Raw genomic sequence first — 120,727 nt, forward strand, 5'->3', positions numbered from 1 at the left:
AAATTGGTTAGGATGTTCAAGAAAAGCCCAGGAACAGTTACAATTTAAGCTTACCATGAGCTGAAAGGTTCTGGAACACCGTTGTTACTGTTAGCGGCGAAAGTAGTTTAACATCAATTTGGACCGAGGGTGACAACCAAGAAAGAAGTTCCCGCTCCAAAACCAACACCCTCAAATGAAATTTACAGCTGCCTTTACCGAATATTCAGACATCATCTGGTAAAATAGTTTAGTAGTAAGACTGAGTGATAGCCACATTACCAATGTTGTCTGGAGAAGTCTAGGTGTCTTTTATTTTCAGACATAAAAGTGAAATGGAACTTGGATACAGTTGGGTGAATGACCTGAACCCACGTAAAAACTGGAACAGGCAAAAACAAGCTGGCGTTGAGGCTGTGGATTATATTTATTTCACAATAAAAAATGATTCAAATGAGTCTCTGAAAATAAAATATCTATGCCCATACTGAGTGCATGTATCGGGAACTATGAAATGCTCGATTAACTTGTTGCAGCTCCCTTGCATACAAATGTCACAGTGCAGCAGATCACTTGCAGCCGTCTGAAAACCCAAACTTTGCTACTTGACTCGCTCTTTTGTTGGGGCACTAGAAACCCCAACATATGGCACCCCGCGTGAACACATACTGTATATATTTTCCTTTTCGGTCTCCACGTAAGATCATGATGATGAAGAAGAAGAAGACAGAGATATTCCAGAAGAAATAACCTCACACACGTTATGTTTTTATTTCTGACAGAAGCAATCAGAGTTGGCAATCTCCAAAATGAACAGTTGTGGCGCAGGAATTGAGGTTCTTGAAAAAAGGTCCTGTTCCACCGGGACCCCCTGTTTCGTCAGTGTTGTACAGTGAGTTGCAGGAAAATGAAGGCAGATGCAATTAGCGGGCGATGTTTGGCCTCTGCCTTCAAGTGTTTGCTTTGAAATCTGATTAGGCCTCCTGACTGAGCAAGCTGCTTTCACCTCACCGCAGATAACTCTGCGCAGATGACTCTGAGCATGCTTCGCCTTTGATGGACTCCCTCTATTGCACCTTTGACCTCATCCGTATCCTGATGGAGAAGCCCTGACAGGGAACATTATAACACGTTGCAGTTCAGCTTCCTCATTCTCCTTCTCCTCGCTCTGGCAGTTCTGGTCCCAAGAAAAACGGTCGGCACCTCCTCCCCATGTTAGAGCAGGACCCTGCTGGTAATTGACGAACACGCATGGCACAAATACTAAAACGTATTGCTCCCCCGACATCCTGTGTGGTTGTCTTATTGTTAGCTGGAGTATTACCACATGTACGGTCCTTTGTGTTGCTGGGCTGAATTGAAGGACTAATTGTTCTCATTAAATCCGGACGCATATTTAGCATTGGAATTGCAAACGATTACTGACAGCAACGCTTCAGCACGAGCATCCTCTAATGGATTTCCCCATCAGCAGCACCATCTCCATGTATAGGAATGCATAAAAAAAAGAAGTAGGTACATTTACATTTGAGCCTTACAAAGCATCACGCTCTCTTTTTTTTTAAAGGGTGAGGCTGATTTCCAAGAGAAGATCTGCCAGAGATACTGCAGTTTTGATAACACTGAGTAAAATACTGAATATTTGGGTTCCTATTTGTGTCCAAGAATCACATCACTTTCAACCTAAGTCCAGGCAGCTGGTAGATTTATTTCGTTCCGCCAACACTTTTTTGTTTTGCTGGAACTTGAAACATGTTTTAACTCAATGAGCTTCTCATCTAAATAAGAAATTATGCTTTTGACAGAGGGATGTGCTGTTATTGTGATCTGGTCTTACTTTTTCTCATGGTATTGCAGGAGTTCGTTCCTAAGAACATCAGCAAGTGCCCGATACAAAAGGCAAACACAGGAAGGGGGAAGGGTTAAGGCTCAAATATTGATTGGCTTCCCTGCGTCCCTTGTATGAATTTGCAGATCTGGATGAAACAAATCCCTCGTTTGCGGTGTAGAACATGTGTTGCACACATGTTGCGCCACGGACGCTTACGAGGAATGTGTACAGTTTTCAGCCCCCATTGGCCCGGTCGATAACCTCCATCCCACTGCCACTGAGTGTGACAGTGCTGAAGTCAGCAGTGGGCTATGAATCCGGAGGGTTGGCCGCTGATTTATAACCTGACGTGCACTCGGGAGTGAGGTGATACATATCTTAAAAGTTTACAGAAGAATCATTGAAATTCATATGAGATGCTGGAATTCTGACTCTGCCGAGGGACGCTTGGCTTTCGCAGCATTAAATGCCCGGTCATTTGTCTTCAGATCCTATCGATTTGTATTTTGACAGATATTAGCACAAGGCCAGTGGTGGGTGTCTTTGGCAGTGTCGTCTCCTCTTCCTCTCTGGGATTCATTTGTTGACCAAGAAAGCATTCAGAGAACTGAAGTGTTGAGGTTTTTCGTGGAATATTTGGCCGGGGGCATCAGGGCCCTTTTGAATTTATCCCATGAAGGCTTGAGAAGTACATTCTGCAAGGCAAACAAGAACAATGATGGATAACCGTGGTGCATGCAGAAATGCATCGCTGATCCTGACAGCATCTGAGTATTGAACCTAGATGTCATGTGTGGTCTAAGCCATCACTGCCGGCAACTGCATCACCCTACAGAAAAACAACGAAGAAATAAAAAACATGCATGCTTCGATTCGCAAAGTCTCAATTTGTGGTTGGCTGTTTATATTTACTCCACTTTTACTGGCTTTGCATAAAGTTTTGATGATACTTTAGTCCAACTTTGTTCTGAGCATCCTGGATGGATACTGAGGGAGATGATGTGAGCAAATAATTCATTTGTGTTTGGGTTCTGTTGAAAATGATGAACTTCAATAAGGATGAAGCGTACCAAAGCTCAGTGAAGTTTGAGGAAGATAACTGCAAAGAGATAGATATTCATGAAGTAGCTTAATCACTTCCAAAAACTCAAAAGGAATGGTAAAGATACATTTTTGTACTGGGAAGTTGGATTTACTAAGTTCCCAGTTGGGAATACAGCACAAAAAAAAAAAAAAAAAAAAAAATGCAATCAGAGTGCTAACTGGGAAATGTGGATGTTGTATGTTCAACATATCCTTGTTGAACATACAACAGTTAGCATTAGCACAGTTAGCACAAGCACAGTCTACTCTACCACAACCAGTTAGTGGTTCAATGCTAAAATAGCCAAGAATGGAAATAGTTGGCAGTGACAAGCGATATCGACAATTCAGCGTGTAAACGCAATGTGCAAAGATAATAACAGCAATGGTGTTGACTCCAAAAGGATATGAAAAATTGACAGATGACAATTTTCATCATAAAAACTGAATATACAGCCTAATGGGGTGCTTCCCATCTAAATTTGAGTGTTGCCCATCTATATGATTTCTTTTGCATGCACTACACATCCAAATGAGTAACTACTTACAATCTATTTGACTGTTCCAGCTAAAATTTGATTATTAAAAATAGCCATATTTTCATTGTCTCTATCAAATGATTACAATTTATGCAATATTTGTTTAGAAATGTCATACCTAAGTCTACCATCACTCACAAACAAAATGAACATAAACTTCTCCAAGGAATCTCCATGGTACTAATAACAGAGCTCACTGAAGTAGTAGTTTTATGAAATACCAAGTTAAATCAATAAAAAGAGCAGTCAAAACAATATTATTGTTGTTAAGGGACATTTGTTGTCATTGCTTCCTCATTTTTGATTGACTTAGAAGCCATGTTTATTGAATTCGCCCATGCATAGTGGGCTGTAGCTGGTCTCTGCTGTTATTTTGTGGGTTGGAAACTGAAGGGTTCAAAAGCGTTTTCTCTCTCTAACCAGTTCTCTGCACTCATCTTCCACATGTCAGTAACGACATGAGGAGTTGTGTGAAAAGCGGGATGAACCTGTCCTCTCGTCGGTCGCTGTATACATTATTTGATTTTCTCTCGCCCACTTTCCAAAGCTTTCTGAAGGTCTTGGGCTCTGGTTGAGCATATTTTAGATTCTACTGGCATTTAGCGGCGAGCACTGTTTGATTTGCTTTTGCATTTTGTTGTGAAGTCTGCACGAGACGTCAAATTCAAGAAGTGAAGAAGGAGCAGATGTTTCTTTCACTTACATGTCCGGCAGGAGGTTTTTCAAAGAGGCTAAGGAAAACTGTTTTGACACTTAATTTATATGTAACTGACAAATTAAGGATGGCCTCGGGACAGAAAAAACAATCAAACTCAGAAGTAATCAAAGAATCCTGTGGAGTGTTTTTCCAAAGTACTCATCCCAGGCACTTCTTTATGAGAATTTCTTGGTTGAAAGAAGAGAAACCAATGCAATTTGGCCATCAAAGCATTGTTTAAAATACATCAGCGCTTGTCGTTTTAGATATAATTTGCGGTATTAAACCCATCTGACTGAATGTACTGGTTTTGGCTCAACCAGTGATGGTATTTTTTTTTTTACTTATTCCACTTTCAATAATGTGGAATAAGTATTATTATCCCAGTGCACGCCTCACATTAACCTGTAACTGTACACAATATGGTGCACATATTTCTGTTTGATGGTGGACCGCTTATTAGGTTCTGGTAATTTTGGAGGAAATTTAGTATGCAAGGAGACAGATGTTTATGAAAACCGATACGATCCTGAAGAGCTCATGTTTTACAGTGGACAAAAAAAAAAAAAAAAGATTAAGCTTATTCCCAGAACAAACCAGGTCTTCTTTGAACTCTTTGTAGACGTTAAAAATACGACCCCAACTTCCGGACAAGCCAGAGTGGCTATAATGCAAAATCTTAAAAATTAAAAACAGGACACAGGACTATGACATTGTTAAATGTGGTCTATCTTCCATAACCTTCCCTTTAAATAGAAAACTCTTTATTCACCTGCACACAGTGAATATCAAAACTACCCATTCTTCTGGCCTGTTTAGATCAAAAATCATTTTGATGCAATGATGTGTGTTTCTGAAGCGTAAAAGAAGTCTATCAGTTTTGCAAACATTATTCTTTTATATCTTCTTGTGAAATATGGCATATTAAAAATGGTATACCCTTCCAATAAAGAAAACAAACAAACAAATAATCCTCCCCATAATTACTGAAAAGCTTCTATAATGTTTGCATTGGTATTTTTGTTGGCTATTTGTATTTGGTGAGGGGTGCCACGTTTTTAAGGTTGGAACACCAATTGAGCTAATATGTAGATTCTCCATCAGACAGAAGTTGTGACTTTTGCTGAATGATAAAAGCACAGACGCAGGTTGCAACGGCTCAGTCAAAGTCCAGGCCTGAATTCAGTTTGGAAGGTATGTGGCAAGACGTAAAAATTGTAATTTACAGTTTCCATTTGTTGTCTTTGTTTTTGATCCATTTTGCAAAACAGCTGTCACTGTAGCTAACAATGGTTCCACTAAGTTACAACTCGGACTTTTAAAATTTCCTTTTGGAAAACAATATATACTTTGAGAAAGTTGAAGGAATATGAAAAAGAGTTCAAGGCGAGCGCTATTTTTGCAAAAAACTGCAGACTTAGCTGAACTCGCATGCAGATTGACTAAAGTCATTTCAGCCTCTTCAAAAAAAAAAAAAAAAAAAAGCACTGACAATATAAGAAAATGTTATTGCACAATCTTTCCTGAAATAAAACATTTCGGCAGGGTACAAGATGTATTTTTCTCCTCTCCCTTTTCATTTATAAGTGGGCAACTACTGCTGAGCAAAAGCTGGCCATGTCAGAAGCACCCAGTAAAAAAAAAATAAAATAAAATAACAACGAGCCACAGAGAGAGCTGTCTTTTCGTGACTCATTTCTACCTGCCATCAGCCAGAGGAGAGAAGTGAGGGCTGCAGTGTGAGAGGCCCACCAGAGCCCACAAGGGGGGAATTGTGCGGGGACACTGGACAGCGCAGCGGGGTTGTCAAGAAAACAAGGTAGCAGTGAAACCTATTAGAGACGAGCCATTTGGAGGGTGATATTGGCTGCTGTCAGCAGGACGTGGTTAACACATGGCCACCTTTATGTGTCAGCTGCTGAAAGCGGGGAAGACAAAGAAGGATGGTCCGGAGTCACAATAAAGACATTCTAACCTTTTGGAAAAGTCAGGCGGATGGAAATGACATGGTTGTTTTCATTATAATTTAGCAGCCTCACGAGTGGTGGTGGTGGTTTGTGTGTGCAGGTGTGTGTGTGTGTGTGTGTGGGAGGGTTGTTTGAGGGGGCGGTGAGAAGGGGTATAGTGGGACTGTATTTGCCCTCAAAGGGATTCAGCCTCATAAAGAAGTTTTAGGAGCAATATCGGCGGTGTCTGGAGGAAAAGCCTGTGTTTTTATATTCAACAAAGTGTTCAGTTGGATCCACCTTTACAAAGAAAATGTTTTACTGCATCAGCACCGCAAGGAAATTATAGGATGCCCAAAATTTGCATCCATGCATCCTTTGGAAAACCCAGTGAAGGTAAAAATCTAAATCAATAAAATAAATGAATGAAAACAAACAAAAAAGTAAATAAATATATATATATTATTTTAAATGTCACACACCTTTTGAGCAGCAGCATAAGTCAACAGGTAAAAATGTCGTTACTAAATGGAACACTACACCAGCAAACACCAACTTTACTGAAACCTTCAGGGGACGCTCCTGAATGCCAAAATAAATTATAATCCACAGAGAATATTATGGGAATGCTCCCTGTATGTGTCGAAACAAAATTCCCTTTAAAGACTTTTCTAGGCCTAATCTATAAACATTAATAATCTACAAACCCTGTGAACACCTTTAGGAAATGCTCCTTCAATGTTCTCAGAAGGTTAGTTTCGACACCGACATTTAAATTTAGAGAGACCAATTAATCTGACAGTCATGTTTTTGGACTGCGGGAGGAAGATGGAGTACCCAGAGAAAACTCATGCATGTACAGGGAGAACATGTAAACTCCGTGCGGGAATCGAACCCAGGACCTTCTTGCTTCGTGGTACCAACTACAAATTAAACAATATTGGATGGGATGTATTTGTTTAAATTAAATACAGTTCTTAAAAAAAAACCTTTATATTTATGTTTCAATTTTATCGATGACTTTTTTCGGGAACATCATCTGCCTTCTTTTGTTCCTTTTCTTTTAACTGTTGCCAAACATCTTTCAGGTTCATTACCACCAACTTCATAAGTGGAGTAGTTATGGGTCAGAATCTATTCTCTATTATTTTAAAGTTTCTTTCAAATATGTAAAAATATCCCAAAAAATCCACCTGAAATGATTTTGAAGTAATTCCCTTAATATTAACTAACTCTTATTTTCATAACTTTTTCTGATATTAATGTACATGTTTAATACATTCTAAGAATATGTTTTAATGTTTCTAGCTGTCTATAATACTTACTCGATAACATATTATATGTTTATTGAATATTTCAAATGTATTCCAGAATGTATTTCGAAGGTTTTCTTATTTCTCTCTTTCCTTGAGGATGCTAAGGATGTTTGTGATTGGTCATTCCTTCTGCATACAGCCGCATCACAACTCCACTTCCTCTTCCCCGGCGCAAAGATGGCGGAGTACGACCTCACCACGAAAATAGCTCACTTTTTAGACCGTCATCTCGTTTTTCCTCTGCTGGAGTTCTTGTCCGTCAAAGAGGTATGAAACACTTAAACATAAAAACATTTATTTCCCGTCTTTCGTGGTTTGAATTGTTCAAAACGTGTGATTTAGACAGTCGGAGAAGCCGAAACATGCGTAGGATTAGATGGCCACATTTTCTTCCCGCGTGTAAAACCGTTCCACTGTAGCCGGAAAAAGGGGGAACTGTTTTCAAAATAAAAGCACTGCTCAACATTTTTTTAAAAGTAGGATACAACTATTTGTGGTAATACGATGTGGGAAGTGATTGTTGAAATATAAAATTACTTCAAAGATAAATGTTCATGTCAGCGCGCATATATTAGCTCCAGTGTAACGAAGGAGACACACTTAAGATTTTAGCAGAGTCACGTGTGAAGAGAATGAACCGGAAGTGTCCACTGTATTAATACTAACTTTACACTAGCAATGCTGAGCTCTTTATTAAAGTATGCCTTTTCTTGCTTTGAACTGCTTTGTTTGTGTCCAAGTACTGTGCGGAGATTTTGTACAGAGTGTCCTAACACAAATAAGAGCTGTATCTGCCCCAGTGGGGTAATGTGGTGAAAGAAGTTCTCATTAAATGGCTCTACGTAGCGCGAGCTATCGGAAGCTTTATACGTCACGTGCTTTGTTTCTCTTGCAGCTGGGTAACTTTTCAGCTTTCAGAACCAGAACTGCCAGCAGAGCCTCCTGGTTTGCTTTGACAAACTCTTTTATGCTCATTTGCAAGTTAGATTTAACCACAGTTTTGCGGCAGACATTATGTTTGAGCAAGTAATCAATACTCAGGTGTGTTAATATGATTTTCTTAAAATAGTTTTCTTTATCTTATGGTCAATCCAAGTTATTGTTTATAAAGGCGCCATTGGGCATACTTTCCCAGGGACAAAACCCCATACTGACAGTAGTAGCTACACGCCAGTTTACCACATTTAACATTAGATTAGTTTATTTCTGCTTTAGGTGAAGTACTGAAATATGTCAATATGGTTCGCTGTTGCCAAATGGCTTATGTAATATAATGTTTAGTTTCATCAAATATTTTTTTTAAGCTTAAATATACGGTATTGTATTTGTCACATGGAAATTACGATAAATCAGCACCCTTGTTCCAATCATAATAACTGGTATTGAATAACAGTTATGAAATGTCCCATTTGTTATAGAAGCTCATGGAATTTATTTTTTTTCCACACTTATTGTTTATACCCAATGAAATCTTCCTTGGCAGTAAATAAATAAATAAACATCTATCATCCACCTCATTTGATAATTGTAAAGAAACGTAGGTTATTATGTAAAACAGACTTCAAATGATGAAAACGCCTTTTTGGAGGAAAAACATGATATCCAGAAATTAGCACATTATACTCCAGACATGCAAATAGGAGCATTTACTTTCTAACAATAGTTTGAATAGCTTGTTTTTCTTAATGAACGAAGTGAGGATTTTCTTTGCACAAGTTGTTCAAACATCTTTAAAAACTTGAGGTCATGTATCTATAATTAAGACCTTAAAATGTCATAAAATAATTTTTAAAGTCAGTTGATCTTAAATATGTTAATCACTTCTTAAATGTTATCTTGGCAGGACTAGTTAATTGTGTATATCCAATGTATTTTTCTGTCAAGCGACAAAGACATCCTCATTGGGTTCTATGTCTCATTTGTGAGCGAGCAAGCTTTATTGTGTCCATCACCTGTAAGTGGAAATTTATCGTAAGTTGGTTGGACGAGGTCAGTCCATTTCTTTTGAGATTAAATCTCATTTGTAATGATCTTAAAAAGTCTTACGCATATATCTCTGTTCGGAGGCGTGTTTTTTGCAAGTCTTATGGTTTCTAAGTGTTACACTCTTCAGTGGCTGGCCAAAAGTATTCACACTTCTTCAGCTTTTTGATGTTTTATCCTCAATTTATGTTACAGGCTAACAAAAATTAGCAATAATTTAAGACAAATGGACCATTCTGTTGTCTGTTTTTGAGACTACGCCTGTCACAGTAATCAGTAAATCAGTTAATCGCATGATGTATTAAATTTAGCTCCATTATTGTGGGACAAAAGACTTTACCGGCAGTTTTGCCTGCTTCGTCTAAGCCTAATGATTTATATTTTTTTTTAAATTTATTTTTAAAGCTGTAGTGGCTGTGGGTGATTTGCTTCTGGGGAAAGATTCTATTGTTTTTGTCTTGATGAACTTTTTTATTATCTTAGCATGTGGTTTTAGAATCGTATTAAATTTTTCGCAGAGACTTGAGAATACGCTACATGCATCGTTCTGATTGTGTTTTTTTTTTATTATTTTAACTTTATTTAAAGTCTGTTGGATATTTGAACTGTCTTCCAGTTCCAGCATTAATTGTTCTTTAGAAATTCATGTTTATTGACCTTTTACTGACATTATTATGTCATGTCAATATACTACTTGAAAATAGTCTCAGAACGACAATATTAACATTGATCTCAGTAATTTCTGGGACAAGCAAAATTTGAAATCGTGACATGCGCCACTTTAGTCGCCATTAGAGCTATCAGAAACTTATACATAATGCACTAATTACCTATTTGCAATATTAGACTCAAAGAAGTTCATAATTAATGATGACGGAATATAGGCAGAATTAAAGGCTTAATTCTTAAATGCTGCCCACTTTAAGCAGCACTTAAGTGCCTCTAGCAACACAGCAGATGGTAAAGAATGCTAAATTAGGAAGAACATTGGTTTATTTGTTCAAATAAGATTTAATTATGTTCATTTGAGTTCATTTGGGCCTTTTACTCTGTTTTTGCAAAGTCATTTAACTGCTAGCTCTCAAGATGATTAAATTGTAAAATTCAGAGATGCTTCTAAAACACAAAGGAATGAATTAATATAAAAATACTTTTTACTGTCAGAAATTAGATTTTTATTGATATACTATTATTTTAAATCTCATGTAAGTTGTGACAAATTTCCAGATCTACAATGAGGAGGAACTTCTCCGTGGGAAACTGGATCTCCTCAGTGACACCAACATGGTGGACTTCGCCATGGACGTCTACAGAAACCTCTACTCCGACACGGAAATTCCCCAAAGTAAGCGTCGACGTCGCACTGCCATCTTCATATCTAACACCCACAAAATCAATCAGTACAGCTAATATCGCTTGATAGATGTCATAAAAGGGCCATTGCCGCGCACCGCTCACTCCATTTGGCATTGATTTAGCAGTAAACTTTTATTTTACAGCCTTTTCCAGCGCTGGGTCCGGACTCCGTACATGCCACTTTATGATGCCGCCTTAACTAATATCTTTCTTTGTCATCCTCTCGTCAGCTCTCAGGGAGAAGAGGACGGAGGTGGTGGCCCAGCTGAAGCAGCTGCAAGGGGAGACGGAGCCCATCGTGAAGATGTTTGAGGACCCAGAGGCGACGAGGCAGATACAGTCCACCAGGTGAGGCTAAAAATGTAAAAAACAAAACAAAAAACTTAAACTTCTTGGCATCAAGATATTCATCAAATTGTCTTTGGTTTTAGAGACCTAAATTGGTTGAACAATATCCTTCGTATCCTTTGGTGTCTTGAAATGGTATCTTAACCTAATCTACAGGGAATGTTCATCATTTATCGAAATAAATTAATTAGAATAACAATTTTGATTTATTGTTGTCACGATACATTCCAGTTAATGACGTTTAAAATCCTTCAAAACTGTCCTTATTGTTGGGTTGACAGCTGTATTATTTTCTCCATTGTTTATTGAATGAAAACATCAATAAATACCAATAAATTTGAAAACATTGTGTGCAGTCTAGTGCTACAAATCACATTTTTTTGTGTGACTGGTGTCCTAAAGAAGCACGGTACCAATGGGAATGTTTGTCCAGAGCCATATTTGTGTTGGTGGGGTAGTAAATTCTGTGACATACAGTCACAGTCGTATAGATACCTAAAAAAAAGAAATAAATAGTAATTGTCATCATTTTCACAGCAAAATATCATAACATAACTTTCAAGACCATATCGCTCATCTCCTACCCAATCAAACAAATTTTCTGTTCTATAGACAGACTGGTTTAAAACACTTTTTTCTTTTTTTCATTTTGCAGATTTGAGGTTTGTAACCAGTAAAACATTGAGAAAGAAGCCTTTGTTTTTATTCATCAGATGTTCTCTCTGCCGGATTCCAACGCGATCAGTTTGCCTCTTTATTTTGCCATTGTGTCCTAAATTATGTGCAGCGTTGTTGCTTGATTTGTTGTGTTTGTCTGCTAATGAGTGGATTTTGAGAACTGGTGCGGTCTTTTCAGGTTATTGAGTACGTGCAGTTTAGTCACACAGATGTTTTCTTTTTGTTGTTTTTGTTTAATACCTGATGCAGTTTTTTAAAAATACACTCAATTCAGAAAATGAGAAATAATAAGGCTTTTAGTCTTGGATGGTATGAAAAACCAGAGAATAAATAGCAGGGTGTTACATTTTCGACACATTAATTAAAAACCAAAATGTCCAAATAGATTCTAACAGTTTTTAATCTTATTGAATAGATCTAAGTAAAGATATATATAGTAATGAAAAATGTTGTGTTAGTTTTTCTCAATAAAGTGTAGAGCTGGAAGAGTTGAGTTTGTTGCTCAACAGACATGTTGCTTTTAGTCTCCGTGATCAAAATTGCCCTTCAAAAAAACTGTCTAGTTCAGACCAACTAAAGATTCTTGGCATCTAATTTTTGGTATAAAGAGAGAAAGAAAGGAGAAAAACAATAAATCATACAGATGGAAATGATTTATCATTTAATTAATTGATTTATTGGTTACTATGACAGGCCTATAATCCATCTACTAAAACAATCGCTGCAGCCGTAGTCCAAACGTAACGCTCCTGTTGCCTCTTTTTTGACACACCGGTAAATCCAAAGTAGAGTTTCTGGATGTGTTGAAGCATTCAAGGCGTCGGCGCGCAGCAATCTCTGGCACTAATCAATCTGTGGAATCTTTGTTCTGAAACACCCAGCGGGTCGCCATTCCACACACACACACCCTCACACACACACACACACACCGCCCATCTCCTAACCTCGACGCATTCTTGTTGCTTCAACCTGGCCTGCAAACCGTGGGGGAAAGCCTCAGCCTCAGAGCAAAATTCATTTAACACACCACACAGCAAACTCACACGTTCCCGGCTTCTTCTTCTTATTTTTTTTTTTTTATAAAACTGAATTTACCCAAGAAAGACACATAGTTTGAATGTGGTGTCCACATAAATAGATTTTTTGGTCGACGGCAAAGTAGTAAAATGCATTCGGGATACAACGGTTTCCAAAGGAACCAGTGCATTCCTCGATTTTTGACAAACCCAGAGAGACACAGAGGCTGGGCTGAGGAATCAGTCTTCACTTTATTCACCATGCAAAAGATCCCCCTCCTCTTCCCCACTCCTCCCATAAAACCAAATCTAATAAACAGCTCATCACACATATTTGAACACTTTCCCCTTGTTTTCGACCACAAGTTGAAGAGTATACCTGGAGGTGGTTCTAAAATGTCAGCCAGACGACAACTCGGTTCAGACCGGCCCTAACTAACTACAGGAACTTGTCTCTTTCTGTTTTTTTTTGTGTGTTTTCCAGGGACGGACGAATGCTCTTTGACTATTTGGAAGAAAAGCACAACGTAAGTGGAGCCCCGGTTTGCTGACATGTCTCTTCTCCGGAGCGTTTCCCATGGCTTCTGGGTGAACTCGTGGTCGTTTCGGGGGCAAACGGGGAGGGAGGGAAGGCCGAGCAGGGAACAGCAGATTTACTTCCCAAAACCCTTAACTCATTTTCGGGGTTTGTATGGCTTGCACAAATCCTGCGGACATTTACATTCTGTGGTGAATTGTTAAGAATAAACGGAATAGCTCGGAACCCGTGGATGGAGCCGCAAGAATGCCGGAGGTTCTATATTTACCGTGATGTCGGGCCGCTTACCCTCCCCTCCATCGGTCCTGTCCCGCTCCGGCATCCTGCTGACCCTGTGTGCGATCCTCAGCGTACCTCCACCCAGTCCGGGCGCTGGGCCTCTCAACCTGCTGCTGCACAAGCTTTTTATTTTGGGGGTTTTCTGACATCAGCCGGTACTGCTGACATGCTGCACATCAGCAAACAGCTGATGAAGCGACCGCTCTCCATATATTTATGCATTTTCAATATTTGTATTTACTTGTTTTTTTCCTTCAAGTGGCCAGGGACGGTAGATTTAGAAGTCGGGAGAAAAGTCCCACCGATGGAATGTCCTGCAGTAAATGTTTGCGCATACAGCGTCTTGCAAAGTTTTCGCATCCCATGCACTCTGCTCAGTTTGTCGCATGACGTAAACGGACTTGAAAGTCATCTTGTACAAAAAAAAAACAACAAAAAATGCATAACTGTGAAGCTGAAGGAGAAGGACAGATGATTTTTAATTTATTTCCAATTAAATGTCATTTTAAAATTACAATTAAAATTGTGATTTTAATTACAATGAATGGCTCACATTCATGTTCAACTCCTATGAACTCCTGTACTGTACATTTAAGTAAACGCTCACAGCGTCACTCAAAGTCATAATCACTCAGGCGAGTTGGCACGGATTGTGGATAAATGTTTTCCTGTAGAGATAAGTTGTTTCTCAGTCATCATCACAGTAAGCAATGGTGAATTTAAACATTCTTGTATTTCCTTTGAAGTTCCGTCAGGAGTATTTGGACACCCTGTACCGATATGCCAAGTTCCAGTACGAGTGCGGGAACTACTCCGGCGCTGCCGAGTACCTCTACTTCTTCCGTGTCTTGGTAAGCTTCCAGCTTTTATCACACACATTTACATTCACACAGTCATTTCTAGTGTCACCTCTCTGTTGTTCTCAAATATGAACATCAGTTTCACCAACTTCACTCATCTTTGTAGGAGCAAAATTGATGTTATTTCATCTTCAATTGAAAAATAATGCAAAATATAGTGGGAGTGGGCAAAGTATAAAATCAGAACAATATAGAATGGATTTGCTGAATAAGAATTTAACTTCACAAATTTTAGTGCCCTCAAAAAGGCACTGATGGATTTTTTCAAATTCTGTCAGATGTAAGCGCTTCCACAGGAGAGGACATTAGAACTTGAAAAAGCTCAGGTTATTGCCTCTTTAATTCGCTCCACATCTTCTATATCAAGCACAGGCTGTTGTGGTACTTGAGTTGGATCTTTTATTGGGCCAAATGATCAGCGGCAGGCTGCATAATCTGTCTGTACTCTTCTCACAGGGCGGGGCCCTGCCAGACAGCTTATTGATTTCGGAACTGTGGCCAGAGAGTCCCCAGTCACGACTCCCAAGCTTCTCTGCTTAGTTATGCAAGACACTTTATACTTGGCTGCCAGTGTTAGAGGCAGTTTACAAGAGGCTGCAGAGGGTTATGTGATTGAGAAACAGCATTAAAGTCATTAATACAGTCAAAGATTAGTGAAGCTTGACTAATGAGTGAGTGGAACTGAAATCCAGCTTTATTTCCAATCTCAAGACACACCTGCAGTTGTTTTTGTTCAATGAAGTTTGAATGATTGCTATGTTTTAATATGACTCATTGATAGTTCAGCCTGACACATATTTCACTACAGTTCTAGCTAATTGTGTCCAAACAATCTTTTAAAAACATTCCGATGTCTTTAAGGGTTGCTTTCTCGACAAATAGGTTATTCATTTACTTGATGTGATGCTGCATCAAGTGTGAGGAAGTTGAACTCTGCAAAAGGTCCTTTAATGACCAGTGCAACCAGCCTGCATAACTGCTGGTTTCCAAATGTCATCCAGTTGTCCGCTGCTTTCGGTTTGACTTCGGTTCAGCATTTAGCTTTGTGGGAAAGAAGCGCTCTCAGGCCAAACCCAGGCCTGAAAGAATTGGCAGCCATAACGTCAACATTTATTTTTTTTTACACTCCAAAACGGTGATAAAACAAATTCATTCAAATTAAGATTCACTCCTGCGCTGTCCCTCCTCATCTTTTATTGTGTTTTGTTGTGTTTTTTTTTGGTGGGTTTTTCTTTTTGACATCATTGACGTCTGGCTTGTCGTGAAAGGTCTCTTCTCGGAAACTTGGCCACTCCCCTAAAAAACAGTGGATCTGTTTATTTATCTCTCCACCGTACCACATCCATGGCGACAAGTCATTTGTACAAGTGGAGAAAAACCCGTTAAAAAGTGCCCAAAACCCCCCTCGCAAAAGTTATGTCAAACTGTTCCTCCAGCAGTTGTTTGTGGCTCTCTGGCTCATTCTAAACAGACCAAAATTGCTCTAATTGAGCTCAGTCGCTCAAAGCCTAGCGAAGCCTTAAAGAAAATCTCTTACCCCACAGTCGGTCGGGCCCCTGGTGTAAAGTTCAGGCCAGAATCGGGCTCTGTGAATACACCATGTTCCAAATTATTATGCAAGTGATATTTTCTTAAATGGTCAATGCGAATGATGGTCAGTATAATTTTCAAGTCATGAACTATGACAGTATAAATCAGATTGTACTGAACAAAGCTCCCCATAAGAACAGTATTTTTTCAAAAATAAAAAACTCAAAATGCACTGTTCCAAATGATTCTGCACAGCAAATTTTCTAAACATTTTATGGATTATAAAGAACTGCAAACGGTCATTTTTTGAATGTGCAGCATTAAGTGGTTATATGTACTAAAATCAAAAGCTATTTCAATCAAAAACATCTTAACAGATGTTAACATCGGACCTTCTTTGATATCACCTGCACAATTCTTGCATCCATTGAACTTGTGAGTTTGTGGAAAGTTTCTGCTTGAATTTCTTTTTAGGGTGTCAGAAAACCTTCCCAGAGCTGCTTTTTGATATGAACTACATCCCACCCTCAGATCTTCTGCTTGAGGAAACTCCAAAGGTTCTCAATAGGTCAGAGGTCAGAGGAGGATGCTGACACACCATGAGTTTCTCCCCTTTTATGCCCATAGCAGCCAATGACACAGTGGTATTCCTTGCAGCATTCATTGTCATCCATAAAGATGATTTTGTTACCGAAGGTTCGGCTCTTCTTTTTGAACCATGAAAGAAAGTGATCAGTCAGAAAGTCAGTATATTTGCTGAGGTCATTTTCATGGACTCTGAAGGGGCCGACCAGCTCTCTCTCTCTCTCTTTCTCTCTCTCTCTCTCTCTCTCTCTCTGTCTCTATTGTGTTGGGACGTGGTGGCCGTCCACCACCATCCACTACTGTGTCCATCTGGACCATCCAGGGTTGCAGAGCAGTCATCAGTGAATAAGTGTGTTTGAAAATCAGTCTTCATGTACGACTATTATGTTTGCCTAATAATTTGGAACGTGGCGTAGATCTTTTGTTGGCTAAACATGACAATGCGGCAGGGTTTTCAGCCGAACGGAAAAGGTAGAAATGGATTTCATTAGTCAATGTATGGCTCTCTTTTTGTGGACCTCCCATCCTCACAAGCCCCTTGTCTGTGTTTCCCCCCTCCCCCCACTCCTTCCCTCAAACCAGACCTCCTCCATGGGGAGAGGTGAGGCTCCATAAAGTCATTTAACGTGGGAAACCCAGTCAATTAAACGAAGCAAGCCAGCCTTGCAAAATCCATGCCTCAGGTCTTGTTACAGTGCGGCCCAGGCCCCCGAAAAGAGCAACTTATTCATATCATCACTTAATGCAGGGATTGGATGTTAAGAATAAAGATTGGGTGTCCCGCCTGAACCCCAGCACAGTACATTTATTGTTGCTGGTCAGTCAGGGAAAATGTGCCCATTTCACAAACCCAGCGGAAACTTAAGGTAACTGCTGGAAAAACCCAGGTATTGAGACTTTTCTATCGTGGCCACTAGTAAAAAAGCCGGACTGTGTGTGTGTGGAGAAAGCTGCCATAATGACCTGGAGGTCAGCCAAATGTAGCAGGCAGGGACTTCCAGAAGAGAGGGGGAGAAAAAATAAAAGCAAACCAAAATAAAACACTTCTACAGATGAAACCCTAACCTTTACTCTAAAGCCAGACTTGCAATGCTGCCCTTTGTGTTTCCACGAATATTTCATTCAAACTGATGTATCAGAATTATGCAACCACTTCAAGTGGTTGCATCTGTGTGTTTCTTGTTTTTTTTTTTTCATAATTGATGCACGGGGGTGTGTGGTTAGTTTCGCTGGACACTCAGCAGACGTCTACCCTCACTTCCTGCTTGACTCATGTCATCAGCGTTGGCCGTCTGATGTGAATCTGAGTTTCCCATGAGTCTTGGGGTGCAGCCCAATGTCCACTACCAGCTGGGGATCAGAAGACGTTTTGCAACCTGCGTTTCATTACCCGCTTCTCCTTTTGTTTGTTTTGGGCCTTTCTGGAAATCACAAATGGTAACCTGCAACATGTTTCAGAGTAATTATCCTCTCAGAGATGTCCGAGTCGGGTCAGGTTTCAGTCTAATTAACCCATGACGAGACGAAGAGTGAGAACAATGCTGAAAATTGTGTTATGATCTGAGCTAAAAATAACAAGCAACAAAACTGCAATCTTTGTTTAAAACTTTTTCTTTTTTTAATAATATTATTGAGTTCTTGCTTATTCTACTTGCCACCAGCAAAACAAAAACACAAAAAAAATTAAACAGGTTAATAAACATAAACATACGCTGAGGTCATTTTCATGGACTCTGAAGTGATATTTTCTTAAATGGTCAATGCGAATGATGGTTCCGTTCGTCTACAGACAGGTTAATAAACATTAACCTGTTTATTTAGTTAATGTGTTTATTAACTAAATAAACACATTTTGTTCCTTCCTGGGTGTGACTTGGAAGAAAGTTTCTTCATCACTTTGAGTTACATACAGCTTCAAAATATCAATATTGACATAAAGTAGTATCAGCTGCTTGCTTTTACTTGTGACATAAAGCCTAATAACACAATCTGAAATAGGGCTGCAACTAACAATTATTTTAATAATCAGTTATTCTATCAATTATTTTGATGATTAATGGATTAATTGGATTTAAAAAAAATCTACACATTCAGCAGAGTTTTCATTTAATCACTTAAGCTTTTTTGTACAATATGAGGAATGCATTAAAAGTTTCAAAGAAACAAATAATCCAGTTCCTTTTTAAGTTAGAAAAGAAACATTTTGTTGCTTGAAATGCAACAAAAGTATTGATTTAGTGATGATTTGTAGCAAAGGATGCACTAAAATCAACATGCTCAGCCGTTTCTGCTAGACTTAACTTCATGACAGCGTGGAGCTAATTTGTTAAAAGGTGTTTAATAGATTTCTCTCTTTTTTTTTTTGTAAAAATCTAAAACTCACTGGCGACGTTTTAGGTAAAACTTATTTACAGAGGAAGAAGGTTTTCATTTTTTAATGCAAAATGTACATAATGTTTGCACAGTTCTGGTATAATCACTGCTCTGGCTGCGTTGCTCTCTCAGCAATTGGCCTTTCTTAGAGGCCATACAACAATTTACGATTACTTGACTACTAAACTACTATTTCAACAATCGATTAATCACGATTAATCGCTTCAGCCCTAATCTGAAATATTAATCACAATAAGTACATACCTACTGGCTACAACCCGCTCACTACCCAGAATATTCTAGATTTTTGCCATTCTGCCCTTTAAGAGTAACAACAGGAGCTCGTCTTAGCTGATGGCAGCGTAATGTGTCTGGTAACTGGTGCTTCTTTTAGTTTCAAAGTCAGTGTTTTACATGACCAGAAATATTTTTCCAACACCTAAATTTGTTGAATGGAAAAAGCGCAGTAAGCACACAAACAGCAGTTCGCAGTTATTTTCTAGCAGCCTGTCTTTACGCTCGAGTTCTGTTCTGCACCATCTAACGCATTTAGCACACAGACTACTCCGAAATCCTATAAACACTGTTTGTTTCTTTATTTGTTTGTTTGTTGCTGAACCGTATTTTCTCCACTGTTGCGTTTCATCACTTTTTTTCTTTTTTTAACAAGTGTACAATGTCAACTTGTCCCTCCCTAGGTGCCGTCTACAGACAGGAATGCCCTGAACTCGCTGTGGGGCAAGCTGGCCTCTGAGATTCTGATGCAGAACTGGGAGGCAGCCATGGAGGACCTGACCCGCCTGAGAGAGACTATTGATAACAGCGTAAATGCCCCACTTCTCAGAATTTGATACCGCATTTAGATTCCCTTACATAGACTCCCATATTGACATTTCACTTGCAGAACAGCTCTGCTGTGGCATTTTATTTCTTACCACCGGCTCTCATCTGAGTACTTAAGAACTTGGATCCCTGTATGAAGGCGTTGTTGGTTTTTAATTGCCATTTAGAGGGCAAGCACACAAGATTTTGTTTTCATTGTACCTCACTGGAGAAAGAGTTTTATATCTTGCATATTTGTAATTATAAGTTTTTTTTGTTGTTTTTTTTTCGTATGTTTTTGTGACATTTTTCTGGTCTGGTCTTCTTCAGTCGGTGAGCTCGCCTCTCCAGTCTCTCCAGCAGCGGACATGGCTCATTCACTGGTCGCTCTTTGTCTTCTTCAACCACCCCAAGGGCAGAGACAACATCATTGACTTGTTTCTTTACCAACCACAGTAAGTACAATTCCTTTTCCAGTCAACTTTATTTGTTCAGTCGCATTTAAGCCCCCCAACAATGGAAAACTGTTGAGTCTAAATGGATTTCCATTGTGCAATGGAAACTTGAATTTGATTGGCCCTTTTTTAAATTGCACCGAAAGTTGATGTGGTCGCTAAGAATCATCTCTGTTTACAAAAAAGCTGTCTTGCTGCTAAAAAAACAAAAAAAACAAAAAACACATTTTACGAACGCCTTTCATCGCCGGTTTTTGAACAAAGTCGGACGTGGTTTGGATGTTTCAAACTGCAAAGAATTAAAAATAACAGCTCTTCTTTTTTTTTATGTAGAGTAAACTATTTGCTTTAATAACACATTTTCTGGGTGCCGGGCTTCTTCATGAACCCTGCTGGTATTTTTAAAGTGGTTTCAGAAGTGTGTGTATTTTCCGTGTGGTCTGTTTACTCTCCAAGCGGAGAAGCGGGCCATGTGTATCGCAGATCGGAAACTTTACACAGCGCGTTAACATTTGCACACTGCCTATTTTGATGTCTTCAACCCCCCCTCCTACTCAGCCCCCACCACCACCCCCACCCCCGTCCGATCTGATTGCAGACTTGTATAATTGTACAGATGATTGGGGTGCACAGACTGTATGACCGAAGACCACAACACAGCACGCTCGAATGTCTGGTTCCCTGAATTTTTGCTCAGTTTTTAATTTTATTGCGGATGATTAAGGAGGCCTGCCCAATAATTACTCATGAAACGCTCACCCAGCCATCTGTTTTGGACAAACTGAGGTAGTTTTGTGTGCCTTGCGTTTTCACAGTGTAGAAACCCCATGTTTTCCCCGCTGAGGCTTGGCTCGGCTCTTGTTTCCCATCCCTTGACCAGCACTTCCTTTGGCTGTAGTCGGTGACCAGCGGCTGGGTGAAGCTTCACATCTGACCTCCCTTACCCCTGCAGTCAGCAGATGTTTGTCCAAAGCCTTGTTTATCCGCTACTGACAGACGCCGTGGGCTGCTGGAGAGAGAAAGATGTTCAGTGAAGCATTATTATTATCCAGGTGCTGAATAGGCAAATATATACAGTCACTTCTGCACTTGGGCTGCATTTCACCAAAACATTGTTGCTGTTTGACCTAATGAAACTCCAGACATAAAAAGTAGAGCTAAAATGACTAGTGTGATTAATCGTGATCACTGGAATAATCACCAACTAATTTAGTAAGCGATTAATCGTTAGCTGGAGGATGCAGACTTTCAGAACAACATATTTGGAGGAGTAATTAAGCCAAAACTGTACAAAAAAAATATACATTTTGCATAAGATGAATACAAAGTGACACTTTATTTGAAGGTGTGCATAAGACTGACATGATGGTGTCATAAAACATAACACCTGTCATGAATCCAAATGACCGTGGATATGTCTTTTAACCTAGGTTTCAAAAATGGCCTAAAAAGGACCAAGAGAGCTAGAAAAAAAACCTGTAATTTTGACATAAAAATTGTGTAGACTCTCTAATCTTAAGACTCTTGCAATAATTGTTGTTATTGCTGGAGGGGGCCCCCCTCTGGAGTGAGTAGGTGTAAGTTAATCAAGGCCACAGCATGAGGCGTTGTGGTTGGCTCCAGAGAGGAGGAGGGAGCCCTCCCAAAACCCGGCCAATGAAAGGCTTTGCAGAGGAACCCGCTGCTGGCATCACAGCTGCCACAGGTCCCCTGTCCCTTTCATTGATTCGCCTAATTAAACTGTTGTCAGTACCGCTTTTCTGAGCGCCATGTGTTTTCTCCAGCCTTCGCTATAGGGAGACCCAGTCAGCTTCCTCTCTTCTAAACTGATGTGGTCGCTGAGGTTTCGGTTCAAAGTCACCCTGTTAGAGGCTGGCTTTGACGATACAGGTGATGCGAGTTTATGACAGTTTGGACCGGGAGAGCCAAAAGATGTGTGTTTAGTTTTTGTTTTTTCACCAACAGCACCATGACTCCAGAGCGGGCGTGGGATTAGAATCAGCCTGTAACAACATTGTGTACCTTGTGTTCAGCCCTTAGCAAGTTGACCTGTGGTTGGAGCAACAGTCCCTGATGGATTGAGTTTCAGCTACTGGGCACGTCTGTGCTCACTGATCTATATCTTCTTGCCAGGGTTTCCTCTTCCTCCCCTTTCCTCCTCCTCTTCGCTCTCAGGACTCTAATGAAAGAGACAGCTTAAAGCCGGAGCCCATGTGCAGAAACGCAGGTCCTGTCAGGACATTTATCTGTTTAGCTGCAAGGGCTTTTTCATAAGTCAAAATGCCAAAGGCCCGAGAGGCGGCCAGAACGTTATATTATGTGTCTCTCTGTAAAGATCATGTCTTTGCTTACATTGCTCTAATAAGTGATTACTTGAACCCCCTTCCCTCCCCAGATACCTCAATGCGATCCAGACTATGTGCCCCCACATCCTGCGTTACCTGACCACCGCGGTCATTACCAACAAGGATGTCCGGAAGCGCCGGCAGGTTCTGAAGGATTTGGTGAAAGTCATACAGCAGGTAAGAGCTTGGTTACATGGAGACGCTATTTTGTTTAATTCAGCTTATTTTACTAAACAAAAGCGGTCAATAGAGGTGCACAGATTGCAGTTTTCTGTCCAATTGTCGATCTTTAAAATGTTTGAGCCGGCCAAAGCTGGCCAACACCGATTTTCTTTTTTGGCTGAAATGTGGCAAAGTTTGGAACAGATAAGATTGGTTTCTTTTTCATGACTGGCGATCTTCAAAAATTGAGGAAATCAGGGTGGATTTATCAGTCCACCTTTAGTCGTAACAGATATTAGGTTGAGAAAAATGGTTAAACCAACGCTTCCTTTTTTAGCACAGTGGGCATTTATTGGGCATTAAGCTCAGATGAAGACTAATGTTCTCTTTGTCAAAGTTGCTTCTTGAGAGATTTACGATAAATTTTCCAAACATGTAAAAGCAATAAACACACTGACCGTTCTCCATCAATTTTTTTTCCTTTTTAGGAGTCATACACCTACAAAGACCCAATTACCGAGTTTGTGGAGTGCCTCTACGTGAACTTTGACTTCGACAGTGCCCAGAAGAAACTCAGGGAGTGCGAGTCTGTAAGTAAACGGCCTCCATTCACTTCAGCTGCTCGCTCCTGAAACACCAGCAGCACTCGGCCTCTGTCTCTCTCTCTCTTTCTCTCCCTCCCTACTCTTTGGAAGTCTCGATTTGTTGGTCACCCCTTGATCCTTCTCACAGGCCGTCGCAGTAAACACGACTGACAGTCATGTGACCCCGACTGACCCCTTCACCCCCCAGCCCCATTCAATGCAGGGTCATTCCTGAACAGTAAGAGCCTGTATGCCGTATCTCACCGTCTCATATAGAAGCCTCTCTGGATGCTGGATGACTCAGGCTTCAGTCGGATTTTACTACGGCCTGTAATTGACCCATCAGGCCGGTTGTTAACAGTAAAAGCTTTATAAGCAAAAGTCTCCTCAGAGGCGTGCAGACACTTGTTTTAGGGGGGGGAGATCTGTCATTGTGCTGCTATTTAGGGAGTTTCAACTCTTGCTTCATAAAAGCTGGATGTAACTACAAACTCTGAAAATAGAGTTGGTAGTACGCAGTGAAAGGGTTTGGATGTTGACTGCAGAACTAAACACTCGCAGAACAGCATTACAGTGAACATGTAAGGAGCACAAACAAACATTTCATGCTTTAAATTTTGTCATTTATTTTATCTATGTAAGAAAAAACAAAAAACACTTGGATCTTTGTCTGAAACGATTACTAAAAAAGTTAGCTCTTTAAGCTAACGTGCTTTAAAAACTGCATTGAACATTCAAACCAGACCCAGAAGTATTTTAGTTCCCAAAGGGGCTGAGTTGCTCCTCCCACTACGTGTTGCAAATTTGTTGTTGGTCCTAAATCCATATGCGTCACTTAAAACAAAACAAAACAAAAAACAAGCATGATTTAACTGATGGCCGATCAGCACTTATCTGCAAAGCTAATGATAGTATGAAACATATGCAACATTTTAAGGAAGCAAATCTTTCCGACTTTGATACAACATCAGGTTTTTGAGCTTTAACAGGATTACAGCACCATTTTTTTTCACTTATACTGGAGAACATTGATATTTGACATCTGTAGTGTGTCCACCTAAAGAACAGCTCATATTACATTGTTTGGAATTCAAGCTGGCATTTAAAACAAAACATATTTTATGTTTTTTCTGCCGTAAAGTATTTTTTGAGAGTGCAGATTTGTACTTTATGTAGCTATAAACTAAGCCGACTGTCTAATTTCAGCTGATGTTTTTTTTTTTTTTTAAGTCAATACAATATCATTTCTGGTCGTAAAACAGACCTTAAGGTTCCCTCTTTCCAAACTTTGCCCTATTTTTAAAATGAAGCTCCATGTCTGTAACACTCTGTTGTTTTACGCTACAGCGATCCAAACATGAGTCCTCTCTTTATTTTTTTCTTCTTTCTCTCATACCCAACCCAGTGAAGGAGGCCATGTTGCACAGCAACGTTCTTTCACGCGTGCCGTTAGCATCGTGCTAACAGCAAATTGACAGTAATTGCTGTTTGTTTGGAAACATTGGTGCATGTATCGCCTCCTTCTTCTCACCATCTCATCTGATTTATCGTTCCTGCTGGTGGACCAACATCAGCTTCTTCTTTGTTTGTTTTTTTATTATTACATTTTGCACTAGAAGAGAGAAAATGGGGTTGAACTTGCTGATGAAAGCTTTTCTGGCTCGGCTTGAAAGAGAAAATGTCTCAGCCGACTGCGGGATCAAAACACGCAGTGCGAAACATAAACTTTAACCATGTTTAATCGTCACAATAAAAACTGGATTTTATAAAAGACGACGCATCCATTCTGCCTCCGCAGCTCCAAAGAATCGTGCAAATTGTCATTCAGCCGTTTGGTGTATTTATGCTTTATGTCCAGCGGAAGATGATTACATGTGCTTGCTACACGAATAGACCAAAATCGTAACTGGTGTTGTAATTTAATTTCTCGTTTATACAATTTTATGAATGTTTCTCTGCGTCACTATATTCTGCCTTTCTTAGACTGATGTGATTTACAGTTTAAGTAGGAACAGTTCGAACTGAGGCTTTTTATTTATCGACGTTTGTCGCTCTCGCAACTTTCGCCATCACATTCCTTGTGTTGGGTTCAACCCAAGTGGTGAAAAACATTCACCGTTCGTTGTGGTCGCCCTTTGCCGGAGAAAGACTTTTAGGTCAGGTTAGGTAATTAATTAATTGACATTAAGTAAATTTTGACACGTTAAACGTTTCAGATCACTTTTGTCAACGTATTAATGTTGACCGTCCTGGTTTGAAACATGCTTTTTAAAAAATATACTTTGGTGAAAATGTTAAATGACAAAGCACAAAGTTGAGTTTAATTAATCAAAAATGTCACCGTTTTGCTAGGAAATAGATTTTAGCTTAAAGCCTGTCAACGAGATGAAAACAGCACTGGATTTAAGCTAAAATACACATTATTTTTTAATCCTAGGCCCTGTGAAGTGCTTGGATGCATTTTTCTGGTTTCACTGTTAACAATTGATGGACATTTCAAAATGCCTCTGAGGTCAAAAACCAAGTCGTTCTATGTCCTTTTAACAGTGGCTTTCCCTAAATAACGGCAGTTCAGAAGCTGGTCTTGCAGCGTGAGTGTGGTGAGGAAAAATGGTTTGAGGTATTTTATCAAAATCGACTCGTTTGAAGTCAGCAGAGCAGCTGGTCTACCCTCAAAAATACACATGCAGGCTTCTCAAGAATAAACAAGTTGCTTCAAAGGGAGAAGGGATGTTTCACAGACAGTGGCAATTGGGGTAAATGGATACTCCACTTGCTCGAGTTTTTCTAAAAGTGCATCAATTTAGAGCCATCGAGAGCATCTCTGTTTGTAAGTTCCCCCTACAGCCAGATGCCGATATTGTTTTTCAGCTGTCCCGCTTTCAGTTTGCTGAACGCTATAAAAGTGCTTTTAAATGAGGAAATTAGCCTGTGTTAAACGATCCTGTTTAGGCCTCGCAGGTTTTCTTTCAGATCCGTACCCACTCTGCCCGCATCTTGAATCACTGTCAGATGTGAAATGCCTTCATATCCAAGAACGAAAAGCGTAGAGCGACGTACAGCGAGGCCCGCAGATTGCGTACAAAGGGGCTCTTCAACCCATTTCAGAATTTGTTTGAGCTTTGTGGTCTGAAACCCCAGATGACAATAATTAGGGTACTTAGCTGTTCAAAGTTTATCAACCGTAGATAAGCATTGATGTAGCTGAAGAATGCGTCGACCGATAGCACCGTGCAGTTTGGATTCAGTCGACCAGAACCCTGGGTTAGATAACAGCTTTTTAGGCTTAAGAAAACAAAGAGGCAGTAATTCTTAAATAACTTTTTAAAACTTGGGAAGTCTGTGCTGCAAAATGGCTCTGTGGAGAGTTGGAATGCAACAGGCACTGAGAAATTTCACAGAGTTGTACCTCTGGGGCCATAGTTTCGTCATGAACAGTTACAGTAGAATGAAGCACTTGAATTGGTCTCACACAAAAAAAAAAGTCAAGTTTAAGCAAGACTGTATTTCTTACCTCAACTAAGCACAAGTAATGGATTCAGTGAAGGAGTGGTCTGTGTGCGGTACATTTTGGAGCCCCTGCATGTTTTAGATGGTGTTTTAAATGGTGATCAAAGCTCTGGTTGGTGAGCTTTGAACAACAGACACTCTTGACATGTGTCCAGCAAGGTTCCCCCCAGAAAACCTGCTGTGGCAGGAGCGCTAGGTCAGCCCACTGGAACCCACCGTCTTTTTGCGGAGAAAGAAAAAAGTTAAGTTCTAAAAATTCAGAGATCTACAAATAGGCATCATAATTTGGAAATAATACCAAAAGGCAGGTGCAGGGATAGTGCAATTGGTGCGCACCCTCTCACGCCCATTCCAGTGCACCAGCTACAAACCTATCAATCAATCAATCAAATTTTATTTGTATAGCACATTTCAGCAGCAAGGCACTTCAAAGTGCTTTACATGATAAACACAAACACAGTCATGCAACATAGAATCAACAAAACATGACATTAAGTCAATTTCCATCGTTAAATTTGTAATTGATTACGTTTCAAATCCAACTCTCAACTGGTGAGTTTTTAGTTGCAATTTAAACTAAAAACTCACTCAAACAGCAGAAAGCAGTTTCTGCTGTTTCACAGTTTTCTGGAAGTTTGATCCAAATTTGTGGTGCATAGAAGCTGAAAGCTGCTTCTCCTCGTTTGGTTCTGGGGTTGCAGAGCAGAACCAGAAGACCTGAGGGGTCTGGAAGATTGATGAGGCAACAGCAGATCTTTAATGTATCGTGATGCTAAACCGTTTAGTGATTTATAAACTAAGTATTTTAAAGACTATTCAATGACAACCAGTGTAGGGACTTTAAAACTGGTGCTATGTTCTCCATCTTTCTGGTTTTAGTGAGAACGCGAGCAGCAGCTTCTGGATCAGCTGCAGCTGTTTGACTGATTTGTTGGACAGGCCTGTGAAGACGCTGCTGCAGTAATCAATGCCACTGAAGATAAACGCATGGATGAGTTTCTCTAGATCTAGCTGAGACATCGGTCATCTAATCCTGGAGCTTAATTTGTCTATTTTGTCAACATTTTTACACGCTGTGTAAAAACCATATTTGAATTCAAGAAATGATGATTAGCCTTGTGGAGTGGCCAGCTAAGCGTGGGCCTGGTGACCTGCCAGGCTTATAATACACTGGATTAAAATGTTGTCCAGAAAATGTTTGTCTCGACACAGATGGCAATGTTTTTTGTTTGTTTCAATCAACATTTCATCTCTGGTGTCATACCGTTATTAGTAGAGTTACCACAATAAATTGGCCCCAATTTCCTTAATTTTGGGAGACCAGTGATTGGTCAACACTTTTCGCTCTGCCAATAGAGAGGGCTGACTGACAGCTGGGTCTACATTCAACACAGGAACTGGAAGACATTGTAAATATCCCAAATTAATAAACAAAATAAAAGAAAAGCAAATTAAATTAATTATGAAGCCTCTGTAAACAAAATGAAAACTTTTGTTTCAAATGGAAATAATTCTCCTAATTTATCATGCAATTAGGTGATTTATTGCTTATTGCAACAGGCCTACCAGGAATTAGGATTTCTGTCCATTAGAGGAAACATTCGGGTTTCAAGTGTTGACATCCCTGCGGAAAATTTTGCATCTACATTTTGCTTTCTGCCTCGCAGGTTCTCGTGAACGACTTCTTCCTGGTGGCTTGCCTGGAGGACTTCATCGAAAACGCCCGACTCTTCATCTTTGAGACATTCTGCAGAATCCACCAGTGCATTAGCATCAGGTTGGTCCCACTACACGACCCCGATAAACAACATGCAGCCTTGCTTCAAGCAGCAGTTTCATGCAGACATTTCTAAGAGAGAGAGGGAAAAAAGCAACGTCGTTTTGTGGTAATTAGACGTTTGAGGTGGTCTGCATTGTGATTTGTCATATTTTTCCTGAAGACAAGTGTTTATTGCCTCCAACACACACTCAACCATTCTGACCCCACACGTCTCTGGGATTAAAGCTGATGTGGTTTAACTACTTCCAGGTCTCATCAGGTTTCTCAGCTGGCTTGACTTTGAAGACCACCTGTCCAATGCCAAACTCAGACCGTTTTTTTAAACCCTCCCCACCCCCCAGACAGAGGTCGAGGCTTAGACGGCCCCAGAAGTTCCCAGCTGCTTCAGTGCTCGGAAACATTTCTAGCTCTTGTTTGTTGGTGTAAATGGAGGTTAAACAGGGGTTCTCCTTGCCGACGGTGTCCGCAATTTTGAAACGGGGGTTTAGTTGCAACAAAATACAGTTGACCTTGGATGCTTCCCCAAAACCAAGAAATGTAGTAATTGCTAATTATAGCATTAGTGGAGAGAAAAGTAAAAAAGATTGTTTTTAATTGTCTGCAATTAGGAGAGATTATAGGATTTGGCTGCCGCCTTACATCAGATCTGGAAGCTGACTTGGGATAAAGTCGGCATTCACCCGTCTAAGAAACGATTCCTGGACTATATAAGGGAATTCAGTCACGTATCACACGGTTGTCCTTTAGTTATGTTGTGTTTAATCCTGCTCCTTAGATTGTTTAATTGACTGCGTTTCTTAGAAACGGCCTCCCAGACATGTATTTAACACTAAAGATTTCAAAGGAAGGGTCTGCGTTTTAGTACATGCCCAAAACAAAGAGGGGAGTTGATTACTTCCCCACACCCACCGCCCCACATAAAGATGATGCCATCGACTGCCGCGTCGAGCCTCGGAGGTCTGCTGTCAAGGTTGAACCGTGGAACTTGATCGGGGCCCGTCTAAATCTCCAGTTGCAGATCGTCTGGAATTGATTAGGAGCCCTGGTTCTTTTTTGGCAGACTTACTGCAATTGGATCCATTTTCTTGTTAAGGCCCTCAAAGGTTAGTGGTAACGCTGGAAGAGGAAGTTGAACGGCGATTCGCTTCGGCGTCCTCGGCTCTCCTCTTGTTGAGGTTTTCGACGCGGGAAACACAAATTAGGGGTCATTCGAGGGAGTTCCGTGTTTACTCGCCGGGTGTTATGACGATGAGACGGGGGGGAAAAACGTCTTATTTTCCGACAGACGGCCGGATTGGCCAAGTCATTAGTTCTCTCCCCAAGTAGCCCGCTGCACCCAAGCGTTGATTTTAATGAATTTGTTGCCCCACACACTCCCCACTTAATGAGGCGGTTTTTACAGCTGTTGGCCATGATGGTTTCACAGATACTTTGCCCACAGCTCGGACTGCCTCTCCCTTTCCCCCCAAAAAAACCCCAACTACACCAGACATTGGCATGATAAAGTCGTTTTATGCAGTAAAGGCTTATGTGAAGCATTCTGCAGTCAGATAAAATGTATTTTGTCTAGACTTTTCGCTATCCAAAGTGTATGTTTTCAATTTAGCCTTGTTTTCCTGCTTTATTTCCGTCGTCTTTCCGTGAACATTTGAGTGGCAAGACTCTCTCTCGACCTCAAAGTGCCCACTTGTCTTGTGAGATTTTGAAGAAAAGCTTGAGATGTGAATATTTGGGGGTCAGAGAAGGGTAGCGAAGGGGAGGCTTCACCACTTCATCTCTATTTGTACACAACAGCTCACTTGTAGTTTGAAGGATTTTTGTTGTTGTTGCTGTTGTTGGGTGTTTTGGTCGGAAACCCTGAGATCTTTTCCACCTCACAGTTGAGTCATTAAAAAGACCACACAATCATTTTGTTTTTTTTGTTGTTTTTTTTTCCCCCTCCACCCAAAGAAACAAAGAACAAAAAAAAAAAAAAAATTTTATCCCAAGCCCCCCTATCATGTGTTGCTGTTTAACAATGCATGCATTTTTAGAGCAGTTATGTTAAGGAGGGAGCCACTTTGGAGAAGGATCCCCCCCAACACCACCACCCATCCTCTCTAACTGAGTCAGACCCCAATCCTGACCCCGCTCCTCAAATGTGAGGCGGGTATTAAGAGCCACAGGAGTCCCACCCAGCCTGGAGTGGAAGGCTCAGGAGCCAGAGAGCCCGAGGGGTCGAAGCGAAATTGATCTCTGCACCCCAGGGAACAAGATCATGGTTACGTAAAATAAAACCAGCCACTTTCGACTTGACTCATTGGCCATAGGGTGTCAATAGTGTCGGTTCTGGAGATCTCACCCAATCCTTGTTTCTTCTCTTTCTTTTAAAACTTCCAGTTATTTCCCCCTGCTTAAGTGAGGTTGCAAACTGAGACAAAAAGTGAAGAACCTCTGATCTGATGTACAAATGTGCTTCCAGCACAGAAAAACATTGCCATTCTTCATTTTTATAAATTAGATTAGAGAAGCCGAGACTGATCCGGGGCTCAGCCTGTGGGCCTTTTTTGGGGGGGCGGGGCAGGGGTTGGTGGTCCTGCGTTATGCTGCACAGAGCTCGTTGACAAGGGTTAGAGCTTAGCTTGAAGTCCCCAGTGAGGAAACCAGACCATGTTTGTTTTGATCTGCACGTCTGACCTGGACTTGACTGACATGTGCCCCCAGTTACTTAAATTATCAAGCAAAACAGCCACACCACGGCTCTGCTGCAATCATTTAATCACTGCAGAACTGGAAGAAATGTCAGGGTTCATTCACATCCTCCTCAGGTTTCTTGATTGTGGAGAAATAAGATAGAAAGACGTAATTTTATCTGTCTGTCTGTCTGTCTGTCTGTCTGTCTGTCTGTCTGTCTGTCTGTCTATCTATCTATCTATCTATCTATCTATCTATCTATCTATATCTATCTATCTATCTTCTATCTATCTATCTATCTATCTATCTATCTATCTATCTATCTATATTATCTATATCTATATCTATCTATATATATATATATATATATATATATATATATATATATATATATACATCTCTCTGTATAGATAGATGGAGACAGATGTCCCTGTATCTATCTTATACAACAGATATAAGATAGCTATACATATAATTTTATTTTGATTAATTACATAGATTTTAACTCATTACAAATTTTAACACAATCAACTATTGATTGATCTATCGCTCTGCATCTTTAGCACTGCATCTATTTCTATCACTCTCCCTATCTCTGCATCTATTTTATCTTTATGTCCTTATCTATCTGTATCTATTGCTCTATCTCTATTGATCGCTCTATCTCTGTATCTATCTTTATTTGTCTCTCTCTCTGTCTCTAACTCTGTATCTATCGAGATTTTTTTATCTATGGAAAAAATGATTCCAGATTCAGATCAGACTCCCAACGATGACCCATAGGTGCAATTTAGCCATCATGACTCATTGTCCCCGTGTCTGACAAGCTGAATTATAATCAGCTGTTCTGTTCAGCAGACAGAGCGTTCGTGTTTCTTCGCTGCGAGTGACACATCCATCCGTTTCCGTGTCCTTTTCCATCCTGGTCATGACCCCGCGCTCTCACACACACACACACACACACACACACACACACACCACACCACAGCTCATTACCTGCCCTTCTCGGGGACGCTTTGCCGCGGCGGACGTGTTGAGGCCCGGTCACTCGGGGGGGAAACCAGATCGTATTTTCCTCATTATGCTGAGGTAATGCCTCTTATTTGTTGTTTACGCCCCATCCACAGACTGACATCATTTCCTTTCCCTGTTTTCATGTGGTTTTTGCCACCATTTTAGCAACATTCATGGGCCTGAAAGTGGCCTTGAGGTAAGACCGGTCATATTGTAAATTCCAATTCCCAAGTAAGATTACTTCCCACTACAAGAATGTCATGAATAAAATCTGTAACGGCGGTGGCGTGAGAAGCGCCCGGGCCTCGGGAGTTTTCAGCCAACGCCGACCGAGTCTCACTGAGTGTGATTTATGGACCAGGAAGTGAAAAATTAGTGGAGTAAATTGTTTTTATATTGGCCTTCGTAACCCTTATTACACAGAGAAAAATTCAACTCATTCTGCATTATGGCTTCACAGGTTTTTTTATTTTATTTTTTATAGCTCTTTAGATGAGGTCGTCATATTCTCAGCTGTGCTCAAAGTGGCAGAGGATATTTATTGGGCCCCTTATATGAAATGCGGTAGAAGCGGTGGGGAGGGTCAAACGATGAGGGCAGGAAATGTTGGAGGAGGGTGGAAGAGGGGGTCTAGATGAGGGTATCAAGGGGTCTAGTTATTAAGAAAGCCACAAGGGAGGCCAGCTGCAGTGCGGGAAAGCTTCAGATCAAAGCAGGCCAACTCCCCGCTCCTCCTGTCTCTGTGACACAACTACGTGGAGATGTTTGAAAGAGCAAACCGGCGTCCAACCCGGCTTTCATCCTCCGCCACGGCCGCAGGTCGGAACGGTGAGTCACAGCGCGACCCCAACAGAGCGCGTTTTGACGCGAACGCAGGTACTGAAGCAACCGAAGGCATCACGCGGGCCAGTCCCGGCACCATTAATGGAGTAATTCCTGCAAGTCTGTAAATCACGCTCCCATTAGTATTGGGCCATTAGAGGTTCTCTGGGTGTGCTTTGTGTTAGAAACGTCGCCTGGAGCAAAACAGATTGGAGCAGTCGCTATTTATTTAGCGCTAAACGCACAACATCGATCATGCATATTGCTACGTTAACTGGAACATTTTTGGTTCTGCCACTCATTTTCTGCAATTCAGCTGAAGTGATTGTTTGCAGTTCATGCCTTTGAATTTCTAAAATATCCCTCTTCATTACCATCAAGAAAAACAGTGTCATTATAGCTTCAATTTTATGTTCTTTACTACTCTAAAATTGTCTGCTTTAAGACACCTGTTGTTGTTTCTATGGTTTAGTTGGACTTTTTCTAAGGGCTCTAGGATTCTGCTTCACAGTAACAGTTTGAAGCTTTTTTTAGTTTATGAGTTTCACCATTTTTAGCTTGACATGATGTTTTCATGTTCATTATACTCCAGATGAAGATGATAGATTTGTTTCACTAATTGTTAAGAAGAGTTATTAACCCTTTAACAATAAAGCAGCCGGACCCAAACACGTTTTTATTATATTGGCCCCAAAACCGAAAAGTACTTGCACTATGCTCAGTTGAACTGTGTTAATGTAGGGGTTCCCTAGTAAATCGGCCTTGTTTTTCTTAATTTTGATAGATTTTTGATCGGCTGATGCTTACACGAGAAGTCGATCTTATTTACCTGCAAAGGTCTTGAAAATCAGCCACTGTCCCAGTTTGCTCTGCCGTAAAAGAGAGCTGACTGACAGCTGACCATGGGTCACATGTGCATCTGCTCAGTTTAACAATAGTCGCCAACTTTGTCGCAATTTTTTCAGACAAAAAAAAATTGTCTGAAAATTTGGAATCAGCAGTTCGGGCTTTTTTTCTCATCAACTTAGTTTATGAGAAAAATCTGCAAGAGCTCGTAATCAACCAAATCGGAAATGTTATGTATTCACACCAACAATTACTCCATTATAGTATGAGATCCAGGCAGCTTAAAAAACAGAACAATAATAAAAATGAGCTCTGAGAAATTTATAACATCTTAAATTTAACAAGTGTTTATTGTTCTCTCAGGAGCCCGAAGAAAGGAGTGCTGCAGCCTAATTTTGATGTTTCTGCTAATCTGAAACAGAAGAGGTGTCAAGTTTAGATTTTCAGAACCAACCAAACTCTTCAAGTTTCAGCACCAAAGCGGCCTTTAAACAAATAATGGAGCAACTTTCTGTGACGCTAATAAAAAGCATTACAATGGTCAGTCCTGCCCAGCTTCTCTGTGGGTTCAATACTGGGTCTTTCATGGTGCGGGGGTATTAAACTCAGCTCATAGTAGCAATGTCTTATGGGAGAGGGGGTTTGATCGGCCAGTCGGATGCATACTTAAAATAATGTTAAGCATTCATTAGACAGTTACTAATGGACTGCTGTTGGAAGTGACAGATTTTTAAATAATCCCAACAGTGTTACAAAAACCAAAACATTGACTCATGACTGGTTTTATGTTGAATAAAATGCACATTTATACTGTAGCATTGACACAATACCTCTTATGCCCTTTAACTACCCTTTAAATGAACCCTTTATGCATTTCAGCAAGAGCTAAATACGATTGTTCCTATAGCATGTAGTGACAGGCATTTAAAACCTTCACACATAACAACCTTCCAAAGTCTTAAAAGTTTATTATATATATATATATATATATATAATATATATATATATATATATATATTATATAATTTTTTTTTTTTTTTACAAGATCTAAAATACATCACACATTTGGAAGCAGTTAAAGTAGGTGAAAGGTCAGATCTGACACTATGCTGATCAAAATTGGTGAGAAACTGATTTTTCGGGGCTGACTGACAGATCTGACCATCTCTGCATGTGCGCAGTTATCAATCGTCTCCCCACTGTTGGCAACTTCACAACTTTTTCAGAAAAGTCTGTATTGGCCAAAACCGGAATTGGTAGGTCAGGCTTCGTAAATATCGATGAATGGCCAGAAAACCACAGTGTGCGCACTTTCACAACACCGTGTGCATTTGTGTTATGTGAGGTCAAACACTCATTGTTGCTGTAAAACTAATTACCCACTGGGTCAAGAATAAAGATCTGACAGAACAAGTGTTTTTGTTCAATGATCTTTGAACCATTGAACAACAGTATCACATGATTCATTGGTACATTGGAGTACCGGTGAATCCAATGTACCGCTAGCGTAGAGTTTAGATCGGCCCTAAGAAACCCAACTCGACCCGACCCCATAGGGCAGGGGTGTCCTCTGCCCTATGGGCCGAGGACACCTGTCCTCGAGGGCCGGTGTCCTGCAGCTTTTAGATGTGCCTCTGCTGCACCACACCTGAATAGAATAATAGGTCATTAGCAGGGCTCTGGAGAACTGATCTACACAAGGAGGAGGTAATTAAGCCATTTCATTCCTGTGTTTTGTACGGGTGGCACATCAAAAAACTGCAGGACAGTGGCCCTCGAGGACTGGAGTTTGATACCTTTGCCATAGGGATTGTGTCCGAGTCCGACCCAGCCAGACTAATTAACTTTAATTACCTACATACCATTTTAATTACGATTTCACTGCTTTTGCTTTTCGACCTCAATTTGAGTACGCAGTGCAACTTCTGCCGTTTATGTCCTTTGTTTCACGTCTTCGAGCTTCATTTAGTCGCTTGTAACCCAAGGATGAGTCGAGGCCAATCATCTGGGATGTGTGATTGATTGGAACTGAACAGGGCGGTCTACTGAACATCTGTGCCTTATATTTTGTCTTTCCTCACCAGGTTACGCTAACTACTCCTATATTTAGACTTTAATAATTCGGTTGACTCAACTTTATGTTGCGCATTCTCGCTTGACTGTCCCTGTGCTGGATGTCCTGTAAGCCCATTAAACGTTTCACAGAAGATCCAAGACCGACCCGACCTGACTTTCAGGCCGTAAATCTAAACTCTCCAGTGACGGCACAAGATTCCGATCCACTGGACTTTTATTTTGTTGTTGCTCAAATCAAGTTGGAGCTCCTCATCTCCTTGTCGGTTTCTTTAACAGCATGCTGGCCGACAAGCTGAACATGTCTCCCGAGGAGGCCGAGAGATGGATCGTCAACCTCATCCGCAACGCCAGGCTGGACGCCAAGATCGACTCCAAACTGGTGAGACTTCCTCTCCTTCTGTTTGGCTTCGATGCTTAATACATTTGCTTTTTTTTTTTTTTTTAACTTTGAATGATGTGCCCTTGTGAGGTTATATAGAAAACATCTGTGCTCAAAGCCATTTTTACGATATCGTGGTATACACGTCACAAAGGCTCTCTGTTATTATCAGAACAAACTCCAGCAGCCCTGGATTCGGGCATACAGTAGAAATGAACACTAAAAACTTGTTTTTCAGCGCGTTGTATAATTTGGTCCAATCTTTTTTCTTTTTTTCTTCTTCTATTTTGTGCGTCAGGGTCATGTTGTCATGGGGAACAACGCCATATCGCCTTACCAGCAGGTGATTGAGAAAACCAAGAGCCTCTCGTTCCGCAGCCAAATGCTGGTTATGAACATTGAGAAAAAGCAGGCCGCCAGCAACAGAAACGAGGTGAGTAATGCTCACACCAACACCGCACGAAGCGCTCCCTTCCAGCCCGTCGCTGCAGGGCTCCCATAACGCCCATCAACCGGTCAGAGCCAAGGTCAGCGTGAACCTTCAAAGTGCCTCGGAGGAACACGGCGAAAAAATGTCGATGAAACGAGCGTCAACAAAAAGCTCTCCTTTCACGGAGTAGGCTAATAAGAGCAGAGTCGGCGCTTTCATCCTTCCACGTCTCTTCAGAGGCTTAATGACAAGGTAGAGTCCAAGCGGCCATAAACGAGGCCCGAGCGCCGTGACTCAACTCGGCAGCGTAAATAAGGAGGACGCTCTTGCCGCGTTTGGTGGCCGTCACGCAAAGCGGCCCAATTTTAAGCCGTTAAATTACTAAGTCAGATCTCTTCTAAGTCATAATTTATATCGATCGATTTATATTTATATATACATTTTATAACAACTAAAGGTAGCATAGTTACTTGATTGTGATATAAAATTGCACCATGTGGCAACACTGCCCCTTAAAAAGCAAAGAAAAAAAAATCTGTTGCTCTTACAGTGCTTTCAACTTGACAACCACTTGAATAAAAGTTGACCAAAATCTCTCACGAGCCCTGAATCCCTGCAGCTCCTCCAGAGTTGATGTGACTTTCTCGGCTGCTTCTTGAAACAAAAAAACTTTGCCAGTCATTTTGACCTCCACTAAATGGAGCAGACGGTTTCCGTCTTTTACCCTTCGATTGGTTATGTTACCACTGAAAGCTCCTTGCTTACTCTCCTGTCTATTGTTTGAACATCTGCAGCTGGAGCGGAGCCACAAAACAGTCTAGTTAAAAGCCGTCCCGCCTCATTAGGAAGTTTTTCTAATTAGACAAAAGAGGCTGCAAACAACTTGCAGAGCACCACTCCATCCTGCTGTCCTCAACACTACAAATCACTTCCATTTAGGGAACATTTACTGCCCGCCATCTGGGCTGACTGCTTCAGGTCACTGTCAACCACCCAGCACTCACCAGCAGACACACACACACACACACACATTTCCCGACAAGCGTTTTTAAGTGCCTGCACATGTATTTAGCTTTTTCGCATTTTCCCACATTCAACACCAAAACGTTTGGTTTTGATCGACCGCAGTTACCTGCAAATAAAAAAGTCTAATTTCATGTTGTTGTGTTTTTTCCCCAGACACCAAACTGGGCCGGCCAGGAAGGCGGATTTTAACTACCCGATGACGACGGATCACATTTGTCTATCAAAAAAGGAAAATAAAATAAAAAAAAACAAAAAACGGTGTAGTTTTTTATGCTCTCGGTTCGAATCATCACCAGTTTAATAAAAGTGACCAGCCAAACCGTTTTCGCCCTGTGATTGCTTTGTTTCTGGGGCAGTCGGTCTGCCTTTTTTTTTTTTCATGCTTTTTGTATCAGTAATACTTGATGAAGTTTTAATGTGCGCGCTGAGCCGCCGAGCGGGACAGTCGGGCGCGTGCGATGCGCCCCACGAGTGCGCGGCGATGATGAACGGCTGTTTAGTCTGTGGGGTTTTATGGGGTTTTTAGCGGACCGCTTGTTCCCGGGTGGGGGTCCAAGCGGAGGCCGTGTCCGGCTAGCCACGGTCACGCACTCTGCCAGTCATCCTGTCCATCTGAGGACACCAGGGAGCCATAAAGCACCATTAGCCAGACGGACACCATCGTTTTAATGTCCTGTCCCACCCCCGCCGCTCTTTCCCTCTGCTTTTAACCTTCTCATAACTCAGTTCTCTTACTGCCCCCACCCCCCTACACCCCCTTTACTCCTTCCTACTTTATTGCACTTGCTCGCAAACAGCTTGTTACTCCTACTTATGGCTGTAATTTTCTCCTTATGTGTAATTTAACAACTAAACAAGGATTTTTTTTATGTCAAATACACCTGCTGTTTAGGGTTAAATCAAAAGTCAGCAGAGGGCAGCGTGTCTTGCATCACCTGTGTGTGTGTGTGTGTGTCTGCGTGCTTCACCCATGAACGGACTCCTCAACAAATGTATGACTTTGCGCCGTCCAGAGGAGACGGAGGACAGACCAATAATTGGTGCTTTCCTCCTTTTATTTTGGACCATAATGCGTCACAGACTCACCGGGTTGATAAACATAACTGCGCCATGGACTAAAGAAGAAAACCTGCTCCTTCCACAGCTTTGCTGCCCCCCAGTTTATTCAGTCTGAAACATAAGATATTAATTGTTAGCCGATATTTCTCCAAATTCCTTTTACTGTAACCCGATTAATCAAGACTGTTGCAATATTAAATGGTTTTTTTCTGCACGTTTTGTCCCTAAAGCTGCGTAATGGAAAAGTTTTTCGTCAAAATGTAAATCCTGTTCTCAACTTCAGCAAGGAGGAACTGTCGCCTGCGGAGCGTAAACCGCTGCTGCTGCAGTAATGATAATAAAAACCGAGACGAAACGAGGCATCGCCAGATCATAATTGGATCGGATCGGACCGATGACCATCTGGACGGAAACTCAAATATCTGACCTTTTTCTGATGAGTGGACGCATCGCACCTAAGTGTCCAGACCTCTGAATAAATTAAAAGAGTATTATTAAAAAGTATTTCAGGAGTTTTATCACTAAATGAAAGATGTTACATAGATAAATTACACACAGTTGGATGTTTGGAAGTCTTTTTTTCTGTTAATCAGTATGAATATTAAATCAGATCAATAAAAACATTTTTGAATACAGAAATGATCTTTACTCGAGAGTTTAACTCCTAAAGCTGGTTAATTTTCAAAATGTAAATGAAACAAAACAGACTGTCGTGAAAGAAACATTTTCCCAAAAATTCAAGGATTTCAGTTGGTCATTAAAAATCTCAGCCTAACTTTGTACTTTGCATCATTCTTTAATTGAAACATTTCCTCACCAATGTACAAGAAACCCTTCAAGATAAAGACGATCTTAAACTTAAACTCAGACCCGTTGGTGAGATTTTGTCCAGTGAGACACGAGGACAGCCCGCTGGTCCTCGGCTTACATCCCAAATCCCACAATGCTTTGCTGGTGTGTCGGCATATTCATCAGGAACCACGAAACATAATCATCTGACATTCATGGCCAATATTTCCTGCTACTAGCTGACTCGTCCAGATATAATGACCAAATTATTTTTGCTCAACAGGAAACCAAACAAGCGAACCAGTTGATGCCACACTGTGACTTAACTCTCTGCCTAAATCCCCCAGAATGCTGTGCTGTTGTCAGACACGTGATGTGTTGATATTGATCATGTCCACCTCGATATCGTTAGCAAATTACTGTTCAGCCCCACAGACTGAACTGTTAAGTATGAAATATATTCTTGAAATGCCTCACGGATAAGTTGGCAGCCTTTTTTATTATTATTTTGTAAAAATTCTCCTTCCTTTATTCCATCTGTTCTTTAGATTTCTATCAAATGACCTTCGTCGGCAGATAAAGACCAGCGCTGGCCTCCATTGCGATTGTCTTCGTACATCTTTGGACCGCGATGGTTTATCTCCATTTTAAAATGTCATGTTGGGTTATTTCTGAATCGTTGACATTTCAGAGATTCTGACAGGTTGTTTCTCCTCCTCTCTGTTGTCCTTTTCTTTTGCCCAAGAAAACTTTTGACCAAACCCACAATGAAAGCCGTCCAGGCCGGATCCCCGGGGAGCCGAGTGCACGCGCCGCTCTCCCTTCATTGCTGTTACGGCACCGAGGGCTCCGGGCCAGGCCGTCCGGCTGCTGACGTCACCCCCCCACCCCCCTTCCCCCTACTGGTGTGCACTGCAACAAGCGAGGGGGTGGAGGGCAGAGTGACTGGTTTACCGGCCCCCTTTCTCTTCTCCGTGACACATCATGGGGATAAAAGTGCCAGAGGGCCTAAATTATCGCGTCCACCTTCGCCGTGCGCCCTCGCATGTTGTTGTAGAGAACAATCCAAACCAGCAGCGCAGCCTGCGGCTGCAACAGCCGCGCTGACCGCGGTGTCCGTCACTGCTCTCTGGGCAGGCAAATAAACAAAGGCCAGCCCAAAGGTCACCAAAGGTTTCCGAAACTCCTTTTTTTAAACAAAGATATTCCCCTCAGAGTAGATTTTACAACCAGAGGATTTTTTTTCCACCCCCCCTCTTCTTCTTCTCTGGTTTTTGCTGTTTAAACTGGAAAAGAAAAAAAAAAACAATGCAAATGGATAGGAGGCATTTTGTCAAGTCTCCTGTGTTCGAGAACGTTCTTTTCTCTCTCTCTCTCACTTGGACGCCGTTGCTTTCATATAAAAGTAATTTCCTCTAAGAAATAAAAGATTAAGTGCCACACCTAGTGGCTGAAAGGAGTAGAGCAGTGGTTTGCTCGCGTTCCAGGATGGATGAAGCTGAGAAGATTCCCACACAGCTCCACTTGTTCAGAACCTCTGCAGCGTCAATTTTATTTGGAGTTTTGTTTGTCTGTCTGTCTGTTTCTTTTTTGCTCATGTGCCTCCAGGGTTGGAGTGACAATCTGATAAGGTAAAGGAGAGGATGACCACCCTTCTTTAAATTTATTGGAATATTTAGTGCCTTTGTAGATCAATGGTTTTCTTTGTGTTTCTGCTGCTCAGATCAACGGTGCAGTGAGGTCGATTGCCTTATGGTTTCAAAACACATTCGCAGGGGACAGTTTTTGTGTCTCTCCTTGCGACGTAACTCATCTTGATGAATTAATGATACTGAGCAAACTCAAAGCAATGCAGAGGCAATCCAAGAAAGTTATTTATTTACTTTTTATTTAAAAAAAAAAAAAGAGAATTAAATAAATCTATAACTGAAGGAGTGTGAGGAGATGCGTCAAAACTTTATGAAAAGCATCTTAATACGGATAAGAACTATTTAACTGTCCTGATTTATTTTCTTTGTTTCAATTTTAACCTCTGACCCCCGAAAAATTCACTGATATGGAAGAGTCATTTCTGTATGTAAAATCTGTCTCCAGATGTACAACAGTTAATGTTGAGTGACAATTTTTCTCATGTTTGTAAGTAAAAACAAAACAAAAACTGTGATAATTTCAGTTTGTTGTTGTTTTATAGTTAAGTATGAGATGAATGCTCATAAAAAGTTAGAAATCTGATTTATAATTTGACCAGATCATATCCATTTAGGCTAATTGATGTGTGAAATATGATTAATTGCGAATATGATTAATTGCGACCCCTGGTAATAGATATTGCATACACAAGTCAGACCACAGTTCTCACAGTAGGTTAGGAGTAAATTCATGTATTGACTTATATGCTCAGTCTGATGCAGAGAGTTGCATCTTGTTCCTGAAAATGTCCGGTACAAAACGACCAACAGCATTTTATGTTGGCGTAATGCATTATTGGTTGGTGGAACAACTGGCGGGTGAAGTCCTTAAAGTAACAGTTTTGCTGCTTTCAAGTGAAGTTGTTAATTTCATTTGCAGAAAAACAATGTCATATCAGAGAATTTGTGGAAAAGAGCGCTAACAAGCTAGCATCTAACCAGACCTGCTGCATTTATAGGCCAATTTCAGAATTTTCAAATTGGTCATGAAAACATCAGACCTGTGGAACTTTGGGACCACGGTAGCGGATATTGAACATGTACACATTTACGGTCTGCCTTCCAGCACCTGGAAAAGTACAACGCAAAAGTAGCATTGCACAAAATCCAATAGATTATTCCCCTGGCAGCTGACGGAGCGGATTAATGCAGGTACCAGCATCCACTAGCATAAGATTAACATAACGCAGAAGTTTCTCAGCTGAGAAAAATACTAATTTCTTTGGGGTGCAGTTAATGTCCACCAACATCGGACTGGATAGGAATGTGATTTCAAGTTTAAATGGTTCTATTCTATTAGGATTTAATGACGTCTTGTATTTTTTTATTTTATTATTATTATTTATTTTTTGCTAACTCATAGCAACAAATTCAAAAAGTAATATGAAAAATTAATAACATTTTTCATAAAAAGAAAAAAAGGCCCCCCCGAGAAATCCCATTCTGACTTGGGCCCTACATATTCTCGGATCGCCTCTGCATGGATTTGAAAAGTCGTCCAATGTGTGGAGATCGTTTAAAATGAGCAGCCAGTGAAAAACAAGAGACTCAAGAATGGCATAGGAACTTCCCCTCCCCTCCTTGAACGTCGTCCAACTTTTCACGCTCACTAGGACCCTGAGGCAACCTCGAACCGGCCAAGTGAGGATGGATGGATGGATGGATGGATGGATAGATGGATAGATGGATGGGTGGGTAGTTGGAGTGGGTGGTTTTTGGGGGGGTAGGTGGGGGTTAGCGGAGGAGCTGATGAACAAGATACCCTCCTCAACATTTTTAAATAAAGAGGCTGGAATCTGGAAATTTCCGCACGTGACAGCGACGCAACCGCCTGGCTATATGAGGAGACCGGCGGAGAGCATCAGGACCATTCAGCCACACGCCAGGGCGCACGACGCGCAGCTCACCACCGACTCCCAACTCCCAAGACATTCCTCCTCTTTTTTTCTCCAAAGGGAAGACGGGCACGCCGCGAGCAGGGCAGACCGAAAACCGGCCGAGAAACTCAGGTTAAAGCGAGTGCAAGACCCAAAGAGAGGAAAAAAAAAGGGAGAGAGAGAGAGAGAGAGAGAGAGAGAGACGGACCAGCCCTCCCTCCCAGTTCACCTCCTTTTTCTTCATCCCTCCTTCTCGGACCTCCACTCTCCAGGCGCGAGTTCCTCTCAGTCACTCAGAGAGAGAGAGGGATGCTGCGCGCTGCTCAGCCGCACTTTGCACTCAGACGGAACCTAGAAGCGGGATTACACTTCCATCTGTTTTCTTTTTTTTTTTTTTCCCCTTCTTCTTCTTCTCCTTCTTCTCCTCTCCTGCTTGAGAAGTGAGCCGTCTGTGACTCTGGCTGCCGTTACGCACCGTTTGGTGTCCGGTGTTTGTTTTTAGGGGGGGGGGGGGGATCACAATCTGGACACAAGAATCTCCGCTTTCATCTTCCACGGTCACAAGAAGGCGCTGATTTCGTTATTCTCTTATCACACCTCTGTTGTTTTTTCTCCCCCCACCAACTACCCCCCCCCCCCCTCAAACCCCCAACCCTTTCTTTCTCCTGCACGGACACTTTTTGTTCTTCTTTTTTTTTTTCTTCCATTATTAAACTTAAGAATTGCCGGCGTGCTTTAAAGAAAAAAATATTATCATAAAAAATGCTTCCAGCCGAAGACGTGATGCCATGTCGCGTCTCTGACGTTTGACACATTTGTTTTTCTTTTTTTTACGGAAAAAGAACAAGAAAAAAAGAAACTGGAGAAATTGGACCAAAAAAAGAAGAAGAAGCAAAAGTCACAGGAGTTCTCTTAAGCCTTTTTTTATTTCCTCTCTGCTGCTTTTTTTTTTGTTTGTTTGTTTGTTTGTTTTTTTTTTTGTGTCATTTTATTGGACTCCGAGCAAACCAGACCGACCGTCCAGATGCAGTTTCGACTCTTCTCATTTGCCCTGATCGTCTTGAACTGTATGGAGTACAGCAACTGTCAGGCGCCGTCGCACCGCTGGAGGAGGAACAAGAGAGGTAACCCAGAGTTCAAACCCTCGCGTCCGGCAGACTGTTGCTGTGCACCGGGCGACTCAACGCGTTAATGTCGTCCTTTACTCGCGGCCGGGTCCAAGTTAGAGGCAAGGTGTGCGTAAAGTGAGCGAGAAAGAGAGACGAGACACAGCCAAGGAAGGCTCCAGAAAATTTCTCTTCTGGGTGGAAAAAAAAAAAAACACACACCATACTTTCATTAAACGTGCAAAAACAAAAACAAAAAAAGGAGAGTTGGGGGAAAGACATTTGTGAAATATTTTTGTCTCTCAAACACTTTATGTCAGGACCAATTAAAGGTGCGTAAAATACGCGCAGGACGACGCGCTCTCTGGAACGGTTTAGCGCTTCGACGACACGCTTCCCCTCCGGTTCAGTTCTCATCGTCGCGCGTTTGCTTGTTTCTGCAGTTGAACGCGCTGCTGCTCGGGCACGTCCGAAATAAACCGGGGTGCCTGCAGAGTCCCGAACCCGAGACTTCTGAACCGCACGTCTCTCTCTCTCTCTCTCTCCATCCATCCATCCATCCATCCATTAATCCACCCATCCATCCGGCCTCCCTCTCCTTCCCTAAGCTGGTTTTAATTGATCTCATAACCACTTTGAACAGTTGGTCGGAAACCTGCATAACAATCGCTCAGCGGAGGCGCTGGAGTCGATCCGGGGTGGGAATGAGGGGGCGGGGGGGCAGCCCCTCTGTAAACACCAGCCTTTTGCTGTGAATGAATGAGGAGACAGTCGGATTAGGGAAAAGTAACCCTCTCCGCCTCCCTTTTTGCCCCCGCAGCCCTCCTCCCCCTCCTCACTCACACCCGTGACATAACCTATCACCGGGATCAGAAGAGAGTTGGGACATGGAGGGGAGGGGGTGTCACCGGAGGGTGGAGGATACGGTGGGTGGGTGCTTGTAAATACTGAGGCAATCACCAATTTAATCATATGCGCTGCGTGCCATGGGGTGGGGGGACCTCCACACTCTGCGAGCCCTCCGCTGCCCATCTGCAAATAATCAGGGCAATCACTGCGGGGTACTGGCACACATGCGGCTCTCAGCTCCCTCTGTGTGTTTCTTTCTCCGTGCGCTGTGTGATCTGGCGTGCAGGAGACGGTGTGTCACGGTCTGATCCGTTTTCTCAAAGAGCTGTTCAGAAGAAGAGAGAGAGAGAGAGAGAGAGGTGGTGGTGGGGGAAGTGGAGGGTATGGTAAAGCATATTTATGTTTTTTTATTTTTATTTTTTCAAGAGGGTGGTGGGGGGCGCAGCGTCTTTATCTGACTAAGAAGGAAGAAGGAAGAGGTGGTGCTGCTGGGTCCAGGAGGAGTAAGGGTGAGATCAACAGGTTAACTTGCACAGTTGACCTCAAGAACAGATTTTCTTTTCCTTGAGTGCAACCAGCTTAGAGGAAAGAAACAAAGAAAGAAAGAAAAAAATGATGTTACATTAAAAAAAAAAAGAGTCCAGATGCATGAGGTTCAGTAGCAGGGCCGGTCCAAAGTTGCACGAGGCCCAGAGATGAGTTTCGTTCAGGGGCCCCACCACCCACCGCTGTTGACCTCTGCTTTGCGTCGTTCCTGATTGATTGACGCCGTTGTACGTTTTTCATTGAGTTAGATGGACAGAGTTGCTGCGTGTGAACTTTAAAAAGAAACATCCTGTGATTGTTGCTGGTGATCGAAAGGCTGAACCGAGTCTGACTTTCAATCATTTTGAATGGGCTACATTTGAATTCAATCTACAGTTGTGGAAAGTAGTGGTTTTAATTTGGTAATCACTGCTAGCTAACTTCGAAACGCTCTTAGTGTACTACAGACGTTCAGATGGCATAATGTTAGTTGTGTAGTGGTCTTATTTCAGCCAGCAGACCAGCAGTGTGCAGCAAATGGAGGGAAAGCAGCATGTTGAGGTAAAGAGCACAGTGGCATGACCTTTACAACTTCTAAAAACAAAACTGTTTTATGGCATTAGCACAACAATGAATGACATTATTTAATCCGTTTATTTCAGACAGAACAGCAAATAAATTCTTATTTCAGCTAAAATATCAAGATTGTTATGGTAGTAAGTCATGCGTGACATGAATTGAGTGTTTTATTTGCCACAGGGATTTTCCAAAACAGCTAAATATGTTATCATTGTAAGTGTGGTAGCTTTTTTTTCTTTCAGCCAGCTGACCAACAGTGTGCAGAAGTGGTGGGATAGGACTATATATTGAGAATAAAGAGTGAAAAACAAAAACGTGACTCAATGTATTTTGGGGAAAAAAATAGCAAACAAAAAAGCAACAGTTTGTCCCCCTTGTTTTAATTGAGTTACTATAGTTATATTGTTGCTATATCTTTATTGAATGTCCCTGAATTTTGCCTCTTGACAGTTTTCTGAAAGAGACAATTTTGTCTTTGTCAGTAGGCTAAAAGAGTGGGAACCTGTTCAGCCTGCTGGCTGGCAGTGTGCAGCAACAAGTGGGGAGGGGGCGTGAGCATGGCAACACTTTAGCGTTCATTGAAATGAATCTAAACTGCATCGGTTTGAAAGCCAGCTTTTAAAAACTTTGACACCGTTCGCTCGCTTGGTGCCTAGCTTAGCGATACGTGAACTTGTCAAAAGCATGCAGTTGAGAGAGAAAGAAAGAGAGAGAGAGATAGTGTCTTGTCATTGATACGCGGCGCTCACGTCGCCACACGACTGAGGTGCAAAGGATAGAGAAAGAGATGCCAGCGTAATTAGGGGGAAGCAGGAGGGGAGGCGTAAAACAGACAAGTGTGTGTGACTTCAGCACAGACCAGATTGGGATCTTTGTGCGGTTTCTTGGCTGATGTTGTCTCGCTCGCACACAGCATGGCATGACCCAACAACCCATTCGGCTGCGGTATGCGTACACGCACTCATCTTTCTTTTTCTTTTTTTTTTTCTTTGCAAATGTGAACCAGATGACGAAACATATTAAATTTGCACCTCCTTTGCTCTCATCCTGCCCACTAGAAACAGGAAAGCGATGCCAATGAGCCCTGCTCTGATATCATAGCAAGACGCGGGGGGATTGCTTTTCATTTTTTATTCTCAGGCTAATGATGCCACCTGCTGACTACATAAAATCAGGCCGTGTAGCGGGCAGCCCTGCCTGCGTGAAGGGACAGAGAAGCACAGTGGGGCCCTACGATGGTTAAGCAGGTAATGAATAGGTAACAGCAGACGCAAGTGGTGAAAAGTTGCCATGCGATACGGTTAACCCCTTCCACTTCATGCGCAGAATCCCTGAATCTGAATTCCCGACAGGCCCCGGCACGTTGTCGGATCATATTCAGCTGTGTAATCTGTAGCTCTGCTGCATTTCCAGATGTTTTGTGAAGGACAAAAAGGGACTGAATGAAACCAGTAGTTGAGGTAGTGAGTCCAGTTATTTTGTTACTGGGTTGCCTGTGGTCTGCTTTTGCAGGAAAAAGAAAGGGAAGAAATTTATTTCAATTTGTTGCTTCCAAAAATCCTTTCTGGAGTCATGGGGGGACCATCGAATAAGCTGTCTCTGGGAACACAAAAAGTTTTTATTTTTTACAATATTTGACACTGTATGTAGTTGTGTGTTGGTATATGATTCAGGATTTTCGATGTAAGACCGTTGAAATAATTCATAACCATCTTAAGAAAATAAAGACAACCTCATAAATGTCTAATGAGACTTAAAAAAAAACAACATTTCTGATAACTTATTTATACAAACAATGAATTATGTATTAATTTCTGACCAGTTTATCAAAAATAAGTGCTGACTGCAGATATTAATAGCTGTTGCTAAGCGGGTACAAAGCTAATATAATTTTAAAGGAATTGTGGGGCTTTGAGTTAGTGTAAAACATTTCCAGTCCATGAGACTTTACAGGGTTTATGAAAATAAATTAAGGCTGTAACAAGATTTTTTTGGGGAAAAAAACACAAGTATTCAATGCTAGAAACATTGTTTTTAACATTTTTCACTTAATAAAGTTTTCATTAAAAAGAAAAGTCACACTTTACCTTAGCTTTAGCTTCCAGAGCCGTGAGGGAGATGCTAACATCAGCTAACGGTTAGCCAGTTGCTCTATTCGCACAGCGCTCAACAAATCCCCCCTACGTTGACCTCGTTTATTTTTTTTTATTTTTTTTGGTACGTTGTACAAAAATCCTCCCAACCTCAATGATTTAACGATGACAAGAGTTCTGCTAGTGTTGTCAGCCAGTTTTACGCGCAGCGTTTATTAGCCAACTTCTGTAACAGAGCCAAACGACAACATCCACCACCGTTTCCTGTCTTGCTTCAGAATAAGAGAAGGACACGTCCATACCTCCATGACTAGAAAAGTAACTTGCGTTCCGTGAGACAGACTTCGCTTTGAGGAGACATAATGTAAGGTTTTAATATCATAAGGTCTCGTGGCCCAAACCCTCATAACAGCCCTTACTTCCAGTTAGAGTAATAACTGAAGGCAGTGAAAACCATTATATTTTTCCTCTTTATACACTTTTAATATGTTGGTCACTCGGACTGGAAGGGCTTTGTTTCTTTCCCAGCCATAACAGGAAGAAGATTGGTGGCGCACTGCCTGTAACCTCTGTTTCGCATGTAAATTATAGCACCCTGTGTAAATAAGCATCTGGTCGGTTGGCTCTCAGGTTATTAAAAAATAGCATTCACATAACTTATTATGAATTTTTTTTTTTTTTTTTGAGGCAGGGGAGGAGGGATTTGAGTTTTTTTTAAGATGGAAGAAGTCTGGTTTTGGCCCTTCACAGACTAGCAATTAGCTTCGAAATCGCCAACAGCGCCAACCACCGTAGGTAAGATATTAACCGCTAATAATTTTTAAACAGAAACCTCACTACAAAAACCCTTAGCTTTTCCTTACAGTTACCCAGACACATTGCCCTCTATTTATTAGCCCTGGAAATCAAGTCTGTGTGTGCTGAAAGCTCTCATCAACTCCCAGGTCTGTGGGTGTAAGTGTTAATGTTGGAACCCGGCACTTCGGCGCAATATTATATGTTGATTAAGTGCCTGAGGGTGATGGGGAAGGGAGCACTCCAAGAAGCTGCTGTGAGACGAACCTGTCCCCGTTTTTATTTTTTGGAAAAAGTGAAAAAGCTCCTCTCGACGGCACCGTCTCCGCAACAAGGCCTCCTCACACGATGCCTTCCCCGATCCAGGTGTTTTCAGCCCCCCCGCGTTCTGACACTTTGCTCTTATTCCACCCATAAAACAGGGACTTTGTGCCGTTTCATTTATCCCAAGCACAAGATTGGTCACTTTCATGGAAAGTTCAGACATCGTCCGGTTTTTATGACGGAAGCCGAATGCCAAAGGTCCTCCTTGTCACTCCTCCCAGCCCCCCTCTCTCTTTCTCTCTTTTTCCTAGTGGGGCAAGAAAAGGCATATTTAAGCAGATCAGCTGGTAATAGCTGAAAGTGAACAGCATCACCTGAGAGGGATTACAGCAGGTTGAACCTTGACCTGAGCTCGGGCTCCGGCATCAAAACAGAGCCGTGTTTCTTTTTTTCTTCCTCTCTCAAACTTCCACAAGTGTGCGTTTGTGGGAGATGGAGAAAAGGTTTTGGGAACAGGTGGATTTTCTTTTGCAGAGATCTGTGAATCTTCTTTTCTTCCTTGAACTATCGCACAAAGCGTGTTTGTATTTGGAAAGCCACTCAGGATCATCAATCTCTATTTTTCAATCACATTTATTCACCTCAACCTACAAAAAAAAAAAAAAGACTCGAGAAAGACTAGCTTCTTGTTTGACCCGTGTGTCAATCCTGGCCTGGAGTGGAGCTCCTGGTCCAAGGCACTCTGGTATCAGATGAAACCTTGAGAAAGGATCCTCAGTGCTGAAAACACCAGTAAGGGAGAGGAAAAAAAATATGGCGTGGCATGAACTTTACCCTTGAGATACAGACACAGACTCCTTTATGGACACTATTTCATTGTGCTCTCCCTGGAAAATGTAGTTCTCACAAAAAGGTGATTGAATCTGAAGAAATGTACCTTTTTTTTTTTGGTAAGATTAGCAATTTATTCTCACATACTCAAATTGATACCCAAACACAAACTTAACTGCATTTTATTGGATGTTTTACGTGCTAGACCCAAACAAAGTTATATATATGTGTGTGTGTATATATATGTAAATATATATAACTTTCTTATTTGAACAGCACATTTCAGTAACATGGCAGCTCAAAGTGCTTCACATCATGAAAACATAAAAATGTCATAAACACATCCTTCTGTCACCAATTGTGAAACCAGTAACAAACATAAAACTTTTTCCAAGTGCCACCACTAAAATCACCAACCTTTTTTTTTTATCCTTAAGCAGCTTTGGGGCACGGTGGCAAAACATAAAACTGCTCCCATGTACTCAGGTGATTTGTGATCTGTCCACTGTCAGCAGACAGTTGAGATTTCATAGTCAAGCGCAGCACCGTCTTCCTGTGCGGGTCAGTGTTGGATGAAATGTGCCGAACATGTGCATATTTATCAGATACCAAAATTGAGTTTGTGCGAACCTTGGTGGAGTGAAGTGCACCAGCAATGAGAAATTGCTTCTGTGAATCGTACACAAGTTTTTGCTAGCTAGCCAAAGCGTGAGTGAGGTAGTTGATGCTAGCCCAGCTATCCTAAGAGCAGGATCAGCCTAGCTTTTAGGTTTGACCAGCTTTGACAATGAACCGAGCTAACCTAGCCAAACTTAGACCAGGTTAGCTGGTAGGACGTGTGGTTCTGAACCGGAATTCATTGATGTAATGTAAATTAAATCGTATGACAGCGTATTTTCTATTGACAATGATCATGTGTGAAACACGTATGATATTGTTCTTGCTTTATTTCCCAACCCTTGTCTCAAGTCTTTTGTAGCCCTTGAAAGGTCGTCTTCCTTGATCATTTCATGTCTAGCTCCATCCATCTTCCTGTCACTTCTGTCCATTAGAACAAAAGTGTTTCCATTGCACGCTGCCTTCACGGGTAAGATTTTGTTTCCAAGCCTTCAACTCTGCTTACTCCATTTACTGACTGAATGATTTTTGAAAACAGCTGGTTGCACTTGACTTTATTTGGGTGTACCAGAATAAAAGAGGCTGAAAACCTAATTACGCTAGATGGATGGGTGGGGGTTGTTTGGAAAAAATTGAACTCGAGTGTTCCATGTTGTGTTGGTCTATCGCACACACACACACGCACGCACACACACACACGCACACACACACACGCACACACAAATCTAATAAAAGTTGTTGAAGTTAATAGATTTAAAGTGGCAAAATGTGGAAAAGTTCAAAAGTAACAGAAATATTTTAGCAAGGCGCTGCGTGTTGCTTATATTGGACTGTTTTTTTTTTTTTTTCTCACCTATCGACTCCCCGGATTCTCCTGGAAGTAACCCTGCAAAGCCTTGGAGCGTTTCTGTTTTTCTGGAGGGTACTCTCTCTTCCACCCTCAGTCGTTGTCATCAGAGGATGCCTAATGCTAGTAAAGCCAAGCGCCAAACACATGGTTTTGATCCCAGACTACATTTTACCACGCAGTAAAAGCTCATTTTGTTCGGAAATGTGAAATAAAATAAAGTTATTGTATCAAATCCTATAACACTTCCCACATTTCCTCGCGGAGACTGGAAACTCCTCAGCAGCGGACAAAAAAAAAAAATGACTGCAGTATTCCTCTGTGAGCGTGTGATATTTTTTATTTTTTTGCTGCCCTCACCTATGCCCGCTTTCTCGGTTGCATACTCCCCCGCAGCAATAACACCTTAATACGTTTCCTTATAAAGCTTCTAAATGTGACCAGCCAATTTGGGGCTGATTCTCTCAAGTTTATTGCACCATAAAGATCGTAATGTTGGGAATCATTTCTGAGTGCCACACATAAACGGGCAACACAAAAAAGGCTCCGCAGGTAGGAGAGCTGCCCAGAGCCGGAGATGCCCTCAGGCTCGCAGCGAAACGCACTTCCTCTCCAATTACTAATACACCTCTCTTAAAGAATCCAGCGAAGAGCTGTTCAGACTTAATGGTGTGAACACAATAGGCACCCATTGTGCTGTTCTCCTCAATTAATCCAATCACGGGAGTTGTTAAAATAAACCATTTCCACTTTACTTATTATAATAGGGGCAACTGAATTAAGCGTAAATAGGTGGACAATTTAAGGAACACGGATATTTTTTGGCAAGCCGGATGCAAAGATTCAGGATCTTAGGGGATCAAGAATTTATTTTTTTTGCCATTCGCAGTAGGTTTTTTTTAATTTTTTTCTTTACCCAAAGTGAAAATGGCTGTAGTAGGATCTACTCGCCTTTTGGGTGGATTACAGTCCAATCACAATCCCCCCCAGTTTAGAGTCGGAGTCCAGTCCACATTTTTGTTTCTTTAATTCCCACAGGTGTCCCAACTCACCAAGCCCCATTTTTGTTCAAATATTTTGGATACGTTTTACAAAAGAAGTCCATAATTAGGCAAAATATTGACGAACATGTCGCTCGTTCTGCTGAAAAGTCCACAAATACTAAGTACTAAACCCTTTCAAATTGAAGAATTGAAAGAGTTAATTCAAAGTGGTGGGTTTTCTACTGCCGATGAGGCTTTTAAGGATAATCCACAAATTTTCAGCGGAGGTGAGAGCTCTCCAAATATTTTAATGGCAGTTTGCTTTATCCATTTCAAAACATATTTTAATGCGTGTTTGGAAACATTTTCCCGTTGGAAGACCAGACTGTCTCCAAGTCTCAGCAGTCTGGCCGATGATATGGGTCGAAGTGTAATTTCGGTTCGGTGCCTATAAAAAGTATTCAGTCCCTTGGATGTTCTACCCGTTTTTATTGCATTTACAAATCCATCATGATCAACAAAATTAACATTTTTATTTTTTTTACAAAAGGCATTGCAAGAAAAACATGTTGGTTGAAGTGGGAGCTGATTTCTACAAAATAAGCATGCAGCTTTAAAAAAACCCCATAAATATTCACCCCCCTTTAAGTGACTGACTTAATTCAATGGAGGTCCAGCCAATTAGTCCCACAATGAGTTTATACTTACACAGGGGAATGTAAATATCTAGTTTATGACTCATTAAACAAAGATTAAAAAAAAAAAAAATCAAATATTAACACCTTTAAAGGCCTTAAATAGGGGGTTGACCTGTTTAAAGGTTCCTCAAGTAATTTCATAAATACCCAACATATGTAGCTGTGAGATTTTAGATAAACAATATCTATCAGAACGATGCTCAGCATAAATCTCTCTAAATATAGGTATTTTCTGCAGTAGGGCTAGTTTCTATTTCAGGAACATTTTCCTCTGAGCATTTGTGGTTGAATAGTCTCCTTCGCATTGGAAGGTTCCAGACTGGGTGAAATAACGCCGAAAGCATCTCAGCGGCTGCATTTATTAGAAATATTTGAATTTTCGTAGTAGTAAGGACGAGAACTTCAAAGTTTCCTTTGAAACGGCAGGACGTCCTTAATGATGGGGAAAGGACAGGATTCCATCCAGCAATTTCTTGTGGTTGCAACACTTAGCCTCTGTGAAACAATGCGGTAGGAACCCATTAGGAAAAGTCCTTAATGAGATTTTTGTGGGATATTTTCTTGAACAGCTGAAGTTTTACTTCTCCAGACCAACATCCCAAATTAGTGGAGATGTGTCTGGATTCTTTACTGGCCGCAATTTTCTTTTCCTAGCTCCTTATGAATTTACCATCTCCCTTTAAACTTCCAAGATATTCCGAAATAGCTGAGGTAGACTTATGGGAAGGATAAAAAAATAAAATAACCAAAGGTCATGATTTTGACTTTAATACTAAACAGATGCTTTGAAATTGATAACTCTCTTCATTTTTTATTGATATTATAATGAGTCCAAATTCAATTGTGGTGCACCTAGCCACCTACTTTAGGAACTCCCTGGTAGAGGGAGTGGAAGAGAGTCCAGAAACTGTAAAAACTCTCAGCGTGCTTGCAAACCGGTCTCTAATCTCTTGTGTTTCCTAGAGACTTTGCTTTGTCGTACGCTTGATCACTGTCTGCATTGATTGGCAAAACCTAGAAACTAGTAAAGAAAATGTTAAAAGTCTGCCCCACTATTGGGAGAATACACAAACACAGGTCATCTCTAGCTTGGTGTGAAAAAAACAAAACAAACAGCTCTTCGAAACGGTGTCTGTTCCAACGGCTGTAACAACAGGGAGTCAAGGGGCTGTGGATCACTGCCCCTGTGCTCACCCCTTAACAAGCGACAGATGGGAAAGACTCCTTGTTCACCCTGTTCCTGCTTTTATAGGACCTCTAATTATGCTTACGAACCACATCAAAATAGAGCTCAGCGTGGTATGTCTTTGGAATAGAGAGGAAGTACGTTGGCCAGATGCAATAAAGCATTTCTCCGTGGAGCTCACCTATAATTTAGAGGCCTGGGTGAAGAAACCGAGAGGTAAAGGTAGATGTGCCGAAATCTCCACTTTCCCCCGCAGAGCATGTCGCGCACTCAATCCATCTTTCGAATGTGTTGCGTTGATAGATTGTCACCTTCCTGAAAACAACAGCTTGAGTCCATATTACTTTAGGCAAATAATTTGTCGAAAATCATCAAACTCCCAAGCATTTTGTGCGTGATCACACGCAAACTCAACAGACCTTTGCTAACATGCGGCAAAGTATCCAACCGATGTCCAGATGTGCAGAGTTGCAGAAAATATGTGTCCCATGGTTATTTTTGATTCGTTCAATCAATAAATATAATTTAAGAATCAATAAGCTGAACTTGCTTTGGCTTTTGGTCTGGTTAAGATTGGCAATTGGGCATCCTTTGGAGAATATAAGGGCTAATTCTCCAAACGAGGCATTGTGCGCACCTCAACGTGAACATTTGCTGCCGTGTTTTGTTTAGAGATGTTACCGAGGCTGGCTTCACAGTTGCTTGGCCCTGCGGTATGAGGAGGGAAAGGCCTCATGACTTCCTGCGGAGTGCAGAAGCACCCGGCGTGTTTTTAATCAGCGACAAGGCTGGGAGTCATTAGTGGGCCTTGATGCTCAGCTCATTGTCTCTCCGACTCCCTATGTGAAGGGAGGAGACGGCAGGGAGGAAGATGGGTGAGGGATTGGGGGTGGAAGGGGGAATCGAAGGACGAAGCAAAGGCAACACAACATGTAAATTTCTGTGGTGAGTGAAAAGAGCAGGCGAGCGATTTGAGAGAGAGGATGCCCAAGAAGCTGTGAGTTATCGCAGAGGAAATCAGCCTTACTATGTCTTCTTGTAATGAAAGGTGCTGAGTGGATCCTTATTTCAGGAAGCATGAGAGACAAAAAAAAAAAAAAGACTCTGTAACGCTCATCACTCAGATCCACATGGCTCAGGGATCTATCATCCTTACAGATCCTCGCTGTCTGTCTTTAATTTACACCTCTCCAACTGGCTTGGGCTTAAGCTATCAAACTGCGAGTCGGTACAGTTTGTTCTCTCTCGTCTTTTTCCTTTCCTTTAACATGTAGAGAATGTAGATATAATTATATATACTTTTTACAAGATTATTTATGTACTACCTGTCTTTCTTTTGATCCCACCGAATTATCCAACTCCGCTTTTGCTGATGAGATTTCCTGCAGCTTTGTCTTGTGTGTAACTGGTCAATGTCCATTATTGCCCAGAACTCCCAGCCTTTACCCCAAACGGCAACAGTCTATTGTCAATGTTTGTTGACTATTATTTGATATTGTTTTGCCACTGGGGGGCAGCACAACAAGCTGTTACACCTGCATGTTATTATCTGTGAAGGTAACATGCTGAATCTACTGTGCATTTTGTAATTAACACACTCAAATCATAAAGTGTACCATCAGTATTCATCCGGAACAGCAGTTCTGGGACGACTAGGTTGTATTTTGGAGTTGAGAAGGTTTTTGACAGACTTTAAAGATATGTTGTATTTGGTTTTTGTGTAAATTTTTCACTCTCTTTCTTGCAAAAACACATTAAATATTATTTTTGACCCTTCTCACTGCCACTAAGCCAGGTTTCATGTGAAGAGTCGAAGTATCCCAGATCTTTTCTGATGGAGTGAAAGGTTAAACTACTATCATCTGTTTTTGATAGTTGATATACGTCATATGGGGCGCACCATATGGACACGTTGCATGTTGTTGTCAACATCCAGAAATTTCACTCATGCGCTCAACACTGCAGGGCAAAAATACTATTCTTTTACTTGCCACCCATAACCGTGGAGCTGCAGTAGAACAATTCTGCAAACAAAATTAAACCAGGAGACGTCTGTATTGTTAGTTTAGTGCAGCGCGCCACAGAAGAGGGAAAAATAACGCGAAAGAAAAAAAAAAAATCACAACTAAAAATCACAAGTATTCCTTTTTTTCGCTGTCTGTGTCGACAGTGCTACAAACAGAGCCGTCGCCGTAGCAACCGACTGACAACAGCTCCGCTAGTGTATCAGGGTTTGACACCAAAAAAAGAGAAACACGCAAACATTTCCCACACAAAGAACAGAACATTCAGTCCGTTACAGTCTTATGTTTTCTGGCTCTACGTTTATATTTTGTGATTATTAATAAGGGGATCGTCTGAACACACAGCGGTTGATTAGCTCATTTAAAGCACCTGCTCTGCTAATGATCTGTCACAGAACTGGTGTGTGGGTCACTGTACAGTTTTTTTTTTTTTTATAATTTTTTTTTTTGTTTTTTTTTCTGAACCAAAAAACACCAAATTCTACAGCACACAACTTAGGTTAAAGCACTGAGTCAAAAGAATCGGGTTGGCCAGGATGCTCTGCGTGCAACAACAGCCAGTGGCTATTCGTGCTCCCAAACGAGAGTTTAAACAAGCATCTCATTCGCAAAGCATCTGCAAACGAGGATTTTCACCCCAAATTGCACTGCAGTAGCATCTCCCTGAAATTACGCTAACTGCCCACATTAAAAAGAGGTATTTTGATTGGAAAAGTAACTTTTTATTTATGTAAATTAGAATCGGGACGCAGGACTGGCAGTACTAGTGCGTGTGCAGATAGAACAGCCTTAAAACTGGTCAGTTTCACACCAGAGAAGTAAAAGCAACATAAATTTGAGGAAAATAAGACTCGAATCGTTACAAACGACTGTTCTAATTTAAAAGTAAATTGTATGGGCATAAGGTCCTGTTGTTTCCTTCTCAGGACACAAACTTTGCGATTATTAAGCGTTTCCGCGTAGCGTTTCACATCCAGAGGTTAAAGGAGCAGAAACTAAATAAATTAGGTCTGTAAATAAGACCTGTCCACATTGCAGATTGTGGCTAGGGTTCAGTGAAACACTCTCTCCCCGCCAAGAGTTTTGCTGGGATCAAGATGGAAAACATGATGAGGGAAAAAGAACCCGGGGTGCCTTTTGTTTTTTATTAACTAAGAAAATAATAATATCCTGACATTTTACAGATTTGCTCAATCTATAAATATCTTTATTGGGCTACATAAAATATGTGTATAACCTGAAACATTAACTTTAATCAGTGCTTTTATCCTCAAAGGAAGCCAGTGAAAAAGATGAATAATTCCACCGTAAATGACAACCTGCATCTTTCTGTTTTGATAAGAAAAACAAACACACTTTTCTTGCTAATACAACCAAAAGTTGTTTGTGCAGTAAGTACGGAAACGTCACTGTGTATCCTGTTAGGTTTATCCGTTCCGTGAGGAGATTATTATTTGAGGAGATTATATTTAGGTCGTTAATGAGTTATCATTGATCGTTTCCAGCTATTCATCAGCGCTATTCGCTTTGTGCATCAGATGCTAAGCGCTAATTTTGGACGAAGGTTGACCTCCTCAAACAATCTGACCACATTACTCAAATTGCAGGGCATGTTAGATTTCTGGAAAAGAAGAAACAACAACAATAAAAGATCCTTTAAGTCTCTTTCTGTCAAAATGCTTAGACAGGAACTGCAGCAGGACTCTCATTCTATATATAGAGTTATTGTTTACTGTGTATTGTGATTATTTTAATTTTTCTATTTAGGGGCATTTGGTCAATAACAATCTGAAGGCAGGTTTTAACCTTCACCTCTCAATTCATAAGACAATGACAAACTTTAAACAACAAATCCACAAGCCATCTAATTCAAGGAGATTTTGCAAGTCAAGACTGAGAACTGAGAACGTGATTAAAAACATTCAACATCACTTTCCTGTTGGAGATTCTCTTTTAAAATGTATGATTGATTTTTTTTTGTCTCATTTCTGTAAAAAAAAAAAAAATTCACTTGACATTACAAATTTTGTCCTACTCCAATTCCTCGTTTAGGAATTACAAGACATGGAAAATATTGTTTTTTGGGGGGCTTCCTGCCAAAAACAGTTTACAAAAACATAACTGTAAAGGTAAAGATGTCAGTTTTTGCCAAAATGGTGCCAACATTTTGAGGTCCCACATTTTCACAATGCAGTTTAAAAACTCTAAAAGATGATGAGCTCTTCTTATCTTATAAAAATGTCCGAGATATATAAATATTTACAAATATGTCCTCAATAAAATATACATTTAGTTCAGCTTTTTATCTCTATGCAAGACACAAACAGTAAAGATTTAAGTCTCTCTAACTCTCTTGCCAACATTGCGAACACACACACACTTGCGTGACAAAAGTAAAAAAAAAACTTGGCATAAAAGCGTAAAGACAAAGAACTCCATTAACATTTCTGAAATTCTCTGTTCTTTTTTTCCCATCTCCGGTTACACTCTTGTGTTACGAGTTGGCGAGCTTCTCCCTTAACTGCACATTATTTTATTTGGACCGGGTCCAGGTCTCAGGGGGAGCGACCTTGGTTGTGTAAACAGCTGTCACCGGCAGGATTCAGAAGTAATAGGTGTCGGTGGACAGGGTTCACGTGTAGTTTACGTGTTTACCAGCTAATGGTTTCAGAGATGGCACTGCCTCGGTGCCATCATGGAAACCGGTAAAGCGTAGCTCACGGAGGGCGGCCCGTTTGGATCGGGGCGTTAGTGAACAACAAGCACTTCTGAGGCTGTGATGTCTTAAAAAGAGAGGTTTTTGAAAACCTCAAGTTAAGCTTTTTTTTTTTTCTTTCTAAAAATACTTTCGACAAGAAAAAACCCCAAAACTAGTTCCTGTTGTTATTGGCCCGTTCAGACAGTTGGGAGCTTTGCTGTAACGGCATCCAACCTGATTTGCAACACATTAGTCGCAGTGAGCACTAAAAGATGCAGCGCAACGTGTTGGTGCAAGACTGGTATGATACCGCCCTTCTCTATCTGCTCTGTCCATTGTACTGATACTCCCGGGAGACTTCGTGACACCTTGATATTTCAAGAGCAAAAACTTGATGAAGATAAAGTTCCCCTGCACAATTTACCGCGCTCACTCGAAAGTTTGCTTTATTTATACGCCACATATCCACACAGCTAACATACTGAAGCACTTTACAAGATGAACGAGTCTGTCAAAGTTCTAAAATCTTTATGCGTTCATTCTGATCAAGGAGTTGCGAATTGGCCGATTCCTCTCCGAACTTTTATGAGATACATCAAGGGAGGCGGTACGGGGGCAAACAAGGGTCGATCTCAGCCTGGAAACAGACCCTGATCTAACATTCAGAGATTAGTTCTATACATGATGAATGATGAATGACATGAACGAGATACACGCTGTGCGCTAGTTCCATAGCTTCTGGCTTTCGGCCATAAATAGATACATCACTGGTACTTTGCGTAATCTATAGAAATGTCAGGGTGTTGTAAATAGATACTCCATTGACACACTTCATTATCAATGTAGATTTTCCGGGCGCTGTTCACAACAATACGCAGTGAGGGGGTCGTCTTCGCTGTGTGTCACGTACTCCATTGCTCTTAAACCGCGACTTAGAAAAGTATTCATACCCACCTACAGACGTCTGGGCCCCATTCACATATTACAATTTTTCTACTTCAGCATGTCCAAATTCACATCCGACTGTAGAATCAAATTCCTGCGAGATAAAGTTCAAAACAGTTCCGCTAATTTTACTCTGTTGCAACAGCAGAGCCAAATTTAGATGCATTTGCAAATTAAATCAATTTTGTTCATCACAAAAATGCCAACGTGCAAAAAATGTCATCCACCCACCTAAGAAAGAAAGCTCTGCTGATTACATCAAGTGAAAGACTTTACAGTAATCCCCAGACTACTTAATTTTGAAAACAAAAGCCGCCCTTGACCCCCTCCGCCCCCCAAAAAAATCAGGGAGTGGGTACGAAGTTTATGGAAGCAAAAGTTCCATCAACGGCGACGACAAGGAACGAGAAACCGAAGATCCCTGAATATCTTTTAATGGGAAAGAAATAACAGGAGAGTCCACAAAATGAAATGGCAGCGATAATTGCAAACAATACCTAAACAGAGAATAGTTTATCCTAAACCTCACTTTTACAGGGTATTGATGACTTTTCATCTAAGTTGCTATTCCAGTTTTTTCAGACGCATCACAGTGGGGTAGAAGGAGGAAAATTGACAAGAATCTCGTAACAGCTTTGGTCAGTCAGTCATTTAGCAGCTGGACCTGACTGGAACAAGCTCTGCTGCCTTTCCTTGGACTCTGTACTCCAAAAAGAAAAACCTTTACATCATTATTCCGCCAATAGTAACGTTTCAGACGCTGCGGCACCTGTTTCTTTCAGTTTTAAAATGCTAGGCTAACATTAGCTTGTTTATTCTCTCTTTGATATGACTCGCTTACGTACTTTTTGAACATAAATTCATATGGTTTCCAGTTAATTGTGTGCAGACTTACTGCAAATATATTGAAATTGTGTGCAGACTTACTGCAAATATATTGAAAAGAAAAAGATGCTTTTCTGCTTCATAAACTTGCCACTTTGTTATGAATGTCTTAAATTTCATTGACCGAGGTTTCAGCTGCTCCATGCACAGCTCCCCCATTGCATGATGCAGACGGTGAAAATCGTTTTTGATTTTAGTAAAGGACTCCATTACTGATCCTTTAAAAATGCCTTAATTTGGGCACAAATGCGACGTTTGAGAGTGGATAAACACATTTTCTCACGTATTAGCTTCACGGTTTACTGAAGCTATGTTCATATTTTACAGGTTTTCCTGTGGCTATGTGCAACATATATTTTTTCTCTAATTTCTTCCATTTAAGGGTTTTTGTAAGAAAACCGCCTCGCCTGTTGAGTCGTGTTACGGTTCAAGTTCAGCCTACGCAGGTCTGTAGTGTGAAAGTATAATCCCAGATGTTACGTAGACACCTGCTGCACGAGGAAGCCACAAGATAAATCCACAAGATAAATCCAGAAGATAAGTCAAGAAGGCCTGCCTGGGAAATTCCTCAGACCGTAGCGTATTTTGTTCAACCCGTGGCAGTAACGACCAAAAAGCGTAATCCCAGTCATGCTACAAAATGGCTGGCGCGTGCCTCGAAAATGTACACAAATTGTCACGTAACGGGGTGACAAATTTTTTTGTGTTGTGACAAATTCTAGTAGAGGAAAAAATTTAAAAAACTCGCTTTGCTTTTGCTGATATCGGATACATTCTCCTATTTTTGTTTCCCTTTTGGTGGTCCTTTGATGTTGGGGAGTTTTTCTTTTCTTTTTTTTTCAGTCACTTAAACTGAAAATGATGCCGTCCCCCGTTGTGCTTCCCACTTTTGACCTGGGGGCCTGGGAGACGGGCCCCAGCGGGTCAGAAGGGAGAGTGAGGTTGTTAATGAAGACACGGCAGACGAATGGCTTGTGATACAACAAGAATCTAAAGAGTTTTAAATGATTTATTTCCAAGCTCAAACTTGGATTAGTGCACACATTTCATCCAAACAATGCTAGTTAAATATATTTTGACAAACACCGGTTGCTTTAAATGAACAATAATACTGCTGTTTTGAGACCATTTTCAAGTAACATGCTGCTATGGCGTAATGACACGACAACTCATTTTCAACTATCAATAAACTGTAACTCTAAAGTACGTAAACCACACGACAGAAACAACAATTCGGAATGAATTATGAAGTCTGTAAATAAAATTGTCTTTCAAAAAAAGGGACTACTTGAGATCTATTTATTTTTTCAATCTAAATAGATCACAATTTAATTTTCTCTTGACAGCTATCTCTGTTTGATATTCATATTTGTTCAATGATCTGAAGATTGACAAAAACAAAAAGAGCGAAAAGCCTCCATGAAGTCGCAGCAGTTTATTTTTTATATTCCATCATGAGTAGATTTTCTAGCTGTTACAACTCAAAAAAAAAATAAAAATCCTGTTTATTAAATTTTTTAAAAGATTTACTGCGCACTCCGTCCGGCGTGGAAGCTTTGCAGCTAGCTCTCTGTCTTTTACGTGATCTGGCAGACGGGGTTAGTCAAGGTGATGACAGACAGAGGAGTGATCGTGAGCTGGGTGGGAGAGATGAAGGAATGCCACATGGGGTGCAAATATGCCAAGCATGCCCATCAGCTTGACTCGTTCAATCTCTGGGATGCCATACGTCCCCTCCCACACCGAGGAACAGAAAAAGGGAAAAAAAAAGAAAGAAAAATGCCGGCAGAGTCCCTTTTAAGTGCTTCAGTGAGTGTGTTACTAGACTGGCTGAGCATTAAGCTACAGGTGTGAGAATTAGGTGTTAGATTTATGTGTGATAAATTACCCACATGTGGGCTAATAGGAGCCACTCCACCTTTTTTTTTTTTTGCTACCCTCCTCCACCCGGATTTTCCCCTCCTCGCCATTTCTTACTTCTCTTGAGAGGGCAAAAACACATTTCTTCCACAGCTTGAGTGAATTTGAGGCAGTGTAAATACATTCTGCACGGTTCCTTTTTACTTCTGGGGCTTGTTTCGCACTTTGCTTTGCTTGGATGACTTAAGGCGTATTCATTCAGAGCAGAAAAGTTTCTCTTTTTATTATTGTAATTATTAAAAAAAAACTGTCAAGTAGGCTTTGTCTGCCTCTTACAAAAACACCTTTTTCATTTGTTCTTTTGTTTTAAATTCTCCAAGCAACCTTTATTTGCGACTCGCCTTTCCTTTCAACGCAGGAATGATTTTAAATTTCCAGAAAAAAAAAGTAACTTTCTAAATTTTGCAAAACACCTCCAGGACGGTCGAACTAATCCTTTCCAAATGTGGCGAGAGAATCACCTCTAGATTCTCAGGAATAGCAACTATGGGATGATTTATTACACTTTACACAGCTTCGCTTGCTCAGAGCCGGAGGGCTTTTTGGCAACAATTTATAAAGAGAGTCGTGATTTATCCGTCTTTTATCTTTGAAGCAAATTTTGTATTTTTCTTCTTTTTTTTTTAGTGCACGGTTGTTGACGACGCTGATCCCGCCAACAGACACCGCTGCAATTAGTTGTACTGTAAGTGGAGGTGCGTTAGCAAAAATGAAAAATAAGAGCCTTTCACTGAAACACCAGCATTTTTCTGTTTAAAAAAAAAAAAAATCAACAGAGATGAATGTCAGAAAAAATAAATAAATCTGAGCAGAAACAGGAACCACATGCTTTATGTAGACTCCTGAGTTGATTCCACACTTTTACATCAACGCCCGACCCAACCAATCTTTGTGCTGCAAGGAGGGACCGCAAACCCAAAGATAAATCAAAAACACGTTTTACTGACATGTTTTCCCATGTTGTTTCGCTGTCGTCTTATGCTGAGATGGTGACAACAGTAGTAGTGATAGATTAAAAAACGATATATATATATATATATATATATATATATATATATATATATATATATATATATTTGGATTTTCTCAGCAGTAACAATGTCAACAGATTCGAGAAAAAAGCTGACAAAAGAGAACGGATGATTGAATTGTGATCAAATTAAGTTAATCTAAGTTGCTTTGTTGAGGCCATTAAGCTTTCAAGGTAAATAAAGGTGAATGAAGTGAGAAACTATATTCCATTTTGGGCACCGATTCTCACTCTTTTTTTTTTTTTTTCTTTTTAAGTTGGGTCGCCATTCTCTTGTTTCACTACAGCATTAGATATAGTGAAAACTATGCAAAGGAGCTCATAGCTGTGAAGTGAGAGCTGCGTTTGCATTCAGCCCCTCTTCACATTGACACCCCGGAGAAAAGTGATTGTGCATGTATAGAAACAACCCCCTTTGGGTAATTTGATTTCAGCGTTAATACAGCTTTTCAGTCAGAATCTCAGAGATGCAATTGAAAAAGAACAAACGGGGGTATACACAGCAAAAACAATCTTACAAAGTACTTTTGGTCTAGAAATAGCTCAGTGCACCTTGAAATGAGACAAAACTAACAGGTAACCTTTCAACAAGATATAGGAGCTTGTTTTAAAGTCACTAATTCCTGAATATTGATGAAAAAAGTCCTATTGGCAGATTAGTTCACTTATAACATGGGGGAAAAAAATTCCCAATGAAAAAAGTAGTTTTCCATCAGAAATTACTTACTTAAAACAAACTCCCATTTCTTGCTGAAAAGCTACCTGCAAGTTAGTTTTGTCTTATTTCAAGTGTGCAAAGACATTTGCACAAGAAACTAGACCAGAAATACTTGGTGAGAGTTTTTGGGGGTTTTTTTTGCAGCGTACCAGACAGTCAAGGGTGGGTTACCAGAGAATATCTCAAGCTCTGAACAAACTCTGTAGTACTTTTCAAACCATTGTCTGAAAATGGAAAGTGTACGACACAAGTGTAGCAGCAGACATCGTCCTTCTGCCTAAACAGGCTGCTAGTGGAGAAAGCTTTAATCAGAGCAGCAGGATCTCACGTTGACAAGACAATAATCAGTCACGTTGTTTCACCAGGCCGTTGATGGTGATACGATTGAAACAAATTCAAGTGGAATTGTCATTGATCAAATAAATAAATGATGCAAGGAAATTAAAATAGTGTGAAGGCGGAACCATAAAAAAAGAACTACTCTTTTTTTTAAACAACCACATTTTTTTTGCATTTGTTTTAATTTCTTAATTCATAGCAGCACAAGCATCCAGCAACTTTTTCTTGAAAGTAGAACTAGGTGCACCATTTTATTAAATTAGGAAAAACAAGAAGGTTATAAAAAAAATGAAAAAGTGGATCCCATGTCATGTTTTTGTAAAATAAAACACATCTGAAATGATTTGCAGGTAGAAATCAGGCAAGTACGTTTAATTAATTTTGCAATATATGGTTTTTGCATTTTTCATAACAAAACAAATCAAACGTTTGTGGCCAACACCTGCTTTTAATTTGACATTAGAGGTCCTCTATGCAAAATGTTTAATACCCTGGTTTAAATGAAATTATTTCCACATACTAGGACGGTCCAATCACAGTCCAGTCCTGAATCCAATTGGAAATCTCCCCCCGGATTGTTTTTATTCCTTTTATGTTCATGATCACTCACTATCCAGCCTGACTTAGTCTGGGCTGATTTACAGGGAAAATGCTTAGATAAAGTAAAATAAAAAGTTGCTTGTATTCTCGTTTTTGAAACAAGATGTCAGTCAATTGTGGCGTATTCACTGGAAGGGTTGCTATAGGATTCAAATCCAGACCAAAAGCATTTAGTTTCCAAAGACGTCTGCTTGTTGAACGCCAAGGTCACATTTTCACGTTCAAGCAGTGGCACGTGGAAAAGTGACATAAAGTGCTCAGTCTCTCTGAAAGCAGAAATCCACTCCATTGCATCAAAAAATAATGAATAAATAGAAAATCCCATTCTTTGTGTAATGTTTCTTACATTAAACTGCGTTGAGTGGATTTAACTGACACATTTGTTTGTACTGAGACCACTTGAAAGCCAAGCTGTAAACATATCAAATGCACCACAAAAAAAAAACATAAAACAGACCTCTTAAATGACAGTAAAATATTTGTAGCGCGGATTTTTCCCTTTGCTGCAACAAAAAAATATTGAATTTTATTGTTGGAGTATTTTGTTCCAATTATGTCGACACTGAGCGGGACGATTTTCTGTCATTGTTAAAACTCAAATGGAGTATATATATATAAAAGTATATATATACTATATAAATATATATAAACACTTTACGGCTCAAAGTGAAAAGCTGTTTCTGTTGCTTGACCACCACATCAAGGCTTCTGGGTTTTTCCTTCCAACGTGCTCATGGAGTTTTCCTAAGTAGAAAATGGACTGTTGAGGAGAAAGTGCTTCGTAATCAGCGTGGCACACTGCACAATAAATAAATAACGGAAAAGTCAGCGAAGTCGGCTTATATGACATCAATAATCCACCAGGAGGAGGTGGATTGTATAAAAAGCAGCTGAGAAAGCAGATCAGTTCTGATCTGACCTGAACCATGTTGTTGGACAAATATGCGCCAACACTGACTCTCATTGTCAAAGGAGGCAGGAACAAGAACCTCTTGACAGGCAAATGTGTTTGCTAAATCTCATTAAGCCCAATTATTAGAAGCAGATGGAATCCTGAATTATGAACCTGTGTGTACAGAATGATCTGCTTTTGCAAACCGGAGGAACAAATGAGTAAATCCTACAACCTGACTCTTCTCATCTGGCAGAGTTATGGGATAAACCCAAAATAGAAATGGTCCGCTTTTGTCATTTTTAAATGAGGTAGCACTTCGACATCTTCAGGAAGTTAAGGCCCTGATAGGTGTTTGCGTCATTTCATCCCACACCAGCTTGAGCAGGGTCGAAAACGATGGCTGAAAATGCAGCGGCAGCTTTGATAGCTAAACTCCAGTCCTCAAGGGCCGCTGTCCTGCAGTTTTTAGATGTGCCACAGGTACAAAACATTGGAATGAAATGGCTTCATTACCTCCTTCCTTGTTCTCCAGAGTCTTGCTAACGACCTAATTATTCTATTGAGGTGTGGTGCAGCAGAGGCACATCTAAAAGTCGCAGCACACCGGTCCTTCGTGGACCCGAGTTTGACACCTGTGGCTTAGTGGTTTGAAGAGCTTCAGAAAGCGGCTGTTTAGCTGCAGCCTTGTGCTGTCCTGTATCTGCCCTTTCCCTTAAGAGGAGCAGCCAGTAAGCCTACACCATCATTTCGGGGGGGGAGACAAGTGAGCAAGACAATAAACAATCTTTGTCTCAGTGCCATGAGGAAAGCATATAATTCTGCTGCTGGACGCGATGCTTTCCACATGAGAACGCAGCTCATTTTGATCTGCCGATGCTGCCAAACCTCAGGTTCCTCTACTTCAGCTTTGTCACCATGTGACACAGATAATGCAGTCATATTGACGAATTTTTTTAAAAAAAAGTGTTATGTTGACGGGCCGATATGTTCCCCTCCATACTGTACCGTAAGAGCCAACAAAAGACGGTGTGTTTTCTGGATAGTTGCACTGACAGTCTGTGTTATTAGATTTACATACCAGACGTCCTTGGAGAAAGGAAGCAGTGCTGCGAGAACAGGGACAGTTGTGTTTCAATACGATCTTCTATGTTCCATCCAGTTGTCCATACATCCATTCATTTCACATATCTGGTTATTTCTTGCAAGAAGATCGGGTTTGCTGAGGTTTGGGGGTGTGTACGAGGTCTGTGGGCTTTGGTTCATCTCCAAGAGTCGGCTGGCGAGAGATGGCAGCCAGGGTTTTATTTCTAGCAATTATTTACTGATTATTTACCTTTTAAAGCTGTACAGGTTTAACTTGTTGCCTTACAGCTGTTTCATTTTTGAAGTATAACTATATCACTGACAACTTCATAAATAAAACATAAGTGGATAGCTTGCCAAAAATGTTCAACTCTGATGTGAATATGATCGTCTGCTTTATCATCCGTCTGTTTCTTTAGCTTTAGAGTTAAATTCATGAGCATGGAAATGGCTGTGAAGGTCTTTTACTAAAGGACCCCTATGAAAAGCTCACATCGGTAAATATCTTCCTCCTAATGTTAAGTTCAGAGGTCTAAATGAAACACAAATTACATGCAATTTACCTTGGTAGGGTTTCGGGTTACATGAAGTTGGAGTCGTTCGTTCAGAATCGGTTTATGGGTGCCGTTAGGCGAGCAGAGGGGAGGGAGTTAGCTTGCCATTGACGTGGGAGGATTTGCCGTGTGATTGTTCGGGGGTTTCGACAGCCGAAAGAGCAGTTTGTCATGCTCACTCACTTTAGAGGAGAAAAGAAACCTTCCAGAGATGCAGTTTGGTTTTCTGATTGATATAACTAACCCCGTCGTTTCTCTGGACTTGCGTTCGCAGCGAAACCTCCCAGCGCGATGTGTGGATGTCAAAGGAACACAGTCCAGATCGGAAACTTGCATTCTGAAAATGGGGTCTCTGACTTTTCAGAGAAAACAAAACTTTACTTCAAAGAATTTGTCTCACTGAATATCTTTCCGATTTTTGGCCTCTTTTATAACATTTCAAGGTGGGAACGGGACACCTGCTGGCCATCTGCGCGTTTTCTTAAAGGATGGAGGCAACAAGTGGCATGAGGGTTGAAATAAACCTGATGCTTTTATGTCTTTGAGCTACCAAGAGTCACAGCTCCATAAAGTCTGATCTACTGAGTGAAAGGGCACTCAAGCTTAAAAAAGAAAAAAGTATTAGTCAAGACAGAAAGGCTTGAGGACGTGATGTGCTGATGACAGGCAGTCCATACAATCAGTGCAGTTTTAGACGCTCTGGCATGAAAGGTAGGGTCGTTCTTACTCTTTTCAATGAACCAGAAGTGCTGCCAAAACGCTCACCTTCCCTAGCTCCCAGTCCTTGCAGTTGAGTCCCTCGCAGCTGCAAAATCAGAACAAAACAGAAGAAGAGTACAAAATGTTCACTAAGCCAACACAATTAGCTGATTCCCACTTACAATGTCTATCCCTAATGAACGTAGCAGGTTTAGCAAATTAGGTGGACATTCAGTCTGACTGCTGATATATGAAAGGCGAGAGATAGCTTATCGAGGAGCTAACTGCTAACATTAGCTAGAAGAATTAGCCGTTAACTACAGAAAAAGCCAATTTAAGAAAATTAGGACACCAACATCAAGGACGCGCCAGTCATTATCAATCATTACCTTGATAATGATTTTTGCTATTTTGTCTTTACTCAACACCTGCTAGCAAACTGCGTAGCATACGTTAGCACCAGTAGCCACGCTATGTCCAAATGTAGCATCATTTTCCATTAGAGCGTTTAAAAGATTTCTACCAAGTCTACCTTTACCTCGCTATAAGCAGTTCAAAAATGGATTTATTTCAGGTGAGGTAAGCTAGCTTGTAGCTTACTTGCGTAACACGCATTGGCACAGTTAGTCACGCTACGTCCTTTAAACATTAGCATGAGTAAAAAATGGTTTAGTCTAACGTTATGTAGCTGTAAGCGGTTAAAAAAATTGGATTTATTTCAAGTGAAGTAAGCTAACCTGTTGATCAAATTATCTGCCACTACTTTGACTTTTCAGATGCAAATTAGCAAATGGCGTAATTGACTCCATTTGGAGTCAACAATCTGTGATGCTTTATTTTTAGCTGAGGTGAGGATGCGGTTCCTTTACATCAGCAGCAGCTTTGTAGCAGCATTTTGCCCCGCAGCCATGACAAACCGAGGCACTTATTAAGTCATTGTGTTAAAAAAATAAACAAAAGTCGAACAGGCTTCCGCGCAGATGATCGTACGCCCTGCTTTTTTTTTTTTTTGTAAACGCAATACTTGAGGCCCTACAGCGATCCCTTCAGAAGTGGGAACTGTGGATTTGTTGCGTTTCATGTAATGTACACTCTGTGGTTGAAACCGTAAACGACGTGAGTTCATCATGCGCAAAGGGACCACCGCTTCTAATGGCGTGCGCTCCCCTCTCTGCTGCAGTACAGGAAAGTCTACGTGAACGCGTCAAAGCCGGCGCCCCGTGATCTCCCAGCGGCTGCTTTCTGTGCATCTCTTCTGCATATCGGGGTCACTTTGGTTTTTACAGGACGCGCCAAAAAGGCATTACATGATTTGGGAGAGGGGGAGTGAAAAAAAATGCTGCAGAGGGCTGTTGGACATGTGTCAAAATACAGTCTGAATTAATTTGTGCTGGGCTTCAACGTGCAGAAATGAGGAGAGAGGCCACATCAACAACTCCAAATGCATTCCGCAGCAAACTAAACATTCAGTTCTCGCCAAATTACGGTAAGATGCAGAGGGGGCAAAGAAAGCCCCTCGCTGAAGTCGCAAAAAAAAAAACAAAAAAACAACAACCCAAAAACAGATCCATACAAATGATAGTTTTGTAAGAAAGTCTGACGACAGATTGATGTAAAGCGCGCTAGACGTTATGCCTGTCGTGTGGGACGTGAGTTGGACAGCGCTGCTGCAGACGCTGTGAATTGTGGCCTCTTTCCTGGCATACCTGTGGCCTGAACCTCCAAACCTTTCCACAGACACACACAAAAAGCTAATCTCTCAAGATCAGCACTATAAGAGCTGCTCTCTCTTCACTGTGTGCAGCCATTCCTCTCCCCTCTCCCCACCTCTGGCCGTACAGTAATTCCAGGATGTGGGATATGCTCAGTTCAGACGGTGTGCGGTCACGTTATCCTCAATCAGCGTGAATTTTGAGATTAACAACCAGCAAAACAAAGCTTTGGCAACGGGGATGGAGCGGGCTTTCGGTGGGGGAGGGAGGGTCTCGATGAACCTTTGCGCTGCTCGACCGGCGAGTGATCCTGCGACCACACGCCCCGCAACGGTATTTTCTTGTTAGGGAGTAACACTGTCAGTAGTGACAGGAATAAACCCTGGAGAAAGAAGTTGGGGAGAGAAGCTTTTTCAGCCTCAAGAGTTCCCCGCGTCTGCCAAGTTGGCTTCCCCATCCTGTCCGCGTTGCACACAAAGCTTGGCGATGGCGGCCGCAGTGAATGCGACCACGTTAATGTGATTGTCAGTTCACCGTAAACATATTTAGACTTTGTATTACACACACACACAAATTACAACACTAAAGTCTTTAAGGTGTGGTCCGATGGTTACATAATTTTACAGAAATGAAAATAGGAAACATATGCGACTCATTCGGGCTGCAGTGTTACCTGCCAGGTAGTTTTTAACGCAACTGCGGGCGAGACGCTGGACTAAACCGATCCAGCTCTAATTGGAAATAATAACATCTCAAAACACTGAACTGACAGCTGGACACGAGACAAAGATTTCCATGTGAGGATTTCAGGAGCCAGAATGAGGTTTTCCTTCCTCCTTCGTGTCTTCCTGAACGGGTGCCGACTTCAGACGAACCATCACCAGCCCATGTGATATGCGGAGCTGGGATTGTGTGTCCCTCAGGACTTGTTGTAGTTGATGGAGTGTCGCTTTAAACCTCAGACCAGCAGAAACGCCTTCTGATTGGCACTTAATCAACCAAAGTCGTCCATTGCAGCATCGGGAGAACGAACACGATTCGGTTGAGCCAAAATGCCTCTCTGAAGCCTCGGCTCTTAAGGCTTCAGATGAATGCAAAAAGAAAAAGAAAGTAGAAGCCACAGACATTCACTAAGTGATTTTCACCTGATTGCAAACTGTTGCTTGCACTAGATCCACTTAACAATCCTGGGGCTTTTTTTTTTTTTTTTTTTTTGAAAGAGAAACCTAATATGCAGATCTATGGCCAGTAAGTGCAGACTTTGCTCTGCCTCTTAGGTTTTGTCCGGCGTGCTCCGCAATGTTTTATGGAGCGTTGTGGTAGGTCGCTCAGCGTGAGCGCCCGCCCGCGTCCTGCGCATGTGATATTTAAAACTCTGGCTGGAGGATCGGCTGGAGTGTCTTTTCGCTTTTTTGGATTCGCCCGAGGACATTTTCCTGTAAATGGGACGCCGAGGAGTTTACATTGAAAGTCGCTCATTGTGGAATGGACCGTCTTTCCTACTGGCTCCCTTTGTCTTCCGCGGGCGAGCGAGGCCGCGGCCAGAGCCACAGCGGTTTTGAGGGCTTTCATCAGCTGTCTCAGCACAATCATTCAGGAGGCCAGCTCTGACCAGAATTAATGCAATATTCACATCCATAACCAATCATCATCATTTGAATTCCGAGAGGGGAACCAGAGTTTGCATGAATTGACAAATTGTTGAGTTGGACATGTTTACTCTGAGTTAAAGAATATCCTACTGATGTATCTATTATGGGTATTATGGTCTACTTGTGCTGTATTCTGCCGGGCTAGCCTGCCCACAGCAGTGGCGGAGCCAGAGGGGTGGCAGGGGTGGCATTTGCCACCCCCAACAGAGCCCTTGCCACCCCACTGGAAATGGTAATTTAAAAATATAATACTTATGAGATCGGCAAAGATTTGCCAGGAAAAGTGTAATTTCCGACTGTCCCTGAAGGCAGCCCGTTGCAGTAGCAGCCTACATCCTGCTCACTGACGCTGTTCATTGGTTGAGCTGACATGTGGTTCCTGCTTGATCCAAAACACACCCGCGGCTTTAGAGTCCACCGTCGAGGAGTTTTGCAGGTATTTACAACATTTTACCGCTCAGCGGTAACCGCTGTTACCTTCCTAATGAGAGGCGGCACTTGTCATACATCACTCTTGAAGAAATGTCAACATGTTCAGTGACTGGAAAGACAGGAATTCTTGTCATTGGTAATACCTAAAAAGTAACTTAATTACTAACCACTACTTTTGATTAGTAATTTAATTTTGCCCCAATTTTAGAAAACCTCATATCAGCACAACCATTTGTGTTATCTCTTAAGACAAAAAGTTGCAGCTGCATTTTAAAAGTATGTAATTTTCCTACAAAATAGAGTGAAATAATGTGAAACACATGTAAAAGCACATGTGTGTGATTTTGTAGTAAGAACCCAGGTGACCCTCATGTATTACATGTGATGAACAAGTAATACACACAAATGGGAACGTTTGAGAATACTACAGTATAGAGTGAAATGATGAAGATTGCATGACTGCAGTCTGGATAAATGAATGTCTAAATGAGACACAGCCACAGTTTAACCTGAGTTCATCAAAACACTTTTCCTCATCAAAAGACGTTTTTGATGAGGAAAACACTGTTGAGCAGATTTAATGGGAAACTGGGTGATTGTGTTTTGCACATTGTTAAGCCTTTATCAATTACAGCCACATTGGCTGAAGCTAGTCTGAATTGTTGGAAAATTGTATATTTGTCTTAATATGAATGAATTGATTCGGAAATGTTTTGATGGTTTGAAACATCTCCTTCACTAGAAAGCATGAATCAATTCAGAGCGTTTCCTGGTTGCCATAGCAATAGCAACCAATGTTACACTTCTACCCAACTGATGATGTCACTAGGATCTCATGCTTTGTGTCGAAGGGTCTATGACATCACCTCTGAAGCCTCTTAAATAGTGACGCGTGTGTTCTGGAGTCATATGTGCAGAACCCCACAGATTCACAGTGAGATTCATTATGACGGCACAAAAACTTGATCAAGAAACACACGAGTTAACCAAAAGGCTTCTGCCTTTTATAACAACAAAAAATGGAAGACCTAATTTGAATCAACACTCCCAATTTGTAGGGAAAGATAATTATTTGGGTACGTTATTGGAAAGGTTGCCAACACTTCCAAAATATTTAGAGCAACGAAGGAAAGAGAAAGAACGACTAAAGAAAGAGGAAAAACGACGAAAGAAAGAGGAAGAACGACGGAAGAAAAAAGAAGCCAAAGAAAAGAAGCCAAAAGAGAAAAAACCTGAAACAGCTGACTCCTCCTCCACCTCTGACTCAGAATCGAGCAAAAGCTCCTGCTCCACTTTCAGCTCCATTTCAGAAGAGGGAATCGATATTAAGACAGCGATTGAACTGGACAACGAACTCAGGAGAAAAATTGATTATAAAAAGAAACTGGAAGCCTTAGTTAAAAAAGGAGAGGAACTGAAGAAGAGGACTGGAAAACAATTTATTTATGAAAAAGAATTGATCATTTGGAGAGAAGACCAGAGGAAGAAAATCATCGAAGAAACAAGAAGACAGAAGAAAAAACTACCAGAGACGCTTAAAAAGACCAAACGAGAAGTTTTTGATTTGCCCAGATCTGAAGTTGTGAAAAAACACAACTTCAGATCTGCCAAAGATGCTTTGGAGGGACAAAAGTTTTACAAGGACATGGCTCCACAGAGGATTCCCCAAAGGTTCCTTGATGAACAGGAGAGACAAAAGAAAGCGGAAATGCAAAAATATTTGACTGCTGCTTGGGATGATCAAGTTGAATACAAACGGCAGAAGAAGATCGAAATGGAGAAGATGAAAAAGCAAGAGTTACATTCCTTGATGGAATCGGACCGGCTGCATAGGATGGAAGAAATTGAGAAAAAGAAGAAGAAGCAGCAGAGATTCAGCACCCAGGAGAAGACTAAACCAGTCATTAGGGAGGAAATTATAAGACATAGAGAAATATTTCACAGTGTTGGTAGCCCAAAGGAAGGCTTCCAGTCCACATCGGTGTTTGTACAACACAAGAGTGAGAGCAGGCTTCCTGAACTGGTCCCATCTCCAGAGGAGAGTAAAAATGTTGTTAATAAAAAGCCAGTTTATCACAAAATTCAGGAGACTCTGCCAGCAGCAGCACCAGAGACAAGTGGGTCCAAGTCCCTTGAGGAAAGAAGAACGGTGCATTCTGCTGACAAACCGGATATGCATGCTGGCCACAAACATGATGTGCATGCTGGCCACAAACATGATGCACATTTTGGTTATAAACCTTATGTGCATTCATATCGCAAACCTGACGCCTATTCTCCTGAGCTAGAAGAGATGCGTTCGAATGAAAAACTTGACGTGTTATCTCTTGAGAAACATGACAGATATCCTACTGACAAACATCACAGACATTCTACTCACAAACATCACAGGCATCCTACTGACAAACATGACAGACATCCTACTGACAAACATGACAGACATCCTACTGACAAACATGACAGACATCCTACTGACAAACATGACAGACATCCTACTGACAAGCATCACGGACATCCTACTGACAAACATCATGGACATCCTACTGACAAACATCACGGACACCCTACTCACAAACATCACATGCCTTGTACTCGCAGATATTTTGGGCAAACTCCTCAAGACTTTCTTGGGCTTCCTACTTTTGGACATCAAGGTCATCCTGTTGACAACCATGGCGACCATTCACTCGGTGATGAGAAAGTTAGCAGTACCAAGCCTGTCAAACTTCACCCACTGAAATCCAAGACTGTGCGCTTCCGTGACGATTTCCCACAGAGTAGTAAGGGGTAAAATTGCCATCTATCCCAGAATCGACTGAATGATGTTTCTCAGCTGGCCAAGGAGTGCAACCCAAGTGGTTCAACTTTGAACTAACATCTTTGTGAGATTGTTCGTCAGCTACATTAGACATATAGTAGCAAATTTAAGTAATTATAATAGGTTTTCGCTGGGTGCTCCAGTTTCCCTACAAAAACAACAAAGGTAGATAGATATTGTCTGTAATTTTCTTTATTACTAAATTAAGTAATCATACTTTAAATAAAGGTTTTCGCTGGGCGCTCCGGTTTCCCTAAAAAAATGGTGGATAGTCAAGACAGACAGATCGATAGATCAATAGATATCTATCTATATATATGTATCTGTCTGTCTATAGATAGACAGACAGATATTGTCTATAATTTTCTTTAATAGTAAAATTAAGTAATCATACTTTAAATGAAGGTTTTCTCCGGGTACTCCGGTTTCCCTAAAAAAATGATAGTAGACAGACAGAAAGATAAAAAGATTTCTATCTAGGTATAGATAGAAATCTATAGATATCTATATAAATATATCTATAGATGTTTATACATCTATAGATACATCCATAGATGTATCTTTTGATATATCTGTATATAGATATATCTATAGATAGATAGATCTATAGCTCAAGATAGACAGATCTCTATAGATATATGTAAATCTATCTATAGATCTGTAGATAGACCAACAGATAAATGGATATATCAGATAAATGGATATATCCCTATACCAGGGAGACATCTAAAAGTTGCAGGAGACCGGCTCTCGAGGCCTGGAGTTGCCTACCCCTGGTCCAGGAGGATCTCTGGCCCCAGCTTGGCATGCAGCTGGATTTCTGGCCCCAACACGCTGAGTCCTTGGATTCAGGTTTCCGAAGTCACCGGATCCAGAGGCATAAAAAACCCTCTTCTGGTGACCCACATGCGCACAGGTAGATCACCTGAGTTGTAAAACCGGTACAAAGGTTACGTCTTCTGAGGTCCACGGCTAGTGGAACACGTCTTCTTTGATTCATGTTCTTAAACTCACCGTAAATCCAGAGGCTCGGTGAGCAACGAACACTTAGTTGAACACCTGAGTTACTAAACCCTGCAAGGAATTTGGATTTTCTGAGGATTTGGAGCCAGTTTTATTTATTTGTTTTTGAGAATTTGTTTTTGGTCATATTCTGGGCTCTGAGTTTACATTTACATGTTCACTGTTCCATAGTGCCGTTTAACGTCTTGTTTGGTCATGGCAAATCTTTGTTAAATAAACCATTTTAATTTGAGTGTGTGTGAGAAAATATTTGTTTCCTTTCGCTCATAATTTGTATATGGACCCCTCTGATAAAGCCTTCCACCCCTTGGAAAAAAAGTCTAGCTCCGCCACTGGCCCACAGTTACATTTTTGCCTTAAGTTGTTCTTGTCTGCTAAAAAGAACAAAACTAAATAAATAAAATCCTGACTATCTGGGTAATGTCAAAGTCATCAAGAAGTGCGTTCTGATTCATCCGTCTTACAGGTTCCACCTCTCTTCTGTAGCTACTGTTTCACCAAATACAAGAATGCCGTGTCATGATCCGCATTTGTCTTTTGCTTCTGATCCAAGTGATTTTGGGATATTCATCTGCCAATGCCAAGTCCCGACCCAGCACATTATTAAAAATCAATTGCATGTACGCGCTTGACAACTGAGAAGCAGTGCAATCCGCCCCATTTCCTCCCGTCATTTACGTCTTTTTTTTCTTCTTGGTTTCTTCTTCTAATGTGTATATTTAGTGCAGATTGCACTAAATATACACATTAGCTAACCTGCCACTCAAATCTGGGAGATGGAAGCAATGTGAACCTGGCAGATGTCTTTATATCTAAAAGTGACCAAAAACATAGGAAAAAAAAAAAAGGAAGTTTTACATTTCGAAGAACTCCACTTCCCGATCTGACGAGGCGTTCTTCAAAAGTCAAGGAAGGACATCGGACAACTTTGCTATGACTTTTTTTTTTCTGGTATTAAATTATGAAAAAGACTGTCAGACAAAACCTAAAATAATATAGAATAAAATCACAATATGTGACTTACACGAATAAGTGTCATAATTTGTATCATAGTTGGATTTTTTTTAAAAACTAAGAAAAACCCCACTTGTGCGCAGTTGCTTCTCGTGAATTGCCCCATAATTAGCCGGATTGTGGGTCAATTAATTAATTCCCCCATAAAAAAAGATTTTTGGTACATCCTGCACCGGACCACCCATGTTACTGTGGTCCCCTGCATCACCCTCCTCATTGTCCTGCACCCAAGTGGCACAAAACAGTCAGGTCTAATCAAATATGTTAATATTACACACAGAGGCCAGAACCAATTTGATCTTTTGCCACATCCTTAAAGAAGCAATATCCTGCTCCATAAAAAAAACAACAAACAAAAACACTGGACTATTAAATATGCTAATTTTCCCATTCAACTTGCACAGCTCCGACTTTTTGAGAACACCAAGAAATTTGCTGCAGCTGAGATTTAACTCAACAGAAATTAATGCCTCATTTAAATGTGGCCAATCTGTGCTGGAGCAGAGATTGGCCACACTTGGGGAAGCCATTTCAGGACAAGTTGTGTATTCGCGAACCTGTTTTAGAGTGAAAAGCGCTCGCAAACTGAGGCTTGTAGCACCTTTAAATAATGGCAGCATGCTTAGTCTGTGTTCTGATTGGTGTCAACTAGGCATGATGCAAACAATCATGTGTGAATAAAAATTAGAATACTTGCTGTTCTTTCCTTACTTTTCCTACAAGCCTTGCTTCTAGTGTGATGGTTGTGTTTCAGCTGCTGTTTGTAACTGGATGAAAAAAATCAGATTTTTTTTTTTTTAGCTCAACAAAGTCACATGCATGCCCCCCAAAACACAGTTTTGCACATTAAAGCAGGTTGTGATTGTTAAAATTATGCTTCTGTCTTGGTGTCCACCTAATATAGTATGCAGTGCAGCAGCAACCGGAGTTCAGAAATTGAGTTTTGTCAGAAACGTCTGGTGTTCACCATTAAATACAGCTTTGATCAAGACCCCAAGGTAATATTTATTATTGGGTTGGAACCTCCTGAGTCCTCAATGCTCTTTCTACAAAGAAAGAGGCACTGACATTACATGATGTCCAATAATGTGAAATTAGTACATTATGCCTTGGTCTTTAGAGATGGGGTCATTTACACCACACGAGTTTTTTACTCTGTGCACAGTCCCGTGCCTTTACGAGTTTTTTGTTTCGTTTGTAGTTTCGGGAATTGACGGTCTGACGGGGTAACCTTCCGCTTCCCTGCTGTCTGACCCTGACATTTGTTGTCTGCTAAGGCCGCGAGAGAGTTGGTGTATCCAGCTGTCTTGTTGTTCATCGACAAACATTTGCAACTATAGCTGAAAGATTTAAACATATGTTTTTTACTGAAGCACTTCACAGTCACACTGGACTTGTTAGAGCTGATACAGACTCATTAATCATTCTTCTTCCTCTCTTACAGCTAGCTATGGAGCGTACCCCATCTGTAAAGGCTGCTCAGTGTGCTCCAGGGATAACGGCTGCGTGAACTGCCAGCCCAAACTCTTCCTGTTCTTGCGAAGGGAGAGGATGCGGCAGTACGGCGAGTGTCTTCACGACTGTCCAGCCGGATACTACGGCATGCGCAGCCCTGAAATCAACATGTGCTCCAGTAAGAACCCCCCACCCTTTCACCCCAAACTCTTCCTTACCTTCAATCTCTCGAGGCAGGCCTTTAATACACCCCCACTTCAGCTTCCCATTTTCCCACGGTGCTTGATTTACTGTCAATTATCAAGAGGAGACAGACATATCTCGCAGTTTGAATGGTTTGTCTGGGCGCTCAGGTTGACGTTAGTGAAGCTTCATCTTAGCATCGTGTCCCTCAGGATGAGCCTGCTGTTTCTCATCCGTCTGTAACACCATCGTAACGCTTTAATCCGAAACATGCCCAAGTTATGAGGATATCTAAAGGTCCAGAAATCCAGGAGACGTCATAAATAACGCGTTATTCCGGAAAAAACGGTATCACTTCAGTTTGTGCTTCTTTGCCACAATGCTATCTCAGAACTTCAAATAAATGTTCATAGTAGGAAAATTAACATTTTTAATGATGATTTCATTGGCTCTGTGTAAAAAAACAACAACTAATTGACTCACGTGTTAAATCTAAAATGAACCGTCAAAGATGTGACAAATTTAGTTTTCACCACTGAGTGCACGACGCACACCTGAGAGAACTTAGAAGAACCCAGAAAAACAGTGCAATATAACCTTCACTTCCCTTTGGCTATGACGGGATTAAAGAGAGAGGCGCACTCCCTAAAAATTAGCAACCATTTCAGAGTTCAAAGGCTAAAACCACAACTGACCAAAGACCAGTGTTTCATCTGCCAGAAAACATTTTCATGAGCCAAAGGCAAAAATATTTTCGTCGACGGGACGAGACAAAAGTGGAAAACAGGTGAAGGAAACAGTGAATTTAAAACAAGCATGAACTCTTTCGCCTGGAAAAAGGATTTACGAGGAAGGCTGAATGTAGTTTTCATTGCCTCGGTTTTATTTACTGTTTCCGAGATGAAAGCATTTTCCATATTTTGGCAATCGTCGCCCCTTTGTTGCAGATTTTTTTATGGCATGCAAAACACTTTTGGTCTCCGGCTTTAAGAGAGGCCACACCTTTGGTCTCCGTGGCTCTGTGGAGTTCTGGTTTACAGTTAATGAAAAATCCAAACAATAACACAGACAAATCAAAATGTTCTCAGGCGTAGTTGTTAAAGAATAACACTCAAATCCAATTAATGAAAAGTACCTTTCTCCTCCTTATGTAGCACCCTGATCTCATAACCTTATGTTAACATTGATTATGCTCGGAGAGATGGAGAGGGACTTTGTAGGTTTATGCAGAGCCCGAGGTGTTGGCTGAGTGTTTCGTATGAAAACAGTGAGAAACTTGAAGCTTTTCAGTTTCCTGAGCCAGACTTCTGACAGACGCACTAAAAACGGATCCCCAGCGGAGGGTATCTGAACCTTAAGGCTGAAATATATGAACATGTAGCAACTCCTGAGACAGAAAAGTACTACGTTCTGCTTACCCTATCACGGACAGCCAAGGAGCAAATAAATCTTTCATGTTAATTCTATCTGCAGAAATGAAACACAAGTCAAAGAAAAAAAAGAAATAAGTAAGTTAAATAGCCAGAGCTACAATGGGCGATGTCACCGTTCGTCGAAAATGTGGTAAAAGTAGAATTGAATGCCATAAACCCTAAGGAAGTTGCGAGAGGCATGCTCAACAGTTTGTTCTTCCCAATAATTCATAGTATTGTTTGGGAACTGACTGTAAGATGTCAGCTACTCCTTAAGGTTTCAGGGCCGGTCTCGAGTAGATGACCCGTCTAAGCAAGGTTCAGAGTACCTTCTGTCAACAACCAAAACCAAGAAAAAAATCATTTTCTTGACAAAATAAGATAATCATAGTCCTGCCAGGAAGGTACAACTCCTTCACTGTCGACATGGTTCTACAACAGTGCTAATTCATCAGTTGTTTCAACATTGGTTTGTTAGGGGGGAGGGCGGCAACAATTTTGCAGATTTTTCTCTCTGTCAGAACATCTTCTTTAAATCAGTGGTTATTGAGAAGCTTCTGTAGAACTTGCTGACAGTCTGAGGAGGCAATTCAGTCATTTGAATCAGATGTGTTGGAGTAGGGACAGATCGAAGTGCCTGCCCACGCCAACGTGAATAGCTTGCAAAAGGAGATCTTCTGCTACGTCTGAACTCTGAAAAACACAGTTGTAACGCTCGTTGAACATATTAAACATTCCCAAATTCTTTAATCTCTTTAAAATACACTATATAAGGCAATAGATAATATATACTTTTTCCTAGTAACCTCATCCCGACTTGAAAAGCCAGCGAGCGGCGGGTTTTTGTCCGCACACACGTCTGTTTGCTGCATCAGCACCACAGCTCCAGTGCAGTTTTATTAACTCTTAGCATATTATCAGGAACATCCTATGCTCCTCGGACATTATAAACTGTTGTTGTTTCTTATTTAACCGAAAGAGAAAGACATCTTGTTCTTGGGTAATAAAAGCGATTTTATTTACGTCAACTGAAGCATGGAGAACCACTGTATCCCCATCGTGTTTGAATTTTGACCAGCAGTTTCTGATGCCTGGCTGGATGATCTTGACCCTTGGCCTTACGCAGCACTGTTAGAGCAACATCTTGCATTGTCACGTAGCGTTAGCTCCCAGGACGAGGCTCACTTCGATGCCATCGCTGCTTCACTCATTGCTCTTCTTCCTCAGCTGCTCTCCATGTGTCGTCTTTTTTTGGTTTGTTTTTTAATAAAACGACTCAGTCTCCATAAACTGATATTTTATTGTTTTAAACGTAAAATTATTATTGTTGTTGTTTTTTTTTTTTGTGAGCTCGTCCAGCCGACTGGTTCCAAAAGGCTCAAATATGACTACAACAAACCACAGTGAGAAATTAATTGGCCCTTTGGTTTCTGAAGGGGCCCGGAGCTCGGTGTTACGACCCTGTTGTCAAGAGCTTTTTCAACACGACTTCTAAAAATTACTGAAGGAGCAGCGGCTGCTTATTATCCCAGAGTTTGTCTGTGTGATCTTATCTCATTCAAGATTTTTTTTTTTGTGGACTCCCTGAGTAAAGAAAAACAAAAGCTGGACAAGCAGAAGGTCTTCACACTCAGACACTTGCTGGGCTGAAACCTCACTATTTTTTCGGCAGGGGTTCTGTAGGATCCACAGGCATGTAACACAAAGGCCTCTGGATGGGGAGAAGAAATGTACTGCTGGAGAAACAAAGTTAAGCAAGAAGCCCCGAAAAACAATGTCTCCATTTGAGAAAGATCAGTCCATGGGAAACAACAAACATGCTTTTTTACATTATTCTGCTAGTTAGTAAGGGAAGATTGCATTTCAGACCAACATGTATTCAAGGGGAAGGTTTAGCCACCACTTGGGTCCAATACCTTAAACTTTAGTTGTGACTTTATTCACTGTGATTGTTGGAACCATACAAAAAATAAATAAATAATAAAATTAACCCATGTGAATGGAGGTCACAACATAACCCAAGTTACGGTGGACCTTCGCTGGACTTCCACGTCATTAGTCTGAATGCTAAAAGGCCTGAACTTTACGAAAAGCAATATGTTTGACATTTATTAACAAGTAATATATTATTTAACCTATTAAAAAAACATGCGGATAAACAAAATATATATTTTAAATAGGAAATAGAATTTACAAAGTGTTTTTCTACTAAAACCAATTATCCAAAGAGCTTTACACTAGACTTCCAAATATGCACTCATTCATACACTGATACATGGATCGGAAGGCAACTTGGAGTTAAGTGAAACATGCCCAGGTGCAGGAACAGCTGGAGTCGGGCCCATAACTCTTGCATCACAAGACAACTACAATCTTAAGGCTATGTTATGATTGGAGGGCCTTCGTATTTGCACCTGAACAGAATATGGTCATGAAGTTTGCATCAACTGTCTGGAAAATAGTTGCTAGCACCCATGTCGTTGTGGGTGCCACAATTCTTCACAGTACTTCAAGTTTAACGCAGATCCCAAAGCTGAAACACAATCCATCACGTTGTATCAAAGGCAAAATGCTTGAAGGGAAAGCGTTATCAGCCATCAGACGGCGATCAGAGTTGTATTGTCTACATGACTAAGTGTTGAGAGGGTCCGCATTGAGAGTAGGGCTGGTTTGAAAATGTGCTTCCTCAGATTGAATTAAGGACCCACAGCTGCTACGGACAAACGCACATTTTCTAGTGAAGAATCTATTGCAGGGGAATCTCTTGCGAGGGCCGGCATCCTGCATGTTTTAGCTCTCTCCCTGGTGGTAGTAACAACCGTTTCAGCATGTCAATGTTCTTCTTAGGCTTGCTAAGGAGCCATCATTTGATACAGGTGTGTTAAGCTAGGGAAAGAACTAAAACATGCCGGCCCTCCAGGACCGACTTGGGGCACCAGAGATCCATTGCCTTGCCACACAACTGAGATTTGAAAGGTACCAGTTATCTCCTGCTCAGGTTACTGGTGCTGTCTGTAGGTAAGCGGATGACAAAAAGGCATCAGGACCGCCAATATGCCAATGATATGTAAAGTAGGTGTGTGGGCTATAGTTCAGGGTGAGGCTATGGTCCAATGAAAGACCGCAGGGTCGCAAAGACGGCGAGGGTGTGTAGAGGAAGTAACTCTGAGTTTTGCTAGAGTCAAATGGCTGTATACACTGGCAGCTCTCTTCCCATCAACTCGCTCTCATTCGAGCTCCTTGTTTCTTGTTCTAAATCCGAACTGGAGGGTATTTCCACCACACAGTCTGGCCAAGGGAAAGAACAGTTGCTTTTGGCCTTTGAGCTTTGTCAAGGGACATCTAATCATCACAGCTTTGCTAACCGCTCTTTTAGATTTGCCAGTCAGTAGAATGGATCCATAAAACCAAGCCCTTCTACATGCTAACGGTAGCCAGAAACAGACTGTTATTTTCATTTCACTTTTTTATTATCTAAAAGAAGAAGAAGAAAAAAAAAAGTAAACTGTGGACTGTCTGTGCTTGAATGCTCACATGAGGTTTGAGCGGCGCGAGTATGTGCGAGCGCTAGGGCTGGCTGAGCATAAATAAGCGGAGGTGGGTTTATCACAGACGGTGTGAAGAAGCTAGAAGGACCGCTGACACATCTGTCATCCCCGATCTCCCTCTGGAAGGTTTTGATTGGCAGGAACACCACCTTTGCCTCACCTATTGCTGTGCTAGGGAGGAAAGGAGCGCCCGAGTGGAAAAAAAAACAAAAAAAAAAAAGGCCCACAGTGGAGAGAGTTGGGAGGAAAATGGCAGTTCTAACCTTTGTTGCAAACTCCTGCCATCTGCACCCCCGCAAGACATGGCTGGGTGGCAGTGAGGAAGCCAAACCTAGAGCCTAGAGAGTAGGTCAGGGCTGTTCAACGTAGGATGTGAGGTAAAGATGGAGAAGATAGAAAAACATGGTTAGTTTTCCCATTTTCTTTCTGCCAGGCTTTTCTACAACATCTGCACTTCGGACGTGGCGATCAGTGGCGGGGCGCACCCTCTTGTGGGCAGATGAGTGTGCATCTGACAGCTAACCTGTCTGGTTCATCAGCTCTCCGAGACATATCTCTTTCTCAACACATCGAATGCTCATGCTAATTAGTTGAGTGAGTGCACACGAAGCTTTGAGAAGAAACAGGAAGTGATTGAAGCTGACACGTGGCTTTAAGTGTCCTCGATAAAATCAACGGGTTACTCATCCAGACCGCAGCTGAGGGGCCGTCGCCTGCCAAGCCCGGGCTATTAGATCCCGAGTCACATTTGGTGACTCATCTCTCAGCTTCAGATCCGCTTGAGATAAAATCTCAAGAGCGACACAGAAACAAGTAAAATGCAAGACATGATTGCGGCGCGAACCGCAGAAAACATCACCTACTTCAGTGGCATCTTGTGCAGCTCTTCTGAGCGGTCATGAGGCTTTCCCGCTTTTCCACTCATAATATGATGACTCACGGCCAGAACCAGTCCGAGCGATAATAAGGATAATACATTTAAGTCCGGTGAACAGGAGGCCTTCACTGGGATCCAGTGACCTCATTGCGTCTCATTAGTTTCCCTGTGGCACCTAGATGAAGACTTTAAAGGTGGTCCTGAGGTTAATCCCAGCAGGATGGTGAACCCGCTCCCTTGTATCGTTTGCTCTGGCACTGCGGTACATGTTGCTTTCGCATTCGATGTGCATGTTAGCTCCCGCCCCCCACCCCTCGTGATCTAGATAGTCCGTCAATCCCCATCGGCCCAACTCGATCTGATAACCTCTGACCCTTCTGTCTTCATCATAACAGTGCCTCATTTGTGTTCCACCTCATCCATCCGTCGCAGGGCGACATTATCATCTCATCACAAAAGCCTTTTTTTACGCTGTTCCCTGTTTACATCAGAGATGGGAAACCAAAAAGTGACGCTTTAATCAAAGGCTCGTTAAACGCTACCGTCGTTGGCAGGATCCCGTATTTCATACAGCCGTGTTAGTGATGTTTGCCAACAATAACCAAGACTAGCACAACAAGCTCAGTGCATAAGAGCGCTGACAGATGTTCTTCATCTCCTGCTCACTTTTTCTTTTTCTTTTTACAATTCGCTTTGTGAACTAGCACTCTCCCAGGTGTTGACAAGTCTGAGAAGTCTACAGCATGTTGAAAATATTAAGGAACACTTTGTGCTTTTCAGTTTGTGATGCTTTAACTCGCTCCCCGTGTTGCAGTTGGGCTGTACCAGCTTCCAGCATGGCAGACTGTGTTTAGTCTGGACAGCGATGCAGTTTCTCCCAGACAGGAATAGGGGGTGTGGGAAAGGGGTAGAGGGGAGCAGAATGTTTGAAAAGAACACTAAGCAAAAAAGAAAGAATGAAAAAAGTCAGCTCCTTACAAAAGTATTTATACTCCTTGATTATTTTCAATTGTCACTTTACAACCACAAACGTACACAGGCTCATGCTGAGTGCAATGGAGAACACCTGTGAGTTTTACCACAGATTCACAGTTGGACTCAGATCTGGACTTTGACTGGGCCATTCTAACAGAAGCTTTAATCTCAACCATTTATTCTAGATCTGGTTTCACATTTTTGAATGTGAAACCAGATGACTACACAATTATACTTTAAATTCTTGTAGCATATACATTTCTATCAAAATGTATGATATTTTACATATCATAGCATATACATTTCTATCAAAATGAATATGCTACATGAATTTTGTGATGTAATTAAAAGGTCAGAATTGTGTAAAATCAACTTTAAAAAAAAAAAACTTTGCACCATCTTATAATGTGGAAATGTACCTAGAGTGTTGCTTAATCTCCCATGGTAACCATTCAGTAGTCCGAAACGCTTAGTTGGACCTATCTCCGTCTCCTCAGAGCTGCAGTTTCTAAACTTCTGACTTTTCACCTCACAGAGCACCCCTCTCGGGCTCAGCTCCTGCAAACTAGCCAGCAGCAATTAGCAAATCACCTGGTGGAACTCTGCAACATCTGAGTTCATTATACCAGCTACTTCTCAGTGCAACACTAGTGAAAACTTTTGTGAAAGGGTTAATAGAAGAATGACAACTTCCTGAAGGTGGAGTTTCAGAAAAAGCAGGTGTTTCTTAAAGAGACAGTGCCCCAATATCAAGTCGTTAAATTACAAAGTCAAACTTTTTTGAAGTCATATTTGATATATGCAGCATTTTTCTCACTGAAGGTAACTCAGTTGTGCCATAAAATGGCACTCTGTGTCTGGAAAACACATTAAATGTAGTAAAAAAAAAAGTTCATGAGGTCACAACACATTTTTAGTTTGTTTAGGTTCTAAAATAACATGGAGCACAGGAGATAAGAAAACACGCTTAATAATTATACGGGGTGTCTAAATGTGTACATGTGGGACGCGGAGTACAAAGACAGACTGCCGGAGACGTGATTTACGGTCAGCGCAGTCACGTTTTCCAGAGCCCAGCTTTATTGTAGAGTGAGCCTAACTCTAACCATATCTTATTGGCATGTGTGCGATTGTGCAGAGCGTGTGCGTTCACAGTTTGTTTAGACTGGTCGGGAAAGCGTGAGACCAGAGTGAGTGGGCCGAGGCCATACTTTAGGGTTCAAAGTGAAGCGGGGAGGGACCCCCTCGTTTTGCAGGAATGCCGAGGAGGAGGCCTGATGGTTAGCTGGAGATGGTGTAATTAAGGGGTGTGATTGTGAGAAACCTTCCCTTCTCCGGGTTCTGCAGAAAGGGTCACAGATAAAAAAGCGAGCGCCTCAACTGTCCCGTCGTTGTCCGCGCATGGAAACAAAGTCTTTCGGGTTTCAGAGCGAGAGATGACGACCTACCTGGGAAGCCCCCTCCCCGCCCTTTCGCCCGGAGGCCTCAGATGGAGGTTGGAGGTTGAGTGTATCGGGGGGCATGCGTAGAGTCTCTGAGAAGCAGCATAAATTAGACAGCTCTGGGAGGCTCCTTCTAATCATGTGGGGCTGTGCGTCGCCCCGTTGGTGCGGTCGTTGTAATTTAGCTCGGCTCGACGTGTCATTTGCAGGGACCTTGATGACACATTGCCGAGCCTTTTCTTCGGACGACGAGGGCGTGGCGTGAGACACAAAGTTTTTGCAGTTGCGTTTGCCGACGAAGCCGGTCCCCCGCCGCCTCTCAGTTGCGAACTCTTTTGGTTACGAAGCCAAAACACCGAAACCAGCTTTTGTCGTTGCAACCCATCATTCAGAACTTAATGAAAAACTGACTTTCCAATAAGTTGTTGGGGGGTTGGGTTACGAAAAAATATGGAGATATGGAAGAGATACAATAGCGTTACAGACACTATTGTTCTTTTTGTAGCACCCCATAGTTAAAAGCATGTGAGCTGGTGTGTTTTGCATGTGTAGTTTTGGATGAACCTTGCAGAAAGAGGTCAGCTTCCATCAGTTCCTCACTGTCTTTTTTTTTTTTTGGTGTGTGTGTGTTTTCACACTTTTGATTTACTCCCTTTGAACAAAAGCTGGAACGTAAGGGTTTTGGGTCTCTACAATAACAATACAGTGATTCCCCCATGTGAAATAATTCACAAATCTTCAACCATTTTAGATTTTCGAACAAGGGAGAGTATAATCCGTTCAACAACCTCCTTTTTCCCCAAACACTTTAGCTCCGAATCAATTCCACATGAAGCGGATTTCTGAAACCCAGATGACTTTTCCTCTGTTTCTGTTTCTTCCTCCAGGGTGCAGGATAGACAACTGCGAGTCCTGCTTCAGCAAAGACTTCTGCACCAAGTGCAAATCTGGTTTTTACCTGCACAAAGGGCGCTGCTTTGATAAGTGCCCCGAGGGCTTCGCCCCGCTGGAAGACACAATGGAGTGTGGAGGTATGTCAAACCGAACAAAGTCAGGCGCGTTGAGAGACAAAATGGGAACATTAAGGAATGTTCACCTGTCTAACTCGCCTGAACGCCAGGTTTGGCGTTCTGGCGCCAGGTTTGGTTAACAATACAAAATTGTTAACAATACGAAATTGGTCTGTTACCGATTTCTTATTGGTAACAGACCAATGAGAAATTGTTTTTCTATTACAGTAATTTCATGTTATGCCCTCGTTGTGGCCAGTGGATTCAGTTGTCCAGTCATTGTCAAAGAAGCGTAACAATCCATGTTAATGGAAAGTTGAGTGGAAGGAAAAAATGGTGGAAAAGGGTACAAAATGTCATTCTTCCAAGAGTTGACAAAGTCGAGAGAGACATTTTTAAAGCAGATCTTGATGTCAGTTCACTCACCTGACCGGAAAAAAGTAGCAAATCTTTGGAATTGTGCCTCGAGGAAGATAAGAGACACGAGAACAAACAAGGTGCTAATAATAAGAAAAGTTGATATATACAAGTTATTAGCCTTCCTTAACGCCGCTGCACAGCTGTATTGATCATCTAATTCAAGTAAAAGGAATTCAAGCACAGAATGACTCAGAGCAAATGCTGTCATATTGAATTAAATAGAATATGCATCCCAATGAATCTCATTTGACAGATTACCTTTTGAAAATAAAAACCGATAAGCTGGTATTGAGCATGCTTTCCATTAAGCTAACATTTATGTTTTCAATAATATAAATTTTTGGTATTGGTCTGATTTAATACTCTAATTTAAATGTCATGTTTGAAGTAGCTGTAAGTGGGAAATAATAAGAAATAAAGGCTGTTAAGCATCCATTGTTGTGTTATTAGTCTATATAATGTGCTTCCGTCTAAAACGCATGCAGCTTTTCATGCTTCATGTGGCATCATGTAGAGGTGATATTCTAATTTACCGAAGGGCTCTGGACTGCGCATAGACAAGCATTTTAATCGACTAACATTTATAAATTAAAAATACTTTTCTTATTGGTCTTGCGTACTCTAATAATCTGAGAAAGCCAATCGTGAATCAAAATCTTCAAATTTGCCTCTGAAAACTAAATTCTTGACATCTCAATTTGAATACGCGCTTACAGTGAAGCCAAGCTAAACCTATGTATCCTACGGTTGTCTCTGATGAACACTGGTCTGTGACTTGATGGGACGCCACTTGTTTGTGTGTAACCCACGCAGAGGGCTGCGAGGTGGGCCAGTGGAGCGAGTGGGGAGCCTGCACCAGGAGAAACAAAACCTGTGGCTATAAGTGGGGCCTGGAGACCCGGACGCGGCACATTGTTAAGAAACCCCCCAAGGACACAATACCGTGTCCCACCATTGCCGAGTCCAGGATGTGCAAAATGGCCATGAGACACTGCAGGAGAGGTAAGGAGCACCCGCAGGCGCCTGTTGCCCATCTTTGTTTTCTCGCCTACGGCGCGTCACCCTCACGCTCTGGCTTTTGTTTTTGCCGTCTGAGTGATTGAGGTTCACTGTGCTTTCCCCAAACTGGCCCTTGTTCCAGCCAGCATTTTTTTCTCTCTTTCTTTTCTTTTTTTTCCCGGGGCTTATTTCCCACCATCTCCCTTCCTCTCCTCTGTGGAATCCTTCAAAGTATAATCTGCAGGTTTCCTCAATGGCCGTCTCTGTTTCCTCCTGTCAGCTTGAGAGATTTCTGCAGTATGCAGAGCGTGAATGTCAGGCCATTATGCGAGAAGTCGATGGAATTTCTCTGTGTGCGCATACGGCTAGAGGAAATATATATATATTTCAAGGGTAAACCATTTTTTTCTTTCACAGATGGTCCAGACACACCATTTGGCGATGACGGCCTCTGTTAGCGGCGCTTTTAAAATAAATGTCTTTTTCCCCTTAGTGTGGTTTAACATCGCTCATAAACTTGGGATTAGGATAAGGCCAAGTGTAAATATTTAATGCCCCAAATAAGGAAGCAATTACCGTGGCAGATATCAGTCTATCAACAACTTCACAGAAAAAGACATACTCTAACTTGGAGGATTGTTCTCCATTTTTGGAGCGGGCGTGCTGAACGGGACGGTCACTTAGCGAAGTGGTGAAAGAGTAAATAAACTTGAAATAAACCCTGATAGTTTCTCATATTTCAGCGCTGCGAGGGCTGCTGACTGGGTTGGAAACTGTGATCCCATGGCACATTTAGTGTTTAATGTCCCGTCTTGTTTGTCAGAGAGTTTCCCTCCAAACGCCGTGCACCTCCTCATGATTCCGCCATGACTACTTGACCTTTTTTTTTTTCGAGAAGACTTTATGACTGTCCTAAATCAAAACTTGGCAATGCTCTGCACAGAAGCACCATTTTTTTCCTTTGTTTCTTTTTCTTTTTTTTTTTGTTTCCTTGTTGATGTAGTCAGCGATTGTAAAACTTGCGCAGAGGCCAGCAGCACACTTAAACCCAGTCGTATGAAAAGCCCTCTTCTCGTCCAGATAGCGCGTTCCAGCTCTAGTGGCCACGGGTCGAGTGTAAAAGTGTCACTGCGTATGCATCTCAGGACTTCTCAGGCACGTGAAATGCTGCGGTGGGCCTGTTTAATAAAGGCAACATTTCATACTGAAGCATGTGTTGTTAATTCCACACTCCTTGTGAAAAACCCCACTTGGCAAAAGCCGGGGAAACGCAACACTCTGCAGTTCAAATAAATAACAGGACAAATCGGAGCCCCGGAGGATGAACGAGAGGGGAAGCGCTGCGCGCACACACGAGGCTGTCGCAAGGAACTACGTGGTGACACGATTGCTTCCAGTGGGTGATAATAGCGAGTAACTCGGTCGGACGGAGGTCACTGTCTGTAGTGAAGGAAAGCCTACAAAGTCCTCATGAGAAAACAGGTATAAAAATCAAACAAACTAGGAAAAGGTATTGGCAGAGAGTTATTTTTGTCACGATAAGCAATAAATCAATGCTGTTATATGGCATGATAAATTAAAATGAGAGCTATAACTTTCATTTGGACAACACTTGTCCTCTATAACAATGTTGAAAAGTTTCGAGAAACATCCCAAACACCTGGTATTTCACTACCTGCCAATTTCTGTCTGTTTTCCCTGTCTAAGCTAATTATTGAGTTAAATGTTCTTTAGAAATTGAAAGTTTTTATTTTTATTTTTGAGTGGAGAATACTTATATCAGTGATCCATTATTAATATTGCTGGTATTAATCCAAAATGGCCTCGAAATGACATTATCATACATCGCGATAGTTTTAGGGACAGAGTATCGTCCTGCAGAATTTGTTATTTTGCCAAGTTCATACCCAACGAAGCAGTTCCATATTTTGTCACATTTGAAAATCCGAAACAACTGAGGATTTTATGAGGCAGGATAAAACATTCCCCTCATTATGCTGAGGGGAATGTGAAAAAAAACAAAAAAAAACAGGTTATCGTAAACTTGAGGCAGGGCTTGGAGGTTCGACTGAAGATTTAGGTACGGCGACCCTAAACATCCACTGTGTTTCCTCTTCAAACATTTTGAAGGCGATGCATCATTTTTGCTTTTACTTTGCAGTCATGCAGTACCGCAGTAGGCGAATACCTTTCAAATTCAGCTGATGATGTGGCTCTGAAATAACTAAACGTGAAAAAGTTCACCGGGCTACAAATGTATTTGCGAGGCACAGTTTGAAAATTGCAAAGAATCATTCGCACCACGGTAAGAGAAATGGAGTCCAGTCAAATTGATTTGTGAAGTACGCTTCAGCAACAGCACAGCTCAAAATCCTTTCCGTCATAAGAGCATCTGTACACGTTGCAAGGGCCTTTTCTGTTTAGAAAGAAACCAAATTAGAACTTGGCACACATTTCCAAGAGTCAGAAGTGAATAAAATGTTTAACAGAGCTTAGAGTTAAAAACAAAAACACCTTAGTCATGTCTTTTTTTATGAGCTACCAGTGTTTGGGAAAGGCACAGAATTATACAGCTACTCTATGAGGATGCTGAATTAATTGGAAACAGAGAAGAAGAGAAAGTAACGGCTAAGCAGATCTGATCCACCAGGGTTGTTTTTCTGTTTACAGCCAAATTGAAATCACTCTGGACTTTGCTGTTGGGTCTCCCAGCATTATCAAAAGATTTTTGAGAATCCGCGGCGAGGACGATGACGGTATTTCGACCCGGTCTTGTTATTCCCCATATTAAAAAGGTGAAGCGAAGTTGTGAAGCCGAGAACCTCTGATGACATCGGGATTAAACGCATTTGCACACCAAACACCAGAGTCGCACAAACCATGGCTGACGTGTTCCCTGCTGAGCGTACACACCGCACATCACTCATTCATTTAACGCTCTCTGCCTGTGTTTAGTCGAATACGGTTAGCTCAACCAAACTCCTCACGTTCAGCAGAAATAACAAGAAAAACAAAAATAGTTTTTTTGGGACATTTTTGAGCGAGTTCAGATAGTCCATGTTTCCTACCCGATCTGTGCAGTAATGAGTCGACTCCTCGTCCGCTTAGGATTCCCACTGTACCTCTGGGATATTAAAAACACTAATCCGCACTCTAGATCGTCAGTGGACGAGTCAAAAACAATAGAGAGACGTTATTAATAGCTGCTTTGGCCCTATCAGCGTTGATAACACTGGGAAATCCCCCACAGAGATTTCCCAGTAACTCATCTGACTCACTGGTTTCGCAAAAACACATTCGATTCTTCTCCGATTCTTCTTCCTCTTATCTGCATCTACATTTTGGCTCCAGTGACCATTGGCAAAGCAACTTTAAAAGTATTAAGGCAACTGCAGCTCCAATATGATCAGGAATCCCTGATTTCAGACTTAATAGGGTGCAAAGTTCAATACGGCGTACAATTAAAGCGTGGTCTGATGTACAACCGTTTTCTACAAACCAGCTTTTGGGTACCTGGATGATCTCAAACGTAACTCGAGGGACTGATGTTTTCTGCTTGCTAAGTTTATTGGTCAATTTTGTCGTTTTGATTTTTAAGGTTTTCCCTTAAAATATAATTTTTACGATGAATGTTTATGTACGTCTCTAAGCTCAAGAAATATCCACAATATTTGCCCAACTGAAACTGGATAGCACTATCCGAGAAAGACCTTACCTTGTCAAGTAACACTGTGGTCTTTTACAATGAATCAAAGAAAGACTCCGCAAATCTGAATCTCAGTGACTCAAAGAGTGAGATATTTTTAAACACAGGACTTGACAAAAAAAAAAAAAAAACTGACAGAGTTGCGGTTTGGGATTGACTATAAATTCACACAATCTAATGGTTGCCATCAAACACGATAAAAGTTACATTTTTTATCACGCAAGTCCCTTTTTTTTCTTTCTTTGTTTTTTTTTTACCCCACAGAAGAACAGAAGTTTTACAGTGCGCAGTAATGAAACCAGATTTATAGCATAGCAAATTTTGGACCTGATAGCCTAAACACGCTAAAGACACGACTTTCCAGAGAAGTGCCGTGCAATTTATACTCAAAATCTGCTTTTGAGTGCCGGGCTGAAGCCACAAAGGCTCACAAACACCGTGCTGACCTCATGGAAAGAAAGATGCAACGAGGAAAAGAGGCGAAGAATAAGAGGGAAGAAACATCTAGTGATTATCTCGGTCATTGGATCTCCGTATAGCCCTGCGAGTTGAGAGGGCTAACGGGCCTTTTGTGGAAGTATCGATCTCCCGTGTGTGTAACCAGAGAAACTCTTGCTGCTGTAGGCCGTGGCCGAGGCCAAGCCATCCATCTCATCAGTCATCCGACTGTAAGGATTCAGTCAACACTGATTCTCCAAGTCATAACTTCTCTGTACAGTTTGTTTTTGTACTCTAATTGCTCGTGCCTCTTGTTCCAATCCAACTACTGTCAAGTTGATGCATGTTGTGTGGCAGTGCTGCAAAGGCATAAAAATCCCACCTAGCCCAAGTGGACTACTTGGATACCCCTTTGTAGTGTGACATGCGACGATTAGCAGGATTTAAAGCTGCAGTGTGGAGATTTCAGAACAAATATGCTTTTCTACATATCTAAAACTGTCCCTCTGCTGCCACAGATGATTTGAGGGGAAAAAAAATCGGATCTCCTCCATTCTTTTCCTGAAGAAATGCACGGCTCCCAGTCCAAAACAACCGATCAGAGCCAAGAGGAGGGTCTTAGTGCTGCCAGTCATCCCAGTGTACGTGTTGCTTAATGTGCCAACGACGGAGAAGTAACTTTCCGCTCCAGAAAAAAAAAGTTTATCCGCTGTAGCGTTGAGCAGCATACTCACGAGGTGATTGGCAGCTCTAAGACCCTCCTCCTGGCTCTCATTGGTTGTTTCCGGTGAGCACTAGGGACATCAGATGAGCTAATTTTTTTTTCTTCCACAGATGATATACCTCATACTGTACTGTCACTACATAGTTTCAACAAATATGTAAAAAAAAAATATATATTTTTGAAAAAGTAACACACTGCACCTTTAAGGTGGGCCTCTTGTTAGCATCAGTCATCCCTGACAATTTTTCATATATTTTCTATTTACTTTGCACCTAATGATGTCACCAGACAGAACGTGAGAAGAATTTGGTTGGTAAACTTTGTCCACAGCCAGTCTTGTTGGTCGGTGCGTTCCCAGTACAGCGGACGTCCTCGATCTCACCGCATGCCGACCATCTGGCCTATAAAAGGACGCGCGGTCCGCCTCGGAGGAAACCGAGAAATCACCACATCAGCAGCTCCTGTCTCCTGGCAGGACCAGCGCACGGGCGCACAGCGGACGCCCATGCATGTGTCGGACCATGTGTTGCGCAATTGTGCTGTTTAATCTAGCCACGCCAAGGGGGTTTAAGCCCTGGCGAACGATGCCACTCACTTCTGAGCATTTTAATTACTCACAGCATGATCACATCGGAGCGTGGCCTGTTGTTTAGTTTGGAAGTCCGACACCCAAACAATTTTCTGGATTTCCTTTTTTGTCAGATGCAGCCTTCTTACATGAAACCTGCTTTTTCTTCTTCTTTGTCTTTTCTTTTTTTGAATCGAACAAACGCAGACTTTCAACTCTCGCGTCAGCAAAACAGCACGGGGAGTTAGAACTGCTTTCTGACGTTTGGAACAGAATAAATTGGCGCGCCTTGTCGTTTCATCCGCAACCGTTTCCAGCCGAGCGACAAACGGAGCCGATCCCGTGCTTTCTTAAATCTTTACGAGTCATGTTCGGGCTTTAAGTGAACTCAGGACTTCTGAACGAGAGAGCTGTTTCACGGCCGGCGGGTCCCGCTCCGACTCCTGCCACTGCGGAATGACAGGTGGTGATTAACAGTGATCTCTGGCCCGGCTAATATCACAGACAATCCGGATCAGTTCTTCCCACCAGCGGGAGTGGAGCAAGAAGTGTTTTCCCAGGACAGAAGGAGAGCACTAATTGGCCGCCACCCTGTCAAAGTGATTATTTGTGGCCCTCACTGCAACCTATTGTGACTGATGGAGCCACAGCTTAATCTTCATTTAATAAGGCCTCTCCATAGGGGCTGACACAGTAGCTGGTAAGAAGGAACCTAAAAGGCACTCTGCCTCATTCGACCAGCAGCAGTGGCTTGGCTGTGGGCACAGGGTCCGGTGGGGTGTCTGATTGGTCAGCGTCACATGCCAGTGCCACCCAGCGTGACAGCTTTCAATACATCATCATTTAAAGAAAAACTTCCCCCTAAAGCTGGCTGTGAAGTAAAAGCAACGCTTGGCTCTGTGTAGGAGATTGTGAAATCTACTGAATATTTTGAAGTTCTCGTTTTGACTTTTGAAAAGATAAAAAAGGAACATATATCTCTCCAGTTGCTTTGTAAGGCTTCCAATATATAAACACCTGCTGTAGGTGAGATCATATCTGGATTTGAAAAATAATAATAATGATAATCTTGATTAAGATTGGCAAAAGCCGGGGGAAAGCAACCATTGTTGCATTTCAGTTTCACAAAATTTAGATTTAGGAGGCTTATTGAACAACTCTTTTCTTCTCATCAGATATCTGCCTATCTGACTTAACACATACGCCTCCTCGACAAAGTCTAATGTTAAAAAAAAAGCTCACCTCCCATTGCTTAGGATGGGGGGAGTTTGTCACTCTTTCCATTGAGGTCTTTGACATTTCAGCTCAGATTAAGTTGAAAAAACTATAGACAGGGTTTCATAACTGCAGCGTTTGGCCTCAAATATTGTTTGCAAAGGGTTTAGTCGGGGTCACTTCACACAGACAGACTGGAAGCTCCCCCAACCACTACTGTCCTCTCATTGTGTGCATGCAAGTGAGCAAGTTTTTACATTTTTATAACTATGTCGAACTGATAATCTATGTTCCTATCTGGGCTTTGCGGAGGTGGCCCAAAACCAAACATTTGGATTTTGTTTTCAGCTTCTCACCATGTGCCAGTGTTAAATCTTTCACTGCGATAGAACTACAAGCATTCGCCTCTGCTCTGGGTACATTCCTCACTTTAGTGAGCAGGGTAGGGAGTTTATGATGCTGGAGACCGTGAGGAACGGGAGTGGGGAGAGGGGAGTGGGTTTTCTGATTAACTTCCCGCGAGGTGCCTCTGCTCTCTGACCAAAATAAATATCGCTGCTGTCATTTTGACAGCAACTGTCTTAAGAGGGCAATTTTTTGAAACACCCCATGATCCTGTTGGCTCTTACATGGAGAATCCATCGTCATACCACAGGCATGAGCCATAAACATGTGGATGCCTTTCAAAGACAGTGGGGTGGAGGGAGGTAGCAGAGGAGGGGTTAGCCGCACTCACCAGGGCTCCATTCTCCACATTATTGTCATCTGGTCGTTTCCAAGCAGGAAGAAAGAGGAGGGGTGCGAGGGAAGGATGTGTTTAGATCATTGGGCCTGATTGAGTGGTAGGTTTCTGGTTCTGCCTTTTGTAGGCTTATCTTCGCCTTTCTGATGATCAACTCTGTCGATGCTGTCGCTAATGGCTTAGCCGCAGATATTCTGGTAGCGCAGCTTACATTTCTGATGCAGATTATGTTTACCACTGCAGATACTCCGCAATGACAATGTGAAGTAAAAGAGAGACTTGGGGTAAATTGTTCATTGCTCAGTTGGGAGACGTAAAGTTATTTGGTTCTACACACTAAGTGTGACTTTAATGAAGACAAGGGACTCTGGAAGGGAGTTTGAGACTTCACTTGTCATCCTCTGGCAGTGGAATTAAGGCGTATGAGCCAGCATCAACAACCGTAAAACAGAGGACATAGAGTCGAAAACAAATCGGTCCAAGAAAAGGAAAGAACCAGAACAGTCAAAGCGGGCTGCTTTCTTGTTGTCATGCCCCACGAACAGGATCGGCTCCGCCCCCAGGCCACTGTGCAGCGTGCCAGCTGATCTTGGCCATGACACGGTCAGAGATGTATAGCCAACGTTCACCAGACGTTTCCTTCAAGGGCAAATGGAGACATTTACAGCCCGTGATTTTCTTTTCTTTTCTTTTTTACATCAATAGTAACGCAGTCTTTACAAGCATGAGTGGCAACAGCCTGCGCGAAGATCTTTGAATTGTGCTCAAAATTTTTAGTAAATGCTCCACTCCAGACTTCCAGCCGTATCGATGATTGATGTTTCGCAAAGCGGAGTCGACCAAAGCAGATTTGTGGGGTCGTCGAACATGTCTCCCTTTAAATCCACCGGCCGATTGGTTTTAACAGAACAGTTTCGGCGGTGGCACGTTGTAAAATTGGTGATAAAACTTCCTCCTGCTCATTGAGACGAGGTACTTTGTTTTGACTTTGGGAATATATTGATGGTCCAGTTGTATTTTTCCTGGACTGGAACAGGTTAAAGTTGACAGTAAGTCAAGTTTCCTCATCGGACTAATTGTAGCTTGAAGCAGGACCCCGTATCGGAAGTCCTCACGTCGTATTTACATAAGCGGAGATGGTTGGAGTGGGCTCATTGTACCTCCTCTTCCTGTCTGCCAGACCTCCAGTTCAGAGCTGCTGCCAGCTCTCTTGTGGGCCTGCGGATCTTTTCATCTCCCAATCCGCAACACGCCAGACAGATGAGGATGCACATGCACGCAGACATCCACAAAACCAGAATGTGAGAAACATGTAACAGACACCGGCAAATATTTAAATAGGCCCCACAAGCAGAAGAAGTCGCCACATTATCTGTTCCCTTCGTCAGCCCGGTTTGTTTCGTCTTCTCCCTGTCTCGCGCTCGGGTGACACGCGCCTGCTTCTGTATTGCGTATCATTGTGCTTGGCCGGGAGAACAATGTGCATGCCACAGAAGAGCGGGTTTTTGAAGGTACGCGTCTCACGGAGACGCTTTTTCGGGCACTGCAGTGCTCCCTCACCAGTGGACTGGCGAGAGGAGTAAAGAAGAAAGGCGTGGAGTCAAACAGGGGAGCCTGAAAACATCTGGTGAACAGTTGCTCTGGCTGAGCCATCAGGAGCTCCTCTTCCCACATCCCCTTTCCTCCATTTCTCTATCTCTCGAGGCTGTCTTTATTAGAGACATCGCAGCTTTTAATTACAGCCGGTCAGTCCCAGTGAGGGCTGTTGACCCACTCATAGCAGTGAGACTGGACCCACTGTGCAGACATGCAGACACAACAAACATACAAGTACAGGCCTGCTGGCCCTCGCCTGCTTATGCTTATGGGCGTTTTTTTTTTTTTTTAGCACTGACAGTGATAAATACAGGGGGTGTTGACTCACACCACCGCCATTATGGTGGTAAGTAGAGGACAGAGCCAGCCTAAAAGTTCTGAAGAGTGCTGCACTATCATCAGTATGAAAAAGCACAACACAAGGTGATGTAACGAGGAATTTGCACATTTCTGACCTTAACATGATTTGTCATTGCATGAAAGACATATCTTTAACACACCCCTCTTGACTAGCAAAAGCTCTGACTTACTGCAGCTTGATTGATAGCAAATTTAGAGTATTTTTACTTTTTCGATATACTTTGAAATGCACAGTATTTAGAATGACTTAGAATAGCTCTGCTTTGTAGAGAAGATCAGGTATTGAGAAACGATCGCTTGCTGGTGGTGTGGAGTTTCAAATTTTATCCAATTGCTAGCATTTGGTCATGACAAATGCAATGCGCCGTGCTCGGCGCTATGAAGCTTACCGGAAATCGCCTGCGCTGTAAACAACCATCCTCTACTGCGGAGAGAAAAAGGCTGAGTCAAACGAGATGGCTCAGTGCTTTGTTGATGTTAATTCAATGTTTGGAAGCGTGGCCAAAACGCACTGAACACCTTTGTTCGCTTCGTCTGCCGCCATTGCCGAACTGCAATAATAAAACTGCAATTATAAAACAGGGCAGAAAATCAGTGCCGTTGTTGACAACTCCTACTTCTGTTTGCTGACAGGCCCAATTGAAAATGTACGAGAAAAATCCAGCTCAATGGGAGAAATCCCACACGCAGCACAGAAGAGAGATGAAACGTGAGCGCAATCCCAGTATTTTATAAGACTTTTTTGGACAATTAGAACATAATGTTGGTGGTGCAACACTATTCTCATCTAACTCTGTTTAAGTCCAGACTTCAATCTTCCAATATTTTAAGATTTTTGTTTGTAAAATTTTCTTAAAAACCTATCTATCATTTTTCTTGTCCATCACATTTATTTTGTGTGGTATCACAAAAAAAAAAAAGTCCTGAAAAACTCTCTTTAAGATTGTTGCAGCATGCCAAAACATGGAAAAGATTTGACATACATACTTTTGTATGTCAAATCTTAACAATAAAGTACCGTATTGTTTGAATGAGACATCTCTCCCAGGAAAACTTCAGGACATGATTAACCGGTCAATGTCATGACACTCATGCCGTTCCAGGTACAATATCAAATCCTTTCAAAACATAAACGCGCTATCCCGCTGAGTGACAGGGTTCAAGAGCGTGATCCCGACAAGCTATGAGAGTACTCTTCCGAATTAACAGGAAGGGGAGGTTAAATATCCCTTTGAGTTGATTTCTGCATGCTACGTTCTAGTACAAACCTCTCTTCGGAGAGGTGAGGCCCTCAAATGACCGTGGAAATTGCGGCATAATCGTACTCAGCTAACCACAACAAGAAAATGCCTGCCATATGCGTCAAGGCCTACTGTTTGCGTTCCCGTCAATTGAAGGCGTATTATTGACAAGAGTGTGACTTGTGTCTTGAACAGGCTGTGACTCTTAGCTGCCCCTAACTGTGATCGTATCTGTCAGAGCCACTCAGCTGTCGGTCCGCCTGGTGTTTGACAAGTGTTTGATGCAGTGCAGGCCTTAAAGAGGATCAAGCCCTTCCTGCACTGGCTTTTACCTCTGTGCCTGTGCAACAGGATCTCTACGGACATCAAAAACGTCCCCTCCCGGCCGCCCATCTCCCCTTCTTCTACCAATGTCAACTAAGATACTATTTTTATCTAAAGATATGCGCAGTCCGCCCAGTCATCACAGGAGACTAAACAAAACCCACGTTTGAGAGTTAGCCGAGGAATCAAAGAAAACAAGAAAGCCGGGCCATCTTGATTCCTTCATCACTCGCCATTGCACGGGGATTGCGGAGTGATCCTGATGGCCCCTGTCTCTGTTTTTGTGTCTAAGCCTATCGGACTTAGCCTGGCTTTCCACTTGTTAAGAGCTGGTCTTGTTTCGGGACAGTTGTGCCCCCCATGACCTGGAGGGATTTCCCTGTAGAGGGAAGGAGGGGGGTTATGAAAGTACTTGTGCAGAGATGAGACATAAAGAGACTTGTGCTTGACAATTTCCTTCTACACCCCTTTTTTGTTCCCCGTGCAGTCTCACTGAGACAATGGGGATTCAGGCATAGTGGGAAAAAAAAATTAAGAAAAAAAGAGACTGTGTGCGTGTCCTCTCTGTGGAAAACACTAATGTAGAACATAGTTGTGAGCATCTGTCTTTTCAGGGCACATATGGTCTCATTTTTATGTCTTGATATTTCCATATCACTCTATTTAGCATTGTTACGACTGTCAAACCCTCTCGCACAGTTCGTATGCATATACCAAATTCGAAACTTGGACACAGCCGCTCCAATTTCTTCCGTTGGTTTTTGAACTGCGGTGATGAAGCTTTGGGTTTGGCATTCGGCATCTCAGTCTTTTGTGAACGAGAAGAAGTAAGCATGTTTGGATGAGAGGGTAGAGTCGAAGACAGATATTTGAAATGCGATAGTATTTTTGATCCCCCAGCACACACCATTGTGCCGAATGTGGAAAAGGACCACCTCATCACTGATCAGACAGAGTTTATTGAGATTGTATAGCCAGCTGGCATTTGTAAAGGGCCTTCTCGGGCAACGTTCGCCTTGAACATTTACAACTGTTTCAGCAGACAGCATTTGCAACAATGTTTGGGAATTCTACTCAGTGGTTTCACATCACAGGCTACCATTTAGACCACTCACTTAAAATTGCACAGAGGCAAGGTCGACCAGAGGGCATGCATCATGAGCCGAGCCTGTAGTTTATGAGTGCGCGCACACACAGAGACACACACGTTAATACATTCCAGAAAGAGCATAGCAAAGCAGCCGTAGTGATTCTCACACTAAGCCTCGCTGAAACAAGTTGGCATGGCCCCACTTGATGCTATTAGCACACTGCTAATCATGTGTTTCTTTTCGGATCACTGCTTTCTAGGATTCACAAAAGCACTGTCACAACGTCTCATCAGCGATTAGCATCTGCCGATCACTAGCTAGTCGAAGCTGCGTTACCTTCTTTGGTAAAAACTCTTGTCCTTTTTTTCTAGAAGTTACACTTTTCTACAAGTACTTCTCCCAGGCCAACCTTCCCCCCCAAAAAAAACAATCTTTGCCACTACGTCGTCAAAAATGTTATGAGCCTCTATGCTTGCATGAGTGAGACGATGTGATTGGCAAGATTTATTTCTCACTTTGACAGAGGATTAGCTTCCTGCAGGAAAGTATGAGACGTGATTTATGCAACTCGAGCCTATTCCGTGGCGTTATGGAATTTCTGCATTTAATGGCACATATTGCAACAAAACTGCAGAGACAAACACTGCTTGGAGCAGATATCAACGATTTCTGGTTATTATGTAACAATGTTTTTTTTCTGTTTTTTTTTTCTCCTACAGTCTAAAATGTTTAAAGCTGACTCAGCTTGGGTTATGTTGCCAACTCAGACCAGGGTCAAATGAGCCATGTCGATTAAACAAAATATCTTGGGTCTGGGGTATGATTCATCATACTGGGTGAGGTTTTAATAAATATCTAATTCTACGGTTATTCAATAGTAGCCAGGAATGACCCAAAACCTAAAGTGACATTTTGGATTGAAGTGAGTGGTTTGTATATGTTGTCAAATATAACTATTGATAAAAAAAAAAAAGTTATACTTGTTGCGTTACTATTATAAATAGAGCCAATCTATACTGACTTGGCCATTTAGTGTATGTGTAGGTTGCACTGACTAGTCTGTAAAAGCTGACATCATCTCAAGCGAACAAACTTATTCATTATTTTTAAGGACTTAAAGCAACCCACTGACATTAACATTACGATACAGCATAATTTTACCAGCTTGTCAATTCTTACTTTTCTCCTTTAGAAGAGTTTCAGTGAAGTCTGATTAGTTTATTGTTTTGTTCATAATGGCGGTCTGTGAAGAAAGACTTGCGTTCGTCGCTTGTATAATCCGGCAGACCGGGTCGTCATTCATTATTTGAGCCATCACCATGCATCATCCTTGCCAACAACATAAGCCGTGGGCTTTTCTCCTTTGGTGAGAAACAAGGTACAACCGGGTGCCGGTCACCAATCCGTCACAGAAAAAAATAAATAAATCAAACGGAACCGAAACACACACAGGATTTACACGCTAACTCCATGCAGAGAGACCTCAGACGGAGAATTCACCTCCACTGCAATCCTATCCACGATAACAACTAGAGGTCTAACTTCAATTAATATTAGTCCAGTTCGTTTCAGCACAATGCAATCATAATCACATTACAATTCAGGTCCATACAGCCCAATGCCATCCAACTGTTGTGGAGCACAATTAAAGTCAGGTGATAATGGCAACAGTAAATAGATGTCTACCTAAGGAGTCTACCTAAGGAGCACATTGAATTATTGGCTTTGTGACAGTCCCTCCTCCTCCTCCTCTTCCTCCTCCTTATCCTCCTCCTCCTCAGCGAGCTCATGAAAGTTAACAACGCTGCATTGAGTTAATAACTCAGCAGCAACACCCCAACTAACGCAAGCATGTAATCACAGTTTACTGGCTCTTTACTCCATTTCAAAAAAGCTCTTTGACTAAGCAAAGGAGCGGCTGCAACCCCTGTTTATGGAGGGCTGGCTTTAATTGTGCATGCAAACATCGTTCCGAGATGTTGACAGCTCCAGGGGTTGACTTGAGAAGGGCTGTGGCGGCTTAAAGAGACAGTCCCCTTTGTGCCCCTTTTTTATGACAAGTTTTGTAATATGGAAAGAAAATGGCAAAGAAAAACAATGTCTCATGTGGGTGCATGCATGCAAGTCAGTACCCCTGCATGTCTTTTCACAGCTGTTAACTACTGTTTTATTCCTCCTCAAAATGAGGGCTTAGGCAGTATCGTGCCTCCTGCACGGTGGGGGGGACTTTTGGTCATGGCTTACATGCTCATGGGAGGTGGGTGAGCCAGGTAAATCCCTATGCCATAATCATCCATGAGGGCGACCCCCTGTTACTCAAAGTCCAGGCTAACATTATACCCAATAGATCCCAGCGTTTCAGCTCCCGACCCCCCACTCGAACAAATAATGAATGTTCCACATATTTGCTAAATGCCACGGGGGAGGAATTCACCTCCATTGCAGGATTTGCATTTCCTGCCTTGATCCGCTGCGGGCACGGGGGTGCTTTTAAAATTGCACAGGTAATCCTGGTGAGGTGCCGGTTTACACGGACACGGGAACGTCGGTGAAGCCTCGTTGAGCGAATGTTGGCGGTTTCATTCCGCTTCCAATGTGGACGCCGAGCCCGCTTTGCCGTAAAAAGTCAATGGGCGCCGAACTAAACTTCCAAGTCGATTTTTACTGGCTTTCACTCTTTTGACAGAACGGCGGCGGCTGCCATTTGGTGGTGTGTCATTGTAAAGTGGTGCAAATGTAATGACAGTTATATCACAGCCTTAAGCGTGGCTTTTTTTCTTTTTCTTTTACCAAAGATTAAGCAGAGCAAGTACATCTGCGCCGGGTCTCGTGTCTGCTGGAAAATGATACTTTTCATCAGCTGAGCACAATACACTTATCGGTGGCTAAGACGGATGACTATCATAACTCTGCGAGACGTTTCCTGCTTTATATCTCAGCATGTGGGAATTATAAGGCAGATCAAAGGCTTTACGGAGATCTCGTCTCGCTGCCGACGACGTGGAAATTAAAGTTGAGTGCCACGGTTGTTATTGTCTTTGAGGGAAAACAAACAGAGCGCACATCTGTAGTAACTTACAGGCTCGAACGATGAATTTGCTACTGTATATCCCAGCAGGTTTCCTGATCTCTGGATCTGCGGTCGCATGTCAAGCCGCTCCCTGCAGTGCCCTTTCACCCCCCTTCAGTCCCCCTCTTTAACACACAACAAGCACAATAACACAATAACAAACAGACCCACGCCAGCAGCACGCCCTCAGGAACGTCGGCGCGGGGCCTCCCTTTGATAAGCGCCCGGCTTTATATTTTTCCCATCAGAAACGAAACACAACATTAAGCCATTCATTAAAGTCAACTGAAGCTAATTATCCCTCATTTACCCAAGCCGCCCGTGGGGGGCCAGAGAGCCCCCGCGTGCTCAGGCCCAGATGTGTCGAAGAGTAGTTTGGGAGATAGCAGACCGCGGAGGGGACTGCTCACATCTCTTTTCGAGTCTTGTGGTTTCGGAGCGCTTCTCTCTGCGCCGGCCGCCTGTGTGTGTGTGTGATTGTCGTGCAGCGCCTGGCTGCTGGCGGTACACTCATGAAACTCTGGTGCCACGCGGATCCACAGCACACAGCGAGGCCCCGCGTGTTGACGAGGATTCAAAACCGTTGCATATTACTGACTGAATTGTTTTCCACGTTTGCTTTCTTTCTTTTCTGTAAAGTGATTCGCACAAACATCAGGCCTCCATTCGGGTGACCTCTCCTTGCTGCAGGGGGCGCCGATGTTTACTCAGATTTCTGCTTAAAAGCCAAACTATAAGTCTTTATATTTTGGCAGCTGCGAGTGGAAGTGGGAAAATTGTAGCAGTTGGCAGGAAGTCACAGACCAGAAACCGTATTACGTCATATGATCTAACTCTGCAGACCCAGTTTCTCCTTTTCGGTGTCTGGTGCCCCCACCAAACGATTTGGAATAATGACCGAACTGCTTCACTGCTACGGATGAGGACATCTCGCCCCCTGTTGCTGTGTCCGGCTGTCTTCAGCTCAGACATCTGCTTTTAAGACTTATTTGGACTTAGGCGTCTTCTTTGGCGCGGCGCTGAAAGAAGACTGGAAAGAATTTAGATTAGCCAAAGTCACTCCCCATTTCATCCTCATTTTTCATTTCAGTCCCACACAGTCCTTTCAATCGATTTGATTGATAGATTATTTTTCTTAAATAATCGTTACGTTTACCATATTTAAACATCCGCTACTCTTGGTGGCATGTCGTCACTCACACACTGAAAAAGTGAAGTGGCTTTGCAGATCACGGCACTGTTGCTGTTAAAACTCGCTGTGATTTTTGCTCAGTAAAAGGAAACGCCTCGCTTATTTCAATGTGTTCCTTTAAAACGCGGCTTAGAATCAATGTTTAAAACGTGACATAGTGTCTCACAGTCTAAAAAACGTAAAACTTTAGTCAAGAATTGATAGATTTCTAAAGATTCTGGAAATGAAAATATTGTGCAGATAAAATAAACCATGGGAAGCAATACATAAAGAGTATAAGGAACAAAAGGTGTTTTTAACTCCAAAAAGAAGACAATATAAGCAATATCTTTAAGGAGTAACATTTTTAATGTCAAATATTTTCACAATTTGGAAATGAGCAAATGTTTTTCTGCATGCTCATCAAAAATTTTATTTTTTTTTCCTGTCAAAACTATTTTGAAATTCTAAAATGGAAGCATGTGTACGCTCAAACCTTGTGTCACAAGGTTTGGACTTTTGACAGAAGTTCAAACCCCGATAGAGCCCGATGACTTCTCGTCGCCTGAGCAACGCGAGGCAACGTTTGAACACTCGCCGTATTGTGAAAATTGCGGAGTGTGTGACTCTAAACCCGATGTGGCCTAATGGAAAAGATCATCGCCACTCTGGGGCATCAACTCCACCAGACAGGCTTTGGATGCGTCTTGCTGCTAAAGAACCACTTCCAGAGGGAGAAAAATGGCCTTCTCACCACTCGCCATCGGAACATTAATCACCGTGTCAGTCGCACGTGTTTTGAAAGGATTCCTCCTCTTCGAGGCATCAATCTCCGAGTTGGGCTTTCGCTTTTACTCACAGTCACTGCAACGAGGCGTCGAGGAACCGAAGAGTGAGCTAACCTGCGTTCTTAAATCTCCTGGCGAGTCCAGAACCAGTCACAGATGAGAAAATAACGACCAGTCCTTTCTCTCGACAGCAGGTTTCTGAAACTCGGAATGCGTATGCTTTAAATCATTCGCACCCAGTGGCACAGTGATGGTAAGCAGAGGCACGGGGAGAAAACCGGAGGACAGACTGAAAACATTTGAGCGAAAATGTGTCATGCAGAGTAACCCTGTTAGTGCTAAGTGACGCTGTGCAGAGAGCCTCCTGTCAGCCGGCTAGGAAGATGAGCTTCTTGTAATTGTTGTTCCTTCTCGTCTGCACATCTGCCCCTTTAGTTTCCATCCAGGACCAGGCCTGGATGCACCCGTGTTCGGCAAACATTTCTTTGCGTTTTAACGTGTATTTTCACCGGTGTCGAATTCTCCACCATAACAAATGTCATATAGCCCCTCTAGAGCCTTTCCACCGCACGCAGAGTTACAGGACAAAGCCCCATTATAAGCTTTGGCTTCCCCCTCTGGCCTACGCCTTAATGAACTATGGGTCAGTTAAGGTCATATCATTCAGTCCCACCTATAAATCAGCTGCAAAACTAAGTTGGACAGTAATACAGGGCAGTGTCAGTGTCCGTAACCTTTTCCCAGACAGAAGGGGTTGTCAGTGGGTGACTGAGGAGAGTACTGGCTGGCTGCAGATCTTTCCCCCTTCACAGCATTATAAATGTATGTGTGAGGAGCCCCTTAATGGCTGCTAATCCAATTCCTGCTGCTGAAATCAAATCTCGCTGGCGCCAGTAGTTTTCTCCTTCCCTCACAAATAATGGCCTCCACTTTGGCCTGTTTGTGAAAAAGACAAGGAGCCAAAAAAGACTCCGGCCCTACCTACCGTGAGTCCTGAGGAATCTCTCTTCCAAAACGGCGTGGATGTCGCTGTCGGAGGGGACGCCTCCCGTGTCCCCTCGGTGTCCTGAGACGGGGGGTGGAAGGGCTTCAGTTGACCGTCGGACGGAGGGATTGAGTAACAGGAGAGCGAGGGGCGCGTTTTCTGCAGCAAACGATCCTATTTACCGTAAGTCTTAATGCCTTCTCGAGGTCAGCCATTGATTTTCCTCAAGCCGCAAGGCAAGAGGAGATATGATCAGGCCTTTCAATTCCTGTGCTGTCACCAGAGCGTTAGCAGATGACGGCACTCGGCTCATGCCAACGCTCGAAATGCTACGCACCTTTTTTTTCTTATTTTTTTGTTTTTCCTTGGGGGTCATGGTTTAAGCAATTAGGCAGGAATTTAAGGATGCAGGCCATAATAAAAAAAAATTTTAAAACGAAGAGTTATTTTTCTTTTCGAGTCGAGAAATCTTTGAAGACCCGGGTTAGTGACAAAGTAAACAAAAGTGCAACGCTGACACATTTTCTTGAGTTTGGTCCCTTTTTCCAACAAAACAAAGATATTAGTTTTGACCCAGACGAAGGGAGCTTTGGCTTTGGCTTCCTTCCCTCTGGATATGGATTTGACTGATTATCTTTCAGTACATCAGTTGGACAAGCCGTCGCACTGCCATTCCACAAGGAGATATAATTCTGGCGTCCGAGCGTAATAACATGATACGTCTTAGTGCTGCTTAACTCTTAGCGGGATCTCCGGCAGGCACACGTTTCACTTATTGCCGAGCGCCTCGACAAGCATCAAAGCAAAACGGAGAGGAGAAAAGAGAAGAGGAAAACAGAAATGTGAAAGAGGAAAGAAGGTTCAGTGGACCGGTTCTGAGAGGTTATTGTGGAACGTCCATCACGGTGAGCGCAGGGAGGTTTACTATTTCTTTTCACATGGGTATTACAACTGGAAAGATTGGAAATGACACTAAGTATTTCTCAAGCTCACAGAGGTGATACCGAAGATTACAGTCACTTGCTTGCAGGCTGTGTCTCAATCTCACACACGCACACAAACAGTGCTGTTTTATTTTTTGTTTTCAAGATTATGGTCTTGGTCACATCTGTTTCCAATCATCTATATGTCTATATTTGATCATCAGACAAAGACAACCTGAGAGAAGCAGGCCTTAAACGATCATTTCATTTTACAGGAGAGACAACAAGCTTCCCGAACCAACCTTGGGTTGAAAAAAAAAAAATTGTCCCATTTGTTTTCATTGTTTCAGTTTGCCACACCCTGACCCGATTCCTGCCAGAGCAGGTCACAAGATGTCTAAACGTCACATCCTGCCCCGATCAAAAGAAATCCGTCAACAGACGAGAAATAAGGTTCTTGTCGTCTCTCAATTCGGAACGGGTTGCAGAGGCTTTTCTAAAGTTTTAGGACTCGATAATAAATGGAAACTCATGGAAAAGTAGTGAACCTTCCCAGGCCAGCCTACCAAAAATGACTTCAAGAGCAACATTATGACTCATCCAGAGGATCACAGATAAACCCGTGACCACACAAACATCGTTTTGTCATGAAACTGTAAAGCTCTGGACCCAATAGAGCAGACAGGAGGCAAAAAGACACAAAAACAAAAGTCCAGAAAGATCCAAAGCACCCAGGAGAGCAACACAGGGGAAACACGCCGGTGGGAATAACAGAATGATCCGACACTGAATGAGAAAAGCATGTAGTATTCATGCGGGGAAGCTTGATTACTGGAATGAGTCGAGGAGGAGATGGGTGACGTCAGGGAGGGTCTGAGGAGGAAGTACTTGGGCAGATCTGGGAACACGGACACTGATAGCAGAACTACAATAAGAACTACAGAGAAGTGGGTGCAGTCGGTTAAGACAACAACAGTTTGTGTCCTTGGGAAAAATACTGCATCCACTTTGCCTTGGTGGTCTGACAGTCTAGAAAAAGGCCGAGATGAAAAACAGGACATTTACCATTGTGACCCCAGAGCCAACAAAGAAACATGAAATCAGGAACTGAGACTGATTTACCGTTACTACAGACTGCAGCTCAGAGCAGGATAGAAATTTATACAAAATACTGACAAGGACTATTAAAGCCAAAGAATGAGCTGAATGTGAAAAGCAAAGACTGAAAAATCTTAAAATAAAGCAAATCACAAGACTAAAGTCCCAAGAATCAGCTGCCTCAGTTAAGATCAGTGTTTATTATTCTACGATAAGAAAGAGATCGGGCAAAAATGTCTTCCATAAGGCACTACAAGGCAAAAATGATCCCTTTGCCAAAGGCCTTCATTTGTTTGAGGAAAAATGGAAAGGTTTTGACACATTTTGTTACCCGTGGCATCAAATTATCAAGGGAGTTCAGAAAAAGAACATCAATCCAAACGATCAGGCACGGTGGTGGCGGTGTGACAGCCTGGGTCGGGAAGTAGCTCAGTTGTCATCGCTAGCAGCGTTTCGAGAACCAAACATGCATAAAGTTTTGGTCGACATTCAACAAAAGTCAACGGTACTTTTGTGAAGTAAGAAGTGCAATTAAGTTTGATAAATTATTCAAAACCATATTGCGCCCATCATCCCACCAACCACTTTCTGTTGTCGTCTTTATCTTTTCCGCCAAGTCGGTGATCACGTGACTCGTGTTTCCGTTGCAGTTGTACCTCTTCTTTTTTTGTTTTCTTTTAAATTGAGGTGTTTCCATCCAGCAGATTTATTTTTGTAATTCCAATTTGCGTAGTGAGTGCTGCTCTCTTCCAGAAAGCAAACGTTCCACCATCTGTTACGCAGCAGGACAATGATCCGAAACACCCCAGCAAATCCATTTATCGAAGGCTGACAGGAAAAAAAAAAAGTTGAGGATTTGTCGGGGCCTAGTTAAAGTCCCAAATCTGATCCAGTGGCAGAAGAGGGGACTGATATTCCTCCACAGTGATGATTAACTCGTTGAATTCTGGCTTTGGCCCAGTTGGTGGCGCCATGAGTGGCAGAAGCAGGTTTCACATTAAGGGAGACGTTCGTTTTTCCTCTTTGGTTCAAAACTTTCTCTCAATAAATGAAACCATGACTTTGTATTTACTCTGATTATCCTTGTCTAATATGAAATTTATTTGACGATCTGATTTTAGCATGACAGAAAAAAAAACAACAACAAGAAAATAACTTCAGTATGGGAAGTGCCTTTTCACTGAACTGCATAAACAGAGTTTCCTACAAGAAAAAAAGTTTGCTCTGAGAGTGGGAAGGCGGGGACATGCCACCGCAGACCTTTACTCTGATTCAGAAACGAAAAAGAAAAGAACAACATTTTGATTTGCTCTGGAGATTTTTGTTTGCTTCTTTGATGTATGTTTCGTTTTCAAATCAGACAAACTCCAAGCCGGCGCGGGGAGGGATCTCCAAACGACGAGCAAACATTGGCCAAATTATGGCTTTGTCGGAGTGATAGTAAATGCAAGCAGAGCGGAAAGAAACTGCAAAGATAGATTGTGATTTACTTATAAAAGCCGCAGTCCTCTCATTCCGTCCGGAGCGGTGCCAGTTATGGTGCAGAAACCCCCCCAAAAAACAAAGACAGACAATGATTTGAAACCCGCCGAGCCTTCCAAGACGAAATTATCTCCGCATACTCACGATTTATGAATTTGTTCTTGGTTTTGAAAGCAATTGAGAGAAATTAAACTGTTTCCCCTATGTACCCCGGTAATCAGCTTAAGTGATTACATCGGTTGTAAATATGAGATGATGAAAGCTCAGTGTGCAGAGTGTGTGGTGCCCCCGAGGAAAAGGCTAAATGGGAGTTCACGGGGCGGATGTGATGGACAATATAACTGGGTCTGCATCCGACGCGAGAGGGGAAGGGGGCCTTCTGTGGGGATTGGTTGCCCTCTAGCTGTCAACGCCGAGACTGGGTTTCGGTGAAGGGTGATTCCTTCTGAGGTGAGTTTATGAAGTGACATCGGTTAATTTTATTGTGTATTTTTGTTCCGCCGGAGCCCGACCCGAGGCTTGATTTACGACGACGACGAGGCTGTTGAGGGAGGAATATAATTGGAAGAAATCAGCCTCTGCTGAGGATGTGTTGGCTCATAAAAGTCACAACTCGTCGACTGAGTGCAGGAAGAAACGAGTATAAATCTCTGAGGGAAGAGTTTAGCACAAGCAGAGAAACAAAAAAAAAAAATAAAATACATGAAAAAAGACAGCGGAGGAAAGACTGCAGACAAAGAACCGGATGAAGCCTGGAAAGAAAAATGCAGTTTAGACGAGAAACCTGAAAACCATGTTTGGCCTGAAGACCCTCTCCAACCCCCCCGGTCCCCTGTACTTTGAACTACGTACTAATCCTTCAATGTACACTTGCAGAGACTTTAATTGGTTGGCTGGTAAGTTGTTTCAAACATCTTAAAGAACTAACCACAGATCTTTAGTTGATGTAGGTTTCCTCAGATTCTTCCGCGTCCTCCTGTAATCACAGACAGATGCAGTGATGCTGAGATCAGGCCTCTGTGTGGGCCAAACCATCACTTCTAGGACTTGCTGTTCTTCTCTGCAAGCGAATATGGCTCTTATTGACGTCGGTGTAAATTTTCGATTCTTTTTTGTTTTTTTTCCCCCTTTTTGTTCCGCTGTTAATGGCGCTGCATGATGGATAAGAAATACCTGCCTGTATTTCTTGGTATTCTGGACCAAATCTCCAAATCCATTCTTGGAAATGCATCAGCGGACTAGTAGCGGACCGTCGCAGCCCGGCGGTCCTGGGTCCTTCAGTGAAAAACTGGCCCTGTGTGTCAAACAAACGTGTCACATTGTGATGCACCTGTTAGCATTTTTTATTTATCCCAACTCTTCTGTTTTTTTGCGTCTAAAATAGACCTTGCGCCGTTTTTATATCAGAAGTTTTGTTTTCCTCAGAACCACACTTGGGCTCGGACTTGTCCAGACGTTGGATGGTTGTCCCAGAATCCCAGTCCTTTTTGCCAGTCCAGAGCTGATGAAAATGCAGGCCGTTTGATAAGACTGCAGTGTTTACCAGCCTCAGTGTTGCCCATTTCTGGCTTGAACCGCACATCCTGAGACCCGACTACTTAGAAAACTTCATCCACCTAATGAACTGCCTCGCATCTGGTTTTTATGCTGAATCTTCCTGTTATATCTGCTGCAAGACTCGTTTTCTCTCACAGCCGGAACGAACCGCAGACAGTCACCATAACAAATTTTGCTAGACGATAAATTGGCCCCAGAAGTTTTCGCGATAAATAATATCGCTGTTTTGAGACCATTTTCAAGTAATATGGTTGCGATGGCATAATATTGCAAGAACATTGTTATTTCTAATGAGCATTTCACACTGGAACTGGAAGACATTTTAAATATCCAAAATAAGTTGGTGACAAATAACAGAAATCATAAACTCTTTGTAAACAAAACCTGGTGACTGGAAAACCTGCCTGTTCCAGTCACCAACTCATTCCCCCCGTGCGCCTTGAGTTCAAACGTTTCTTCCAGTCTCAATGTGCATTTTCCCATTCACAAAGAATCTGAGGGAAACTACTTCGCTCGTATGTCCAGGCATTTCCCGTAAACACGGGCTTTCTCGCTTCTTAACGGCGTCTTGCGCACAAAGAACGGCCCGCGAGGGCTTGGAGGGAGTCTAATGCCGCACCATCAAGTGTAATTCATGTCGAGCTGAAAAAAACAAACATGTTTATCTGGCACCTAGCAATGCTGCTTTTGGCTGAAAATGACCTCTGCAGAGCAATTAGAAACATGAACATATACACCAGAATGCCTTTGAGCTTTGGATTGGCTACAATAAACATTATTGTACAGTAATTCACACAGAAAAATCTAAAGTGGAATCAGCAAGTGTACAAAGTTCCCTGATAACATTTTTGTTTAAATTTAAGGGCATGAGAGTGAGATGGAAAAGATAGAATTCAAAGGCCAGTTTTTTTCTCGAGAACTGCGTGCGGGAAGCTACACTGCTACAGTATAGATGAACGAAAAGCAACAAGAAAAAGAAGAAGAGGGAAAAAAAGAAAAACAAGATTGACGAGATTGGGTTAATTACAGGAAATAGCTCGGAGACCCTACTCGCGAAGCAGTATCTCGCTTTCTCATGTGCATCGGTTTAAAGAGTGAATATTTTTTTTAAAATGTACCTCACAGCGCGGTGCGGACAATGAGAAACAGGTCTAATGTCGGAGCGGGGAAGCCACGGGGGCCCGGCATGTAAGGAGGCAATTAGCCATAATGCCACATTTCACACACCGTTACCTACATTCTGTGTGAGAAAAATCGAAGCCCGAACAAGTGCACTAATAGGACCCGGCATTGGGGCTTGCATGCAAGAACTGCAGTTCCTCCAGCGCTTTCCCGCTCTTCACCCCGTCAACGAACCATAGCGCGGCTTGTTCTGCCGCGTTCCAGATCCAGATACCGTCTCATCATCCAAGCCTCGCGCCGCCTTCCCCATGCCATTTAGAGATTTTTCTCCCTCAAATTCCCTCACAGTGGCCCCCCGACAACCCCCCCCCCCCCCCCATTTACACGTACATCTCACACTTTCTCTCACACACACACACACACACCTCGTTATCTTATTTGTGGCCTTGGCAGCCAAATTGTTGCCTTGTGGTTCGGTAGCCAACGTTTTCACCGTCCCAGAGAGAGCAGTGGGTGCGCAGCCTCCAACACGCAAGCAGAATTTTTCCCAGGGTGCTTTGCCCTTTTCGGTGAAACCTGGGACGGATTACCCTTGGGCAGGGGGACCTTTCCAAAAGTTTGAAAAGGAGTTATGCAACACCCCACACTTAAATCTTCCCTGTCTGTTCTCGTAGCATCCAAATGTGTCGGGGTAACTAGACGTTTCTCTGAAACTGAAACGCACCCTTGAGAAGTGAGGCGAGCCGAGCCCCAGTGCTGACAGGATGACGCATCGTCAAATTGGTGGTAGCTCCCTGGAAGCCCAATGTCAGTCTAACTGGTTTGAATTTTAATTATTAATGTTTCACTAATTGAGGCCTATTCTTTTACACTTCTCCATAGATCTACAAAACAGAGACAAACACCTGAATAGCTTAAATTAAAGAAAAGAAAAGAAAACTGTTTCTCTCTCACATTTGTAGACAATCTGTGTAGAGTCATTTAAGAAAGCTTCAACGTCCTCAAATGCAAACATAGACATTTGGGTGGGTTGCAGGCACAGTGTCAAACTGAATATCTGGCAATCCCAGTCACCAAAGGATGTGTCCATAAACATTCATTTTCAGCAGCAGTTCCAGTATCAATGTGTACATTGTGTAGCAACTGGATAACTTACAGGTTCACTGAACCACTGTGTTGTCCTTGCTAATAGTTTCCTTTGTATTTCAGTTGTGCTAAAAGTTTTAATAGTGAAACCTCCATTTATTGAAATCCTCTTTCTGTGGTTTATGCATCTCCCCAACAATTTTGATTGTCTTTCTTACCCTTGCAGAAGTAGCACATTTCCACTACTCTCATGTTTAGCTTTTGGGAATTCAGTGAATGCAGCACCCAAGCATCTATTTCATCTGACCTGAGCACGTTTTCCAGTTTGTGTCATTTGTGAACTGAAAGCAAGGTTTCTCACTGCTTTCGTTCAACGGTCGGCCCAACAGAACCAATCATCTCACACAGAATTTAAATTGAACAACAGCGTTCTCTACTTGCTAACCAGGAATCTTCTGAATGCACTGATAGCTTTGGATTTTATTTTAAGATATTATGATAAAACGGGCTAAAGTCCACCATTTTCACATTTTTATTTATTAAACAATGTGTTGAACAATTTTACAGTCAGGCATCTATGAGGAATTTGTGTTTTTAGTTATTTTTGTGACAGACATGGTTTTAAACTGGAAAAAAACGTTTTTTTATGAGTGTTTTTATTTTCACCGTTTTTCTTATTTTTATGTATGAATACGATTTTATCAATGTACTTTTTCATGTTAGTCTGTCACATAAATCCTGCAGGCAAACAAATCAGACTGTGTTGCAATGAAGAATCACATTAAAAATTGAATTAATCTTTTCTTCTCCTGTGTGTGTGTGTTATGCAGGTAATTCAGGGAAGCACCGATCCAAAGAGCCAAAGAAGAAGAACAAGCAGAGGCTGCGGTTTCGGGCCCAGAACCAGCACAGCGACCACTTGGCCTCTGTGCGCTCCAGCCAGTAAGGACTGAAACCTCCCAGTGAACACAGAAACCAACGCAAAGCTGCTAGCCGCCGCTGCACCGTACTCTGACTGACAACTTTCACCCACCACACCCCGTCCCGCTGCCCTCCTCCCCACTCGCCTCCCATTCCTCCTTCTCTCCGCCCACCAGGACGCAAACACCGCCCCCACCCCACCGACGACCCCCACAGATATCTGTACCTGCGCACGCTCTGCTTCCACCCCGCCCGCCCGACCCCGCCGCCCCTCCCGTTGCTGCGACCGGCTGAGGTGACTCTATTTTCTCCCAGCGCCATTCCCCCTTTCTTCGCCTTGTGGACCTTCACAGTTGACAGAACTGAACTCACTCCCCGTCATTAACGAGCGACGCGGACCGCACGGGGGGGCGATGGAAGACGGAGGAGAACTCGGAGGGCGGGAGAGCCAGAGGGGCGGCAGGAAAAAGAGGAGGACGGAGTCAGGGGAGTTGGCGAGCTGGACTGCACCAGAGGGAAGGGATGTGACAAAAATCCATCCAGGACGAAGACGCAGAGAAGGTTCGGTTGAAGCAAATGATGCTAATGGACTGAAGAAGAAGAAGATAAAGAAGAAGAAGAAGAAGAAAAAAAGGCATCTTGAAACAAAAGAGACTGGTTGTTTTTTTTTTTTGTTCATATATTTATGTCAAAGCTACCCCTCTCCTTCCTTCCCTCTAAATGGAAACAGAGTTTTCCCATGTGTGGCCTTTTATGTTATGTATATTTTCCAGAGTAATATTAAGAAGAAGAAGAAAAAAAACTCCAATGCATAGTTGCGAAATATTTTATTCTCAGCACAAACTGTTTACGTTCAGACCGCTTAATGCTGTATCTGTATAGTGTCAGTTCATTAAAGAAAAGAAGATTTAGTTGTTCAACTAGCATGGCAACAGACTTGTACATAGTTGATCTAATTATAAAAGCCTATTACTGTATTTTCAGTATTGAGTCAGTCACCATTCTAAATGTTTTAGAAATAATAATAATAATAATAATAAAAAAATGGTTGTAATACAAGCTACAGATTAAAATAATAAAAAACATAATAAACTTAGCCACCTCATAGCAATTTCATTCATATGGTATATATTTGATTTATTTATTAATTCAGTTTTGTACTTTTTTTTTCTTTTTTCTTTTTGTTCAGTGAGAAATTTTGCCTCACGCTGTCGGTGTTTTTCTGAGATATCCTCTCCTTATATCGGTGCATATCTCTGTCATGCAAGTGTTGTAGGCTGTTCGTTTGACCTCATCTACTGATTTTGATGCTTCATAAAAGGAGAAAAAAATGAAACTATGCTTTGATGTATTCTAGGTTTAATAATTAGGCTCCAGCTAATGTATGGTCATAGGACTGCATATGTGTACGTTGTGTTTTATTAAAACTGCATTTCATGTGACTGTATGAGAAGGCCTTTCATTACTGTCCCTGGCTATAATATATGTGGCTAAAACTCCGAAGCTGTCGTGTTCTTGTCTCACTTCTGATTGCAGTTAGCGTGAAGGAAAACAAGACTGAACTTTAAATATATATATATGTAAACTAAATATATTCCTAATGGGCAACTGAGGTAATCTGAGGCAAGAAATTTGTTAAAATTAATCCATAACGGACATGGACAGACCTGGGAAATAAGTATTGAACACATTAAGACCACAAGGTGCAATCCAGAAGCCGTGTTTTTATTGACTATATAATTGCGCGATTTGAAATTTTGAAAATGAATTCAATGAAAACCTCATCAATGTTTTGCTAAGAAGATTTGTCCTTGTGCCAAACAGTTCTTTGGACATTTTTCGAAATAATTGGTTTGTTTCGCAAACCAATCAGGTCACCTGATCAACAACCGGATGGTTGCGCTTGGCGCAAACCACGAAGAAGAAGAAGACGACAGGAAGTAGTTGGAGGATGACGGCGCAGCATGTTTTCACCATGTGTGATTTTAATTGCGTTATGCACTTTGTGGGAAATACTGCAATTGTGACAGTGTAATTTTTCAACGTTAAGTGAATACTGGCAAAATTTTGCACTAATTTGTTATGTAAAGCCAGCTAAAGTCAAGGAAGTAATTGAGATTTACCAGTATATAGAAAGTTGCCATTGTTCCTGTCAGAGATAATAAATGCCAGATGATTTGGTTCTAAGTGATGACCCAGAAAAAGGTTTCTCATTACCAGAACCACCTCAAGACTTTTGCAGACTTTTACTGCAGAGCTGATGAACATCATTAGTTATATACATTATATTGGCAAGAGGTTTCAGTCTCTTGCCTTTACGCATATGAACTTTACTGAATATTTATTTTGGGTTTGGGCCACCCCTTCCTGCTACGATGGGAATACCTCTCTAGGTTTAGGAGTGGAATATTAATATTTCATGGTTCGTCTCTGGAGTCAAGCACTGAATTTGGGTGAGACCGCCTGCTTCAAATCCATCCCAGAGAGATTCTATCAGGCTCACATCAGTGAAGGTCCTGTATGCTAACCTTGTTTATAGGATTTAAGGCAACATGCATTGTCATGCTGGAACTATAGAAACCATCCCTGAACAGTTCCCATGGACTAAGACTCATACAATTGCTCCAGACATGTTGATATAAACATTATGAGTTCCTTTTACTAGAACCAAGGGCCCAATCTCAACTCAAAACCAGCCTCACACCATAATCCTGTCTGCTCCGGACTTTAAACTCCATACAAGCGAGACGTGGAAGCAGTGTTTCCCTGGCAACTGCCAAACCCAGACTCGTCCATTGGATGACCAAGCATGATTTGTCTCTTCAGAAAACAATCTGAAGAAACTGATTGTCCAATCCATCAATTGGACAATCAATAGAGGTCGCCGACTTCAATTGCAGACTTCTGCAATTGAAGTCTGCAATTGACTTCAGTGGCTCCTATCAGTGCATCCTATCAGTGGTTCCTGATACTGAGTTATTCCTTCACAGATGTCTAACAAAGCAGTCTGTTTACCTTGGGGCTTGATTTTATATACACAAGATCATAGATATGACTCGACCACCTAAATTTAACAATTTGGTTCAGTGAGACAAAACTTTTGGCAGCATGGCATAACTACTTCTAAACTTCTGAGTGTTCCTGTGAAGACTATTGGGGACATAATTGATTTCATTTATTCAAGCAGGTAAACCCTGTTGAGATCTGGATCTCATTTTTAAGAGGGACCAGGGCAGTAGTCTGCAATACAGAACAACCCGGTTACAAAATGATGTAGGACATCACGTTACCACAAACAATCTACCATCAGCCGCTCCTCACAGGGTGTCCAACAGGAACGAGAAGATCTGTCCCTGAGCCAACGCATAGTTTCAGAGAGAGATGTTTCAAACATCACTAAGTGCCTCCTCTTCAGAAGACAAAAGTAAAAGTTGATTTGAGTCTTTTTTGAACACTATATCATACTGACAAGGCAGGGAAGTGTGGGGCTGTTTTCCAGGTGATGATAGAAAAATAAATGGAGAAAAGTACCAGGAGCTTCTTAAGAAGAACCTCAAACAAAGGACAGATGTTTCAGCAAGTCAATGATTCCCAACAAGTAAAATCCTTTCTGGTTTCAAAAGAAGAAAATAAAGCTGCTAGAACAGCCCAGTCAGCCAGGCTGAAAATCAAAGAGAACATCTGAATATTGGACTGAATGCATAGAGGCTCCCAGAACCTTCAGGGTGCAAGGGATGGTGTGGCGTGATGGGGCAAGATCACGTATAGATTCACTAAACAGGAAAACTGCTGAACTGTTACGGTAATATCGTTGATACTTTTCCTCTCCCGGTGCTGTTTCCTCACAAATATAACTGCATTTCAGGAACTGTTTCATGTCAGCCCTTTGCATGTGTCAATGAAACCAACACGAGAAAGTGTTGACGTGTTCAGTACTTGTTTTCCATGCTGTACTTGAAATGAAATAGCATTTGGGAAAGCCATTATGTTGCGCTACATGACACAGTTTCTGCCTCCTAAGCCAGAGGATTGGACACGGTCGACTGGGCCCTGACAGCGTGATGGCATCGTTAACGGTGACGTACTCTCGTGGAACCAGCGCCTGCCGTTGGTCGCTCATCCATCTCAGCTATTGTGTAATGCCCCGACAAGCACGTGGGTGTGGAACTTGTCTTTTATCGTGCAACACCCAATCAATCATGCTCTTATTAGAAGCACACTTATTCATTTTTTGTGTGTAATACACTCTTTGCTAAATCTATCTGGTTTCGGGGGCAAGGGGAAAATGCTTTACTGCAAGCTATGGCTAATTTAACCCAAGAGCCATACTGTATAATCAAAAAGGAGGGAAAAAATCAGTATTAACCAGACAGCTTATAGATGCACAGTAGCAGATGGGTTATGTCGTGTCACACGCTTTCCCTGGGAAGATCAGACGTAGCTCCCTCCGCTTCGGTTCAGCCCCCCGCACCCTGCCGCAAACCCCTTTACATCACATATGAAATTTCC

The 120,727-nt window shown here is 41.9% G+C and overlaps 2 protein-coding genes across 3 annotated transcripts; both read left to right on the plus strand.

The window, feature by feature from the left end:
- The first annotated feature begins 7,556 nt into the window (after positions 1–7,556).
- On the plus strand, positions 7,557–38,185 carry eif3ea (eukaryotic translation initiation factor 3, subunit E, a). The gene is made up of 13 exons (XM_055042047.1): positions 7,557–7,658; positions 10,602–10,719; positions 10,961–11,078; positions 13,257–13,299; positions 14,336–14,440; positions 19,636–19,761; positions 20,090–20,214; positions 22,610–22,736; positions 23,210–23,311; positions 28,483–28,592; positions 36,303–36,405; positions 36,704–36,838; positions 38,015–38,185. Exons 1-13 carry the CDS (start codon positions 7,569–7,571, stop codon positions 38,048–38,050), a joined length of 1,338 nt encoding a protein of 445 aa, XP_054898022.1. The 5' UTR covers positions 7,557–7,568; the 3' UTR covers positions 38,051–38,185.
- A 5,767-nt stretch (positions 38,186–43,952) lies between these two features.
- Positions 43,953–117,660, plus strand: rspo2 (R-spondin 2). 2 transcript variants are annotated; one of them, XM_055042046.1, is made up of 5 exons: positions 43,953–44,398; positions 79,134–79,322; positions 88,469–88,612; positions 89,825–90,013; positions 116,128–117,660. In XM_055042046.1, the coding sequence occupies exons 1-5, from the start codon at positions 44,299–44,301 to the stop codon at positions 116,241–116,243; spliced, it is 738 nt and encodes a 245-aa protein (XP_054898021.1). In that variant the 5' UTR covers positions 43,953–44,298; the 3' UTR covers positions 116,244–117,660. The 2 variants fall into 2 exon arrangements, with proteins under 2 accessions (XP_054898021.1, XP_054898020.1); XM_055042045.1 differs by lacking the exons at positions 43,953–44,398; positions 88,469–88,612; positions 89,825–90,013; positions 116,128–117,660 and adding an exon at positions 73,763–75,621 and having other exon boundaries at positions 79,134–79,178.
- Positions 117,661–120,727: the final 3,067 nt, after the last annotated feature.

This window comes from Poeciliopsis prolifica, unplaced genomic scaffold, assembly GCF_027474105.1.
Source record: "Poeciliopsis prolifica strain line A6 unplaced genomic scaffold, Auburn_PproV2 SCAFFOLD017, whole genome shotgun sequence".
NCBI lineage: Eukaryota > Metazoa > Chordata > Actinopteri > Cyprinodontiformes > Poeciliidae > Poeciliopsis > Poeciliopsis prolifica.

Coding starts and splice junctions, on each gene's coding strand:
- eif3ea (XM_055042047.1), top strand. CDS start 7,569: ATGGCGGAGTACGACCTCACCACGAAAATAGCTCACTTTTTAGACCGT. Junction 13,300..14,335: donor ATTTGGAAGAAAAGCACAAC/GTAAGTGGAGCC, acceptor TTTCCTTTGAAG/TTCCGTCAGGAGTATTTGGA. Junction 36,839..38,014: donor CCGCCAGCAACAGAAACGAG/GTGAGTAATGCT, acceptor TTTTTTCCCCAG/ACACCAAACTGGGCCGGCCA.
- rspo2 (XM_055042045.1), top strand. CDS start 73,781: ATGACGGCACAAAAACTTGATCAAGAAACACACGAGTTAACCAAAAGG.